Genomic DNA, 107,696 nt, shown 5'->3' on the forward strand with positions numbered 1-107,696 from the left:
GGGGGGGGGCGCCGAATTGATGTTCGAGCCAGAGGCGCCGAATTGATGTTCGACATAAGGGCACCGACTTGATGTTCAACCTGGGGCACTGAATAGATGTTCTACATTGGGGCGCCAAACTTATGTTCGACCTGGGGGCACTGAATTGTTGTTTGACATGGGGCGCAGAATTGATGTTCAACCTAGGAGGGCCGAACTGATGTTCGACCTAGGGGGTAGCCGAATTGATCATGAAATAGAGGGGCGTTGAATCAATGTTCGACATAGGGGCACCGAATTCATGTTCAACCTAGAGGGCGCCGAATTCATGTCCGACATAGGGGGGGGGGAGAGCGCCAAACTTATATTCGACCTGGGGGTCTAGAATTGATGTTCGACCAAGGGGGTGTCGAATAAATGTTCGACATGGGGGCACCGAATTCATGTTCGACATAAGGGCGCCGAATTCATGTTCAACCTTGGGCGATGAATTGATGTTCTACCTTCGGTCACCAAATTTATATTTGTTATGGGGGGCGCCAAATTAATGTTTAACCTAGAGGGCACCAAATTGATGTTCGAAATAGAAAGGCGTTGAATCAATGTTCGACATATGAGCGCCGAATTCATGTTTGACATAGGGGACGCCAAATTTATGTTCGACCTTGGGGTGCCGAATCGATCTTCAACCTCGAGGTGTACTGAAAGGATGTTCTACCTTGGGGTGCTGAATTCATGTTCGAAATCGGGCGGGGGCGCCGAATTAATGTTCGACCAAGGGTGGCACCGGATTGATGTTTTACCTAAGGGCGCCAAATTGATGCTCGACATAGGGGTTGATGAATTGATGTTCGACAAAGGGGCTCCGAATTCATGTTTAACCTAGGGAGCGCCAAATTCATGTTCAACATAGAGGGGGGCGCCAAACTTATGTTCGACCTGGGGCGTCTAAAATTGATGTTCGACCAAGGGGGTGCCGAATTGATGTTCTACCTTGGGGCGCCAAATTTATGTTTCATATAGGGGAGTCACCGAATTGATCTTCAACCGCAAGGTGTGCTGAAATGATGTTCTACCTTGGGGCGCTGAATTCATGTTCGACATTGGGGGGGGGGGGCACCGAATTGATGTTCGAGCCAGAGGCGCCGAATTGATGTTCGACATAAGGGCACTGACTTGATGTTCAACCTGGGGCGCTGAATAGATGTTCTACATTGGGGCGCCAAACTTATGTTCGACCTGGGGGCACTGAATTGTTGTTCGACATGGGGCGCAGAATTGATGTTCAACCTAGAAAGGCCGAACTGATGTTCGACCTAGGGCCGCCGTATTGATGTTCGACATAAGGGCACCGAATCGATGTTCAAAATGAGGGACGTTAAATCAATGTTCGACAAAGGGGCTCCGAATTCATGTTTAACCTAGGGAGCGCCAAATTCATGTTCCAAATAGAGGGGGAGCGCCAAACTTATGTTCGACCTGGGGCGTCTAAAATTGATGTTCGACCAAGGGGGTGCCGAATTGATGTTCTACCTTGGGGCGCCAAATTTATGTTTCATATAGGGGAGTCACCGAATTGATCTTCAACCGCAAGGTGTGCTGAAATGATGTTCTACCTTGGGGCGCTGAATTCATGTTCGACATTGAGGGGCGCCAAATTAATGTTCGGCCTAGGGGGTGACGGATTAATGTTTTACCTAGGGCAGTGAAGTGATGCTCGCCAAAGGGGGCACTAAATTTTTTTTCGACATGGGGGTCACGCAAATTGATGTTAGACATGGGGGGCACGCCAAATTCATGTTCAACCTAATGGGATGCTGAATTCATGTTCGTCATAGGGAGCGCCGAATTGATGTTCGACCTAGGGCCGCCGTATTGATGTTCGACAAAATGGCACCGAATCGATGTTCAAAATGAGGGACGTTAAATCAATGTTCGACAAAGGGGCTCCGAATTCATGTTTAACCTAGGGAGCGCCAAATTCATTTTCAACATAGAGGGGGCGCCAAACTTATGTTCGACCTGGGGCGTCTAAAATTGATGTTCGACCAAGGGGGTACCGAATTGATGTTCTACCTTGGGGCGCCAAATTTATGTTTCATATAGGGGAGTCACCGAATTGATCTTCAACCGCAAGGTGTGCTGAAATGATGTTCTACCTTGGGGCGCTGAATTCATGTTCGACATGGGGGGGGGGGGGGCGCCGAATTGATGTTCGAGCCAGAGGCGCCGAATTGATGTTCGACATAAGGGCACTGACTTGATGTTCAACCTGGGGCGCTGAATAGATGTTCTACATTGGGGCGCCAAACTTATGTTCGACCTGGGGGCACTGAATTGTTGTTCGACATGGGGCGCAGAATTGATGTTCAACCTAGAAAGGCCGAACTGATGTTCGACCTAGGGCCGCCGTATTGATGTTCGACATAAGGGCACCGAATCGATGTTCAAAATGAGGGACGTTAAATCAATGTTCGACAAAGGGGCTCCGAATTCATGTTTAACCTAGGGAGCGCCAAATTCATGTTCCAAATAGAGGGGGAGCGCCAAACTTATGTTCGACCTGGGGCGTCTAAAATTGATGTTCGACCAAGGGGGTGCCGAATTGATGTTCTACCTTGGGGCGCCAAATTTATGTTTCATATAGGGGAGTCACCGAATTGATCTTCAACCGCAAGGTGTGCTGAAATGATGTTCTACCTTGGGGCGCTGAATTCATGTTCGACATTGAGGGGCGCCAAATTAATGTTCGGCCTAGGGGGTGACGGATTAATGTTTTACCTAGGGCAGTGAAGTGATGCTCGCCAAAGGGGGCACTAAATTTTTGTTCGACATGGGGGTCACGCAAATTGATGTTAGACATGGGGGGCACGCCAAATTCATGTTCAACCTAATGGGATGCTGAATTCATGTTCGTCATAGGGAGCGCCGAATTGATGTTCGACCTAGGGCCGCCGTATTGATGTTCGACAAAATGGCACCGAATCGATGTTCAAAATGAGGGACGTTAAATCAATGTTCGACAAAGGGGCTCCGAATTCATGTTTAACCTAGGGAGCGCCAAATTCATTTTCAACATAGAGGGGGCGCCAAACTTATGTTCGACCTGGGGCGTCTAAAATTGATGTTCGACCAAGGGGGTACCGAATTGATGTTCTACCTTGGGGCGCCAAATTTATGTTTCATATAGGGGAGTCACCGAATTGATCTTCAACCGCAAGGTGTGCTAAAATGATGTTCTACCTTGGGGCGCTGAATTCATGTTCGACATGGGGGGGGGGGCGCCGAATTGATGTTCGAGCCAGAGGCGCCGAATTGATGTTCGACATAAGAGCACCGACTTGATGTTCAACCTGGGGCGTTGAATAGATGTTCTACATTGGCGCGCCAAACTTATGTTCGACCTGGGGGCACTGAATTGTTGTTCGACATGGGGCGCAGAATTGATGTTCAACCTAGGAGGGCCGAACTGATGTTCGACCTAGGGGGTAGCCGAATTGATCATGAAATAGAGGGGCATTGAATCAATGTTCGACATAGGGGCACCGAATTCATGTTCAACCTAGAGGGCGCCGAATTCATGTCCGGCATAGGGGGGGGGGAGAGCGCCAAACTTATATTCGACCTGGGGGTCTAGAATTGATGTTCGACCAAGGGCGTGCCGAATAAATGTTCGACATAGGGGGCACCGAATTCATGTTCGACATAAGGGCGCCGAATTCATGTTCAACCTTGGGCGATGAATTGATGTTCTACCTTCGGTCACCAAATTTATATTTGTTATGGGGGGCGCCAAATTAATGTTTAACCTAGAGGGCACCAAATTGATGTTCGAAATAGAAGGGCGTTGAATCAATGTTCGACATATGAGCGCCGAATTCATGTTTGACATAGGGGACGCCAAATTTATGTTCGACCTGGGGGTGCCGAATTGATCTTCAACCTCGAGGTGTACTGAAAGGATGTTCTACCTTGGGGTGCTGAATTCATGTTCGAAATCGGGCGGGGGGCGCCGAATTAATGTTCGACCAAGGGTGGCACCGGATTGATGTTTTACCTAAGGGCGCCAAATAGATGCTCGACATAGGGGTTGATGAATTGATGTTCGAGAAAGGGGCTCCGAATTCATGTTTAACCTAGGGAGCGCCAAATTCATGTTCGACATAGAGGGGGGCGCCAAACTTATGTTCGACCTGGGGCGTCTAAAATTGATGTTCGACCAAGGGGGTGCCGAATTGATGTTCTACCTTGGGGCGCCAAATTCATGTTTCATATAGGGGAGTCACCGAATTGATCTTCAACCGCAAGGTGTGCTGAAATGATGTTCTACCTTTGGGCGCTGAATTCATGTTCGACATTGAGGGGCGCCAAATTAATGTTCGGAGTAGGGGGTGACGGATTAATGTTTTACCTAAGGCGCCGAAGTGATGCTTGCCAAAGGGGGCACTAAATTTTTGTTCGACATGGGGGTCACGCAAATTGATGTTCGACATGGGGGGCACGCAAAATTCACATTCAACCTAATGGGATGCTAAATTCATGTTCGTCATAGGGAGCGCCGAATTGATGTTCGACCTAGGGCCGCCGTATTGATGTTCGACATAAGGGCACCGAATCGATGTTCAAAATGAGGGACGTTAAATCAATGTTCGACAAAGGGGCTCCGAATTCATGTTTAACCTAGGGAGCGCCAAATTCATGTTCGACATAGAGGGGGGCGCCAAACTTATGTTCGACCTGGGGCGTCTAAAATTGATGTTCGACAAAGGGGGTGCCGAATTGATGTTCTACCTTGGGGCGCCAAATTTATGTTTCATATAGGGGAGTCACCGAATTGATCTTCAACCGCAAGGTGTGCTGAAATGATGTTCTACCTTGGGGAGCTGAATTCATGTTCGACATTGGGGGGGGGGGGCGCCGAATTGATGTTCAAGCCAGAGGCGCCGAATTGATCTTCGACATAAGAGCACCGACTTGATGTTCAACCTGGGGCGCTGAATAGATGTTCTACATTGGGGCGCCAAACTTATGTTCGACCTGGGGGCACTGAATTGTTGTTCGACATGGGGCGCAGAATTGATGTTCAACCTAGGAGGGCCGAACTGATGTTCGACCTAGGGGGTAGCCGAATTGATCATGAAATAGAGGGACGTTAAATCAATGTTCGACAAAGGGGCTCCGAATTCATGTTTAACCTAGGGAGCGCCAAATTCATGTTCGACATAGAGGGGGGCGCCAAACTTATGTTCGACCTGGGGCGTCTAAAATTGATGTTCGACAAAGGGGGTGCCGAATTGATGTTCTACCTTGGGGCGCCAAATTTATGTTTCATATAGGGGAGTCACCGAATTGATCTTCAACCGCAAGGTGTGCTGAAATGATGTTCTACCTTGGGGAGCTGAATTCATGTTCGACATTGGGGGGGGGGCGCCGAATTGATGTTCAACCTTGGGCGATGAATTGATGTTCTACCTTCGGTCACCAAATTTATATTTGTTATGGGGGGCGCCAAATTAATGTTTAACCTAGAGGGCACCAAATTGATGTTCGAAATAGAAGGGCGTTGAATCAATGTTCGACATATGAGCGCCGAATTCATGTTTGACATAGGGGACGCCAAATTTATGTTCGACCTGGGGGTGCCGAATTGATCTTCAACCTCGAGGTGTACTGAAAGGATGTTCTACCTTGGGGTGCTGAATTCATGTTCGAAATCGGGCGGGGGGCGCCGAATTAATGTTCGACCAAGGGTGGCACCGGATTGATGTTTTACCTAAGGGCGCCAAATAGATGCTCGACATAGGGGTTGATGAATTGATGTTCGAGAAAGGGGCTCCGAATTCATGTTTAACCTAGGGAGCGCCAAATTCATGTTCGACATAGAGGGGGGCGCCAAACTTATGTTCAACCTGGGGCGTCTAAAATTGATGTTCGACCAAGGGGGTGCCGAATTGATGTTCTACCTTGGGGCGCCAAATTCATGTTTCATATAGGGGAGTCACCGAATTGATCTTCAACCGCAAGGTGTGCTGAAATGATGTTCTACCTTGGGGCGCTGAATTCATGTTAGATAAAGATAAGATAAGATTTATTTTATTTATACACGGTTAAAAAGCCCAAACAGTTCACAGACTGATTTCCATTGGGGCCGTGTGGAACATACAATTGACAAAGTAAACATTTTAAAATCAGTGTAAAACGAACAATATATATGGAAAAGGAGCATCAATGAAATATTACAAGACAATCATTGAAACGTGAAGAGGAGGGGAGGAGAAGAAAAAAAAAGGAAGAAGAAGAAGGGAAAAGTGAGAGGGAGACGAAAAAGAGAAAAGACAACAGAGAAGATAACAGAAGAAGAAAAGAAGAAGAAGAAAAAGAATAATAATGATAGTAAGAAAAAGACGAAGAAATTATATACCGTTTTCAAAAACATCAATAATTTACAACATGAAATATCTATCGTTAAATTGGAACAAAGCGGTGCATACATGGTAATAGTAAATGTGTACATGGTAAAGTAAAATGTCAAAGTAAATACATGTTTCTATAATGGACAAACAAGTACAAGAAAATGAATACAAGTCATGATTTATCAATGATAAAAACTAAACATACAAAAATGTCTGGAAAATTTATGATAACTAAACATAACTAAACATGCACTGAAATTAATTATAAAACTTATATAGTTAATACTCATGCCATATAAAAGCAAAACATATGAAATGGTTGGAAAATAATACATGTACTGGGGACAGAAAATTAAACAGAAAAATAGTCATTGTGATCCATATCACACAGATAATCTCTTTAGACCTGTTTTGAAATTGTGTTTCGTTTGTGCCGCTTGAATATTAGTGGGTAATGAGTTCCACATACTGGCGCCTCTGTACATAAACATGCGCTTTGCAGATTCAGACTTTATTTGCATTATTTCCAAATTGAGATTCCCACTTCTTGTGTTATGTGATCTTTCTTTAAGGGAAAATCTATTGATTAGATATGAAGGGGCTAAGTTATTGAGTATGTTAAACATCATTATTGCAACACTTTCATTCCTTTTCTTTTCAAGTGTATCCCAATTTAGTTCATTTAGATTTTCGTTTCCGGATGAATCCCAGGCGGTATTATTGATAACGCGAGCTGCCCGATTTTGAATCTTTTGGAGGTTATCTTTTAAACATTTGCTGCAATTTCCCCATACTATATCACAATATGACAAATGAGATGAAATCAGGGCGTTATAGACTAGAATCATTGTATCCTTGTCAACCATACTTCGTATCGATTTTAGCATAAACAAACCGCTACTACATTTCTTCTGCACATTTTGAATGTGTTTTCCCCATGACAGATTTTCATCTAAAATTACTCCTAAATGTTTACACTGGGTAACTTTTGTTAGGGGGGTTCCATCAATGTGAATATTTAGCGATTCATCTTTGAATAGTTTCAGTCGATTTCTAGTTCCTAGGACAATATATTCAGTTTTTTTGATATTCAAACTAAGCTTATTGTGATCAAGCCATCGTTTCACATTTTGCAAATCTTCATTGATTTTGTTTTCTAGATCAGAGTAGTTGTTACTTGCATAATATAAAATAGTGTCATCTGCATACATACTTATTTTGCAATTTCTAAGAACTAAAGGTAGATCATTAATATGTAAAATGAAAAGAAGCGGCCCTAAAATGGACCCGTGAGGGATTCCAGATTTAATGGGTAATAAATCAGATGATATACCATGCACTGTCGTTTTCTGGCATCTTCCATATAAGTAACTTGTAAACCATTCAATTGAGTTCGACATTGAGGGGCGCCAAATTAATGTTCGGCCTAGGGGGTGACGGATTAATGTTTTACCTAAGGCGCCGAAGTGATGCTTGCCAAAGGGGGCACTAAATTTTTGTTCGACATGGGGGTCACGCAAATTGATGTTCGACATGGGGGGCACGCAAAATTCACATTCAACCTAATGGGATGCTGAATTCATGTTCGTCATAGGGAGCGCCGAATTGATGTTCGACCTAGGGCCGCCGTATTGATGTTCGACATAAGGGCACCGAATCGATGTTCAAAATGAGGGACGTTAAATCAATGTTCGACAAAGGGGCTCCGAATTCATGTTTAACCTAGGGAGCGCCAAATTCATGTTCGACATAGAGGGGGGCGCCAAACTTATGTTCGACCTGGGGCGTCTAAAATTGATGTTCGACAAAGGGGGTGCCGAATTGATGTTCTACCTTGGGGCGCCAAATTTATGTTTGAAATAGGGGAGTCACCGAATTGATCTTCAACCGCAAGGTGTGCTGAAATGATGTTCTACCTTGGGGCGCTGAATTCATGTTCGACATTGGGGGGGGGGGGCGCCAAACTTATGTTCGACCTGGGGGCACTGAATTGTTGTTCGACATGGGGCGCAGAATTTATGTTTCATATAGGGGAGTCACCGAATTGATCTTCAACCGCAAGGTGTGCTGAAATGATGTTCTACCTTGGGGAGCTGAATTCATGTTCGACATTGGGGGGGGGGGCGCCGAATTGATGTTCAAGCCAGAGGCGCCGAATTGATCTTCGACATAAGAGCACCGACTTGATGTTCAACCTGGGGCGCTGAATAGATGTTCTACATTGGGGCGCCAAACTTATGTTCGACCTGGGGGCACTGAATTGTTGTTCGACATGGGGCGCAGAATTGATGTTCAACCTAGGAGGGCCGAACTGATGTTCGACCTAGGGGGTAGCCGAATTGATCATGAAATAGAGGGACGTTAAATCAATGTTCGACAAAGGGGCTCCGAATTCACGTTTAACCTAGGGAGCGCCAAATACATGTTCAACATAGAGGGGGGCGCCAAACTTATGTTCGACCTGGGGCGTCTAAAATTGATGTTCAACCAAGGGGGTGCCGAATCGATGTTCTACCTTGGGGCGCCAAATTTATGTTTCATATAGGGGAGTCACCGAATTGATCTTAAACCGCAAGGTGTGCTGAAATGATGTTCTACCTTGGGGCGCTGAATTCATGTTCGACATTGGGGGGGGCACCGAATGGATGTTCGAGCCAGAGGCGCCGAATTGATGTTCGACATAAGGGCACCGACTTGATGTTCAACCTGGGGCGCTGAATAGATGTTCTACATTGGGGCGCCAAACTTATGTTCGACCTGGGGGCACTGAATTGTTGTTCGACATGGGGCGCAGAACTGATGTTCAACCTAGGAGGGCCGAACTGATGTTCGACCTAGGGGGTAGCCGAATTGATCATGAAATAGAGGGGCGTTAAATCAATGTTCGACATAGGGGCGCCGAATTCATGTTCAACCTAGAGGGCGCAGAATTCATGTCCGACACAGGGGGGGGGGGGGGAGAGCGCCAAACTTATATTCGACCTGGGGGTCTAGAATTGATGTTCGACCAAGGGGGTGCCGAATTGATGTTCTACCTTGGGGGCCAAATTTATGTTTGATGGAGGGGAGTCACCGAATTGATCTTAAACCTCGAGGTGTACTGAAATTATGTTTTACCTTGGGGCGCTGAATTCATGTTCGACATTGAGGGGCGCCAAATTAATGTTCGGCCTAGGGGGTGACGGATTAATGTTTTACCTAGGGCGCCGAAGTGATGCTCGCCAAAGGGGGCACTAAATTTTTGTTTGACATGGGTGCGCAGAATTCAACATGAGGGGGGGTGCCAATTGATGTTCGACATGGGGGGCAAGCCAATTGATGTTCGACATGGGGGGCACGCCAAATTCATGTTCAACCTAATGGGATGCTGAATTCATGTTCGTCATAGGGAGCGCCGAATTGATGTTCGACCTAGGGCCGCCGTATTGATGTTCGACATAAGGGCACCGAATCGATGTTCAAAATGAGGGACGTTAAATCAATGTTCGACAAAGGGGCTCCGAATTCATGTTTAACCTAGGAAGCGCCAAATTCATGTTTAACATAGAGGGGGGCGCCAAACTTATGTTCGACCTGGGGCGTCTAAAATTGATGTTCGACAAAGGGGGTACCGAATTGATGTTCTACCTTGGGGCGCCAAATTTATGTTTCATATAGGGAAATCACCGAATTGATCTTCAACCGCAAGGTGTGCTGAAATGATGTTCTACCTTGGGGAGCTGAATTCATGTTCGACATTGGGGGGGGGCGCCGAATTGATGTTCAAGCCAGAGGCGCCGAATTGATCTTCGACATAAGAGCACCGACTTGAAGTTCAACCTGGGGCGCTGAATAGATGTTCTACATTGGGGCGCCAAACTTATGTTCGACCTGGGGGCACTGAATTGTTGTTCGACATGGGGCGCAGAATTTATGTTCAACCTAGGAGGGCCGAACTGATGTTCGACCTAGGGGGTAGCCGAATTGATCATGAAATAGAGGGGCGTTGAATCAATGTTCGACATAGGGGCACCGAATTCATGTTCAACCTAGAGGGCGCCGAATTCATGTCCGGCATAGGGGGGGGGGGAGAGCGCCAAACTTATATTCGACCTGGGGGTCTAGAATTGATGTTCGACCAAGGGGGTGCCGAATAAATGTTCGACATAGGGGGCACCGAATTCATGTTCGACATAAGGGCGCCGAATTCATGTTCAACCTTGGGCGATGAATTGATGTTCTACCTTCGGTCACCAAATTTATATTTGTTATGGGGGGCGCCAAATTAATGTTTAACCTAGAGGGCACCAAATTGATGTTCGAAATAGAAGGGCGTTGAATCAATGTTCGACATATGAGCGCCGAATTCATGTTTGACATAGGGGACGCCAAATTTATGTTCGACCTGGGGGTGCCGAATTGATCTTCAATCTCGAGGTGTACTGAAAGGATGTTCTACCTTGGGGTGCTGAATTCATGTTCGAAATCGGGCGGGGGGCGCCGAATTAATGTTCGACCAAGGGTGGCACCGGATTGATGTTTTACCTAAGGGCGCCAAATAGATGCTCGACATAGGGGTTGATGAATTGATGTTCGAGAAAGGGGCTCCGAATTCATGTTTAACCTAGGGAGCGCCAAATTCATGTTCGACATAGAGGGGGGCGCCAAACTTATGTTCAACCTGGGGCGTCTAAAATTGATGTTCGACCAAGGGGGTGCCGAATTGATGTTCTACCTTGGGGCGCCAAATTCATGTTTCATATAGGGGAGTCACCGAATTGATCTTCAACCGCAAGGTGTGCTGAAATGATGTTCTACCTTGGGGCGCTGAATTCATGTTCGACATTGAGGGGCGCCAAATTAATGTTCGGCCTAGGGGGTGACGGATTAATGTTTTACCTAAGGCGCCGAAGTGATGCTTGCCAAAGGGGGCACTAAATTTTTGTTCGACATTGGGGGTCACGCAAATTGATGTTCGACATGGGGGGCACGCCAAATTCACATTCAACTTAATGGGATGCTGAATTCATGTTCGTCATAGGGAGCGCCGAATTGATGTTCGACCTAGGGCCGCCGTATTGATGTTCGACATAAGGGCACCGAATCGATGTTCAAAATGAGGGACGTTAAATCAATGTTCGACAAAGGGGCTCCGAATTCATGTTTAACCTAGGGAGCGCCAAATTCATGTTCGACATAGAGGGGGGCGCCAAACTTATGTTCGACCTGGGGCGTCTAAAATTGATGTTCGACAAAGGGGGTGCCGAATTGATGTTCTACCTTGGGGCGCCAAATTTATGTTTCATATAGGGGAGTCACCGAATTGATCTTCAACCGCAAGGTGTGCTGAAATGATGTTCTACCTTGGGGAGCTGAATTCATGTTCGACATTGGGGGGGGGGGGCGCCGAATTGATGTTCAAGCCAGAGGCGCCGAATTGATCTTCGACATAAGAGCACCGACTTGATGTTCAACCTGGGGCGCTGAATAGATGTTCTACATTGGGGCGCCAAACTTATGTTCGACCTGGGGGCACTGAATTGTTGTTCGACATGGGGCGCAGAATTGATGTTCAACCTAGGAGGGCCGAACTGATGTTCGACCTAGGGGGTAGCCGAATTGATCATGAAATAGAGGGACGTTAAATCAATGTTCGACAAAGGGGCTCCGAATTCATGTTTAACCTAGGGAGCGCCAAATACATGTTCAACATAGAGGGGGGCGCCAAACTTATGTTCGACCTGGGGCGTCTAAAATTGATGTTCGACCAAGGGGGTGCCGAATTGATGTTCTACCTTGGGGCGCCAAATTTATGTTTCATATAGGGGAGTCACCGAATTGATCTTCAACCGCAAGGTGTGCTGAAATGATGTTCTACCTTGGGGCGCTGAATTCATGTTCGACATTGGGGGGGGGCACCGAATGGATGTTCGAGCCAGAGGCGCCGAATTGATCTTCGACATAAGGGCACCGACTTGATGTTCAACCTGGGGCGCTGAATAGATGTTCTACATTGGGGCGCCAAACTTATGTTCGACCTGGGGGCACTGAATTGTTGTTCGACATGGGGCGCAGAATTGATGTTCAACCTAGGAGGGCCGAACTGATGTTCGACCTAGGGGGTAGCCGAATTGATCATGAAATAGAGGGGCGTTAAATCAATGTTCGACATAGGGGCGCCGAATTCATGTTCAACCTAGAGGGCGCAGAATTCATGTCCGACATAGGGGGGGGGGAGAGCGCCAAACTTATATTCGACCTGGGGGTCTAGAATTGATGTTCGACCAAGGGGGTGCCGAATTGATGTTCTACCTTGGGGGCCAAATTTATGTTTGATGGAGGGGAGTCACCGAATTGATCTTAAACCTCGAGGTGTACTGAAATTATGTTTTACCTTGGGGCGCTGAATTCATGTTCGACATTGAGGGGCGCCAAATTAATGTTCGGCCTAGGGGGTGACGGATTAACGTTTTACCTAGGGCGCCGAAGTGATGCTCGCCAAAGGGGGCACTAAATTTTTGTTTGACATGGGTGCGCAGAATTCAACATGAGGGGGGGTGCCAATTGATGTTCGACATGGGGGGCAAGCCAATTGATGTTCGACATGGGGGGCACGCCAAATTCATGTTCAACCTAATGGGATGCTGAATTCATGTTCGTCATAGGGAGCGCCGAATTGATGTTCGACCTAGGGCCGCCGTATTGATGTTCGACATAAGGGCACCGAATCGATGTTCAAAATGAGGGACGTTAAATCAATGTTCGACAAAGGGGCTCCGAATTCATGTTTAACCTAGGAAGCGCCAAATTCATGTTTAACATAGAGGGGGGCGCCAAACTTATGTTCGACCTGGGGCGTCTAAAATTGATGTTCGACCAAGGGGGTACCGAATTGATGTTCTACCTTGGGGCGCCAAATTTATGTTTCATATAGGGAAATCACCGAATTGATCTTCAACCGCAAGGTGTGCTGAAATGATGTTCTACCTTTGGGCGCTGAATTCATGTTCGACATTGGGGGGGGGGGCGTCGAATTGATGTTCGAGCCAGAGGCGCCGAATTGATGTCCGACATAAGGGCACCGACTTGATGTTCAACCTGGGGCGCTGAATAGATGTTCTACATTCGGGCGCCAAACTTATGTTCGACCTGGGGGCACTGAATTGTTGTTCAACATGGGTCGCAGAATTGATATTCAATGTAGTGGGTGCTAAAATGATGTACAACATCGAGGCGCCGAATTTGACATGAGGAAGGAGGGTGCCGAATTGATGTTCGACATGGGGGGGGGGCACGCCGAATTCATGTTCAACCTTGGGCGCTGAATTGATGTTCTACCTAGGAGGGCCGAACTGATGTTCGACCTAGGGGGTAGCCGAATTGATCATGAAATAGAGGGGTGTTGAATCAATGTTCGACATAGGGGCGCCGAATTTATGTTCAACCTAGGGAGTGCCGAATTTATGTTCAATCTAGGGAGGCGCCAAACTTATTTTCGACCTGGGGGGGGGGGCTAAAATTGCTGTTCGACCAAGGGTTGCCGAATTGACGTTCTACCTTGGGGTGCCAAATTTATGTTTGATGTAGGGTTGTCACCGAATTGATCTTCAACCTCAAGGTGTGCTGAAATGATGTTCTACTTTTGGGCGCTGAATTCATGTTCGACATGGGGGGCCAAATTAATGTACGACCTAGGGGGGCGCCGGATTAATATTTTACCTAGGGGTGCTGAAGTGATGCTCGACATAGTGGCGAAATATTCGACCTAGGGGCGCCGAAATTTGTAACATTTTCTTGCATTTAGCAAGTCACACCCCCTCGGGTCAAATATAAATTTGGCGCTCTCTAGGTCGAATAACATTTTGGCGCCCGCAGGTCACTATCAAATTGGGACCCCTTTTAGGTCAAAAATCTCAGCGCCCCATTTGTCAATCATCAATTTGCCCCCCCCCCCCTTATCTCTCCGTTCGACTGAGATATCGTAGGTTTTAACAAAATATGCTAAAATTTAGAATTCAATCACTTTATTTGTCATCAGATTTTAATCGAAACTTTCAGCAGTTTGCTTTGAGAATGTATTTAGATATAAATGTCTTCAGTATGGAGTACCTTTTTAAAGGGATTATTGAAGTCTAATTCTAGTTTTGATATCAAAAATTTGTAACATTTTCATGCACTTAGCAAGTCAATAATAAAACCTGATTTTGTTGGGGGGATGGAGGGGGCAAATGCTAACTCCCTCCCCTAAAATTGGCAAGGTCCTATACACATTTTAACTACTTTAAGACAAGTTGCTTTCCATGGGCATTGTTTAATATTAATATAGGCTGTCTAAGTACAAAAAACATGGAAATCACCAAAAATCTACACGTGTTGTTAATATAGTGAATCACATTTTAATAAAATATACAATCCAGTTTCAACGACCAAGTCATTCCCACAAGTCAATCAAATCATAAAGATGATCAAATGATAGTGAGGTTTAAAACCACAGCCTAATCAATATACTTTCATTTATTCATATTATAATAATAAAAAAATATCCATTGGATATAGTTAGCATCCACTATGGTTATCATGAAAATAAAATGACACTTCATGAATGTCTATTTCCAATAAAATATTTTTATTTGGGGAAGTGATTCAATAAAAGCTTAAGTTTGCCAATCAAAGTCTCATGAAATTGATTTCAACTTAAACATGGTGGTTCGTGAACCACAAGTCTTGCCCTATTTCACGATCAATAACACATGCAGCATGGCCTTTGACCCATCACCCTTGTGGACACACATGTGGTATCACCCAAGGGTTACTTGAGCATACTGTGTTCACATCTGATGCCGAAATAAAGAAATGAGAGCAAATTGAACAAAAACTTACAGAATAATGATGTAAATGGCCTCATATCAATTTTCCCTTTGACCCCCCAGACAAAATCTAAGCTCTGAAAGGATTAAAATATACCTACATGTATGAACATAAAGAACAAATTCAATGCTCCAATTTTCAACTGAACATTGGATAATACATTTTTATGACAATTAATTCAAGGTAAAGGCAAATTCATATTTCTTGTAAAAAAAAAGTCCCATGCATAATGATGCTTGAATTTTACTGTTTTATTTCAATATACGGTTGCAAGTTGAAAAAGGACAATTTTACTAAGACACACACAATAAATGGATTTACAAAGAAAAGGAAGAATTATTGGCAATTATGGAAAGTGCCAGCAAAATTTAGCATCTTTCAATAATAGTAGCTTGTGGTAAATTTCTGGTGGCCCCAGGCTACTGCTAAATACAAGCTCACTCCCTCACACTTACCAACACTAGTAATTAATTTCTTCAAATGTGTTTCATAAATGCAACATACAATTTTTTTTCAATTCTTGATGAAATTAAATGATTCCAAAAATGATATTAAAATCACAATCAAAATTTACTTCTGTGTATGAAACATGGTACAACCTGAAACTGACGTAAAGTTAAAGGCTTAAAAGGGGGTTTTTAATTATGTTTTTATAAGGTCTATTTTTAAATGTTTTTTAATATATTTTGGGGCCACCAAAAATAAAACATGATAGTCTTGGTAGCCCGAACAGTCTATAACCACCAAAAAAAACTTTAGTGAGGAGCTTTGAATAATAATTTTATTATGAACAGTTTCAGTGTACCTCTATGCTTATAATGCCTTATCCAGGAAAAGAAATAGATAATCAATATTTGCTGCATATGTATCTCTCATCTGTGAATCATGTCAACATATTGGGTCAAAAGTACTGTTAAAGGGAGTTTACTACCTATGCAAATTGCATGGTCTCTACAGCCCTTGATCATCAGCATTCTCAACCTGCTCATCTCATCTATATGTCCTGAAGATAGTTAAACGATTCATTTTGAACGAAACATCTATTTGCTTTTCTATTCTTTCTGTACAAACTTATATGTTCAAGGCAGTGCTCGGTCAATTTTTTTTTTCTGGGTCATTGATCATTCGAATAATAAAATACTCTACAGAGCTTTTGATATTAAAAAAAAATCTAATGTTCAAGATATTAACATACTTATCATGCTCCTGAATTTGAAACACAAGAAAGTTACATCATAAGCACTGGCAAATCCAAGGGGGGGCACAGCCGTTATAACACAAGTGATTACCTTTTTTCCTGGATCCGCCCCAATAAGGCAAGGAATATTGGTATAAACAATTTAAATTAGTTTACATGATCATGAGAAAAATAATTTTGTCATATAATTATGATAATTTGTTTCTACACCAATTATCCATCATTATCAATAACATTGTGGCTTTGTTAACATCAGAAGATATAATTTAGGAGACAAATCCACTGCCACAGTTAGCCTTACAGAAACGGAAGATAATCAGTCTTAATAGCTCATTCAAAATGAGTTAATACTGCAAATGGTATGATACTCTATTATCTCAGCAAGTGAAAAAAGGTATTATGATATTGACTTCCCCATCATTATATGCTACCATTCACAAAATGGCACACGCCTGTACTTCATACATGAATGTCTGTCTCTTCATTTGCAAGGCACATTTTTCTGCCAAACAAGGTAAAGCCCAATGACAGAAGCGATGACTCCGCCAGCAGATCCAACACCCTTGTTGACATAGCCAAGGGCAGCCAAAGGAATGAATACATCAGAGAAGTCCAAAACGAACTGAAGCCTTGCCTTGGTGATGTCGGACTCTAGCCGTTGGCGTGGCACCGGCTCACCTGCTCTTTTAAGTTCCTTGAGGCTGAGAGAAAGCTTCTGCAGTTTGTAAAGGTCTCTGAGAGTGAGAGCGAGGAGACCTATCAGCCAGGCCCTGGCAGAATTATCAGCCCATCTTTTAATGTTCACCTACATGTACATAATGAAAGATAATGGACATATTCATTTCAATGTAATTTATGATCTTGGTGTGTTTGAGCAATTTGTAACCTTGAAGTAACAAAATAACCAAAGGTCCCTGATAAGCCTTCTTTTAACATGTTTATCTAGAAAGGTATTGAAATCATCAGTCATGTAAATATATCCTGAAGCCATCCAATTTAAGCCTTGTTTTAATGATATTTTTATCTATAGTAAAGGAAGGAAATCAAATTTATCTAAACATATAAATTGGTCTGTGTGCTTTTTTAAGAGCTTTGTATGAACCCAGAAGCAAATAACCAGAGTCCTCTTTACATGCATGAATAAAAATATAAACAAAGCTTAGCGGAAAGCAACTGGTGCAAAAAGCACATTTGTATACATATCACAATATTGCCCTTTTTTCACTTAACATATTAATTAGCAGTATTAGTATTTTGTAGTACAAGCATTTATTATTTGTCCACCCAATGGAAATTTTTACTGATTACAGGTCATATTACATGTTAAGCCTAGGATTTTTACATTGATATCCTATGACCATCACAGACTGACTGCTAAATGTTTTTTTTCCATTTGTCATTATACATTTCTCTTTAAATACCAGATGCATCTTCCCATTTTAAAAGTTTATGGTGTTCTTCAATGTAAATACATTTATCATTCATCAAGAATATAAAAAAGTTCAAATTCACATTTTGATTCGAGGACTGGTTTCATTACACAGTGTACATGTGAGCACTATGAGATGTTTCCGTTTTATCACATACTTTACGAGGCTCAAGGGATTTCAGCAAACAAAGAAAGCTCAAAGAGGTAATAAATACATGCATGGGTATGGTACTAAAATTCGCTTCCATAAAGCATTTCATTATTGAAAATGTTTTTTGCTGATAGATGCAGCTGCTTCAGTAAAAATAAATTTGATAATTTGTGTGCACATACAGATTTATAAAAAAAATCTCCTTTATTCTTCCCTCCCTATCTATAGTATAAACCAATGTGAATTTGAATCAAATCTATTATTATGAATAATAAAATAAAAAGAAAACTACAGATACCATAGTAGTTTTTAAAACTAATGTTAGCTTCCTGTCTGCACTCAAGATTTCAGCATTTCCAGAGGGGATTTCCCTTTATTTCCAGGTACAGGTATAACAATACACCACAGGCACATACCTCACAGACTTTTACTTTGTGCAACCATACAACATGATCTGTCAAAAGCCACAAACTTTTGCCAAGGTATCCAATGAGTTGCAAGCTAGCCTCTGTATTGTCACTTGATGCCAATGAATCTAGTGCTCTCTGCAAGAACTCAACGGACCTCAGCATACGAAACACTGTTGAACAAAAAAAAACAAATAAAGAGATTATATTACAAAGAATCCATCAATTAACCCTATTTTCTCTACAACAAAATAAGATTTCAAACAATACAACACACAACCACTCAAGGGTCTATGAAAGAACTTTAAAGGCATGTGGTCTCTCTTCTGTACATAAGAAACTGTATTGTCAAAACACATAAAATGTGAATGTGGTCTTAAATTGTGCTGGTTTATTTAACCCGGGGGTTATTAGATAACGCTGTGCTATGTGTAGGTGCATCAAAGACACCATACATCTGAAGGACTATGCATAATGTATGAACTTGGGAACCATTAGTGAGATATCAATTAAAAAATCTAAGTACTTGAGTAGAGGACTGACAATGTTGGCACAGGAGTCAAGATGACATTTGTCTCATTCAAAACAAATCACAAAATCTAACTTTGCCAATTTAGTATTTCTAGACTATTTAGACTTTGGCCTAGACCCATATCAATCATTAGACAGATCTACCTATCAATCATACACGTAGTAAAGTAGCTCCACTTACATTTTCTTGAATTTGTAACTGTCGATTCTAGATTCTTTATCCTCTCAAGGTTGAATTGGCTTGCTTTATTGTTGCCATAATACCAGAGAATAAATCTTGTGGCATACTGGGTGATTCTAAAAAAAATAGAACAAAAAAAGAGTTAAGATTTAATGTATGTTAAAATTGTTAGTATTGTATTGATATGGTAGAAGTCAGAAAAACCCTTGTACTGTATGCATCTCATCAAGAATTAGACATTTAAAGGAGAATGAAACCCTTGAAACCAGCTGAATCCATATCAAAGAGAAAAATCAAAGGAACACATTGTTGAAAGTTTGAGGAAGATTGAATGAATAATAAGAAAGTTATGAGCATTTGAATATTGAGATCACTAGTGCCATGTAGATCCTCTCATTGGCAATGCGACCAAGATCTGTGATGTCACACACGTACAACTCTCCCATTTGGACACTGAAAATATACCCCAAAACATTTCTTTTTGCTCATTCTAATCATATGACAAACGATTCATCAATGATATAATTGTGAAACCTCTGTATTTGTCATCTCATAAAGAGAACACCTCACCTTGTGATAGACTCTATAAAAGTGAGAATATAAATGAAATAAGTACTAAAGTAATGAGGGAGTTGTACGTGTGTGATATCACAGATCTTGGTCGCATTGCCGATGGGAGGATCTACATGGCACTAGTGATCTCAATATTCAAATGCTCATAACTTTCTTATTATTCATTCAATCTTCCTCAAACTTTCAACAATGTGTTCCTTTGATTTTTCTCTTTGATATGGATTCAGCTGGTTTCAAGGGTTTCATTCTCCTTTAAAGACCAAAAGCTTCACTTCACTCTGTCTTGTCGGTTGTTCCACTGGACTCACGCGTCAGTAACGTTGGGGAAGAACAATAGGAAACAGGATGGCGGCGTAAACATCGGGCAAGTCTCCTCCGTCTTTTCAAAATATTTTTCTCATTTTTTTATGAATTCTTGTTTAAAAATGAAATCGATAGCGTAGAAATGTCAGAAATGAAGTTCCCATTTACATGATTTAGCGCTAGGCCTAGATCTTTTAAGTAGAAATCTCGGGGGCGAAAGTTTCAGGTCTTTTGGCGGTACATTGAGATGAATGGGAAGGAATTCCTGGCTCCGTGGAGAGTAAGCATACGTTAGATGATTTTTACTCTCTACTCTAGTAGTAGGACTAACGTTAGGAGTAGGAGCCTCCTGGCTACTTCAGGCTGACCTTTTCTTGGACTTGCCCTTAACAGTAGGGCCAAGCTAACTTTAATGTTACGGTTAGACAGGAATAACCATCGTTTCTGGGGATCTATTTAACAATTTCTGACATTTTACTATGCCTATGGTGAGTGCAGCCAACGCAGTTCAGCGGAACAACCAAATACAGAGACTGAAGCTTTTGGTCTAAAGACTAAGCTAACGTAACTCTAGACCAGAGCTTTCGCAATGCTGCGATCTCGATCTCCAAAACTCACTCGCCCGCACCGTACCGCCCCGGCCCCGCTGCTGAGTGCTGGTGCAAAGCCAAAGGCACTTGAGTTGAATTGAGGCGCCTGCGCCAGACTCTCACACTGTCTGAGTGTTACTCTGTTGTTAGGCTAACTTAAGCTTACAGCAGCTACCGGTACCGTACGGAACACAAAACAATGTAATTTGTACCTGTAAATCTTATCTCTGCCTTCAGTAAAGCTTAAATATTTCATCAAATCGCGAATTGGTTCCGAGGGGCGGGTCTGCTTCGCCATGATTGAATCAAGTGCACGTTTGGATTGTTAAGAACTTTGAAATTTTCGTCTAATTTATAGATGTTGGTATATAGACATATCTTTAACGTTGTGGATTTCCGGTCTGCATTTTTATTTAGCCGAAAGTTTCAGCTTGAATGTCATATCGAGCGTCGTCTGTATATTGCTCTTGAAATTTGTAAGACCTTTTGTATTTATTTAGTTTTATGCCTAATGCCATTATTGATGTATATATTTTAATTATAGTTAATTGATTAACACTTTTTGATCGATTATTTCATAAGTACAATGTCAGTTGTTCTGAAAAGGGAAGGTAGATGAAGGCATAGCTCTCTAACCCTTGACTTCAGTCCCATATGTCGCACTTGATGTTAGCAAATCAATGTCGGAACGTGTTGTGCGTAGGCCTAACGTTAGTCGTATAAGTATCTGTATCACTATCAATGATCAGTGTATCGTATTGCCGGACACCTTTATTTCAGTCATTCAGTGCTTTAAAAGTGACAATTAGAGGAAATACATTCCAGACAAATTCGCACTTGCTATTCCAAATATAATGAAAATTATTATTTTTATGGTATTGTTTGATATTTACCAACCGTTTTATTTGCATCGCACGCGCACTTGAGTCTTGACTGGCCGCATAACCTTGCATGCTTGTGTGAGTGCTGCATGCCATGATCCCTCCATGAAAAAAACAATTTATTTTCTTGCGTGACAAATTACATCATGATTCCGGACGGGTGAAGATATTCTTGATTTATAATGACGTAAGAAAAATTTGTGTGATTTTTTCTTCATATACATGTATTATTTATATCATGCGTAATTTAATTCTAACGTTTTTTTATTCTAAAGTTTTTGTTTGCTTTTTTTCATATCGAATCTGAGCAGATGTTGGTAATATTTGTGTTTGCTAACTAATTTTATTTTTTCTTGTTAGGCCTAGCTGCATGTTCCATGACTCTTCAATATTAATACTTGTTCATATCGTGATGCTCATTAAGTTCTACTGATGCGCTGTCAATCGTCGACGGCAATACAGTAGCCATCGACGATCACCCACACCACACCTCAAACTTCAAAGGCTCAACATTTGATCAAGGGCGTGGACGAGATTAAAATTCGGCAAGTCAGGCCCATATTTCCGTCAGAAAATATATTGATTGTTAATGCAAAATGATGTTATATGATATTTTAAGCATTTTCTGTCATTTTAGAGATAAATAATGTATAAGTTTGATTTATTCTACTTGTTTGCTCTCTGGAATTGAACTGCGGAAGTCTTACGGTACGAAATCGTTTTCATATGCAGTAATATGCGCGTCCGGAATCATGATAGTGTCCGCTAATACGATATGTGACTATACCACCATTTAGTACCAATGAGGGCCCAAATGTCAGAACATTAACATCAAAATATAAAAATGAGACAAAACAAAGAAAAGCTTGATGAATTTTTAAACTCCTCAAGACACACATTTTTCTGTCAAGAGTCTAAGTTACAGCATTATTAATTATTTCTAAATTCCAAAGAGAATCAAAAACTAGTCAAAGACAAAGTGAAAATCAAATGAAAAAGGTGGTAGATCTAGATCTCGGCTAGAATAAAAATTGATGAGAAATTTGCAGTTTTCCATGGCCATGGGCAGTCATGACATTGGCAATGATAAGAGTCAGGAATTACCCTTTTCTTTGACTTTAGTTTAGATTCATGAAAAAAATTATAATTAAAATGCAGAGCTGAGTGAGGATGATGAGCTAACGTAGTTCAGCGGAACAAGCTTGTTTAGATAGATCTCAAATAGTAGATCTGCCTAAAGTTACTTGACCTATAATTTCAGTTCTATGACTTAAAGGTCTACTCCCACGACAATTGCTCCTACTAGTCCTAAAGTACTTAGAGTTAACTAAAAATACACATGTTAGATCTAAGCCAAATATAAACCCAAGCTTCAAACATTAACTTAACCTCAATCCTAATCACAAGAAGATTCTTAACTACCAAAAACCTACCATGTACAACTCTAAAACTTACCTTATAATATCGACTTCAGAGAAATTGGCAGAGGACGATGTGTCTACTTCGTATGAGAAAACATCGCATTACCATAATTTTATCCTTCTGTGATGCATTGCAATACGTCATGATACGGATGGGTGTGCATTTTCCTTTTCAACCTACTTTTCTGTCTCCCTCTCTTCCATTTTTTCCACTTCTGTTTGTTTTCTTCTTCTACAACATGTAGATCTACTAGTACGCTTTAGATGATCTAAAGCCATAGAGATGTATACTAGTAACGCTAGAGGGCGTACTTCGTCAAATCGCTGTGATTACGTGGAGACCGTCCGCCATTGCTCGATAGGTATTCGCAGCCTACCATGAGCGTACAGTACCTATGGGGCATGTACACGGATGAGCACAGAACATGACAAATTGATGACATATGAGCACGAAAGCATATGGAAAAGCAAAATTGTAAATATTGCACTGGATTAAAGTTCAAATACAACAAAAATCTAGCAAAACTGAGGTCAAAAGGCCTATATAGGCCTATCTATAGCGCATATACAGGCAAACGATTTAAAGTCCCAATTGTTTTTGCTTAGGTAAAATTTCGATACATTAATATGACTTCTATTTTCTAATGATTTGGAAGAGATGAATATCAAAAATAACATTTAGGCCTAGGTCCTGATAAATAAATTTAATGTGTTTTAATATGATTTGATGTACATTAACCTAAGAAAATTCATAGGCCATATCACAGTGTCTGATGCATCTGAGACGCTGTATCGAAAAAAAAAACCACTGTGACGTTTAAGTCTCATTAATTTGTATGTCCCTCGTTAGCAAGTCACAAAATCAAACCGAGTTGCGATACCAATTGTTGAACTCTTGAATGCATGGTTCGACCTGCAGTTTAATGAAACAATAAACAATCATAAATTGAATGTCATGAAAAACTTGTACAATTGTCGAATGTAGCGTTAATAATCCAATACCTATACATTCACAAAGCCTTTAAATTGTACACGAGTCTAAGACATCAACTGACCAGATAATCTAACAACTGTCCTTATTTGTTTCTTATGTTGTTATCATAAAGCTCTCAATTACCGGTATTCATCATTAGGCTGCATCCGAAATAAATAACTACAATAACAAACCATTTTGTAACTATAACCTCAACTGAAACATCAAGGTATGATTAAATTCTCACATTTGTTTCTCATATCCAAAATTCTATATTAAAAACACATTCAGCCATGCCTAAGGCTACAGAAAATATGCCCCTAGCAAGGCATCCCTAGGTTAGCTTGTAACCTTTGACCTACTTTCAGTCATACCACTTGTGCATGACTATTATGACATAAATTACCACTATTATCATAGACATGAATTATCATCACTAACAAACTTCATGCAATTATGTACCATTTACTTTTCATATCTTATGTAAATAAACGTTTACTAGCTTAAATCAACACACGTGCGTGCTGCGGTCAAGTTTCGCGCACTACACACACAGTATTGTACTTATACATATGTACATAGACACACCGAAACTTTCACTGAACATGAGCGATAATTCATACAACTTTTGTAACAAAATTTTCACCAAAATATTCATCATTTAAATCATTTCTCAATACAAACTATCAGTCAACTATTCTTTATCATATAAACATCTATTTTTAGAATACTTACAACATTGGGCTTGGTCAAAAAGCAAAATAACGATGACAACAAATTAGCAAGTGTTCCCAAACCAAGTAAAAACATGGGGGACAAAATACAACGCCCTCTACCGATTGGCAACAAAACCTACGCTTCTGACGTCACCGAAACTTTGTGACCCGGAAACGATATGTAAATTTCACACTATAACCACTTTGCATCGTACACTCTACATTCCGGCCCCCTAAATGTGAAGCCTATACAGCTGAACATTTACAACAGAATTAAATATTAGCACATCATCTTTACATGTGTTACACAATTTCCAAAATAATCGCTGCATGCGTAGTATCTTACACACGACTTGTGCATTAAATATTTACACCTTCTTTTGCTAGAAATCAAATGGACATAAATTTGCATAAATCAACTCCAAAATGAAGACAAATGTCTCCCTTGCATACACTCATGCAACTTCTTTGTTATTATGTTAATGAGAATTCTCATCAAAAAGACAATATTGTGGCATTCTTATTCTACAGCTACAGTAACATATTTACATTTTTTATTTATTTATTTATTTTTTTTTTTTTTTTTATACAAAAATATATATATCAAATCATAATTTGGTTCATTCTTCATCTTGAACCTGAAATAAACAATAATGCATCCTTTCAAACTTTGAGTGAAATGTTATACTGCAATAATCTTCTCTGTAATACAAGGCAAATACTCCTTTTAAATATATACAAATTAACACAACGTTCAGTTTGTACAAATTACTACGAAAAATGCAAACATCATTCATAAAACTAACCAAAGTGGCTTGATATGATGCAAAGGAGTCCAATTTCTCAAACTGGACTAGATATGAGACAATTCTGCTGCTTGTAAAGTTTTACCTCCTCTAATTATGTTTTAGAAAAACCTTTTATTATAGTCTTTTAATTCTATCACAAAATCACATTTGTCAAACTATAAATTCACCTCTTAAACAAACATTGTATATTTGACACCTGAATGCTTCCTGAATTCAGCTTTCCTTACAACAAACACATTATTGTATAAAGGAATTTTCAGTCACAAATTTGCAATAACATGCACCTGTTTCTTGTGTAATCATACTGAGTAAATCTTTCACATATAAATCAGAAAGTCCACATTTACAACATGTATGAATAATTGTTCACTGTTTCTTTAAAGAGGGAGGGAAAAGTTCTGAGTTCAATGTTCAGCAGTGGGTCAAACTTGAAGCTCACAGATTGTAAGAGTTTAATAACATTTTAGAGTTCAGGTTAAAGTTCATTCTGACTCTGGAATTCTCTCTCTGAATAAATTCTTCTGCAAATTTCTCCAAAACAGTCACTTCTCTGTTGTAGAGTTCTCTGAGCGAAATGATTGAAATATTATAAATTCTCTCAAATTCTTCTTTTCAAACAGTCTTGGCTGGATAAATTGCTCAAAAGAAAAAGAAAATTGTTCAATATCACAGATAAACTATGCTTCTTCATCTGGGTTGATCCACTAATACCGATTGCTCCAAATATCTCGTTGGCTCAAATAGCAAATGCTCCAAAATTATTAATTTCAAATATATAAGAGGCAGCGCTTGGCTTGCACCTCATCACAACATATTTCATATTTCCTAGCTGTTGTGATATAGATTCAATTCCACAAATTTTCACAGATCCCCTTCCAAAATTAGGCATAACTTGCTAACAGGTCTCAGCCGCACACCCATCTTGGTTTTGACCTCACATTGACGGATGAGACCCTTCCTATCAGGCCTCGTCTGTAGCACTCGTCCCAGTAGCCAGGAGTTTCTCGGTGCATTTTGGTCAACCAAAAGGACAACGTCGCCAACCTGGATGTTGCGTCTCGGAGAAACCCATCTCTGCCTGGCTTGCAGTTGAGGTAAGTATTCTTTTACCCATCTAGACCAGAATACATCCGACAGGTACTGCACTTGCCGCCATCTTCTCCTTGCATATACATCCGTATTGACAGTGATGGAAGGAGGTAGCTGTGGTTTAGTGTTCAGTAGAAGCACATGATTTGGAGTTAACGCTTCCACATCATTGACATCATTTGTTACCATGGTGATTGGCCTGCTATTTATGATACTCTCTATCTCACAGAAAAGTGTTTGCAGGCCTTCATCAGTCAGTATCTGCTGTGTAGTGAGAGAAAATAGCACCTTTCTGACAGTCTTGATCATTCTCTCCCACACTCCTCCATGATGCGAGGCACCTGGGGGGTTAAAGGTCCACTTTACTTCCTTCTGGAGGAGCTCATCATGGAGTTGTGACTGGTTCCATTTTCTGATTTCCATTCTTAGCTCCTTCTCAGCTCCGACTAAATTGGTACCATTGTCAGATCTGATCTCTTTAACATTTCCTCTCCTTGCCATAAATCGTCTGATGGCATTTATACATGAGTCAGTGTCTAAGGAATGTGCCATCTCTATATGAATAGCACGTATCGCCAGACATGTGAATACTACTCCATACCGTTTCTCCATGCAGCGTCCCCTTTTCACATCTATAGGTCCGAAATAGTCCACACCAACTCTAGTAAAGGGGGGCTCATCTGGTCTGATTCTGTCTTCAGGTAAATCGGACATCTGCTGTTCCATTACCTTTCCTCTCTGCCTTTTACACATGACACATTTGCCCACCATACTTCTAATCAATGAGCTGGCTCCTGTTATCCAGTACTTCTGATGAAGGATTGATATCATGTGATTTCTGCCACTGTGACCAGATACTTCATGGATTTTCCTCAGAACAAGCATAGTCACGTGACTGTCTTTAGGCAGTATCACTGGGTGCTTAGCTTCATGTGGTAGAGAAGACCTACTCAATCTGCCACCCACTCGAAGGAGGCCATCATCCATCTTAGGATCCAGCTTGTAGATCTTACTGTTTTTCTTTACTGTCTTCCACTTCTGATTAGCTCCACCATCGTCTGACTGTGCTGTGTTCAAGGCATTTATTTCCTCTGGAAATGCTCTCTTTTGCTCATATGAAAGAATTTTCTTCTCTGCTTCTCTCATTTCATCTAGTGTCAGTCTAGCTTTCAAAGTCTCTGGTGGATCAGATTTATGTTTGAGCCATACAAAGAACCTCCGAATCCAGCATACTGCTCTCTTTAACCTGTACCAAGTGGAGTAGTGGCTCAGAAATTCCAAAGTATGGTCAGTCTCAGTTGTCTCCACCATGAATGACTTCCCGTCACTTTTGACCTCAAGATCACTGTCATTTCCTAGTTTGACATCTGTCACATCTTCAGGCCATGTACTCTCATCATGATAGAGGAAGTCAGGTCCATGTAGCCATCTTTTGTTTTCCTTCATCTCATTGGCAGTCATACCCCTAGAGGCTTCGTCGGCAGGATTCAGACTTGTCCTCACATGACGCCACTGGTTTGGGTCTGACTTATCTCTGATTGCTGCAACTCTATTAGCAACAAATGTTTTGAACCTCCTGTCCTCGTTCTTGATATATCTCAAGACAATGGTACTGTCAGTCCAGAACGTCGACTTTGAGATGTTGACATCTAGCTCCTGTCTCAGAACTCCATCAAGTTTTGTTGCTAGAGTTGCTGCCATTAGTTCAAGCCTCGGCACTGTTACTTTCTTTAAAGGTGTGAGTCTAGACTTGGCCAATATCAGACTACAATTCACTGTCCCTTCTGTGTTTACCATCACTAAGTAACTCACTGCTCCGTAGGCCTTCTCTGATGCATCAGAAAAATGGTGTAACTGGTAGTCCTTCACAGCCCCGAAGTCATGTGGCTTGATACATCTATTTATTGACATGTTTGACATCTCTGGCAGATCCTTCAGCCAGTCTTCCCATTCTTGTCCTTCACGGTCAGGTACTGGTTCATCCCATTTTAACTTCAATCTGCATAACTCTTGCAAAATGCTCTTTGCTTTCAGGATGTAAGGACTGATGAACCCCAGAGGATCGTAAATGGACGAAACCACACTCAGCAAACCTCTCCTTGTAGGTGGCTTCTTCTTCGGTACAGCCTTGTACACGAAGCAGTCAGTTTCAATGTCCCAACTCAGTCCGAGAGCCCTGTCTACTGGTAGTGCATCATGGTTTAAATCTAATCCCTTTGCCTGCTTTGCTCTCTCTGTTTCTGGGATTGATTCCAGCACATCAGGATGATTACTTAGCCATTTGGTGAGTCTGAACCCACCTTCCAAGAGCAAACTTCTCAGCTCAGCAACAATCTTTACAGCTCTCTGTACATCATCCACGGACACCAGACAATCGTCCACGTAGAAATTGTGTTGTACCATCTTGACAACTTCCTCATCATACTCTGCCCGATGATCTGCAGCTGTCAGGCGAAGGGCATAAGTGCAGCAGCTGGGACTCCATGTCCCCCCAAACAAGTGGACACACATTCTATAGACCTCTGGTTGAGCTGTCATATCTCCTGAAGGCCACCACAGGAACTTAAGCACATCTCTATCTGCTTCTGGAACCCTCACCTGATGAAACATGGCCTCTATATCAGCCATTATTGCCACTGGTGCTTGTCTGAATCTGAGAAGAACTCCAATGAGTTTATTTGTTAAGTCTGGACCTTGGTAGACTACATCGTTCAAAGCAGTCCCATTACACTTTGAGGCACAGTCGAAAACGATTCGCACCTTATCCGGCTTCATGGCATGCAGGACTGGGTGGTGGGGAAGGTACCATTGTGCCTTATCATCGTGGAAGGAATCTTCTTTAGGCACCTTTTCACAGAAGCCCTTCTGTAACAGATCATTCATGCCTTCTGTGTATTTTGAGCGCAATCTGTCATCCTTGCTCAGTTTTCTGCTAAGGCTCACCAGTCTCTGCTCTGCTACCCATCTGTTATTTGGAAGCTCTGGTGGTCGCTGTTTAAATGGTATGGGCAGCTGATAATGTCCATCTTCCATGGCCTTTCCTTTTGCCCATATCTCAGTTACCTTTCTGTCATTCACCGACAGGCCTCTTTCATCAGCGGTTTCTGCTTCCAACTTCCAAAATCTTTCAAGCTGCGTCTCCAGATGACAATCCCCATTAATAAAGCTGCTTGAAGCCTTGACATGTCCCTGATTAGCCTCTCCAGATATCGGACCATGTAAGGACCATCCAAGAATTGTACGTACAGCATATGGTCCAGTCTCTGCCTTTCTCACCTCCAGAGGAATGAGGGCCTCAGGTGCATCTTGACCAATCAACAGACCGATCTCTTGCCCTCTTGCAATTGGCAAATTAATATCTTGTAGATGAGGCCAACCAGAAATCTCTCCTACTGATGCCATGTGATCACTCCTGATGTTTATCCTCTCCTTAGTGAATACATTTTCTATCCTAACTGCTTCAGACATTGGGCCAGTGTCAACCACCAGATCCACTACCTTGGTTTCCAATGTCTGTTCATTGTCGATGGTGGTCAACGATAGCCTCTGTGTCTGACCTTTGGCATTCAACTTCTCCGCCAGGCTCTTGGTACAGAAGGAGTTCGTGGATCCTGTATCCAACAAAGCAAATGTTCTCAATGCTTTACCACCAGATGCTGTTTGGACTCGAACAGGCACAATGGGCAGGACACATCTTTTACCGGCCCCCGTGGCATTACCAAAGGTGCTGTTAGCAGTCTCGACGAACCCATTCTGAGATGATGATGCTGTGGTCCCATCAGTCTCACTGGAACTGGATGACTGCTGTCTTGTATCCTTCAAAACATCTGTCCTCTGTGAATCGTCCTTCCTCTTAAGATGCAGAAACCTACTATGTTTCCTATTACATCCTTTCACAGAGCAGGTTCTATTTAGGAAACATTTACTTGAACTGTGTCCTGGCTTGAGACAATTAAAGCATAAATGCTTATCCTTCGCCATTTGCAGACGTTCTTCAGGTTTCATGTCCTTAAACAGGTTGCAAGAAAAGATGCCATGTTCCTTGTCACAAAGAGCACAGTCCACTTCCTTCTTCTTCTCTGATCCAGCAAAGTTGACCCCAGCTGCTTGAGATGATCTTTTCCAAAGTGACTGTTTTGATCCTTGAGACTGCTTCTTCTTGTCTCCAAACAGCTCTCCATAGACTGGATCATTGATTTCACAGGCTGCGTCAGTCACAAAGCGTACCACATCTTTCAACTTGGGAGATCTACCTTGGTGACGGACATCTTTGACGACCTTGAGCCACCTGGCTCTCAGATAGTAAGGCAGTCTCTCTACAATCTTTACAAGGTGTTGTTGCGAACTTATCTCTGCAACCATGTCCACCGCCTGTAGAGTCTCGCAGCAAACCTGCAGCTCATCTGCGAACTTCTGCAGTCCTTTCTTGTCACTTGGCTGCAATGTTGGCCCATTAATGACTTTCTTTGTCCAAGCATCTCCTATCTTGAACTTGTTGCCATATCGTTCTTCCAGGATGCTTCTGGCTTTCTTGTAGGCTACTGCAGAGTCCATGACCATACACGACTGAATAATGGATCTTGTTTCACCTTGGCAACAACTGAATAACTTCAGAAGCTTGGAGCTGTCATCCAGGGACGTCCTTCCTACCAGACTGTCAAATGATGTGATAAATTCATGGTAGTGTAGAGGACTTCCATCAAATTTCATGAGTTCTACATTTTGCAGGCTGATTGCTTCCAACAACTGCTGATTTTGGGCAGGCAACACTCCATAAGATCCCTGAAAGGATGTCTGCTTGTCATCTAGAGGATATAGAAGAGTTTCATCTTGAGTTTTCTGTTCCAACTGGAGACTGTCCTGTAAGGAACCTTTCTTTTCCTGCTTACTAGCATGCGATGGATGACGACTCACTTTAGAAGACCTTTCCGCATCAAAGAGACTGAAGATCTGCTCTTCAGCTTGAGCAATTTCAATTTTAGTCTGCAAGTCCAATTCTCTCCTTTTCTGCTGCAACCTTAACTGCTCGAGTTCCAACTCCTGCTGCTGCTTAAGACGTTCAGCTTCCGCCTTCAAGGCTGCTCTTTTGGCCATAGCCTTGGCCCGTAGTCGAGAACCTGACATGGAGCTGACTGCAGATCCATTACACTGACTGGCTGAGTCTTCAGGTCTAACAGAATCCTCCTCAAGTTCAACAGAGACTTGTTGGTTAACAGTGTCCTCAGGTTTAACACTCATCTTGATTCTGCGAGTTGAACAGATTCCACTAGTAAACCTTGTTGTCGAACTTAATGTGACGTTTAAGTCTCATTAATTTGTATGTCCCTCGTTAGCAAGTCACAAAATCAAACCGAGTTGCGATACCAATTGTTGAACTCTTGAATGCATGGTTCGACCTGCAGTTTAATGAAACAATAAACAATCATAAATTGAATGTCATGAAAAACTTGTACAATTGTCGAATGTAGCGTTAATAATCCAATACCTATACATTCACAAAGCCTTTAAATTGTACACGAGTCTAAGACATCAACTGACCAGATAATCTAACAACTGTCCTTATTTGTTTCTTATGTTGTTATCATAAAGCTCTCAATTACCGGTATTCATCATTAGGCTGCATCCGAAATAAATAACTACAATAACAAACCATTTTGTAACTATAACCTCAACTGAAACATCAAGGTATGATTAAATTCTCACATTTGTTTCTCATATCCAAAATTCTATATTAAAAACACATTCAGCCATGCCTAAGGCTACAGAAAATATGCCCCTAGCAAGGCATCCCTAGGTTAGCTTGTAACCTTTGACCTACTTTCAGTCATACCACTTGTGCATGACTATTATGACATAAATTACCACTATTATCATAGACATGAATTATCATCACTAACAAACTTCATGCAATTATGTACCATTTACTTTTCATATCTTATGTAAATAAACGTTTACTAGCTTAAATCAACACACGTGCGTGCTGCGGTCAAGTTTCGCGCACTACACACACAGTATTGTACTTATACATATGTACATAGACACACCGAAACTTTCACTGAACATGAGCGATAATTCATACAACTTTTGTAACAAAATTTTCACCAAAATATTCATCATTTAAATCATTTCTCAATACAAACTATCAGTCAACTATTCTTTATCATATAAACATCTATTTTTAGAATACTTACAACATTGGGCTTGGTCAAAAAGCAAAATAACGATGACAACAAATTAGCAAGTGTTCCCAAACCAAGTAAAAACATGGGGGACAAAATACAACGCCCTCTACCGATTGGCAACAAAACCTACGCTTCTGACGTCACCGAAACTTTGTGACCCGGAAACGATATGTAAATTTCACACTATAACCACTTTGCATCGTACACTCTACAACCACGATTGTATTTTTATAGTTCATAATTTCCTAATTACTATTATGCTGATTGCTGATAATTTATTTCTTCACTTTAGATAATTGTTATAATTCATTTTCCATATATATCTACACAATAGGGCCTATAATAACTCGATCCCTTTTCCCCATGTCTTACACGCTGATGTAAACCAACATCACAAAAACTCGCGAATCATAAAATGACTTTTTATTGATATTTGGAAATGATTTACGCATTGATTCAGTTAAAAATTGATGATTTAGATTTCCTTTGCTGGCAACCATCCCATCATATTTATAAATATGTATATAAAAGTATACTTTCTTACTTGCGATCAATGTATAGAAAAGTTTGTTGACAGCAAAATTTGCATATCAAATGCGCGCATGCAGTCGTACAATTTTGCAATGTACAGGAGGCCTAATGTGGGGTTGGATGTTTATGTACAGTGTTATTGCCTTGCAAACATTTTAAAACTTCGGAGAGTAAACAAATCACGATGCGCAAAACAATTTTACTTTGATTTTCTGGAAAGTATAGACTTGATTCTCCCCGGCTGAAAATATGCTGATCGGCAAACTGGCTGAAATATTTTGTTTATCGCCGTTGTTTCTGATCCTATAATGATTGGACCAATATCATGTGAACAAATCAAGGATAGAATAATAAGGAGAGGAAGAAGGGGGAGAAGGAGAGAAGAAAAGGGGCGGGATTATGATATATAATTTGTATTATACTATAAAGAATATTATTACTACTGCAAGAGTGTATAAAACTAATATCATGAAAGACATCAATGCAAACTTATCATAATTATGAAAACGGTTGCAAAATTGTGAGTACTAAAACCAAACATAATTATGAAACAATAATATTGCAAAAGTGACAATACTTGGAATAAGATATTAAAAATCCTAATTTGATCTCAAATTTGATACCTGCCTTGAAATTGTGTTAATTAACTGTGTCTGTGTCGCTTGAATAAATGAACTTTATGGCAAATATTTGTAAGCACTGGCACCGGCCTAACATATAAACAGATAAACACGCGTTTTGAATATCCAGTTTTGTTTTTCATTTTAAAAGTATAACTGAATTTGATTTTCTAGTTTTCTTCCTTTAATGTCATTTGCTGGCCTATGGACCTGAGTTTGGTTATTCGATCAGTTTTTTTTAAATAAGATTTCCATGGATGAACAAAATTATTATATTATGTTAATTACGGCGTCGCGGAATGATTTTGAAAGTGATGGGGTGCATAAAATCACAATCATTTATTATGTGTAATGTTCATTTTCATTTCAGGGAGGGGTCCGGTCGCACCCCCTGTATTTTATTTTGATCAGTATGTTAAAGCGAATTTGCTTAGGTGTGTTTGTTATTTTAATTGCACACACGGCCCCTAAAAAGCGAATTAAAACAAATCTAACTTAAAGTGAAGGGAATTAAAACTGTCATTTTTGAAAAGTTTGAACAAATTAGGCTATATTCTCGACATTTTAAATCAATATTTTATTTTCGGGCCATATAGGCCTGCAGATTTTGGGGAATTTATTATGTTCCTATAAGAACAAAATCAGCACGTTCACCAAATAACACAAATTTCAACATTGATGGTGTAACGGGAGGCTCACCAAGAACAATAATGAGATGCCCTTTAATAGCGCATGTAGATCAAAACACTAACTTATACAGAATTATTGTACAACTTAATATATAAAAATGATAGGCCTATATTTCATACAAATTAAAGCAAGTTACATATCATGTAGGCCTATATAGAAATTACAAAATTATATCCAACATAAACATAGAATCAAAGGACGTAAATGTGGGAAGGATGGAAGCTGAGAGGACGATGCAGTTAAAGGTAGGGAAATCCAGAGAAGGGCTAATTCACTGCAGTCTTTTGAATTAATTGTCAATCTTTCTATTAATGTCCGCTGTATGTTTTTATTTTTATATGATTGTTTATATGATAGTATATATATCAACATTGTTATCTATTACAGGCCTATAACGGACAGGTAAATGCAAATTATTTAGAATTTCATCCCGAGAAATCAGGTTTTTAAAATGCCAAATTAATAGCATAATCCCCATGTAATCACTCTAATAGTGTATTGAGATGCAATTTGTCATTCATATTTTCGATTTTTATGAGGTTGTGTTCTTTTCTTCAAGAAAAAGGCCGGAGACGGCACCCCTTTTCACAGCGTTACAACGCACGAGCTATGGGTACATCCGGGTACTTTTGCGAATCTATACCTATCGAGCAATGGCCGCCACGCTCCACACAATCACAGACGTTAAGTACGCGCGCCTATGGCGACTCCGCACTCTAGCGTAGTTAGTATACATCTCTATGTCTAAAGCGTACTAGTAGATCTACATGTTGTAGAAGAAGAAAACAAACAGAAGTGGAAAAAATGGAAGAGAGGGAGACAGAAAAGTAGGTTGAAAAGGAAAATGCACACCCATCCGTAATGAAGCGGATCTAGAGGGGGGGTTGGGGGGGTTGCAACCCCCCCCAAAAAAAAAAATCCGGGGACCATTTTTTTAAATCTTATCTTTTTTTTAAAACTTGTAATTTTATTTTATTCTATTTCTATGTATTTATTTCAAAAAGAGTGGTGTTTTAGATGCAAGAAAACGCCATTTTCACACACAGATTTTCAAAAATTTTCCCTACTGTGGGAGGGGGGACACCCAGTGGCGTAGCTACGGGGGGGCATGGGGGGCACGTGCCCCCCCCCCTGAGATTTGGTGTGCCCCCCTGAAAAAAATTGGCAGAGCAAAAAAAAAGGGAGAAAGAAGAAAAGAGAAAAAGAAAAAAGAAGAAAGACAGAAGAACAAAAAGGAAGAGGAAGATAAGAGGAGGAAGACGAGTGAATGAAATAATGTGAGGGGAAGACTTGCAAAAAAAAAATCTATCATGTTACCATATAAATTTTTTGCTTGCGCTTCGCGCCAGAATTGCCTGTTCAATGAGATTCATATCTTGCTCAATAGGCTGATATGGAGCAAGTTTTGAAGTCTATATACAAAACATGTTTTAGCTCAGACATCGAGCTTTCATTATTTTTTTTCATTTACAAATTTAAGTGCTCTGTAAAATGTTTGTTTTTATGGTCTACATATCAGCATTTTAAGCTCACTAGGTGTATTCCATAATGTTCCATTAAACAAATGTATTCAGAATGCCCAGATTCTAGGTCTAAATCTAAAACATGCGCGATGGCCTGCATGTTCTTTATTTAAAATGTACTTAAATTATCCAGTTTCACGTCAGAATATCAATAATTGTCTGCTCACGCTTCATGATCGCATTATTAATGATACCCAATTAACTATATCCTATTTATGATTTACAAAATATGAATAGAGTGTCCCGCTTTTAGGTCTGAAATCTCAATTTTCTACCTCTCGCGCTTCGCGCTCGCATCAATTGTTTAGTTACATACCTATCCCATTTATTAATACAAAAAGTGCTTAGAATGACCATTTTTAGGTCGGAATGTCAAAAAAATTTGCTCGCGCTTCGCGCTCGCATTATTGAAATATATACCGTCTTCGTGGGTAACTGTAAGCAGTCCTTAACAGGTCCCTTTTCAATAATGCTAGAACAGTTAATAAAAAAAAAATTCTGCTCGCGCTTGGCGTTCGCAGTAACCATCTAGTTACATACGAATCTTGTTCAGGATCACACATAACATTGCCCAGAATATTAAATTTTCAGGACAAAATACATAAAAGTAAAAAAAAAAATCGCTCGCGCTTCGCGCTCGCACTTTTTATAAGGCTTATTTCATGTTAATGTTGTTTTATAAGAATAAAACTAAGAAGTGACTGATCGGGGAAAATATAGGTGAAGATAATTTCGGGCACCGTCCCCTATTGGCGAAAGTCGGATCCGCCCTTGTGACACATACACACACACACACCGAAAAAATGGTGCCCCCCCCTGAAAAAGCAAGGACCCCCCCCCCAGTGCCCCCCAAGGAAAAAAATCCTAGCTACGCCACTGGGGACACCCCCTCCCACACCCTCCCCCCTCGCTCGCTCCGCTCGCTTGGACTCGGTCGCTACGCTCCCTCGCATACCACCCCAACCCCCCCCTTTATAAAAAGCTGGATCCGCCCCTCTACTTCTTTTTATTCTTCTTCTCCCTCTCCTTATTCTAGTTTTCCTTCATCAGACCTTTTGTAATCTTTCTACCCATCCACTTTTCAACAAGTAGCTTGAAATCATCTTCTATGTGACATTTTATGATCTTTTAACTTTTTGTCTCACCTGCATAGCAGAGTGAGACTATAGGCGCCGCTTTTCCGACGGCGACGGCGGCGGCGGCGGCGACGGCGGCGGCGACGGCGGCGTCAACACCAAATCTTAACCTGAGGTTAAGTTTTTGAAATGACAGCATAACTTAGAAAGTATATGGACCTAGTTCATGAAACTTGGCCATAAGGTTAATCAAGTATTACTGAACATCCTGCCTGAGTTTCATGTCACATGACCAAGGTCAAAGGTCATTTAGGGTCAATGAACTTAGACCATGTTGGGGGAATCAACATCAAAATCTTAACCTAAGGTTAAGTTTTTGAAATGTCATCATAACTTAGAAAATATATGGACCTAGTTCATGAAACTTATACATAAATTTAATCAATTATCACTGAACATCCTGCATGAGTTTCACGTCACATGACCAAGGTCAAAGGTCATTTAGGGTCAATGAACTTTGGCCGAATTGGGGGTATCTGTTGAATTACCATCATAACTTTGAAATTTTATGGATCTGATTCATGAAACTTGGACATAATAGTAATCAAGTATTACTGAACATCCTGTGCAAGTTTCAGGTCACATGATCAAGGTCAAAGGTCATTTAGGGTCAATGAACTTTGGCCAAATTGGGGTATTTGTTGAATTACAGCCATAAATTTGAAAGTGTGTTGGTCTAGTTCATAAAACTTGGACATAATAGTAATCAAGTATCACTGAACATCCTGTGCGAGTTTCAGGTCACATGATCAAGGTCAAAGGTCATGTAAGGTCAAAGATCTTTGGCCACGTTGGGGGTATTTGTTGAATTGCCATCATATCTCTATAAGTGTATTGGTCTAGTTCATAAAACGTGGAAATAAGAGTAACCAAGTATCACTGAACATCTTGTGCGAGTTATAGTAGTTTTCAAAATCAGCACTGCTGCTATATTGAATCGCGTGATGCAGGTGAGACGGCCAGAGGCATTCCACTTGTTATTATTTGTTTGATTTGTAAAATTTAGCCTATCAAGCTTGGCATATGTATACATCATGTCATACCATCCTAAAAGCTTATTTCAAAGGCTGAGGGAAAGTCTTGAGAAGAACAGACTGCGGAATCCTTATGAAGAGGCCGAGCATGCAATAGCTGGAGAATGTCAAGAAATGTGCCCCAAAAAGGAACAGAAAGAGTATGATTGCCTTTTACTTCTCCTTATGTTTCAAATGCGTTTAATGCCTCATCTGTATTAACACAATTGATCTTACTGAATTATGAAATGACAGAATGTTTGTGTATTTGCTTTCATTTAAACCATTCATTCTGTAATAAGACGGTACAAATAAATTAATGCCAAAAAAATTACAAATAGATATGAAGGAAAAATAAAAAAGACAGAGCTTCACATTGCTTTTAACTGACCTATGAAAATAAATAATTATATTTACAAATAGGTATTACATGGGGAGATTTATTTATATATAAGGCATGTTACAGACTTATAAAACATGTAAAATGTCTCAGTTCAAAATCGAGAAGGTAGAGGATTGCTTTTGAAAGATGGTACTTAATTGGTTATAATGAAATTACAAAGATGACAGCTATCTATAGTTAATTTTCTTTAAAGTAGTAAATACTGTTTTTTCACCCAAAATGCTTTGTTGATATATCCAAATACTTCAGTTCTTTAATTTTTATGGAGTTTGCTATTAATGCTAATGAATGTATTTTTCCTTTAGACGTGAAAATCAGAGAAGGCTTCATACATTGGAGATGGTTGAAGGAACCGAGAGAGAAAGAAGGTATGCAAATAACATCTCTCTTTCCAACTGCAATCTTTATATATTTTCTCTCTGTTTGTTACAAAAGTAACCATTTCCCCTCAAAAAGCTTCATTTGGGATGGAGAGTTGTACAACACCAAACGATTTTACTTACTTTTTCTCGCAATATATATAGATATATAGGTGTGTGTGTGTGTGTATAACTTTAGGAGGGATCTTTCGTTTGTTTTTTATCTATCTTCTATGTTAAATTTCTTGAATATTCCATGCTTTCAGTTTTTCAACTATTGTACTATGTTGTGCTATGTTACTTCTATATGGGAATGAAATCTTATTAAAGTTACAGCTGATGAGATTTTTATTTTTCTTCAAACTCTGGTGTGTGTAGTTTTCATAAAGGGCAGAGTCTCTAAATTGAGAAAAATCTTGTCATATAAATTATTACATGAATGCAAATTTATTTTTTCTAACTTGTAAAGGCCAAAGGTTGATTGTTCTCTTGCCATCAAAGAATACTCAAGACCAGCAGCAGGCAAAGAGCAGGCCAATCCTTGTGACCTACGACCTCCAGAGGTTCTTATGAAGGTTGTCAATCACATTGTACAAAAGTAAGGAGGTATTACTAAGTGTGAGTCCAATGCTGGGGGAAAAAAAATTTACATGGATCTCATTATATATGTACAATTTGATGTATGCAATGTAACCTACTACACATCATTTATTAACAAGAAGTCAGCCTAGTAGTGAAGCAATATGTCTGAAGTGTGGGGGAGGGGAAGTAATGGCTGAATAAAAATTATGTTAAAGAGGCTATGTAAATCTATAATTTACTCTTTGGTGAGTAGATTGTGAAAAGTGCACAGATAACTCTTGTGTATTTGATTATTTAGTATTTATTGTTTTTCCTATATACCGGTTTGTTCAGTAAGATTGCAGGTCTTAATTTGGCTTTGAATTATATTGGCCTCAATGCTCCCCTTTATTTCCCATTTTCACTGTATATTGAAATGGGCCATATAGAAAAGTAGCCTTGGCCAAAAATATTTGTGCAGCATAAATAGCACGTTGCCTCAAAAAAAATATTTAAAAAAAAGAATGAAATACAATTAGAATTGAGTAATTTAAGTTTTGAAAAGAAAACATTTTGTGTATATGAGCAAATGGCATTCTCTCTTCCCTAAATCACAATAACTTTGGGGCGTAGTATGCTGTCAATTTGACAGAATGAAAGCATTCACTGAATCTGTTTCTCAGATTCAACCCCCCCCCCCCCCTTCTAAAACAGTTTTCCACTTCGACCACTTGGGTGGATTCCCCTTTAATTGGAATAAGAATAATTGGTTGAATAATCAAAATTGGTTGGTGAAATATACATAATATAACTATATATATATATACTTATTAATTTTGCAAGATGTGCGATATTGGTAAAGGAGGTTTAGCTGCACAAGTGACCCAAAGTAAAAAAAGAACCTTCTGCCTAAAATTACTTTACTCTCTCACATTTTGTTTGAATAATTGTTTTCTTGCATGTGTATTGTCATTTTTTTAACCTTCAGTTGTTTTCTATTCACCAGCATTCTTACCCGTACCGACCTGCCTTGGTTCAAGATCTATAACTTTGCCTTTGATCGCCTCAGGGCAGTTCGGCAGGACCTTGTCATTCAGAGAGCCACTGGTGCAGAATGTGTTATGATTCTTGAACAGTGTGCAAGATTCCACATATACTCTGCCTACAGGTGAGACTTCAGAAAATGTGTCTGTTCAAAGGTGTGATCTGTCTGAACTTTAGATATTTCTGGGATGTAGAGTCAAACCAAGAACATGTAAACTAGTTTTTAATCTGATCAAAGATAATATTTTTATTTGAAGAATAATCTGATATATATTTCCACTGTTTCATTCAAAATTGTATTTGTCATGGAGAACTTAGGGAGAGGCTAAAGTTGAAAAATGAATAAATAAAATAATCACAAATAGCAAATTATCTCAAACATCCTTAATAGCTCAGCATCTCAATGCTGTGTGGAGTGATGTTAAATACCAACAGGTATTGAAAGAGCAAAATAGATGTTCTCAATTCATTCTTTTGACTGTCTTTATAGGTTGTGTTCTGCGCCCTTCTCGGAGTTTGATCCCAAAATCAATTCTGACCACACCAGCGAATGCCTCAAGAGACTTCTATTTATCTACCAACTACAACGTCAGGATGAAAATATAGAACTAGATCAAACTAAGCGAGATGCCCAAATTCAAATGGAGTCTTGTCATGTCATATTCAATTTAGGTACATGTATGTAGAATGTTGGTGTTGGTTGTGTAAAATGTAGAACTATCACTGAAGATAACTAATACCCCCGCCCTATGTGATTACCATGGCAACAATTTCCAACACATGGAAAAAAATATGTCTAATCCATCTTTACCCCAAGACCTATGTATTAGCAAAATATCATGAGAATTTGTTAAAATCTGATGAAGTAGTTTGAGCCGCAAGATCTTTGCCTAATTTTTCACATATAGTATATTGTTTCGCACTATGGCAACACAATTTCCGACACTTGCAAAAATATGTCCTGCACATCTTTACCTCAAAACCAATGTGTGTGACACGTTTCATGAGAATTGGTTGAAAACTGATGAAGTAGTTTGAACCAGAATATTTTTACCTTATTTTTGGCATAATTTGCTGTTTCCATGGCAACACAATATCTAACACATGCAAAAATGTGTCTTGCACATCTCTACCCCAAGACCAATGTGTGTTCCAAATTTCATGAGAATTGTTTGAAAACTGATTAAGTTGTTTGATTGAGCTGGAAGATTTTTACCTAATTTTTGGCATAATATGCTGTTACCATGGTAATGCAATTTCTAACACTTGTGAAAATGTGTCTTGCACATCTTTACCCCAAGACCAATGTGTGTTCCAAATTTCAAGAGAATTGGTTAAAAATTGAGGAAGTAGTTTAATGCGCAAGATTTGCAACGGACCGACCAACCGCCCGCCCGACCGTAGACCGATTCCTATATACCCCATTCAAACTTTGTTTGGCAGGGGGTATAATAAGCAAATACAGAAAGTTCCTGTGTTTTTGACTGTGTATAATTTATAGGAAGTGGGATAGCTACAGAACCTCTTATCAGTTAACACTGTCTTTATCACCATCAGCTATTTGTGTCTTTGATTTTATTTTAATGGTAATTTTCCACCTGTCTACACCTACTTGTCAACTTTCCATTCAGTCCCATGTTACATGGTCTAAGCCTAGCTAGTTCATCTTTATCCAGTTGGTCTAATTGGCATTTATCTCAATTTGTCTGATTTCCAGCTATACCCATTTATAATACAAGTTAATTGATATTATGCAAGGTTAACTTGATAGAGTGCAAGATATTAAGTAGACGAAATGGAAAATAAACAATCTGTGCACTAGACTAAATGACAGTCCAAGTGAGTATTAGACCAATGGTTGGATCATACAGTAACTAGACCAAATTGATAGTTGCCAAAGAGGGTGTAACCATGATGTTAAAGACAATCTGAGAATAAGTCCAATTTGCTAGTAGACTTGGGGTGTTTCACAGAGATTTAAGTATGATTAAGTCGCACTTAAATGCTGACGTGTACAAGACATGCAACGCGCAATCTTATTGATCAATACGCAGTAGTGCGCGTCCTCTTCGCATGATCTGACCAATGTGGTCATGCCTTTTATACCACACGCAAATAGACATTTAGAATAGACATCTTTGTGAAACACCCCCAGGTGGATACTAGTTTTTAGTTATGGTGGTGGAATAAAGCCATTAGATCAACAGCCTAATATAAAAGTCTGTGACATACTGTACATAGGCCCTATGGAAGTATACTGACTCACCCAAACTTATTCATTTTCATTCATTCACAGGTTCATTTGATGCATTGTTTCATATCTTGTCATTGCCAAAAGAAATTAGGTGAGTATATATACACTCCAAAAAAAGTTAAATAAAAGTTTTTGTATTCATTCAAGTTTAGAGTAGGGATTTTCAATTTTTCCAATTTTATCTGTTCATGTTCAGTTTGGAGATTCAAAGGAAACAACAGGATCAATTTTTAAGTAATTGATTGTGAAAATATTGTGAATTAGATAGACCCACATATCGTATTCAGTTATGTAATCTCCCGTTTGTTTCTCATAATACCTGTTCATGAGCTCCTGTCTGTATTTCTCAGAAAAAGTAGGATTTGGCATACATGTAGCCGAGGCTGGGTTATGACAGGGTCTGGGGTGCTCAGAATGAGAGGTTCAGGGTTAGAATAAGGTCCCAGGTTTGATTTAAATTTGGCTCTATATGCAGATTTAACGTCAGAGGACTTGCATCCATGTGTTGTGGATCTAGGACTCCCGTTCTATGATTTGACATCAGCAATGTGGTTTTTTTTCCAGGTTCAGCCCAAGATTAGTTAATGCAGTCGCTCTCGCAAAAGCCTCCTTAGAAGGGAACTATATCCGTGTGAAAAAGTTTGCAGTTAGCTTAAGTGCAATAGAATTATGCTGTCTACATACACATCTGCAACATATAAGGAGGTGAGAGTAAAGAGTAATTTTGTCATACTTTCTCCCAGAGTCTTTGTTTATCATTCACCTCTCTTTCTCCTTCTGTCATAACTTTACCTTGTCATTACTTGATGAAACCTTTATTATGAAGAATTTCTGGGTCCTGTTTCCCTTTCCATTTTTGTCTTGATTTCAGAGTCCACTCATATCAAACTAAAGGGAAAGTCAGCATAAGTGTTTTTATCAGGCTCAATTTTATTGAGTCATCAATGTCGTGCCATTGGTAACTTCCATGGAAAACCTACATTTTTTTTTACTGAGCGATGTAACCATTGTAGTTTACTAATGGTAATAGTTATCACTACTAATGGCTATGATATTATGAAATGAAGAAAAGAAGGCCCCAACCCCCACCCTTTCCACCAAAACTTTGACCACCTGCATTTTACCTATTTCATACTGTATGTATAAAAACCTTTTCTCCCCCTTTTCCTCTCACTCTGCCATTTTCTGTCACACTTGCTCCCCTTATTGTTTTGTAGTCTTCTATCCTTTGTGAATAAGAAGGAAAAAGGTATGGAATTAATGAAGGGGAGAGGAATGAAGAAATAATTATGAAAGTTAAACTATTTCACAACCATACATATTTTTTTGTTTTGTGAGTTTGTTGAAGTAGGATTAAAAAGATGAATGTTGAGTTATATTACAACTCTCTAGGGAAAGAAGATAATATTGAAGTGCTTATGATGACTGTTTAATTATTTTGAAATGACTATTCTTTGATTATAACAAAGGTGACATTGAAAAGGGAATGAAGAAGATGTGATAGTTAAATTATTAATGATCATCTAGCTTTCTTGAATGAGCGTAAAGAGGGTGACACAAAAGAGGGACAACATGGGAGAGAGAAAGATATTATGGTGACTGAAAATTTTGAGTTTCCTCATTTTTGTTTAGTCAAGCTTTGACAACAATGAATGCTGCCTTCAGCAGTCGTAACCTACTCTTCCCTATGCAAGTTCTGACTAATTGGCTCATGTTTGACGAGATGGAGGAGGCACAAGATTTTTGTCATCATTATGGTCTCACCTTGAAGGGAGGAAAAGTAGTATTTTCCAAAAGTTGCTCCTTGCAAGACTACAAACTCGTGAGTAAAATTATGACATTTTGCTATCTTGCAGAGGATATTTTGTGTGTGTTTATGATTACACTGTCTTATAATGTGAGGTCTCACATGCCTCTGTGCAACAGTACTTAATTTTGCTTTTGCGAGTTCTTGCCCATGGATTTTTTACTCTCCTTTTCTGTATTTTGATACTTTATTCAATTTCACACCAATTCTCTTCATTTCAATTTTTCAAATTATTGTAATTTGTACATTGATTTCTACATCTTGATTTTTCCTGCTTTTATGGCTGAATAAGTAAAAATCTATAATGATAGTAATATTACTCATCAAAGCATACTACACATGTTTTATAGTTTGTATTGCATAATGAACATTTGCTTCTATACAGTAAAAAAGATCTAAATATCAAAGTGGTAAAATAATATATTTTCACTTAATATTTTGATTGTTTATTTTGATTATCTTTAGCCTCCAAAACGCTCCTGGTGCACTTACATCGACTGCCAGCTTGAAGTCCTAACCATCCCAGATATTATTCAAGGAGCAGTGAGGTAACATTAATGATGCATCTGATTGTCAAAGTACACTAATGTCAAAGGATCATCTCAACATCATAGTAATTGTTCTTATGTCATACAGTATCCATGCAGTTCAGAGAATACAAATCTATACAGTACTTCAAACTTGTTTACCCAGTGACAGTTCATTTGTCTACTGTCCATATGAAAATATTAGGGAACTTGAGAATATACTGCAGTGATGGAGATTTCATGAACAGTAGGGGGAGGACAGAAACTTATCAAGACATTGTGAATTCTTCCTGCATCGAAATCTACCAAGTGACCTCACTGCAAATAAATTCTTATTGATTTCAGGCGATGATCAATGGGTACTTGTCATAAATGAATGTCGTCGTTAAAATGGAAAATAAGTACATTTGCCCGTCCAGCATTGAAGATCTGCAAAAGTTTGTTTCTTAGACGGGTGGGCAAATACAAATCTATAAAATATCGAGGTGGGGGGATGACCCCCTGATTACCGCCTTTACTATAGAGTCTAGCGAGGTAGCTGTAATCACTTTAGACAGTTTATAGATAGCAAGGGAATGTTCCATTTTTATCACCTTCAGATTTTTTTTATCGAAGACCTGTTCTGATGTATTGCAAGCAATCATGTTTTCTGAAGAAAAAACACTACTTAAATGAAATTTTGATGATTAATTAATATTTATATCATGTCTTGGTTTTAAGTGCCAGTAACTGGTTCAATGATCATCATTGACAGTTTATTTAGATGCGATGGTCAACCAGAGTAATTAATTTTCAGTTCATAAACATTCAAGAAAAAACAAGCAGCAATTTTTTTATATACAAATACTTGTAATCAATCAAGCAGGTAATACATTTATTTTGAGGTATTAGAAAGTTAAGTACAATATAATGATTCAGTTATGTACAAATTTCCAAATCAGTAACTTTTGCTTTTGAATATTATAGTACAATGGCCTCTCTAATGATAAATTGTACACATGTGATCTAATCAAGAGAGGCAATCACAAATATGATGTATAAACATAAAGATGAAATCATTTTCAAAACAGTAAATTTCTGTTTCTTTGGGTTTTTTTTTTCAACATAGGAAGGTCATAATTACAATATGCCTTTGAGATCAAGACATTTTTTTTTTGTAGATTGTTCTTTAGGCCTGATGTTGCCATCATAAAATGATGAAAGGTGGCCCATGACTGCCACATAATAAACCATAATTAAATAATGTGACAATAGTAATTACTGGTAGATGGAATGGGCAGTCAACCCAAACCAAATATAACCAGGGGCAGAAGCCACTTGCTCCTGGGGCTGAAACAGGGTTTCCCTCTTCACAGCCCGTATGGATGCAAGCTTGGGTTGTCATCCCCAAAGGGAGCCTGGTCAGCTAGGAGCCTAGCTAGACAAGCTAGTAACCTTGACTTCTAACCTCCCCTCCCAAAAGTTTGCTGCATAAACCAGATTAAATACGATATTTAGTTCTCCAAAGTTTTTTAAACAGACATCCATAAAATGTCGTGTTATAAGATTATTTGAAAATAGAACTTTTCTGTGCAATTACCAAAAGAAATGAGAACACAAGGCAACATATTTTGCTTAAACATTTGTGTGTCAAATGCTATTATTAAATTATTCTAATTCCTATTCAAGTATTGTGACACTTTTTGTAAGTATTTTGTATAAAGTTTGTTTAAAATTGCAAAGAGCAAAGATATGTTAATTGTATGCCCGTACCCTTTGATTTTAGAAATGTGAAATCACTTCTCTACATATCACCTGAAAATGCGCAATTCAATTCAATTCAGTTCATCTGTTTGTCCAAGCTCCTGCACAAGTTTATTAGAATATCAATATCTTACAAGTTGTATTATAAGTAAAATAAAATGCTATACATTTAAAATCTATTTTACGTTTAAGTCTGTTTAAGTGTATATATTCAGTCTTTGGGAGTGATGATTTTTAATGACAGGACATATTCGTTTGCCACTATCCAATAAAAATGAAAATGAATATAATCGTTTCCAAGAAAATACTGAAATACCAACATGCTTAACTGCAGCTGAATATGGAATCTCTCAGTATTAATGGTCTTGATATAAGATTAAATAAATGAAACTTTACAAGAACACCAAATGAACTTCTCTGCTTCTTGTAGATTGGAAATGATTAACACCAATCACTGGCCCAGTTCATGGACAAACAGCATTCTTTCAAAGGAGCCCTGAGTCTACAGATCTTGTACAGTCTTTATAATAGCCAGAAAGGCTACAGGAGATATCCTCAGGTTCTCTTTACTCTGAATCTCTTTTCCGCCTTCTGCCTGTTGCAACAGTGGTGCTTGGTACAGCTACGTGATGAATATGATGACGATGGTGATGAGAATGATGTCTTGCTTTCATCATTTCCTCCTCATCTTCAGTTGGGGATTTTAACTCTCCAGTTTGATACAAAGGGGGTCCACTTTGTAACTGGTCTGATCTGGCTTCAGCTGGCATTGGTTGATCTTGAATGTTTTCTCTCTGTTGTGTTTCATTGTTACTTTGTACAGGACCCGCTCTAGGTTGATCAGGATCTGTACCTGTATATTTAGAAATGGGATCCACAAGTTTGGGTTGAACAGACTCTTCTACTGCTTGTCCTGGCTCCCTTATCAATTGTGTCTCTCCTGGTGTCTCTACACCATGAATCACAGCTGGTATTTCTGCGATTTCCATTGCTGGCATGGTTTCATGGGAATCCCTGTCTTCTTCGGGTAACTCCAGAACTAGTTCAGATGGCATTGCTGGGTCCGAGCCTGCTTGAGGAGAGTTTGAGTTTCTTGTGGTGGGGCTTTTTGTACTTGGTTGCAAGTCTGGTGATTCTTTGGGAGGAACAGTCTTTGGGGTAATACTTGATGATGGTTCAGGAGGTAGTTCAGGGTAGTTCACACCCTCATCAGATAACACATGAGGACTAAGGTTTATTTCCTCTACAAGATCTTTATCAGTTCCTAGATCTAGTTCCGAGCTTAGACCTTTCTGGTTCTGCAAAAAAAATGTTTAGTTTCAAGTATTTATGTATTGCTTGAGTCACATTTTACTGGGGATGTCATTTAATCCAATCTACAATTTGGTACCAATTGTATCTGTTCAACTTATTTGCAGACATCTTTCTATTCCTTACACAAACTAGCACTGGTAGGCTATTTCAGTGGCAGTGCAGAGACTTTACAGAAATTCATGCAGTCTCTACACATGAATTGTACAGAAGTCTTATGATCTCTATAATTTTATGCCATTTGCTTCTACAATTTCACACTTAGCAAGATCATTCAGGCTTAGATGCCCCTATGGAGCACATAAAACCATGTGACAATCATACACTCAGGGTTGTATTGCATAAAAGTTTATATAGTAACTTTGCCATCCAATGGTAACTACCATGGTAATACTGATCAACAGCCAATCAAAATCAAGAACTCCATAAAGTTACCATTGAATGGCAAAGTTACCATCCCTATCCCTTTCTAATTTGAGACCCCATAAGTCCATGTAATACAATAACTATTTCGACTCCATGATAGGGTCATTAATATTAAATGTGCCCTAAGCATATCTGGGGCTTCTTCCAAAGAAGACTTAAGATTAAATCCCATTTCACATCGATCTGAATGAACTCCTGATTGATGCAAATGAAAGTTGCTTTGATAATTTGGAGTTACCTTTCATTCAAATTGTTTTTATCTGCAAGGTGCCCCAAAACCACCAAGTGTATTCTCACATCGATCTTTTTTTTTTTAATCTGTGCATTTCTGATAGCTTCTCAATGTTTTATGCAAATTGATATCAAAAATTTTTAACACAAGTCAAAAGTATTTCAATTTGAAAATTTGTCATATTTTGGCAAGCTTTAATATGCAGGTTGAAACAAAGGCAAGATTTGGTGCTACAGTAAGTTAGATGCTTTGAGATTTAAATAGTAATCTGTTCAGAGTTACTATTATATCATATGTTCTTGTTCTAATTCGGTTTTCTTGTCTTTAAATCTTATTAGATATGAATAATTAAACAAAAGAACTTACCTTCAAATCAATCACAACTGGGGCAATTTCTGGCAAAGAGAAGAAAGGACAAAGATTTATCTCATTTTCTTTTATGAGGATAAGATGCATTAATTGTCAAGTTCAAGAATCTCACATTATATTCAATAAACATCTTGAATACATGACATTTGTCAAAATAAGCATACATGTATCAGGGGCCTCCAGTGATAATTTTACAGGAATTCATGGCTACATCCTTTAGTTTGGAAACCAAAGTTGGATTTTTTTTTTCTTGTAAACTGAATATAAACTAGCATGTAGGAACAGTATTCAATTTTCAAAAGAAATTTGAAGAACTCACTTGTCACTTCTGGTATCAACTCATCCATTGGTTCTGTCCCTACTCCTAATTCTTCATCCTTGAAAATTTCACCGGTTGCATCCAATCTAAAGTCTGCTGATTCCAGAAAATCTGCACTACCGATCACTTTTCTGCCGTCTTCTACCGTGAACGAGCTGTCCTCTGGATCATAATCTGAAAAGCTCTCACTCGTGTCGTTGGAGACGGAAGTGATACTAGTTGTGTTGATATTAGGTTTGAATGCTGAATTTGACTGAGTGGCAGTCTCAACTAGATTATTGTCAGGAATGGTAATTGCTGGTTTCAGAGGTGGTTGGATTCCACCTCCCGGGCGCTCCTGTCTGGTATTTTCTGACCCAACAGGGTCTTGATCTGTTTGGAAAAAAAATACAGTAAATAATTTCTTGTTAAAATAATCATTCAAATGTTTTAATATGGATAGGTAAATATTTACTCCACCATAGCTGTTGAATTAACATGCTTTCCAATAAAATGATCCATTTAGCTGATCATCATTGCAATTCCTTGGATACAGTATTCTGTTTTATAGAACTAAAATACCAAAGCTCACATAGCAATGATAAACCACTTTTCATTAATTAATCAAAATCTATATCAAGCAAATGATATTGCTTGGATGATAAATTGTGTAAATAAAATGAGTTGAATGTTTAGGAAAGCAAAAAAGGAGAAAACATTGAGGTCTTAATAGTGTATGCAATGAAATAGTCATTGATCGGAGATGGCATTTTCCACAGATGAAGTGATCAGCTGTGGACCAAAATGTATTACCTAGTCAGGAAAGAGGCTTTTCCCCAAAAAAAAATTTGAGATGGTGGGTTTATGTCAGGTAAGCAACAACACATGCTTCCAGAAGGCAGGTAAACAAAAAGTAAATTAAATAGCAAGGCTTACCTGGGCACATATATTTGGGCATGGCTCTGATACCGATCTCCATCTGGCAGGAAGCCACTTCCATGTAACAGTAGTTAGCATAGAGCCTTCCATCAGAGCCACAAACAACAGAGCCTGGTTCGTGCTGACATGACCGCTGACAACCACACCTTGACTGGTCATCTAGGCTCAGGTCATCATCACTGTTGGTCACTGTGATGGCTGAAATAAGTGCAACACCTATCAGTATACAGTTCTTCATATATATTCAGGAATATTAATATCCTGCTTCAGGGGGGTATCATGCTTGATAATGAATTTTTTTTTAATAGAGGGCAGGAACATTGACTATTTTAACTTAGTAATCTTCATGAATTTATAGTTTTTCTCATGATCTGTCAATATCTGTTTACACACAATTTTAGATGTTTACCTTTATCTTGCTTTCTCTCTCAAGATCCTGCAATCTAATTTTCCATTCATTTTTTTTCTTTACTTTTTTGTTCCCCAATGATAATTTACTAAAATAATTGAATCTTAGATGATCTTATCAGCAAGGTAAAAACCATGAAACATGCAACTTTATAGAAAGTAAAAAAACATATGTTTTAAGAAAGGTTATGAAAAGACTGTCCACTACAGGGATGATGATGATGATGATGGTGATGATGATGATGAAGATGGTGATGAGGAAGATGAAGATGGTGATGACGAAGATGATGCTGCTGATGATGATTATGAGGAGGAGGAAGAAGATGATGATGGCAGTGCTAGCAGTGGAGATGATGTTGATGATGATTATTATGAAGAAAATGATGGCTATGTAATATTGATTATGGTCAACTAGCATTTCAGAAAATGAACCTAATCTCAACAAGAATTCCTTTAATTTCATAAATTATATACTCACTTGGGAGGTCCATCCTTGGTCCATTCTGGTCTTCTACTCTATTACAATCTGGATGGTCATCTTCACAAAGCTCTCTTGCCAAGGGACTAGCACTGCTTACATTGTAGAACCGAGTCTCTTCATAATCTATTAAGTAAAAGAGCAGTTTATACTAAAAATGTGCTTTGTTTATATCTTGTCTTCCATTAATGCCCACAATCATTATATTGATTATTATGGCATGTGAACCTCAAGATTGACTTAACCTGAATTTTGCCGGGACCGGCAGGTGCAATACACCAGGTGAACACCCTACTTTTTGACGAATAGTGTTTTGGTTTAAACGTGCATAGGTTGTGACTCTCCTCTACACGGGACCATCTGCATTCACACCTGCACTGAATACAGTGGTGAGGCACGCTATTAAACACACAATGCTATAGCATCAGATTTTTGTTAGATGCGTTTCGGCATGAGCGGGACTCGAACCCCTCACATCGAGATCTACGATCTTATCCGAAACATGCGCTCTAAGCGACTGAGCTACGCTACCTCCGAAAGAACACAAGAATTCTCATCAAGTAATGAAATGCAATCAAAATAAATAAGCCTATGGCTTTTAATCTAAGATGTTTTGCAAAGAATGATTGTCTTTGGGACTCTATTTTCATCTTTTTATGCAATTTTACAAATAATGCATTGCAACAGTAATGTTTATTCATACGTATTTATTGGCTTATTTGCTTAGTAGTATTATATATGATATGTAGTTGTCAGTTCTTTATTAACTAGAAATTATGTATCTTGATTTGAAAGATTCAGAGACAATTCACAATCAAATAATCAAGGCAATCTAATCTACAACAGTACCATTAGATATTTTACATTTCAAATGCAAAGAATTGTGTTCTAGCACTTACAAACACACCCACACCACAGGGATGAGACTTATTTTTTAAATTTGGATTTCATGTAAGTTATTCCATTTCAACTTTTGGGAAACATTTTCATGCTTAGTAAAACCGATTCTTTTTCCATGTATATGTACGTACAACTTCAAAGAAGAGCAGACTTACGAGGTTCATAGTAATCATACACCTTCACAGGGACTGGCTGCATCTTGCCGACGACAAAGTTTCTCCAAGCATGAAAGGTCACACAGGTCAAACACTGGCTTGCCATTTCATCAAAGTATAGGATGACCTTCCGCCCATCTATCTCATAGCGTTTCAGCTTGTTCTGCCGATCTAGGATTAACTGTAAACAGTAGAAAAAAATTATATGTCAAGTAAATCAGAGGGGATGACAAATATAATACTGAAAGGTAAATTTAATACAAGAAGCCTACACTCTGATCCCCATGTATGGCCAAAATTAATAACCCCATTCTGATGTACATTACCTTTATGATTAGTATTTGTTTATGTACGAGATTTTTAGTGTACATGAATGAATAGTTTTAAATAATATTAAAGTGGTTACATAAATAGATTTCTTACCCTCTCCAAGCTCTCAATATCTGCCGAGAATCCAGTCAAGAGAGAAACCTCTACCACAGCCATGTTAGAAGAACCTGCATGGAGCCATCTAAAATTACAAATATGAGAGACAAAGTGATATTCCAATTTATTAACTAGAGTGCGGAGGTAACCTTTATGATGCAGTACACTTGCACAACCAACTCCAGATGAACCAAAGCTATTACAATATTTCCGAATATTCCAATGGCATATCATAGGTCGATCTGAAGTCTGATTTGTTGATGTGACTGTATAGCGTAATGATGTCTTGCAAAGAAAATTGATGAACTTGAACAGCACAAGTTTGGTACACCTAGATGTACAGAAGATTATATTATCTGTTGCCAAAGGACATTGCCAACTTTGATCAGTTCTGACCAGGTACACTTTGATGGAGAGTAGCAACTTTAATCTGTTCTGCCCTAGTAGAGAGGGTTGCAAAATTGGATTATAATCCCTTGCCCAAGGACAGTACCGAAGTTCTGCCTAGGTAGAGACGAGAATGAGAACTAACCCCTAGTCTAGGCAGAGGGCATTGATATCCTGAAGAATTCCAACTCATATAAGTCTTTGTGTAAAACCGTAGATTGTGATTTCTTGCCAAAGAACAGTACCAACCTTGAGCAGACTTCCATGCTAACCCTGTAGTCATCATCATGCGCCAGGTCTGCTGTCACCTCATTGCTGATCCCGTTCAGACTCCTGCGTCGTCGCTTTCTCTGACTGGAAGAAGGGGGCATCTCGGACATCTTGACACTCAGCCTGAAGGCTTCCTTTTTAGTAGGGTCTGGGATATTGTATGACATATCCACCTAATGATAAAATGAAAATGTCGAGCAACAGCTAGAAAGTTTGCACATATATGCAAATCAAGGAATTTTCAAGTTCCATACAGTCATATAGTAATCAATTGACCAGTTTGCACTGAAGAACAAAATTACCTGTATCTGTTAACCAGAGATATCAGGGGGTTGTTTTTTATTCAAATTTATGTAAGGGTTGTTTTTCCATTTATTTCATGCAAAGCACATGGGGCTCTTTCTTTCCGACCAGTGCTACGAGACAGAAATTGTGAGGAATTCTAACGGAAGCACAAAATGATAAAAACATGGATTTGAATTTTCAGTGTGATACCTTACTATAAACAGGAAGATTATATTCATTCATTCATTCATTTATTGATTCCACTTTTAAAACAAATAACATAATATACATAACAAATGTATTCGTAAACATAGTGTATCAAAGATCAAATTAAATATATAACATAAGTATTTAAACATAAGGTACACTACAAAATGTAAAAAAAGTGAGGAGCCTAAATAAAAAGCAGAGCTTGTAGAAAATTAGGCTTCCATTGGGAGAAAATATAAGTTGTTACTTTGGGCGAACAAATGTGGAAACGGAATACATATTTATTACATTGAATGTTTTACACAAAATATATCGAAAGGCATCAAGTAACCAGAAAATGATGAGTGATATATGAGTGATCAGGTGAAATACTTCTCTCTGTAATGATGGTAAACTGACCTGCATTAAACCACATCCTTCTCCAACTGCTCCAATGAACAGTGTCTGGGTGAAAGCAGGAATCTAGAGATACATGAAAAAATATATTTTTTAATTAATTCACTAAATAGATGATCCATAAACACGTTTGAAGATTGCATGACTTTCAGTAATCTAAAAATCAATTATCATTTCTTTCAATAAGTAAAATAAAGCTCTGTTTTTAATCTGATTTCAGTCTCTTTTTATGTTCCATACAAACCATATCTTAGATTATTTGTTTATAATAGGGCTATGAGAGACCACAAGTAAAATGAACTGAAGAGGGGCTGTAATTGCAAAAGCTCCTATATGTTAGTACAGAACAAAATATATGCTGAAAGTTAAAAATATAAAAGATGAACTTTCAAAACCCTGATTAAAAGTCCACTTAAAATTTTTGAAGAAACTTTGTAACACACATCATTATCGACATTAAAAAAAAAACTTTTTATTTCATACCTCCATGACTTGAAGGACTTTGCTGTTTTCATTGTTGAGGTAGAAGTGTTCCTCCACTGATGTTATGAAGTTGGTATAAGCAAGGGTGACATTGAGATTGACATGACCAACATAAGCAAGTGTGGCATACTCAGAAAGAGCTTGCAGAGCTACACAAGTGTCCTGGGAGAAATCAGAGAGAGGGAGTCATTTTTATCCATTTTCATTTCTATCACCACATTCTTAGAAAGGATCTCTAAATATTGATATATTGTCATGCATCATCTCTACCATTTTTATGAACCATTTCAAATACCGTTCTCATACCATAATCATTCCTGGTGACATTTTCATAATTATTTTGTAATATCATCCATCACCATATTCACCTTTGTTTCTACAATAAGATTCATCCACCACTATTACATATAATCTAATTGTAGTATTTCCTCTTTTACCATCCTCATCATCATTCTAAGTTTAAGAGTGTGTGATAAGTAGTTCTAGTTTTTTGTCATGTGATTTATCCGAGGAATAAAAAAGGTGAACAGGTGTGGAGAACAATCTGCCAACATGTATTATCACTCAATGTTTATAGAGTGTATGAAGAAAGTGGCAATGATATATCCAGGTACACTTGTGGCATTCCAATTTTAAAAAAAGAATACATGTAGCTTAAACAAGTTTGCCTTTTCATTCCCTTCATCCTTGTCTCTCTATGTTACCTGTGTACTGGAGAAGCCACCCAGAGAGTTCCTCTGCTGCGTTAGCCATTTCACAATAGGCAGGGAGTAGGCGATGTCTCCAAGAAGCGTGTAGGTGAGCAGGGCATATGCAGTCATCTCTACCTCGGCTGATGTGACTGTCTGTTTGATGTTACCCATGTGAGCAAAGAAAGGCAGAGTCTCTAGAGGTTGGTTGTTCAATCTCCAATAGGTCTGACCACCTGTTGTACATGGAATGTAGAGAGCCAGGTACAGATGATATGGTTTGGATATCTAAAGGGTGTAGGAAAATCTTCCTAAACAGATTTGGAGGCTTATCTTTTTATTGCTTTTCAATTTATTTTTTTTGGTTACTTTCATATTCATTTTAATTTTGCTATCTGCTATTTAACCCAATTTATATTTTAAGACACAAACCGTATTCTTGGGGTGCAAATTGTTTACTCTCAATCTGTAAAATAAGTGAAAAAGATCGATGAAGAGCGTGATCCCACACCCTCCTTCACTCTCCCAATTTAGTCACCTCTATTTGTTCCTGCCAGACACATCTTTCTCTCTCTAAAGACTTACCTTTTCTAATGGCCATGTTAGAGAGCATCCGCTCAGCCATGGGAGCATAATCACTCTTCCTGAGCGTCAGAGCATATGCCACAAGAGCAGCGGTGTAGGGATCTGTGATGGCAGCGGGATGCATGTTGTCCTCCAAGAACTTCTGGGCCTCTTTGATGGAATTTCTCTCCTCCTGGGAATCCACCCCTGCTTCCATGAGCGCCACCACCACATAGGCTGTCAGAGAGACCTTGCCCTGTATGCCACCCTGTGAACAATCAAATAGTTTGAGAAAGAATTCGTACAAAGCCTTGTCACTTTTCTGAAGCAAACGAGAGTAAACAAAATTATATCACACACTATTGGTGGTGAAGCTTCTTGTTTTATACTTGGTACATGCAGAAGACAGGACAATATCTTGGAGTGAACTGTCATTGAAAAATCTTGTCTCGCTCAGAATGGAAAGAATTTTCAACCCTTCTTTTCCATCTCTTTCTTTCTCCACCTTTCTTCTTATAGCTACAGCACATTAAGTCTGGTGGAGAGATCAATGACATGGATCTTAGTTAAGCTGTACATAAATTGATTTGATCCTTATAAAATATTTCTCATGTTTTCATTTTATTATGCATTTGGAGAATATTAACAAATTATACTGGCTTAGAACAAAATACATAGAAACAGGCTAGGTTTTCATATTGTTTGAGGGTCGACTTCAGTTTACCTGTATGTCTTTGTTGAGCACCCTTCCTACTGGTGGGAAGGATCCATCATCTCCTTTCTGTGCGATGATCCAGCGCCTACTCTGTGCCATCTCTCTTGGATCAATGTAAATGAAAGATCTAGACTGTGCGAATGACTTGAGAACAAAAGCTGTAAGCCACATGCTACCTGAGGAGTCATTCTCACCAAAGGCACTGTACGACCCATCGTGTCTCTTGTACGTCAGCTGCCTCTGGTAGCCTGAAAGGGGCGATGAAAGTGGCATTTTTATCTTTTTAAGAATAATACTTCTAAATTGGAAGTAAAATTGAAACCCAATATTTGATATAAATCGATTTGTAATAAGTGTAAGATCAGAAATAAGACAATTAAAGTTTTCTTTCTCTTCCTAAAGAACTTGTAGTGGATTTTGGTAAATGGTTACAATGTAATTCAATATTGCATGTTTGGGTGCATGTTCTTCATAGCGATTCAACTTTGGCTATCAATAGACCTATTCATATAGCCTGTCACATGTGAAGAATTCAGTATTTTGTCAAAGTTTATAATCTTCTTAAATTTTCTAATGAACCAAAGGACATGTATATCTTAATGAAAAAATCTGTGATCTTACTTTTACTCAGGTTATTTACAATAATGTTCTTATATAACCCTTAAACCAAACCCAAACATTTTCTTTATCAATTACTTTCTTCAAACATTTATAATTTCTATTGCTTCTTAAACCATCTACAAACTACTTACCCTGAATAAGGTAACCAGTTGCTTCATTCTTGATTTCTGATGAGAGTTGGTTTGTCCGCTGTAGATACCTCATGATGTAGACATTAGGAGCAAAGTGAATCATGTTCTGCTCTCCGCAACCAAACGGCAGACGAATCAAATTGTGAAGATTGTTCAATGTGGGTCCCATCACATCAGCTGTTTTAAATATGACATTTGATTTTTGATAATTGCCATTTGTGTGACATATCCATATTACAATTTTTCCTTCATCACATACTCAATTTTTGAAGCTTACAATAATGTAAAGTGGCCATTTATGAATCCTTCTTAATTTTATGATGAAATACAGTCAAATTTGCATCATTAGGCTTTCAATAATTTTTTTAATCAAATAATAAACCAAATTATTCAGAAATAACATAACCTCTTGTGGGCTGAATTTATCATGTAGTAAAATATTTCTGTGATCTCAGAAAATGTGACTTTGGCAAATATACCTGTTGAGGATATGAATGATCAAATTTCATTTTTGTTTATCTTCTCTTTTCTCACACCCCCCCCCCCCCCTTATAATCAAGGAATAAAGTGTCATATCATTGTTCAAAAATACCTATCTTACCTATCATAGTAGCTTGTGCTCTCTCAGACCCAGGAACGAAGTTGAGTGGTAAAGACAGTGTAAATGCCTCGTGGTATATCTCATTGTTGCCTGTCATGAGGAATAAAAGTACATGTATTATGAGTGTTACATCTTGATAAAATGAACATAATATACTACATGCATATTATTTCATACAATTGAGATTTCAAGTCTTTCAAGAAAAAATCTATTCTAGTAAGTTAAGAAAATAACTGCTCATATCAATTTTACAACATTTAAAAATAAAAATGGTCTGAAAGACACACGTTTGACATCACTGATATGTATTAAAAAATACAAGAGTAATTTCAGTATGTTGAAAGGATATTTCATTGTCTTTTAGCAAATTATACAAAATGAAAATAGTATTGGTGATTATAGTTCTCCCAAATTTAAGAACATGCGCATATTTTATGTCATGCGTCATGCGTGTTGACGTCACAATAAGTGAACAGGTGAGGAATCAGCTACAGGTATCAGCTGATTTTTCCAGTCATCGACACTCTTAACAGCAAATCTTGATGGTTATTTTGCAAAGCTATTTGCTGAAAATAATCTATGGACCAAATTTCTAAATGCCTCTACCTGTTCAGAATACTTTACTCCGCAGTGCCGCAAAGTATATGTATGATCAATATGACATCTAGTTCGATTAAATGGGATAGTGGGGTAGAATTTCCATTAATGTAGATACAAGCTTTTTGACGCATTTTTTGTGTTTTTAAAAGCATATTTGCTCCAACAAAACTGCCAATATTATGATAACAAGCACATAAACCCACAATTTTTAATGTTCAGACATCTTTAGTATACCTTCCTCTACAACCATGCAAGTTTTGGTGATGGGTTTTGAAAAAAGTGCAGCATTTATTGTACCGGTACTTCTTGAATTTGTTATATAAATTTTTATATTTTTTTTTAGATATGTTTTTCTTTTTGTCTTCTTTCAATCCTTATTTTCAAAATTGATGGTGCTGCTAATCTTTATAGAGCAAAACAATAGCAATGTGACTGAATTCTTTATCTTGAGTATATAATTCTGAGCTATAATGTAAAATTTGGTGAAATTTAGATGGATTTTGACTGAGTAATAGAAGAATAAACTCAACGTTTTGATCTCGTGGGGTCTAAAAATGCATACGTATTTCTTGAGAGCTTTCAAATGGGTGAACTTAAAAGCTCGGGAGCAAAAAATCAAGCACATGAACCCATGTTAATTTTTGCATATTTAGAATATTTAGTTGCTAAAGGTACTCTGTTCAAAATTTGATGAAAATGGCATGGATTTAATTTTCACTGTGGAACGTCCTTAAACCTCATCAAACCCTCTTCACTCTTAAATTATTCTGCTTCATTCCATCAAGTAATGATGCCTTACCTTTCCTTCTCCAAATCCTAAATTCTCCTAAGGATCCCGTTCCTGTAGCAAAGCCGATATACTGGACGGTCATATCAATAGCTGAAGGGTCATCCAGGGTCAGAATGACCGATGCATTAGATTTTGTCTCCCCATATCCAATCTGTCATATCAGTAAAAGAATTCAAAAAGTCATGCCAAAGTTATCTTTCATTGTTGAGATGATATTTAAAAATGTACTCAATACTTATAGTTCATTCCATGAAGATTTTTTGTTGAGTGGTTGGAAAAAAATTACACCATATATATATATTGTAAGTTTCCTTGTTTCTTTTTATTTACTTCTGTAAGAGTATGGGGTATTTTTCAGGTGGTAATTTTGTTTTTCTAATATTGAATTATTTATATTATTAAGTATCATTTAACTTCAACCTACAAAGAATTCAATCAATTATCTTTGAACATTTTTTTGGTTTCAATTGTTTTTCAATCTCATTTTTTGAGAGCAACAGTGAGGAACACTTTTCCAATTTCAATTTTATACAGATGCCTGGACAAAACATTTGTAATGAATATGTTTTCTTTAAATTGACCAACAGGAACATAGTACCTTAAGAAACCCAGGTATTCAGTCATATTGACCTGAACAAAGATTTTACACAAGAAGGTGATTATAATCAATTCTCACCTGAATTTGTCCATCTGTCCAGCTTATCCAAAAGGCTCTAAATTCCTCCCAGCTCACAATATTTGGTGTCATTGTCATCTGCAATCTCTCACCTTCAAATAAAGCAGGAAATGAAAGAAAATTTATTTTTCAAACAAGGATAATCATTTTGTGTAACAGGATGACTAATTCAGTGTTTGTGTCATATTATCATTTTATAGAAGATATGAATTACTAGTAGATGATTTAAGTTGAAGTTACATATCGCATTAGTTTATATAAAGAAAACAGCAAAAAAATGAAAAAGTGCATGTACTTTTATAAAATGTTGATATGAATCCAAAACAAATGATCAGCTTACATCCATCACATGGCAAGTCATTTATTTATTTCAGCTAACAGGGAAACTTGCATTTGAGATGTAGATTTTTACCAAATAACAAGGATCCATGTCTTGTTAAAACATGTATAGTCTACATCATTGTGTTCTGGCATTTTACCTTGTGCATGCAGTTCTTACTATTGCATTTTCTGCATTTATTACATTTGTTACGATAAAGACTCCTTGATTTTCATGTTTGCCAAACTTACCTCCCCTTCCCTTTGAGATCCATGACTGAGAATTCTCAAGGCCTCCTAGTATTATTTCATAGTCAATGAAGTCAGTCTGAGCACGAGACAAGGCTATCTTTGCATTACTGGTGGCCTTGCACAGGAAAGAAAAAGAGTCCATTTCTTCGGGTGGGTGAACGAATTGGTATTCGTCATAATTAGGAGTGGAAATGTGGATCCGTTCTGTAGAACATAATGTAATATCATAATATAATTTGAAGCTATTACATCTTGATTGCATGTCATACCAATCAAATAAATGTCAAAGCTGTAATAACAAAATCATTCTTTCTGTTCGTGCCAAAATTGGTTTCTTTGTCTCAATTTGTCTTTTCTTTATCTCCTCTTTCCTATACTCAATCATGAGATGAATTTATATTATAATCATAGTTGGTTGCAGAATTAGAATATTTCCACACAAAAAATGATATAGTATAAAAGATTATAAAAAAATAATTTATTCTTCCCTGTCACTTAATTATTTTTTTTTCCTCAATCATTGCAAACTACAAAACACTTTGAAATTGGGTATGCATCAATACTAGTGTAAAAAAAATCATATACATATATGTGTTTTAAATATAAACTACTTCATATTTCTCATTAAAATTTTATTCTAAAGATAAGAAATAAGTTAGTGAATATTTACCATTTGGACAAAAGAAAACACTGTAAGTGTAGCCCCTTGGAATGCCTTCAGGCTGAAAATATAAAAGATTATTCAAAATTAACTTCAATACATATCATTTAATTCAACCAGAAAACTAAGAATAACAAAGTAAGGTCGAATTCCAGTAAGCTTTGGAAAATTTAACCAGATTTCCCAAGGATATGTCATATTTCATGTCAAAATAGATTCCTTTAAAATTTATTCTCTATGACTCTATTATTATTTACACATAAACTGAACTGTCAAATTTGCCACTTTGGCTCAGTCTGATGTTTGTGTTTTTTTTAATCATTGTACATTCCCTGGTGCACCCAATATGTCAAGTGATCAATACAGATAGGCCCCAAGATAAAAGCATCTACTTGGTAAATAACACAAGGTTATATTACAATAATATCATCCATTATCATGATTCTAAATGATACTGTTTTCAAGGACAAGAGTTAAAGATATCAGACTTACTTCAACAAGAATGTTATTGGTGACTTTATCCAATGCCAGAAGAGTTGGTGGCATGTCACTAATTCCACCTTCATCACTACAATCACATGACATAGTCATCAGGGCCTCGGCTCCAGCTGGTGTAGATAATTATGAAAGAAATTTATATTTTTAAAATATGAATACTAAAATATGCCTTTCTTTTTCATCTCTCTTATTGTATTATGTGTATTTACTTTTTCTCTTGTCTTTTTTCCAACGGTCCAAACACCCCCTCCCTCACCTTACTCTTTGATTATCCATCCCAATTTGTCACTATATATCTACCCCCCTCCCCCCCCCCCCTCATATGCACACACACCTGCAACACTCATTTCTCCCTCTCTGTTCTCCATCTTCCCTGTAGGAACCAAAATTCTCTCTTTTCTACATTTTCAGTCATTTTTTCTGTTCAACCATTCACCACCATGAAACATGAATTCACAAACAATAGGAGTGCTTATTGGCAAATTTCAGATTATACTCATACTGACCATGGATCCTTTTCTTGCCCAGCTCATTGAAGACCAGTTCAATGGGTGTGGTCAGGCTCTCCTTGGCCTGCAGACATTGGTCCAAGGTGATACCACGCCCACCATGGTTCAAGAATTTTATACCTTCTTGTATTTGCATCGACACCCTCACCTTGAATATAAAAAAAGTGGAAATAAAATATTCAAGAATATAAGCGATAAATAACTATAATATTCAGAGTTGAGTTCGCAGTGTTATCTTCTGAAGATGTGAAACAATTGCATACAACAAATGTACAATATTTTGACCTGATTTTTTTTTCCTGTGCTAAAAGAAGAAGAAACAATCCCTTCAAGAATAAACATCTGATTCATCCCTCCCTGATGATACCTCAATCGTTTTCTTTCAACATGTTTCTACTATTTCAGGACAATTTCTAAATTCGTAATAATGGCCAATTATCAAAAGGAAGACAAAGAGAAAAACAGACTGAGGGAGTAATTTCATTTTTTCTGCACTTAATGAAAATAGACTAACTAACTTCATGATTTGAATATGAAACTGAAGTTTTATTGTTTAATTAGGGGAATAGTACTTTTCAACAAATATACTACAAAACAAATCAATCGACTTTACACACATTCTTTGATGCAGTAGTTAGCAATATTTTGATAGTCCTATAGAATAGAATTCATTGATAAAACACCACTCTTCATTTGGACCTATAAGTATTCAGAGATGTTACAAAATAAAATAAACAAATATTTCAAGAGTCGCAAGATTTAGCTTTACAATTAGCTATACATTATAACTTTATGATTACAATTGAGAGTGTTTACACAACACCGATGACCATACCTTTACACAGACATCTAAATAGTTAAAGACAGTCAGAGGTACGCGAAGCTGTTCCCCTCGAATAACAGAGTATGGGAGAGTATATTCCACAAAGAACTCCTTGAAGGCAATAAGGGGTATGGTAGTAGCCACACCCATCCCGTGTGTCTGAGAGAGGGCGACCACATCAGTCTGCCAGGTGGTGATAGAATCTGGAACCTGAAGCTGGATATAGTTGTCGCGTCTCGTAGAACTACAAAGAATCAAATGCAGCAATCATTTAACTGAACTAGGAAGGTTTTGCCATTTGGATTATGAAGGAATTTACTGATTCAGAGTGACATTTCTCTATGTTTATAGACTAGCAACCCAAATATCTGTATAAAGTTTCAGAGCAACACTATGACCAACACGTGATCAGCACGCTGGTGATTTGCAGTTTACTGCCCTGCCAGTGTAAACATTAGAAGGAAAGAATTCACAAGATATTGTTCTGTCTTACCTTAAACGGAAAAGATATCTAAATTTTGCATTTAGCATCAAAGTAGTTTCTCTTAATCAAAATGCAATGACCTACTAATGGTATCCTCCACAAAGTGTTTTCTATATCACCTATTTGTCTTATTTAGTTACTTTATCTTCCTAAATCAGAATGCCATCTACACAATGAAAAGTTATATTTTCTCATAATTCATATAAAATTAATTCATATTTTATCAGAAAAAAATCTCTCCCACAAATGCATTTATCAGTATATGTTTTTTTCGTATGATGCTTTTTTTTTGTAAAGTTCCGTGTTTTCTTTTTTTAGAACTTCATCTACATATTTTAAGAAAGGAAGATATTACATTTTCTCACCTGATGTTGAAGCAGTTGAATACCCATGTCTCTGGAAAATAAGCTCTCCTTCTCTTGTCTGTTCTTGGAACTGATCTCTTCCTTGTATTTTGTTGACTAAAACCAGTACCATCACCATGAAGAGCTGTAAAGCAAATTCATACAATTTTGAAATATAATCCATAGTGTTTGCTTATTATCTGTTCAATGAAAGTTACCTTAAGCATTAATTTGTCTTTCTTTTTCAATAGTAATGGAATGAATATGGCTAATTTTGCGTAAATGTATTAATCATTAATTCAGCCATGCACCCTATTTAGAAAAGTACATAAGGAACATATACATGCAGTAATAGATATACAGAAAAAAAATTGTATAGAATATCGCATCTTACCAGACAAATCCTGAAAGCGAAGTTGTACTTTATTGGTCATAACTCTCAATCCTGCTTCCTGAAAATAAAAATGGTTTAATACATTTGATCACTTTTTTTCTTTTCTTTTAGCCTTAGTTAATGGTTAATATTTTTTTCAATTATTATTTTATCCATTTGAGAAATATTTTTTACATAAATATCTTCCTAAACTATCATGATCTACATCTTCAACCTCCATTTCATTTCAGATTCAAGCAGACTTACTTTTTTGTTTCTGTCGTTTAGTATCAATATGTAACACTTCGCATTTGTCAAATTTAAACTGCCTTCAGAGATTACATTATGTTGTATTTATAATTGATAACCTATGGACATATTCATGTAATTACAACAAAATTAAATATGCAACTTGTAATTCAAAAAAGTATATGACGAAATGTGTTTTTCCACTTTTTATTGACAATAAAATTCTTTATCTTATGTATATCATAACTTAAATGCTTTCTTGAGAATGTTTTGAAAATAAAATGATTTGCTATTGTTGTGATACACTAACTTACCCTAAATGCAAAGTCGGCATCTCGTAGACGCATTGCATTCCACATTGGCGATCGCTTTCTTCGAAAGGTACTTCTCCACCAGAATGTATCTTCATAACGCTCTTCAGACAGATCATATTTGGCCATTTCTGCAAATACCTTTATTTCAAAGAAAAATGTCACTTCCATCTTATTCTATTTTTCTTCTATTTATTGATAGTTACAAAATCATCAAAGAATACCACTCACCATGACTATCGTTACAATGTTAAAATTTTAGGAGCTGCTTTGTATTAAAGTCAGTGCTAAGTAAAGAGAAGGGGTTTTCAAATAACGACAGGTGCCTAAAATTACAACACTTAAAGGAGAATGAAACTCTTGGAGCAAGTTAGCTTTTGTGAAAGCAGAAAAATCAAAGAATAAGATCAACAAAAGTTTGAGTAAAATAGGACTAGCAATAGAAGAGTTATGAGCATTTGAATTTCGAGATCACTAATGCTATGGAGATCCTCCAATTGGCAATGCGACCAAGATCTATGATGTCACAGATGAACAACTCTCCCCTTTTGGACACTGAAAATATACCTCAAAACATCTCTTTTTGCTCATTCTAATCATATGACAAACGATTCATCAATGATATAATGTTGTGAAACCTCTGTACTTGTCCTCTCATAATGAGAACACCTCACCTTGTGATAGACTCTATAAAAGTGAGAATATAAGTGAAATAAGTACTAAAGTAATGAGGGATTTGTACGTGTGTGACATCACAGATCTTGGTCGCATTGCCAATGGGAGGATCTACATGGCATTAGTGATCTCAATATTCAAATGCTCATAACTTTCTTATTATTCATTCAATCTTCCTCAAACTTTCAACAATATGTTTCTTTGATTTTTCTCTTTGATATGGATTCAGCTGGTTTCAAGGGTTTCAATCTCCTTTAAACAAATTATATATAGCAATCACTTACAAGAAGAACCAACTATTTTTTATTATTAAAATAAAAAAATAATGATACCTTTTCTGGTGTGATCTGATATCCAGGCCGTAATAGCTGAACACTCTTATCCACTGTCGCTAAACATACACACGAATCAGGCTTAGCAGATATCAACATGTTTACATGTGACTTGGGAGTTGTTTCATTCCTTGACCATGTCACAGAAACCTGGGGTAAAATAGCACAAAAGTGGGATGAGTTGGAAATACTAAAATGAAGAATTTAGATTATGTATGCTACAAGCACACCATTTCCAAAATCTTAGTATGAAAGGATACTAAAGATGTCAATGAAAATGCAAAATAACAAGCTAAGAATGTAGTATATTTATGTACCAATAACATTTTGTTTTTTAATTAAAAAAAAAAAATTCCAACTCATTTTTTTTTATCAAGAATTTTGATGTTGCCCCCATGCACTTGAGAAAAAAAATCAATAAGCAATATTTGTGAGAATTTAGAGTTGGCATAGATTCTTCTCCTGAAATAATAAAATTCAACAAAATTAACCAAGTTGATGCTAATACGTTACAATGAAAAAAAATAATGACAATATTCTGTTAAAAATATATCTACCTTATTTTCAAAGCTGGGTTCCACCTCGATTTGCATTGTATCAACCACGCCTTCCTCATCATCTCTGACATAATAAATCAAGAGGCGACTAGTAGGGGACATAGGTGCAGTCACCATGAAGCTGATCTCTGTCTCACATTGCGATAGAGTGCTGTTCAGGTCTGCTGCTGAAATAAAATATAGTTTGTGTTGTTTATGTATTAACATTATAAACTTTTTTGTGTTATGAAGTACAAATGTAATTTTGAAGTTGTAGCTTTGTATTCTTTTTGTTACTTAAAGCACATAAACTTTGAAATACAACATGACCACCAAGATCTAAGTAACAACACATACTGCTCACGATGAATTCATATACTGCTCGGTTACATGATCAATTCCATTATTCTAGTCTATGTATACACACACACACCCACACACACTCAACTTTGCATCCCAGATTTCTTATCATGCCAGAATTTTTTTTGGATTTTTTTTCTTTTTGTGAATGTTTGCATCATTCTCTTTTCGTTATACACAGAAATGGCTCAGAATTTTTTTTAAACAAATCCATCTGGTTGTGGAACATTAGATATTAGTAAACAAAAGTGAATAAGCCTTTATTTTAAATGACTTTTCCATCCAAGCAAACACAGTCATACAAATAACACATCTTTATAAATTCACTTTATTGCTTTCATGTTCAATAAAATTGTGATAAGTGTTACCTTCAAGAGTCTGTACGTCTCTCTTCTCCCTCCCGACCTCGGTTATTCCTGATGTAACAATATTACCACGTGACATGATCTCATAATGGAGGCTAAAGTTACAGGGGCAGGTCGATTGAATCTTGACAGAAGCCCTTGTTCCAACCTGTGGTCAAGAATAAATAAACAAATACAGCAAAAGTAACGAGGCTTCATATGTTCTTTAAAGTGTGTGAAACCCATAAAATACTTATTTCAGAAAATTCTTATATAAACAAATGGAACAAACTGGCAGTCTCGTTCGCTTAACACGGTTCAATATAGCAGTAGTGATCACTTTGAAGACAACTAAGATAAATAATTAAAGGGGTACTCTGGGCTGAAAATAATAATAAGATGATCTGTTAGACTTGATTACCCTCATGTCCATGTTTCATGAACTAGGTCCATTTACTTTCTAAGTTATAATTACATTTCACAAACTAAGCGTTAAGATTTAAAGTTAAGATTTCAATGTTGACGACGCCGCTGCCGTCGTCACCGCTATAGTCTCGCTTTGCTATGCAGGCGTGACAATAAAAGAACATTTTACCTTTAATTTTGGTTGTGCTTTCATTAACAGATGACAATTGCTGGGCGAATACCAGCTCCCAAGTGAAAGGAAATGTGACAGATAGCTGTTACCAACTGATCTACCGTCCACTGCTACTATAAGAGCCTGCAAAGTAATATGAAGATAATAAAATGTTAAAAATTTTCAATGCGTTTTCATGTTTATATTGCATTAAAACGTCTCAAATTAGAAATAATTAATTTAGTCGGACTGGTGATGAACAAGAGAAAATGTTATCTTATATTCAATTTTACACATTACCCCCGTTCTTTCTCATTTTCATTCGGTTTTTTGTTTGTGAATAAGAAATATTTTCACATTTTCCTCTGGTTTATTATGGGTATATATTCAATTCAAGGTTTGTTTTGGATTGTGTTCTTCCATGTGGTCACATTGCTGACAGGCGACAGTATAATTATATATACCATAAAAGGATTTGTGGGGATATTTCTCCTGAGAAACATAGTCTGCTAGAAATTCTAAATTGATTGATCTGTTCTTAATCACGGACCACACTTACATCTAGCCACAATAGTCCGTCTCCATCTGGCAGTGAAGGGATTTCAAAAGACACCTCCCCATCTATCGCCTCGTATTCTTCTCTGAACACGATGTCTGTGTTTCTGTCGACGTTGATCCGGATTACGACATTGCTGGCTGGTGTGTCGTCGGGATAGAAAACGAATAGCTGAAAACATTTAAAAAAAATAATAGTAATTTTGAGCATAGGAATGGTTTGATGTCGACCTATTTTAACTAAGTTCATTAGTCAAGGATATAAGGGACAGTCTTACGGATGCAACAATGCATAGTGACTATGCCGAAGACATCCGAGCATATGGTTTTTTTTAGTATAGGATCTTGAAAATGCTCAATCAGCCAACACCAGAATATTTTCAAATGACACCTTATATTCTGTCGTAATATATACCTCAAATCCATTCATGGCGTATGATACAGATTTTGAGTAGCTGAGAAACAATTTGCAATTCCCGCGTCGAATTCTTAGAACTTCATCACCTTTCATCGGTATTGCAATAATTATTGAAGAACAATTAAGCCCTATATTTTTATCCGATGTGAATCGTTATTTTTGATAGCAATAAAATGCACTTATAGTGCACCTAAATATCAAAATTATTGTTAAGCATTTGTATTATAATTAACATGAATTAATCTAGCAAGAAATCAATATCTGAGATAAAAAATTATCACAGAACACGTCACTTTCCATAAGATATATTATTACTATTTACCCTTCCATAATAAGGTAGTCCGGGTTTGAAATGTTTCTTAGTTTCTGGGGCGAATTCGATTGAGACAAGTTGTTTGTGAACCAGACATGTATCGTCCATTGCTGTGAAGACGTTTCCATCGTTGCTTGTCACACTTGCTTCAATTCGGATGGTGCCTCTAAAGTGAGTCTTCAGAGGCGAATTTGTGAGGTTGTTGATACAGATGTCAAACATGGCCGTACCATTGATCTAAATCATAATCAATTGAAATAAAAAACACACTACAATCGCAACTTCAACAAATGAATATAATTATATTCACAACCATGCGCTGATCTGGCGACACGCGGGAACACCCCCCCCCCCGACAATGTTGCCGCGCCTTTATTAGAAATCTCCCCATCTTTGAAAAGTAATACTCTTTTTCTTGTTTCTGCTTGCTTGCTTTTCAGTTGGTCCTTCCACTTTATTGTAGTATTAAAATAAGTATATTTCATGCAGGTTTTTTTTTTCAATTGAAATTATTTATTTCAAAATGTTCTTTAATGATTTGTGGAATATGAATATAAAACCCTTGGATCCGCCTATTCAACTTCAACCAATAAGTGTACCCTTCAACAAATAAATGTATCACAATTGTAATAATACCACAAGGCATAATAACGATGGTCTAATCTATATCTATATATTAATCTAGCACATGCTTTATTGAAATGATCACTGATTAATAAAAAAATAAAAAATAAACAGCATAAAGTACAAGTGTTATCTCTTTGGAAACAACATTTCTTCAATATTTTACTGATTCTTAATTACTCATAAAATTAAATTAATGTTACTGAAGTTAATTAATGTACTCACATCCATGAAAAGGTACACATTTCTCCCAACATAATCATCGAAATACCCCAAACCATGAAGATTCATATTGATAGAAAGTTTCCCCTTCACAGGTTGCCCAAATGTGTATCTGCAATAGAAAGAAGATAAAGCCGTGCATAATTATTTCCTTTAATAATAATAAATAATAATACATATGATTCATATAGCGTCTTTTCCATTTTTGATGAAATGCTCAAGGCGCTTAATAGAGAGCAAAAATGTCTTTCTACAAACCTAGTACCTGCTGGTGAACAAATACAATCGTAACAGTATGATTTCTGCGTCATACAATCTTTATGATTAAAAAAAATGTGTATAACTTTGTATAACGAATTCCGATGTTTCGTTATTTGGAGCAATAATATAAGTTAAAAGAAGATTTGCGTTCTACAAACTTATCGCCTTAGAAACATGATCTCACATTTGTTTGTGTTGTAGACACAAAGTAATAATTTACTTCAATTATGAATTCTTTGTGTTTGAGAACGGAGATAATTTTTTCGTTTTTTTAATGTAATCAATGTAATTCTCTAATAACAATTCCGAATCCTTTCTTTGAAAAACAATATCTGACACTGTTGGTCAAGTATTTTGGGCGTCGGAAGTCCTATGAGCTTGACGCCCCTCCTTTATCAACCTTCTCGGTATACCCCGATCTGATTGGAATGCATTCAAACGAGTCCATTTTCACTACAACAATGAACTTGTATACATAAATATACAGAGAAATAAAGCAAAAACAAAAACATTCCTGAAAGATAAAAGAATTCGTAGGACTCATATTGTTTGAACTTCCTTAATTTATCATGACAGAAAACATGTGTTTTGGGGAGTCAATGCACTCAAAATTAAGACATCACATTCCTGCCCCTCTGTCAACTGACAGAGCAACTGTTTCTCATTTTCGAAGAACTACACATTGTAACGTACTTCCGTAACCCCTCAGTTTTCCCGGTCAATCTTCCTAACAAACTTTGACATGGTATTGCTATTCTCAGCATGAAAAAGAAAACCGACTCAGCGGTACATAGGTTATTCTAGTATATCGGCAGCATTTAATAAGGCCGCCTTACATACCGATTTATAGTAACCCAAAAATACTTTGGGAAATCAAATTATGTATGTGTATATAAGAAAGAGCTTAAAATAGAACATTACAGGCCTCAATAGTCGAAACGTTGGGTTCGAACAAAATGTAAAGTTAACACAAAGAAGAGTTCCTCGAACTCAAAATGGCGTTATCAACGAAAAAAAGTTTCTATCACAATTACTTGTACTTGTCGGAGGTGATCTTCCACTGTAAAAACGTATTTGTAAAAACGTATTTGTAAAAATGAGATCAATCCATCGAGTCATGCAAAAATGAGTACACATCAACCCAATAGGCGATTGACGCGCGCCAATTGATGAGGCATTTTTGTTTTATTTTGTGCATCTTTTGGTGCCAAGTTGAAGAAATTCAAAGTCTCGCGAAGTCTCGGTAGTTTTGGAATGCGTGTCGGCTAAAAAAACATAATAATCTTGGAGTTTGTTTAAAAACTAATTGAGTTACTTATTTTATAGATTGCCATAAAATGATGCAAATTTTTAACATCCTGTCCATTTGAATCATATAATTCTCACTTAAATTACTGATCAACATAACTAAACTCTGGAAAACATTCAGTCATAAAGGCAATGTATTAATGAAATGAAACAAATATAAAACAATGAAATACAAATAAAATTGACAAACAAGGATTACAAAATGAACTGGATGTATCGGTGAATGCTTAGTAACCAAATTACTTGAACCTCTTCTCAAAAATGCATTCTAATGATTCTTGTGACTTGTAAATGTGATTTTTTATTTTCTCCTTCAATATGTGTTCACTTATACATGGCTTTACTGATCAATTTCATTATTTACACGGACAATAGGCTGTCAAAGACGTGTAAACACTTTTGACAAGTTAATTTGCTTAATAAGTTTTCGTTGAAAAGTGACACCATTTTGAATTAGCGCGACCTTACTTTTTGTGTTGTGTTAAGGTGATTTATGTCACATCGATAGCGAAATGTTTTATTCAACGCTTTTTAGTAAACACTCGAGTAGGGAAATTCTAGAAAATGAATTTAAACTCTTGAAATGATGCGTTATCTATATATTTTAAAAATGTAAAAGCAAACCTACTTAGCATGGACTGTTGCTCTACTGCACTTGTTCGTATCCCGAATGAATCCTGGCGGTTCTATGACTACTTCAAACCTTGGCAAAACTGCATCACAATTAAAACGACATAACAGATGATTGTAATGGAATCCCACAGCGGATTTGAATCTGATATAATCTCTATAAAAATACATAAATTGTTTTCTATGGATGTGACTGTATAGTACACAGGGGACCGTTTCATGAAAGTTGTCAGCACCGACAGGCTTTCTTTCTCAGACAGTTACCATAGTAGCCGTAAGAGGCCAGTGCTTCCCAGCCCATCAAAAGCAAGAACTTTTCTAAAATTGTCAGCTGACAATTTTCATGAAACGCCCCAGGCGCCCCATTGCATAAAAATTACCATTATGGTAACTTTGCCAAGCAATGCAGGTAACTTGCATAAAATCCTTGATTTTGATTGGCTATTGAACAGCGTTACCATGGTGGTTACAATTGGACGGCAAATTTACCATAAAAGTAACTTTTATGCAACGGGGCCCAGGTATATATGGGCTACCAATTACAGTTTTTCTTATATAATTCATAAATCAAAATATTCTTTGGCAAAAGTGGGGTAAAGTCTTAAATTGTGTATGAACGAATATATAGATAATGGTCTTCACTGCGGAAGGAGATGACCTTTACCTAAATCTCTTTGGATTTGGGTCATACATAAGAATGAAAATGTTATGATATTTATTCAAAGCATTCCTGTTTCGGCAACAACAAAAATAGTGAAATGATCTACAAAGAAAATACAATCCCTTCGTCAAAATGACAACTTTGTCCCTCGCGGCCTATCAAATATGTCGATACAAATTATCTTTATGACACTATAATTATCTACGCTGAAAACAAAATATGTATCATAGTTTACCTTACCATATTTTTCAACGGTGAATGTTTTATTATACATATGACCTTCCATGTCGACAAGAATAGTCCACACACCCAGAACAGGCTGATCGGAAAGCGGAAAAGACGCGTTCACAATTCCTGTAAAAATAGTATTGGTTAAACGTTAAATTGAATAGTTTTCTTCCTTCCGATTGCAATAAAAAAAAAGTATAATCATTATGTGGAACATGTCGATCATGTCATTGTTGTGACGTTCGTTTGTATTCAATCCAGACTGTTCATTATTTATATCGATATAGTTTCAATTTCCCATTCCAATGACAGTGATATTGATAAAGATGAATAAAGTATGACAAGATGATAGGAATGGATTGGAAATTATGCAATTATGATGACGGTCACTTGAAATTTCGTTGGGAACGGGGAGGGGGGGCAAGGATGCACTTACCGCAACATGTTGGTTTGAGATTTTTCCACTGGATCATCCTGGACCCTTTTGGATCCAAAATATAAACCAGCATCTAAGGAAGTAAAAATATACGACAAATAAAAAGTATTTCAAAATTCCACAAAACAGCGGATAGCTCAGTAAACATTAAAGCAAAAGTATACTATGAGGGAAATATTGGGTTTTTTTATTCACACCCCAAGCCATTTAAACTGAATCCTTATTTAATGTTCTTTTACACAATAACAAAGACATAGAATATAGCAACTCAATGCTAGAACTGATCATTGTTTAATAATAATAAGTCAAAGTTAGATCAGATGTATTTCTTCGATCTTTTCAATACAGTAATATGCAAATTTTAGGACAATTTATAACTTAAGGATATATCCAATTATATTTGTTAATTTGGCCTACAAAATTATTGATAACTACATATTTTTTCACAATTCACTAACAGTAGGTTGTCTTTAATAGTGATATTATACATTTTTTCTTATCATATCAGTGGTCGTGATTACGTAATTCACTTTCTCAACAGAAATTGTAATTGCTCTTTTATTTTTCGCCCTCCCGTATCACTATACTGTAATCATTATTGTTGTTGTTTGTTTTACTATTAATAATTTGGGTATTGAGTTTTGTAATATGATGTTTTGTTTTTGTTTATTTGTTTTTTTTATTCTGTCCATCGCAGAGACTTCGGTAAAACTAATTGAAAATTGAACAAGATCAAATCACATCACTCACCGGTACATTTCGAGGCCTCAGATCTGGACCCGTCGTGAATAAATTAATTAGAACTAGAAAAAAACATAAAATGCAAATCAAGAATCGTAATGTTTGCCGCAAAGAATGTATTCTTTAAGAGAATTTCGTTACGGTAAATCATGCAAGACAATCTTATCTATTCAGACTCAATTCTCATTGGTTATTTTCATCCAAACATTTCCACAACATATAAACCCCTCAAAAAAGTTTGGAAATCTGACTTTGATCGATAATTTCTCCTCGGTTTCAGTGAATATTAATGTATGATTGATATTAATGAATAGATCATTTAACTGTCTTTAAGACGATACCCTACATGATATGATTATGATTCACATGAAGGTGCAGGGCCTTGAAATGTGGGGCAAAGTCAAAATTCAAAAGTTGCAAAATGACAATATTGACAGTCACTGTTCTTTTTTTCTGTGGTGATGAGTAGATGAGTGAGTTTCTCAGCGATTACTTTTACTTTCATGCACCTAACATCAACATTAACAAGGAGATATGTGAGATAACATGATTTGAGTCGTGGTTTGAAATGCCCATGCATGTTTGTTTGTTTGTTATTGTATTTGCTTGTGGAGAGGTGTGTTTGATTCCATGTTAATGTTGATGTTCAGATGCATGAAAACAAAAGAAACCGCTGAAAAGCTCAGTCATCACCAAGGAGAAAACGAACTGTGATTTTCAATATTGTGTCGTTTTGCAACTTTTGAATTTTGACCTTGCCCCACATTTCAAGGCACCTCCATGTGAACCATAATCATATCGTGTAGGGTATCAGTTTAAAGAGAATTAAATGATCTTTTGAATGATATCAAAATATACATTGTATAAAATTGGGAGTTGGGAGGAATTAATTGCCAAATTCAGATTTCCAAACTTTTTTTTGACGAGTTTAGTTTTGTTCAAGAAAGTACACAATAACGATGATATAATCTTCAGTCAAACATTGACATAGCTTACACTATCAAAAAATGTAATTTTAATAATATGATCATTGTGGATTTAATGACCTAATGATTCAACACACTTCTGTGGAAGTGTGGGTGGCACATCCCTTTGAAATAAAAGTAATAAAAGAAGGCAGGGGGAAATATAGGAAAGAGGGAAGTAGAATAAATCGTGATTTGCCCCAACTTACCCGTTTGTTCTGGTTTATAAATTGGTTTATCCGTCTGAATAAAGACCGATGTACTTTTCTCTAAAACAGTAATTTCAGATGAATTCTTGAAGTTGAAACCCTGGGATCCGATCTGGCAGTTGCCGCATATTTCAAGGACCGCCTTTCCGGTTACATAATCCGGCACCTGGGTATTAAAAAGTACAATATTTGGTTTAAGTATGTGAAACATTCGTGCTGGGGAGAACAGGGGAGCAAATATGGTGATAATGGTTGATCTAAAATTACATAATTACTCCCTTCTCTTGTGTTCCTTGTTTTTTTAATCTGAAAATTTCATATTTCTTGTGTGTTTTTATTTGTGAAAGATATCATGGGCAGCGCCGGGGTAATTGGATAGAAGTGACAAGACGATGATGAAGGTGATTGCCTTTTCCTTAGAAAAAATAATAAATTGGCATTACAAGATCCAGACCCCTTTCGATGATACTCTTTTTGTTTACCCCCTCCACCCTTTTCTCCTTTTTTTTTTAAAATCATAGAGGCTAACACCCCCTCAATGACATAACTCTTGATTGAATATCCTTTTACAATGAAAAACAAGACTTGTTAGGAATGTAAAAGGGAAAAGTAAAGGAATGTAAAAGGGAAAAAAGGGAATGTAAAAGGGAAAAAATATTGCTTACGCTACATGGGAAGAAAGGAGTTTCGAGGAAGAAAAGTGGGGGAAAGGGTAAGAAAAAAGATGGTCAAAAAGCGAGCGGGAAATAAGAGGAAGAAAGGGAGGGTTCCAAAACAGTGATGACGAAGGATATCGATAAATAGAATGAAAAGGAATTAGGGAAATATAGAGGAATTTGACAGCGACCGAAAATCTAACGAACAATGTGTATTTAGCGTAAATCAAATGGAGATAGGATGGAAGTACTTGGCGTTCATCCTTTAATCAAACTTCTTGAGATTTGATTTACGGCCTAGGTGGTCGGTGTGGTAGTTTGGAATGTCAATTGGACCATTGGGAGTAATTGTCGTGAAAACGGTTATAATGACGTTTTGTCGGGTGACAAAGAAGTATATATCCTGATAAAATGATTGAGTTGTTTGACATCTATCACTTGAGGAATCGCCAAATATGACCAGATGGGTTATCAGATCAGGTGAAGAAATAGTAAAGAAAATCAGAAGAAAACCATTATAGGTTTTCTTTCTCCAAAATCTCAAACGTCCCTTATCGTAGTGAAGTATTCTGTGGGATTCAGTTTTTTAAATCGAACCTTGCAACCATTCTTGAAATATCAGGTAGGTCGATCTGGTTGAGCATTTTCAAGATCCATCAAAAAATTCAGACGAAAGACATAAAAAACGGTCAATGTTCTGATATCGGGCATGGTGCTTTAGGGACATTGAACCAACGCCCTCACTATTTAGTAATCTCTCTCGACCCTCTACACACAGTCGGAAGCTTTAAACTTTATGACATTTAACCTTCATGTTTATACTTCGGTGTTCTTCATCTCAAATAAATGGACTTTTCAGACAAGAGTTAGTCTAGGGCTTATCTTTCAGATAATACTTCAATACATTTTCCACTTGACTTTTCGCTTTTACAGCTCCTTGATGAAAATCAACATTTTCCCAATTTATGATCGGACCACGATCGTACGATGTCGAGAAATTCAGTAAAATGTATTCTAAACTTATTCCCTTCAATGATACGTTGGTTATACTTTTATCATGAGCAAGTTTTCGCCATCGCAACGGGGATGTATTCTACAACACAGAACATATATTGAAAATGACCGTACAATCACAATGAACAGCTGAGAGAGGTCTTTGTCGAAAATTGGTGAACCGGGACAGCTGATCATTGTAAGATTCTCAGCTGACGAAAATTGCAAATATATCGTTTGTCCAGATTCCAGACGAAACTGTTGTTTTTATTCACCGATTTTCATCAAAGACTGCTTTGTCGTAAAGGGCTTTTGACAATAGATTTTCTATGTTGTAAAATCCGTCCCCGTCAGGATTGCGAAAACCTAATATTGTTTTTTGTATAGACGCAACTCTATACCTAAAGTTTGAGAAGAGATAGGAACGTAAAACTAAATAATAAAAAATATGAGGGTATACATTTCGCTGTCTAAAAAGTTTATAGACTAAAAAATAAAGTTTGAATTGATATAGGAGGGATGTACAAATAATGTCGATTAAATACGCTCTGATAGTAATTACCACTTACCTTCATTATTAGTGACCCTTTTCCTGAAAAGAGAAAATTGAGATATGAACATGTAATAAAAGTTAGATCATATATAGACCAATCCGAGAAGGCAAGGATATGAGTCTCTTTGGACATCATATAATAAAAAACAATTGGGCATGTTGGATCAGTGGTACAGCGTCCGCTTCATGTACGGGTGTTTTTTTTGTTTTGTAGTAGTCTTTATTATTCATTCAAATAAAATCCATACATACATGATCACAAAATGTTAATTGCAGCTGTAAATACACAAATCAAATTACATTGTAATAAACATAGCAAACAAATTGTATCAGAACAGTGACAAAATCAGAAATCATGCAAAAAAATAACATTTCAACAAGTCATAAATGCTGCTAAGGCAATTAGACAACATGTGATGGCTTCAATCCCCAGTCGAGTGATCGAGTCGTGCCAAAAAAGTTTTTAAAATGGGACCTGTTATCTAGCCAGGCGGTACTCGGTATGGAGTGGGTAATGTAATGCATGGACTGCTGCAATACCAGCCAAATTAGCCTACTATCTTCGGTAATAACAGGTTCCCTATATTGTTGCCATTAGCATCACCGCCCCCCCCCCAAAAAAAAAAAGGTGAAGATAATAATGAAGACGGAGGAGGAAGAGGAATAACAGAATATAGGAGGTCATCATCAGTTGAGACTGCCCTGTTCCCATTCAAAATACAGCCTATAGATACCAAAATGACCAACAATTAAAGTGATGACAAAGATGTGATCATCATCAGTCTTCACATTTGTAGGTTACATACGGTTTTACACAGAAGAAATGAAAAATTGAAATATTCATTTTCTTGCAAGAATAAGTACGTCCAGGTGGAAATTTGAGGTTCATTTAGAGCCATGTCTACTGTTAACGATAATCAACATGATATTCGATAAGAAGATGATGTTCAAGGAATGACGTCCATCAGCATACAAAGTTATTTAGAATCGTTGGTAAATCTTCATAATGGAACATGCTACTCGTTTGGCTGAAGTGGGGTTAACGCGGGTCATTGAGACTCGACAGGATAGCGATGTCATCTGTTTACAATTAACTTGTAAACAAAAAAAAAGAATTGTTTTATTTCATATCATAAGTACTCTACTTAAAGATAAGTCGCATTATATATATTTTTTCAAGTACATTCATTGCAAGGCAATCTGGAAATTTTGAATTACAACATATTTTTTAAAGCTATTTCAAAATGAATAGATCTACAATTCAAGTACTTATCCTTAAATGAAAATAACATGTCCAACTCAATCAAACCATACTTCTTTCATATACGTTATCTTCTCCTGTCCTGTGGTTTTATATCATTACCCACTATTATTTGGAATCATTTATAAACAAAAAAATCTTTAAAAAGACATAAATTTTGTCGAAGAAAACTAAGATCTTCTGTCTGTTTGCATTTTGCTGATAACAATTTGGAATGGATTCTGCATTTCTGAACTATTTTTATATAGCATTTATTTCGAATTACAGCCAATCATTACATCACCTTCATCCTGAAAGGAACAGCAATCTTAACTGAAATGAATTATACCGAATGAATTAACATGTCAACTACAAACATGTAATTCATATGTTGAAACGCATTTATAAATGGCAAATTGTAATATCATTATAAAAATAGAAGATATATAGGTATATTTGACAGTAATTTAATAAATCTTGCTGGCGGTTTCATCGATTATTTTAATCATGTACGATTTATGAAACAGTAGCAATTCTAAATCTACTTTTCGGTCAAAGAATACTCAAAACAATGCTACATCGATTAGTTTTGATATGTTACGAAGTCATTTCTATACAATCATCACTGTACTTATTTCAATTAATATTATTGATCAAAGCAAAAACCAATTCAGCAAACGCTGTCTTATACGATCACAGATCACAGAAATGATAATCTTTTTTTAAAGGCCTCCTGTTTGAATGTTAATCCATCGCAATTTTGTTTTAGATCCTTTGCAATTATTTAACCAATGTTTGCAACAAAAGAGTAACAAACCTTAATATGTTCACATCGATAATTTTTGTCGGAATAAAACCCAATATGCCAGTTGTCTTACCTGTGATTGTTTCGCCTATGTTGGCAAGAGTCTTGTTCCTCCATTTTATCCTTGCTTCCACCAAAACTGAGTCATTGTAGTCAAAGATAGTAACACTGAGCTTCTCCTCTACCCCCGGTCGAAAGGCGAGGGGATATGCCACCAGGTATCCTCTGTTTATAGGTATGAAAAGTAGAGGGAAATTAATCTGGTTTGAAACACTTCTGGCCAATTTCATAAAAATAAGATACTCGAGATCTCCCCTAGGGTTTTCGTAAAATATCTAGAAACAGGAATCTATAATCATGACAATGGCGAAAGTAGGCTAATACCCCACCACTGTTTTGAGGGCGTGGTGGTGATGGAGGTGGTGGTGGTGATGGTGGTGGTGGTGATGATGGTGGTGGTGATGGTGGTGGTGATGGTGGTGGTGTTGGTGGTGGTGCCAGTGGTGGTGGTGGTGATGATGATGGTGGTGGTTGTGGTGGTGGTGATATTGATTGTGTTAATAGTTGTGTCGATGGTGTGTGATGGTGACTTTGGTCATGATTGTTAGTGGAAGATGATCGTACGTCGATTAATAACGATCATGATGATAAGGTGGAGGTATTAAAACCAGTGTCATGTAACATACAGCTTTATAGTGATTGGTCGTTATAATACGATGATTGTCAGGATCATTGAGTACGATCTATGGTATAGCATCAGCCATCCAATAGATCACTAAGCAGCAAGTTACTATGGTTACGGGCCAGAGTGATGAAACTCGGTGGAGGTTTGGTGAATGATGGCAATCTTTATGGTTAATATTACCTGCACGGGAAAGATTTTGTATTGTATATGGTGACTCAACATCAGGCTTTGCGGCGCCCAATTGTCCAACAAAATTACCAAAATACCACCCTTCAAGATTCATCTTATTATTACTGTTTTAAGCCCTCACACTTCCTTTATCACGAATATAACAGTAAATCCTATTAACAATAACAAAGCCAGTTTTACGTGTCTTTTCAATATAATCTCAAAAGAAAGCCGCATTGTCAGTATCCTTTGAAGTTACCCATCAGTTTACAACTGGCACAAAATCATAATGCTATTACCGATACAATAAATCCGGGTTTGGTGTCAATTGTACAAATACAACAGATTCACAGAACCTTTGGTGTGTTGGATACTACTTCAACCTTTAGTTTTGTTCTCCTATTACAAAAGACTCCAATCGTTTCTGAAGAAGCCATTTTTAATCTCATTATCTGATCTATTCTTTTCTGTTTTCCTTTTTTGTGAGATCTCCGTGTGAATAACGACTCTGTTGAGAACAGTGGTGATGCTTCATGTAAAATCCAAGAAAATCCCACCACTTTTAAGATTTAGGATGTATAGGAATCCTTGGGTCCTCGGATTTTGCTCTTACGAAGTACCTTACACGAGCGTCCCGACGGCCACACAGGTAGCTTGGTTCTTAGAGCATCCAAAAACCAAACTACCTTGTCGAGAATATCACGAACTAAAGAGAAAGCACCTTTAAATATTACTACTCTACAAGTATAAGCTATATATCTGCAAATACATGTATATCATAGGACGGGGCTTTGTTTGATCAGGTGTTATGGCCAGTCATTATGAAAGAAGACATAAATGACAGAAAATGAACAAATCTATTTGATTTACAAGAGTATTGCAAGATTAAATTTCTCACGATTTAGAATTGACTGTTTCATTTGTTTAGAGGAATCTCACTTATGCAGATGTAATCAAGAAGACAAATTATAAAACGGCGTATTGAAAATTAAAGAAAAGGATTGATCTTTGTTTTTGCAGAATGTATTTCGATTCAACTGATCGCAAGTTGTTCAAGATCATTTTAATATATTCAGTTTTATTTGATTCGATTGTTTAACTGCAGAATCATTTTTTTTATTATTAAACGACGTATTTTACCCAGTTTCAAACTCTTTTGAACGTTCAACTTTTGTGACTCATAGTATGCCTTTGCTCAACTGCAATTTTGTTGGTGATATTTTATCCGATTATCTATCTGTATGTTTTTGAACTGAATAATCAATAAAGACTATTAAAAAAGTGAAAAAAATCATGAAGAAAGGCCTTGGATTTTATCTCCAATAGATTGATCACAAAATAATTATACATATCCACTAGACTCCCTAACCAGTGTTTGACCTTTGTTTATCCATGGACCTACTGGCTAGTAGGTCCATGGTTTATCCATGGACCTACTATTTTATCGAAGGTATCTGAATATGATTCAGTCAGACCGACAAAAGCTATAATACCAACAACCTAAAACAAAAACAAATGGACTACTTCGTTTGTGTGGCTACAGGATAAGTACAGTAACTTGGCAAGGTATGCTTACATAATCAATGGGAATGGAATGAATCACTGAATTGATTTAATTAGCATGATTAGCGTATCATTATGGTTGTTATTTGTCGCTTTCCTTGATATAACAACATGTTATCTCAACCTCTAACTCCTACATGTCCTAACAGATTCTGGATTTTTCTTGACACTTCAGCACATTTCTATATAGGAAATAAAGGCTTTTCGCTCTAAAATCTGAGATAATTAGGTGAGACTTTCAATAAAAAAAAAAAATCATAAACCCTGTATTCCCAATTTTCACAACTCTAATACTTCAGTAAATAACTTTTTTTATTATTCGAATGGGTTTGTATAAGACTCCCCTCCTTAAAACCCAGATAACATTAGGTCAATTTCTATCCGGTCTATAAAGTTCTGGAAAGCTCGCTCGCTGTGTTCGCTTTTATAATTTTAAAAATTTGATGTTTTTGTAAAGCAAACATTCAGCTAGCGAGGTGATCAAATATGAGACCCATAACAGTTTAGGAAGCAACAAGACTACCAAATATGTAGTGTAATCATGACTGCTTATATTCTTCACCACCCCCACCATTGGCAGCTTGTACTATAGCATCGCGGGGATGATGCAAAATCACATAATTTACCAGTGATCACTCCAAAGGAAGAGTCGAACCTGGCATTGCACATATTAATCATATTTCTTTTCCCAAAGGTCCAAGCCCCAGCAACTAGTCTGTTTGATGGATGTTGAATCGTACATGACTCTGTTATACAAATCTAACTTGGGACATGTCTGATAATTAAATCAATCACTAAACAATATTATACAGAGTGTATACGGGCTGTTCTCATCATCAATGATCTAACAATGAATGCCAATCAAATTCCTAAATGTAAAACTCATTCAGCACTATTCTTATTATAGGCTCTTTACAAGACAGGCGTTAGAACAGCTCGCATTACACTAGCTTGTGAGATTGTGCGTGAAGTAAAAAAAATAATAATAAAAACAAAAACATGAAGAAGACATCCGAATAGCTCTTGTGTACAACGGGACAATCTAGGAATATAAGAATATGAATAAAATACAAGTTTTCCATGTTTTCAAATATGACAAAACCGTAAATAGCTCTAACGAAATATTAACTGTAAAATCTACAATGGATCTCATCTTTCCAAGGTTCTGAATCTTAAAGGAATAGAACTGAAGGGTAGCGTCCTTGTGTGTGAAAAAAGAGAAATAGGTCACTTTTAGTGACGTCATATAAAGTGTAATTTTGCACCATCCAAATCCAACATTTGGAGATCCCTGTTTCGAAGCAACTTTGCACTTTCAGAAGCTTTTTGCACCCTTTAAGGGTGCATAGTTGTTTGGTTGTATTATTCAAGAAGTGTAAAAATTTGCATATTTTTTACAAAAAAATAATGCCTCATAAAAGAGACAAGGTGTAGGATGCAAATGTGAACAAATAGGTGCATTTATCTCGCGTTGGATGGAGACTGCACAAAAAAGCTGCTGTCAGTGTTGCATTTGTATGCAAACCATTTTTATCTTAGTGTGTTGGATGTGTAGTTCAAGGCTACGAATGTGAAGCAAAATTGTAATTTACAGGCTTACACTTTAAAATCGATTTCAGTATTAATTTCTTGACTTCAAACCTCAGATAACGTGAATGACTTGACTTCACTTGTTGACATTAATGACGTTTCTGACGAATCAAACTCCTTATTTGCTTCTAAGGCCATTAAGGTACTATAGAAACGAGTATTTATATGTCTTCTAACATTGTTGGGCAATCAAGGACGCAGGTACTCTAATTTCTAAAACGTCTTTCTTCAATGAGGGACTTTTCACAAAACCAAACACACCCAAACAAAGCGCTATTTACATGTATGTGTTTGAAATAGAGTTACAATTTGTGGTAGAACGGACATAATTTTACACACTTTACTCAAAGAAATGTCAAAACAAAGAGATTTTTCATCATCCTGTCAACATTCAGAATCAACGAATATAAGTAATATCATGTATTCATGTTTAACAATAGATTGATTATGCAAAGATACACTCTAAAAACAAATCAGTCAAAAATGACTCGTTAATAGGGTTAGCCGGGTGCAACTGTTATTCTAGTCATATTTGACTATTTTCTAGTCGCATTTAACTGGAACATAGTTTTTTTCTGACAAGAATATATGTCAGAAATGTGATAATCAGTGATTGTCATATCAGTTGCACCCAGCTGAAAACTGGTCTAGTCATTGTGACTGATTTGTTTTATGAGTGTAAATCATTACGTCGGTCAGAAATGCCTTCGAAAATTCTACTTGCTGTTATATATGTTAGAAAAATTGTCCATAAATTATTGACAAAAGATGAGTTCAACAATTCGCACATGCTGGGGTCGTTCAAATTACCCATTATCCATTTTTTCGGCATAAACATATTAGGCCAATTTGCAAGTGAAAGGACTTCCGTCAGGACGGTGTATATATTTCAACTGAATTACTCTTTGTATAAAGTAATCAAATAATGGATGTTTGTTTCTCACTTTGAAACGTCGGAAAGTTCTCTTCTGAATCAAAACTTTTATTCAAAATCTTCCGGAACCCTAAAATATTGACTCGTAGTCATGACAGTTATCTTCATAAAAAGGTTGGAGGTGCAGATTCACACGTTAATCTTTCGTCATCCTCAAATCTGGTCAACAATATGGTAGGCAGTGTGGGTGTCTATACCTTAATTGAGCGTTCGTGTGTATTTTCATTATCAACCTTGATTTCCCTTACTCATTATAATGAGAGGCCCAAATACTTACTCTTCCGCTAAAACAGATAACACTGCACTAAAACAGGTCAACATCAACAACGAGAGATGCACACTCGTCCATTCCATCGTGAATCAAAAGTTTTTCTGTCTATTTGTAATAGTTTCCAGTTGCACAAAACCAATATCAGTTTGAGGTAAGTCCTATCTGCAAAAGGGTTTCCCCTTATAATATGTGTATTTGGTTCCGAAACTCCCACTTTCCTACGCTGAAAAACCCAAAGTTTTTCGAAGTGTTGTAGGCCCCTTCAATCTTTATCCACTGTACCCGGTAAGTGTGATGGTTTTCGGCAAGTTTGATGATATTCTGCTACATGGTCGTTTGGTAAAAAGCACGATGGAGTTTCGGATTTCTTGCCATCTGAGATGAGGTGTATTATGGTGCCTTCCTACCAGGCTAGTGAACTCCAGGTCAGAACGATTCCAGGCTTCACCTCGAGCATAACTCAACTCCTCTCCAGTCATCCAATGCGAGTCTTTTTCAGGAATCAGTGACACATCCGTACTCACGCTCGTCTGAGATCAATATGACGATTTTATTTTAACGATGCGAGTTCGCAGTTCGGCATCTTTCCACCGGCCAGCTCTAAATCACGCACAAGAAAGTAAATCCTTAGCGTTAAAAAAGGGTACCAGAAATACGTATAGGCCTAAGTAATGGCACGCATAAAACTGCGCGTGCAAAGCTATGTTAATCATCCGGATGCTTTGATGGCAGGTATAGCTGGTATATAAAGAGAAAGGTTGAGAGTGAATCAGAAAAGCTCCACAAATCAAGGATTGCTTTCGGATGTAGGGTAGATAAACATTTTCCGTTCGAACAAAGGGAAATGTGAGCGGTGCGTGCGTCCAGAGACGTTGCCAGTAATTCACGGTTCACCAGAAGGTCAACACATCGAACTTTTTTTTCCTATGTATACAGCTTTATTTCTTGTCAAAAATACAATACATTATGCCCATTCTTCCTCTAGAGAAAGGCCTTCCTACTTTTACCATGTTTATGTCACCATTTTCACCAATAAATCGGCAGGCTAATACGCAGTGTCCAGTGCAGTCAAGAACGGGTCAAGAAGAAATTTCATCGGCCTGAGATAAGACCAGAATCTTCTCAATCCGTCAGACATTGATATCGCTGCCAATTGACAAGGTGATAATTGAATGATAGGAAGAAGGGTAACCCGCGATTGGTGACACGCGTATTGTGGTGAATTAGTTTGATCGAGTGATGAGTGATTGACGCCTGTATTGGTTGACAAAAATTTACGATCGTCTGACAAGCTGCTGTCAAGGAGTTCTGTTGCGTTTAGCATGGCCAAGCCAAATGCGAAGTTAGTACACCCTGGTATTAATTGAAAAAGAAGATAAGAGAAAAAACAGGCCTGACAACGAAGGTTTCGGGGGAAAATAATGATAGAATTAGAGAGTGGTGCAAATAAGGCCCTCTTTTTCATAATTCCAATCATAACCTTTTTCGCATACATTCGTAATTCCGAAGGTTCGTTATTCCGAAGGTTCGTAATTCCGAAGGTTCGTTAGTCCGAAAACGAAATGAGGTTCGTAATTCCGAAGGTTCGTTAGTCCGAAAACGAAGTGAGGTTCGTAATTCCGAAGGTTCGTTAATCCGAAAACGAAATGAGGTTCGTAATTCCGAAGGTTCGTTAGTCCGAAAACTAATGAGTAACGAACCTTATTTCGTTTTCGGACTAATGAACCTTCGGAACAACGAACCTTATTTCGTTTTCGGATCAACGAACCTTCGGAACAACGAACCTTATTTCGTTTTCGGATTTACGAACCTTCGGAACATCGAACCTTATTTCGTTTTCGGATTATCGAACCTTCGGAATAACGCCACAAATGTTCGGATTAACGAACCCTTTTACGTTTTCGGATTAACGAACATCGAGGTATAGGCAATTTACGTGTTTCGGAATTACGAACCTTCGGAATAAAGAACCTTCGGAATTACGAAGTGTAACCATATTTTTTAATGTAAAGCAGTAAATACATTATCAGGTGTCCCATATTGTAGACATACAGTAGACCTACTTTATCCACTAGAGATTTTATTTCTAATCAATCAATCTAATCTGCATGTGAATTTAAAACTATTTTGTGTTGCTGTATTAAAAATAAACCTATTCAAGTTGGTGTGATACAAACACTTAACATTTAAGTACAAACGGAAGTATTAGTTATTTTTTAAAAGGGTCCCATTGTATGATCAATTTATTAATCCTATCCATGAAACAAAGAATTCTCGCATTGTGTTTTCTACTGTCTTTTATATTATTGTGTCTCTGCATGTTTTGTTGGCAGTGGACACATCACTATCATAGTGAGCAAACAAATTGAGAAGACTCAACACAAAAACAATTATAAAAGCCTAGTGAGATGAGAGGTAAAAAATTGGCTTTTAAAAAATGAAATTATAATTAAGATAGATTTTCACATAATATAAAAGAAAAATATTTGGCCCTTCTTCCCCCTTGTTCCTTTCATTTCCTTTTGGGTTTTTTTTTCTCTCCTTTTCCATTTTTCCTGGTCGTGGAACTTTCGAGGGAATAACCTCCTTCCCACCCCCATCTGTACGCCAGTGGGACACATACAATGTGCATTATCAAGTGTGGAGATGTTTTATATAGATATAAACATACTTGTAAACAGAAGGCATCATCCGCCCCATCGGGCATGTTGAGTTTATAGGCATCCAGTCAGAAAAAATAGGGTAAGTGGTGAAACTGTTATTACCGAAGTACTGGCGTCCCTTCAACAAGTAAACTAAGATAAAACTTTTCTGTAAATGTCATGTAATTTAACTTCTGTAAATTGCCGTAATACTTTTACTTCAATTCAATAAATCAAACGAGCGAGGTGAGCGATAAAAGTGGCCTTTTAAATGAAATTCTAACTTTGTGATAGATTTCCACATAGTATTCAGAAAATAAACTATTTTGCTCTTCCTTTCCTTTCCCTTTTTTCTCTTTTTTTCCATCGTTCCTGGTGGTGAAAATTTCCGGGGGCATAAACCCCACCCCCATCTGTACGCCAGTGAAAAATAAAGTGTGCATTATCAAGTGTGGAGAGGTTTACACTTCAATTCAATAAAATTAACAGAGCTACATAAACAGAGCCTGCAGTTGCATATAGTCTTATGTCAACCGGGCATGGTGGCTCACCGGTAAAGCGTCCACCTCATGAAAGAGAGACTCATAAAAATTGGATTTTCTGCCTTCTTACTTGGCGCTCAGCATGGCTCAGCATTAAAAGTCAAGCCCACCCCAGAAAAATGCTGATTTGAATTAATAGAGGAAAATCAAACTAGCATAACGCTGAAAATTTCATCAAAATCGGATATAAAATAAGAAAGTTATGGCATTTTAAAGTTTCGCTTATTTTTCACAAACAGTATGCACAACTCAGTGTCATGCAAATGAGTCAGTCGATGATGTCCATCACTCATTATTTCTTTTGTTTTTTATTGTATGAATTATTCAATATTTCATTTTTTACAGATTTGAAAATAAGGACCAACTTGACTGAACCATATAGTATTAAACAATGCTTATTCCACATGTTTAGGGAGGAATTAATATTGTTGTTTCACTTAACAATGAGGAGAAAATTAGAATATTTCATATAATAAAATACAAAAGAAAAGTGAGTGGATGATGTCATCAGTCTCCTCATTTGCATACCAACCAGGGTGTACATATAACTCTTTGGTGAAATTAAGCGAAACTTTAAAATGTAATAACTTTCATATTTTACATCCGATTTTGATGAAATTTTCAGTTTTAGGCTTGTTGGATTTTTCTCTTTTTATTCAAATCAACTTTTTGTTGGGGTGGACTTGTCCTTGAGATCAGAAAAGACTAACAATAACATTATGTTATGCAGGGCCCACTGGTAGATAAAACGTTATTATTATTATTATTATTATTATCATTATTTTTAGATGCATTCAGTAACTATAAACCATTAAAAGAATTACTATCTATCAAATTCATCATTCTGGATCTAAAGTTAACAAATTGAATACTAAAAAAACAGCTGGTTGATTTCCGCCAAACCTTTCTTATTTATTCAATTTTTTATTTTATCGATTTTATACAAATCAACCTTTTGTCAGGATAACATCCCCTTAAAAGGAAATAAAGACGGATTTTTTTTAATCTGTAGTAGCTTGAGAAAAAATATATTTAAAAAAATAAATAATAATTAAACCAAATGAAGTATGGAGGGGCCAAAGTTGAAAGCAAAGGATGTCATAGGCACCATTTGGAAGACAGAAAGATAGAAAAGACTATGATATCATTGGAAAAAATTAAAGGTACTTAAAAAGATCATATAGAACGAGAACCGACTGTTACGTAACAGAGTGAGTATTTAAAACCGCTCAAGCGCGACCAATTAAATTTTCATAGAAGCTAGATCATGATATGAGCTTTCTACTCATGAACATTTATTTGAGAATAATACCACATTTAAGAGTTAATTCAGCCCTACGTCAGAGGGAATTTTTAAGGGGGGACGCGCTGTATTCAAGGCTGAAATATTATCTGAACTATAACACATGTAACTATAGCCCCGAAAAGTTAATCAAAGTCGATAAAAGTATAACGGAGATATGTATTACATTTATATCAGATTATCGAAGAATTTGATGATAGGTCCAGATCAGTGGCCAACTGCTCAATGTTATTTTTGCCTTTACCTGATGTGAAGAAGAGATGGCGCTATTTTATTGATTAGCACTAACACCATCGATTCCAACCGTATTGTTTTCAGACAATGCCCCTAATGCCGTGCTGTGCTGGGTTTCTCCTTTTTTTTTCTTAATTCGATTTTACTGTGCATTTACGTACAGGCTCTATTTTCTGAATGAAAAATGATGAGAAAGATGATGACGGTCACGATGATGATGGTGATGATGATGATGATGATGATGATGCTTTCTTCTCCACATAGTTTAAAAACCAAGACATCAGCGACCACATTCAGGGGCAACATAAAAACATTATTATACCGGTAAATTTATCGTGCAGCTAGAACTTAAATCACTTACATGAGGTTTGCTCTGGGTCAACAGGCCGGCGAGAGCCATGAATGATTTTATACTGTTCTTGTGTCTCCTGACCAGTGCCGTAAAGATGTCTGGGCTATTTCATACCTAAAAAACACACACGAAAAATCCATGCTGATGAAATAGCTCGATCTGATTACAGTTTAGTGATAATTTTATGCACTAGATCTCGAATATAAAACAAAATTCATTGTCTTTTTTTCATTTTACATTAATCAACATTTATTATCATAGTCGTCGTCTGGTTAAACTTTTTTTTTAAACTTCTATTTCAACTATAGGTCTAGTAACAGAAAGAAAGTTAGGCCCGTTGTTTTGCCAGGTAACCTATATGATTGCAATTATTTTGCCTTTGTAATGTGAAGATGGTCCTTTCCTATACTAAATCCACGACCATTTGAGAGTAACAACCATGGAAACCATATTGTATCTAGATCTACGTGAGTGGAACTGTTTTTAAACCCTCAATCTGTCAAATAGTAATTTCGAAATATGAACATAATTATTGTAGGCCTACAATCTTAGCTTATGATCTATGTGTGGGAAGAAGTGGAAATCTACTAGTAGTATTCTATCCACCTTGTGGCTTTGAATATTGGTTACAATATTTATCAGCCACTCAGCCAAGTCAAGTCACTCATACTTCATTTATTGAGGATTAAATTGCTCTCCATGCATGGGCTTTCAATTAATGATGAAACAACAGGCCACACTATTTTCCATAAATAACAGTAAAACTGTACGGGGACGCAGAAAAGGACAAACATAATTGGCTGCCAAAAATATTATTATTAAAAATTCAACGGACAAGAATAATCAATGAAATTGATCTCACCTTGTAAGCGGTAAGAAACAAATACGTTTCCGATGGCAAACCTCATGTCCCATGTCTTTCAGATTCGAAGTCGATTAACGCCCGAATTTTTGAATATCGTTCATGCTTTGTCGGTAATTTCACCTGCCATGTTTACCCAAGCAGGGGCGGCGCCAGGTATAGGGGGAAAGACGAATCAAAGATGACGTCAACTTGTCATCAAATTATCGGGGTCTTAAAGATTTAGACGACCTAGTAAACGCTCTTTAAATTGTTTGCCTCCTTCTTCTTTATTCATCGTTTTTCTCCTCTTTCGTATTTTCGTTGCTGTTGTTGTCCTCACTTGAAAAGAAAAATCATAGGGGGCAACACCCCTTGTCAGCTGGCTGTGGCACCGCCCCTGTTTTCAAAGTGTAACGAATCCTAACTAACAAACGATTCAACGAGATCTGTCGGGAGAAAAGAAAAGAAAGCCTTACGACCTTTTTCTTTAAAAAAAAAGTTGTAAAGCTTTCGGCACAAAATCACCATTCTCTCAAGAAAAAATATAAATTTGATTACCCGTAGGTGACAACACAACAACATTATTGATATGGCACAATAAACTGTAAGGAGATAGGCAAAGATCAAGCTTCGGTCAGGTTCCTATAGGGGACCTATTTGCTAAATTAACCTATTCTATATACAAATCCTGGCACTAAAACCAAACCGTAAACCTTCTCCATAAAGTTTAAAGTTTCAATAAGATCAAGTTAAATTGCCATATTGTTCTACGGGTAAAATGACTCACTCATACAGGAACTTTTGTTCAGTCTCAGCATGTTCATCTGTCCTCTCTTTGATAGCATCATTATGCAGCGATCCATTTCCTCGGCAACACGAATTCAGCACCAAAACAAATTTTCATCTAAGATCCAGTGAAGTAGATATTTATCCAGTGCTCCCCAAAAATGTCTCTGTTCGCTGATATTCACAAAACTATCAAGTTCAAATTGTTAAATCAAGGATAGAACTACCGTCCGGAGACCCATCAACAAACATCCCGTGAAGTTTGGATTAGTCTCGGCGAAGCTCTACATTGAAAACGGTGTTTAATCCGCACACAAAAATGAAGAGATCAGTCAAGAAGTTTTTTGTCTCGAGTTCTTCCAGTTAACATACAAAGGTATGAAGATTGCCGGGGAAGATTGGGAATGTATCGTCATGCGAAAATACTACTTCTTCAACTGGTCTTCTCGGATATATTTCTAAAGAACGGTATTGGAAGCGATGTGGCATGTAGTGAGATCAACATGTCTCTGTCCGCCGATATTCACAAAAGTATCAAGTTCAAATTGATATCAAGGATAGAACGACCGTCCAGAGACCCATCAACAAACATCCTGCGAAGTTCGGATTCACCTCGGCAAAGCTCAACCTTGAAAACTGTGTCTAATCCGCACTCAGAAATTAAGAGATCAGTCAAGAAGAACGTTTTTTGTCTCGAGTTCTTCCAGTTATTATTCAAAGGTATGAAGATTGGGAATGTATCGTCATGCGAAAATACTACTTCTTCATCTGGTCTTCTCGGATATATTTCTAAAGAACGGTATTGGAAGCGATGTGGCATGTACATGTAGTGAGATCAACATGTCTCTGTCCGCCGATATTCACAAAATGTTCAAGTTCAAATTGATATCAAGGGTAAAACGACCGTCCAGAGACCCATCAACAAACATCCCGTGAAGTTCGGATTAGTCTCGGCGAAGCTCTACCTTGAAAATGGTGTCTGATCCGCACACAAAAAATGACGAGATCTGTCAAGATGAATGTTTTTTTTTAATATCTCGAGTTCTTCCCGTTATTATTCAAACGTAATAGGAATGCATCGCCATGGAAGAATGCTGCATCTGGTCTCCTTGGCTATATTTCCCAAGAACGGTATTGGAGGAGATGTAGCATGAAGTGATGTCGACGATTAGCAAGTTGAAAGAATCACTGCATGGCTTCTACCATGTCCATGTCTACGAGCATCGGTTCTTAAACCATGTTGTAGATTAATGCTTAAACGTAGAAACTTTTCATTCCATCTCCATGTGCATATTTCGAAACAGATCCCAGATAACTTGCGAGTTCCTGATTCCGTGAAAACTGTTGAATTAATCAAACAAAACAAAAAATATATAAATACTAGTAGAATAAGGATTATGATTACATATACATTATACATCATCGGCTGATCTAGGAGACCGAAACGGCAGTGGCCACTTTTCGGGGAAATTAGTAAATTATCAAAATGCGCAATTATAAAATGTGTTATTTTTCCATTTATAACTCTTTATCTATAAAGTTGTAAACTTTCAATAAAACATGCAGTTTGTTGAAACATTACACAAGCTTTCTATCGGTATGGTTACAATTACTTAATTGTATTTCATCGTGGATTGAATTGCATCGAATTGTATTGAGTGAAAAATATCATCCACATCTCCCCGATTGACCGCTCGAAGAGCTAAAAGCTGTATTTTGCTGGGGGAAGGGGTAAGTATATTTAAGCTTCATCTTTACAAACACAATAGGGTATTTTAATAAGACATAGATGAATAATGTAATGCAAACATGAAGAGCGAGCTAAAATTATTTGATATTTCATGTATTTAGAGCTAAAACGGAACACTTTTTAAGCACTTTTTGTAATCATGAACAAGATGCATATTTAACGTAACAATAGATGCCTGCGCGTAGCGCGAGGTGAAATTTTACACTTCATGTTCAAGATGTTTCAAAAATGCTCAGTAAAATGTTCCGTTTTCAGGTCTGAATATAAAAAATAACAGTTTTAAAATGTTAGAAAACTTTTTCTTTTCTAATAAAAATGCGGTTTTTTTAATTATTATTAAAGACCTGCTTGTCAACATTTAGGAACTGATCAATTTTCCATACCTGTAATCCCTTAGTACTAACAATAACACTTATGTCTATTCGCTAAGGTCAACAACATATGAGTTAAACTTGACGCTTTTAGAAGAATGTAAAAATATATCACTAGGTCCCTAATATTAAAGGGATAGTCCGGGCTGAAAATATTTATATCTAAATAAAATTCACAGAGCAAAATGCTGAAAATTTCATCAAAATTGGATAACAAATAAAGAAATTATTGAATTTTAAAGTTTATAGATATTTTGTGAAAACAGTTATATGCACATGAATATTCATTAGGTGGGCTGATGATGTCACATCCCCACTTTTTTTTCTAATGTTATTACATGAAATCATAAATGTTCCATTTTTCTTACATGTGTAAACGATGTGTCTCCGTTATGATGAAATAATTTGCGGCAATAAATAACTAATGCACTTAATCAGTTGTCAATCCAATTGTTTTTGTGCTTGGTAGAAAATTGTTAAATATATACCTAATTTCATATAATAAATACAAAAGAACAAGTGGGGATATGACATCATCAGCCCGCCTAATGAATATCCATGACGACATGCCTAGAACTGTTTCACCGGAATAATGCAAATCTTTAAAATTCAATGACTTCGTTATTTGTTATCAAATTTTGATCATTTTTTTTCGAAAAATGTCAGTGGTGCCCGGTCCCCTCCCCATTTTCAAATTCTGGATCCACCATTGATTTGTACGTAACTTCAACTGATCCTGAGAAATTGTTAGTAAAGAATGCACTTATGCAAATGAAAAGTAATTATTCTAGTTTTCGTGTGTGCTTGCTAAATCTCACCATGAAAGTGTAAAATAAATCGGAGACAGTGTGTGTGGTAATAAAATAATGGATGATCAATACAACAGCAATTAAGTTACAGTTCAAAGGGAATTAGCCCCCAATTTTCCTGTTATAACCCCTCAAAATGAGTCTGGTGACTTTCAAAATTACATTTTTTCCCACATTGATGTGTGCTCACTCATCCATAAATAAATAAATCAATTTAATTTCTACTCAGAACTCCACCAATAGGTTGATAAACATTACTGCCAAATTATATTGTTAGACAGCTATGAAAAAAAGTTCCACAATATTGAATAGGAGGTTACGTCCCGCTCTGAAACGTTAAGGACCCATATTGTACACAATGTCTGTGAGAAAGGAAAACAAAATATTAACAAAAGTGGAATGAGGTTTGGTTTCATGGACGATTTTTTGTTTTACTTTTGCTTAGAGTTTTTAATGAAAATTCGCACATGGCTTGACAGAGACATTATTCAAATGGTGCACACATGAAAATAACTATTCGATATGGCACAGAGTGGTGCTAAGGTCTTCAACTTATTTGCATAATTTTCAAATAATGTGCGGTAACTCTGAGACATTAGACACCGGGATTTTCATAAAAATCAAACCAATTGATCTATGCAATGTTTGTGACAGATATCCATATAGTAAGCAATTGCATTTTTTTCCTAAAATGTAAAAAGAGCTTTTCACAAATGTTCCACATGTTCATTGAAGCGTTAATTAGTCATGGTGTTGATTTTTTACTTGATTGATAAGAAAGCAGGAATGATTATAAGCAAGCAACCAGAGGCCCGATGGATTAATGTCCTCACCGAGGGACCTGCATGAGAATAATTGCCTTACCACGGGACACTATAGCGCATCAAGTGGGAATCGAACCCGGGTCACCGGAATTCGAATCTCCCGCTATACCGACTGAGCTATCGCGCCTCCTATGTATATATGATTATAGCGAGAAAACAAAACAAAACAAAAACTATGAGATAATTTCAGTGATCAAAATATTTAAAAAAATCTGCCTAGGAAATTTGAAAATGACATTTTTATTTTCTTTAAGTGTTCATTGAACCGTGAAATGGGTGAATATTGTTGAAGATAATCTTCCAAAAGAAAAGTGTCATCTTATTCGATATTTTTCCTGATGGATTGTGTAAACTGTAAACAATGCAATTCTAAACAATTTTGAGTCGTGTTTATTCAACCGTGAAATTTAGCAAAAAAGATGTATCGTCTTTTAGAAATTACCTTTTACAAGCCATCTGAGCATTGTCCATGATGAAAATGTGGAATTCATTCCGATAAAATGGTATGAAAGACATATTAGGCTTGTGACTTTTAAAGAGTGACAATATTTCCTTCTGGTGGTGCTCTCCGAAAATTACCTATACATGTCCACGTATTTGTTAAAACTTATCCAGTTTCAGAAATTATGGGTGTTTGTTTAAGGGGGGGGGGGGCTTACATTATTTGTTGGGTATATATATTTTTTATCCCACAGGGTAATAGTGCCTATATAAATTAACAGTTCTACCGCACATTAGAAGAATATTTCCTCGCTCGCTTTGCTCCTTCATAAAATCATAGACAGGGTAGTTAGAAACAACCCTGAATATGGGGGTACCTCGGTATCTTTTGTTTGTTTGTTTGTTTGTTTTTGTTGTTGTTCTTTTAATTGATTCTTCCAGTGACATCAACATTTACGAACAGAAATGCAATACTTTTGATAAACAAACATACATCAAGGTTCCAGTAAAATCACAGGATAGATTCATAAACATGAATATAAAAAAAAGATTTATAATTCAATTCAATTGGTCCATTCCTGCTTCCATTTATTTAAACTAATCCTTCTCCTTCAGACCCCCCCCCCCTCTCCCACTCCCCCACAATAGCCGCCTCCCCTTTACATACATTGTTATCAACCCCCACCACACCGGATTTTTGTAGGAACAAAAAGCAGGACCAATCTAATAAATATATATTATCTATTTTTCGTTTTAGTTAGACTTTGATTATTCAGTAGATAGCCAACTGTCAACATTGACAGAGTGGATTGAAGAGCTTGGAAAAGTGAGAATTATGAAATAACATTTTAATCACAGCTATTTCCGAATTGATTTTAAAATATTTTTTTCGTGATTCAGGATAGACAATGATAGATGGCTGCGTGAAAACAGTCGACACGTGCCGCATCTCTGAATCCAAATAACGGTCGAGAAATTTACAAGTTGTTTTTTAATCAACGCAAACTTGCAAGCGTGAAATGTACAACATTCTCCAATAGGATGCAAAACAATTATAAATGTTATTTCATAAATTGATTGACAGCAAGTTACATTTAAGAATTTGACCTCTTAAAATTGACGAGAGAAGGGGAATGATACGCTACGCTTCGCATGGAGCACAAAATATTTCATTGTTTCAGGATCAGCAAACCTTACTCGGCTTCGGAAATTTAGGTCTTATATAATGTCTCCAGAAATTGTTATCATGATACGGCCATCATAATTATTTTGAACTTGGTTACTGAAAAAATAAAAAAGTTGTGGCAGAATAACTCCCCCTCCCCCACCGGTTCTACAGCCCCTGATTAAAACTTTAAGTGTACATTTTAACTACAGTACTGTATGTAGACTATTTTAATGACCAAACCCGTAAACAGTCTTGGCGATTCAATTTCACTCATTATACATGTTTAAATCATTCTTAATATTTAGTTGAAGTCATAAGACACAATATTAAACAGGTACCCCCCTAAAATGTGTTGTGAAATTCCTACAAATTTAAGATGTGTTAGAAACTGGTCCCCATTTTGACTGAATATTCTTTTTTTCGATTCTGAATTCAGAGAGTAGTTCAATAATATTGATACAATAAAGGTAATATCCAAGCATCTACCTCAGTAATATTTTAACGAGCTTCATCTTATCGTTTTACATGCAATTTTCTTTTAACCAACAGTTGGAAGGTTCATGTTGACCAACCTTGTATTTTTTCGAGGCAAGTGATCAGTCACACACAATCCTGCCTAAAGTCTGTGACTCTGATCTCTTAATCGCTGAACCAACCAAAGATGGGTGAATGACAATAGATTTAATACTGGGTTAATCCTTTTTTTCCACAGTGATTCTGTCACCTTTCTTTTCCAAAAGTTACTTTCAAAGTCATTTATTTAGGCATCATCCCATGCTACAGCTGAATGGGATGGGTTGTTCAATCTGAGGGTTCTTTTATGTTCCTTTCAGAGTTCTGCATGTTTATCCATCATAACAATTGGCACAATCTGTGCAGGTGATTTGGTAAACAATACCTGACTTTTTTCTTTTAGAACTGTTTTTTTTTTTATGGGCCAACCTGTTTCTAAAAGTGTAAGGGCTCTTGAAAGCAATAGTAATATCATTGTCTTGGAATGCTGTTTCAAAATTTAAAAAAGAGGATATGCTATTTACAAATTGACGAAATTCCCTAAGTGTTCATATCACTCATTTTAAATGTATCCTTTCTCTCTGAATCCGAGACGCAAGGGAAAATATTTTGTCTGTCTTTGTTAGTTTTCATGGACATGTATGCGACCATTATTATTTTAATTTTCTATAAATTATCTTAAACATTTGCAAATTTGCATATCGTAACTTTATGATAACTTTTAGTTCTACTGGTACTGGAAGTCGTTTATTTTATTTTTCTCCTTAAGGCAAAATTCACCCTTTTGAAAAAGTACCGAGTCTAGGTATCTAGTTGTCAATAATTCCTTTTGATGCTCTCCATGGTCCTAAATGCAAATATCAAGAAAGATATGGCAGACTCTGTTTTCTAGTCATAAAACAAAAAGGGAATCATTAGAACCATTAGACAGGTTGGTTATTCATGATAAATGATGAGGGACATCTTTAATAAGAGATACTCACTCATACTGGAACGCTCGTGTAGTCTCGGCATTCTCACCTGTCCCCACCTGTCCTCTATTTTACTAGTTGTAGCAGCGTCAGGCATCCATGTTCGCAGCAACATGAGTTCATCACCAAAATAAATTCCATCTATGAACATGTACCGTCACAATATATTTTTTCCACAAACTTTGTCCACTGATGTTATCATCAAGTTCAAATTTATAAATCAAGCGTAGTAGAATGACCGTCCAGGTTCGGATGAGTCTCGCCGAAGCTTGACCAAATACACGAACGATCGATGTCGCTCCGCACGGCGTCTGGTTGGGCTAGCAGACGCTGTGCCGTCAAGATACTGTCTCCGATCCCCACACACAAAAGTGAAGTTTTTGTCCAAGAGAAAATGTTGAAAACTCTTTCTGTATCTCAGATTCTTCCTGTTAATATTCAAACGTATGAAGGCTCACCAACTCAGTGAAGGATTTTCGGGAAAAAATGAATTGCACCCATTTTAAGAGGTGTTTGTTTGGTTGAACGTTCTTTGCCTCTCCTCTGCGATCGGGAAAATGATTGGACTGCTAATGCCTCGTCACGTGATACAACAAATGTGACGCATTAATTTGTGAGAATTAGACAGTTGCCGCCAATTTACAAGCACATGTGTTGATAAAGGAATGTACCACCAAGACCCCCCCCCCCGAAAAAAAAGGAAAGACTAGCCCGATGGTTTGCTAGTGATTAGACAGGAGGTCATTATTCATAAAAATAGGCCCTAATAAAGACCATTAGTCATAAGGTTCGTTACGGGTTGTTTTACAATCAGCGTATCCCTATTGTCCCATTTGACTTTTTTAAAAAGGTGGTTTGTTGGATGAGCGGGCTAGAAACTGAAAGAAAAAAACGAAACAGTATATGCGAGATATTGTCAATTTTGAGAATTAAATGTGTGTTTCAATTAGGCCTATTTTCTTCACTCTCGAATAGTAGCGTAGTGAGCCAATTATTTTTCAGTGGATGAATGTCAATCTTAAGAATCTGCCAGCGAGCGAAGCGAGTAAGCAATAATTTTGATCTTTTTAATACAAACATATAATTTTGTGTTAGATTTTACATACATTTCAGAAAAGGGTATCACATTTCATCCTTTTCTTTCTTTTCCTCCTTTTGTTCTTGGTCTTAAAAATTAGGGGGCATTGCCCCAAGCCCCAGCACGTTTGCTAATAGTGTCGATATCTTGCCATAAAATTGAGATTATAGTACACATATTTCATTTTATAATACGCAGGTCATTGTGGAATGTATACCCTGAATGTAAAACAACCCCCTTGGGTATTAGTGACGACGATAAAATGTGGTTACCGAGGAGAATGTGAAACATACCTCGATCTACCTGGTTAAACAAGTACCATGTTCACAAATACTTACAAAAACGTAAAATAATCCTTTCTCAGGTCAGCATAAAATAAATTTCAGCTCACTCTTCATGCTCCCTTTTTTCTTTGATAAATTGGCATCAGGTTCATTGCAACAAAAAAGTATTAAGGATATATCCGTTTTCAGGTCTTAATGACATTGTTTAGCTCGCGCTTCGCGCTCTCATTTTTTGTTTAGGGAGATAGCTATCCTCTATATACTGTACACGAATCCACAAAGAATTCTTATTATGCTCCTTTGCAGTTCAGTTTATAAAAACTTTCAACAGGTTTATTATTCATTCATTATTTTATTCATTCATTCTTCTAATCATTATTGAAGTACATGTACAGTGGCGGATCCAGGGGGGTGGCGCAGGGGGCGCGCCCCCCCCCCCCCCCCCCCCGCTCAAAAAAAAAAGTAAAAGAAAGAAAAGGCGCTGCTTGAAAAAATAAAAATAAAGGAAAGAAAAGAAAAGGCCCCGCTTAAAAAAATTATACACTGATATAATATTAGCAACAGTAAGGAAAGACTATCCCCCAGCAAAGCACAATCATATCATCTTCCTTATCTTTTCTTTTAACTACCCTTTTCCCAACAACTTCGCCGGTTAAAAATAATCAGCAGTGCGCTGCCTGCAAATAATTGGCGCCAATCAAGAATAATCAGCGCCACCTTAATCTAAATGGGCGCCGGACAAGAATAATTAGCGCCATTTGGTTATAAATCGGCGCCGGTACAGAAAAAATCGACGCTGCCTGAGTTCTTAACCGGCGCCGATCAAGGATAATCAACGCCACCTAAATCTAAATCGGGGCCGGACAAGAATAATCAGCGCCATCTGGTTATAAATCGGCGCTGCCTGAGTCTTAACCGGCGCCGATCAAGAATAATCAGCTCCACCTAAATCTAAATCGGCGCCGGACAAGAATAATTAGCACCAACTGGTTAAAAATCGGCGCCAGTCAAGAATAATCGGCGCCTCCTGGTTCTAAATCGGCGCCAGTCAATTATGAATTGCCGCTGCCTGAATCTTACGTGACGTCGGTAAAAATAATCAGCACTACTTGTTCTTAATCGGCGCCGGTCAAGAATAATCAGCGTCCCCTGGTTCCAATAAATAGGCGCCGGTAGAATAATGAAGAAGGGCCTATTGCCAACCAAATCTAGATCGGCGCCGGTCAAGAATGATCAGCGGCACCTGGTTATACATTTTATTGTTGAATGGTCATAACAAAGCTTATCGCATGCCCTTACAGAGTGGACTGAAGCGGGGCAGCTGCCCACAGAATGACAGATGTCATGAAATCTTAAATTTATTTAAAAAATCCCAGAATCATACAAAAGCGTAGAGCAAATCCTTTAATTTTGATCTTATTTTCCAATGCTTTAATAAAAAGAAGGTCAGTCACTTTTCTTCTTTACATATTCCACATTGTGCCACCTCTATGGCCTTTAGTTTAAGACAGCTACTATAGTGTTTTATGAAGATGATTCGATATTTTAGCCCATAACTTTGCTAAAACCCGTTGCTAGTACCAGGAGTGTATAATTACGCAACCAGTCGTATATTGAGATTGAACTACACAACTCGTTCTTTATTTAAAATCGTGCTTAAATTATCCGCTTCTCAGATTGGAATATAAAAATTTTCAGCTCGCGCTTCGCGCTCGCATCATTTCTGTAGCAAAACCCCATACTTTTCATGATTAAATGGGTGAATAGAATGTCCTTTTTCAGGACTAAACGTCAAAAGAACTCCCGCTTCGATTTGCAATAATCTTTTTCTTTATTACAAACGTCCATTAAACTGTCATTTTTTTACAGATCGAAATACCAAAATTTTAAGCTCGCGCTTCGCGCTCGAATCTATTGTTTTTTTTAGATACCCATCTCAATCATTGGTACCAAAAATACATAGAATATCAAGCTTTCTGGTCAGAATATAAAGAAATTTCAGCTCGCCCTCGGCACTCGCATTATCTGTGTAGTGAGATATGTATCCTCCTCATGAGTTACTACAAACAGTCCTAAACAGGCACCTTTTTCCTGTTTTCAGGTCAGTATACTAAAAAATTTCAGCTCGCGCTTCGCGCTCGCATTAATTTGTTGGTGAGATATGTGTTTCTATCTCATGAGTCATATAACTATATATATATATAATATATATGCATATGTGTGTGTGTGTTTGTGTGAGTTTGTTTGTTTTGTGTGATATCGAGCGCCTTTGGAAAGTTGATTCATGATTTTGCCCCCCAAATCTTAAAAAAAGGATCGACGCCCCTGTGTATATATATATATATATACATATAGTAAAAAACAACTTGTATCTCTATTAATATACAAAAGTATTAGTCTCATCGCAATAAAAGGGTTAATACACGAGATTTTGAAATCGCACATAACATGCATAATTTGTGTTACTTTTTGCTTGTTTCTTTCTTTAATAAGTTTTTCAATCTCTCTCTATATATGTTTTAGAAAGATTATATGTTTAAATTGATGTATATTTCTGTTATAATGAGATATGTTTAAGTGGACTTCAGGGAATGGTCGTACGCAGCAAGGGGGAAGGAGGGGGGGGGCACATTCGCGATCTGCTGTTGTGAAAAACAATTTTTTTTTCCCTCAACATTTCATGAAAACTATGAAAAATGTGCAAATGTGAGATGTGCACCAAATTTTCGAGTCTTGCCCCCCCCCCCGGAAATATTATCTGCGTGTGGTCAAGCAAAATGGCATGACTGGAAATCCTACATTTTGAAAAGAGCATTTGACAGGGTCAGACTTTACCCCTTTTTCAACATTTTCTTTTATGGCGCCGGTGAAGTGCAAAAATATGTGCGCCGCTCGGCAGTGCCCCCCCCCCCTTTCGCCAAAAGCTGGATCCGCCTATGATGTATGACCTATTTGTTTGCTCATTCACTTATAAAGTAGGCCTATGTTTGCCAGAAAAAAATGCAGATATTACCTTGTAAGAGACAACTTGCTTGTCTTCCGAAAAAAATATTCATAAAATCGAACCAACACAAAAGAAACCATGATAAACAACATAGGAAATTGGAAATACCGCTGTACTGGCCAGTGAGATAAAACTTAAGAATCCTATTTCTTATTATTATTTTGGGGGGTGGGGGGTATTAAAGGGTTTTCCAACATTGGTAATTTACAAATATTCACACATGCATGAGAAAATATAGCTATATAATTCATACAAAATCATGAAAATTATGAAAATAAAGATCAAACAGAACAATACATGTATTGAAAGACATGGAAGTCGAGGATGTGGCAAACAACTGATAATTTATCATGAGAGTTAATGACATGCATAATGAAATGAAAATGCTGTGGATTTGACAGCGTGATTTCAACTTTTGGTGTTGATGATGGAATTTATGTTGGAATCAAGATTTATATCACGGTACACATAGTTCGATTATTTCTAACACAAAATATATTCATTATCACATCATTATTGATCAACATCAACAAGTGTCATTTTCATGTTGGTGTTGTCATGGTTGTGCTGATGTAGAAATAGGCAAAACAACAAAATCATCACTGAAGTTTACCCAATGAGTAGCTTCCTATACAATCATTTTTATCGTTTCATGATTTATGACACGGAGTATGCCCCCCCCCCCATAACCCTTCCTCCACACACACACAAACGCATACACAAATCAAAGCGAAAAAAAAATGAAAAAGAGGAAAGGAGACAAATTAAATCTAGGAGAGTAAAAAAAAAATATCAGAAACATCTTTTTTAGAAACATACTTATGTCAAAAATCAAGACCTCGCTTTTTCATCTTTCAAAGTCAACTTTAAGTCGATTTATAAACCATCTCAATTCGCGTCGGATTGGAATGTTGCTCAAGTCATAAATGCCCCCTCCATTTTTTTTGTCTTGCAGAAATGGGGATACCTGGGTCCTTATGTTCATGTACTTTTAGTCTGGATGATCCGTGCAAAAATTAGCAAGAATTGTTCAAATTATGGTACAAGCATGAAATTTGGCTGACAGGTAGAGTAAATAGTGCTGAACATTTTTAGCAGGGGGTGCCAACCTGATCTCTCCTCGTATAGCAACAGTTACTAGGTAACATATTTACCGTAGCAACCAGCATTTTGGGGTGTTATCTACATTCTAAAAACTTTATTTTGACTTCGAACTGCCAATTTTACAATCACAAGTCAAGCAACGTTCCAACCATATACAGGAACAGTTGCTAAGCAACACATTTTCCATAGCAACTATAGATAATATTACTATATACAACATCTGGTCATAATATTTGAATGGAAATGGTAAAATAATTGGTCAACGTATCAAAGCTGGGAGTAAAAAATATCACATTAACCTGAAAAATACATAGGAGTTCAAATAATATAATATCTGCATAATAATGGTATCTAGGTAACAAACCTAATTTTGATATGCATGGTTTGATTATTTTGATTTTTTTCTTCATATTATTTATTCATACATGACACAGCTAACACACCAACAAAAATCATTACTGTGTCATTGAATGTGCTTACTATTTTATGATTACATTTATATAGGATCTCGCCTGTTATGAAAATGAGACAGGGTATGGTAGTGGATAAACTTTTAGGGCAAAGGGAAGCTGAAATTTGATTGGTATGAACTAATCGCTCCCAAATGACAAAGCATCATTGGGAAGCAATGGCGATTAATGCCCACACACTTGTCGGTAAGTTTGATATTGTTGACTAACTTGAAGAGCATGTAAAGTAGACCTTACGGCCTCAAGCATCATTGACTGTATGTTCACTGTATAGCATGTACAGTAGACCTGAAACAGCCCCAAGCATCATTGACTGTATGTTCACTGTATATCATGTACAGTAGACCTGAAACAGCCCCAAGCATCATTGACTGTATGTTCACTGTATAGCATGTACAGTAGACCTGAAACAGCCCCAATCATCATTGACTGTATGTTCACTGTATATCATGTACAGTAGACCTGAAACAGCCCCAAGCATCATTGACTGTATGTTCACTGTATAGCATGTACAGTAGACCTGAAACAGCCCCAATCATCATTGACTGTATGTTCACTGTATATCATGTACAGTAGACCTGAAACAGCCCCAAGCAGCATTGACTGTATGTTCACTGTATAGCATGGACAGTAGACCTGAAACAGCCCCAAGCAGCATTGACTGTATGTTCACTGTATAGCATGGACAGTAGACCTGAAACAGCTTCAAGCATCGACTGCATATCCATGCACCACTTGTGAATACGTCACGAAGCAGTACATTTTTCGATTATACAACAACATACTTTAATAGAAATGGTTATCTCTGTAATTGACACTTATAATTAACGTCGCATCCTATCATGAAGATGAAGCGGTAATATGCAAGATATTGTATGTTGTACCAAGACATCAAAAAGTATAGCTGGAAAATGGAAAGCAATGTAAAGGTGTTGGTACAGAGCTTTCCAACCAGCTTGAGATGACTTCTTTTATCATTCTTGTCCATTATATTACAGCATCTTTAAAAAAAAAAAAAAAAAAAAAAAAATGATTCTAATCCCAAGTTTACTAGGAACAATTGTCACTGTATGTATTTCTTTTATTTGATCATAATGCTGGACACTTGAGTCATAATTTACATTATATTTTGCAACAGTTTCTAGATGATGAAGGAAAATATATCAATTATATTTACAGTGTAAGTTTCCAATAGCTTGGAACTTTGGGTAGAATTCTAGCGAATTAATCGAACATACATTTTATGTGTAGCACATGCCTTCTCAGAGTAGGGGATATATTTAGTCCAAAATTTAAGTTAAGACTGTCTGGGATAATCATAAGTGCGGGAAAGCAAGACCACTGTGAAACATGCAGTATGCTCGACAAAGAATATCAGATGCAACAGAGGAATATATCAAGAAAGTTACAATCATCATCCTCTTCGGTGGGACAATTACTTGTTCATCAATCAAAGTGTAAGAAACATTTCTCTCCATAAGGAAATTATATTGCGAGACAAGGTGGTAGTGCCATCAGCAGAATCATTTCCATCTGAGTTGGACATGCCAAGAAGTATCGGATGTATATGGAAGGAAGAAGCATATCAGAACTTCATGCTAATGTTCTGTGGCCGAGTATGGATCGCGTCGAGCCAACCTGATATCATGAGTACTTCATATACGTACATGGCAAAGTCAGATGTGCATAGTCCTGCAAGATCTACCAAGTCATGATCGATCTTGAAGCGCAAGATCCCGGCCAAAATACCTGCAATTGAACCTAACAGGTCGAATTAATTTGCACGTGCTTTCAAGTCATGGATCCTGGAGCTGTAGGATTGATCCAGGTCAAAACACCTGGATACAGAAAGGACAGGTCCAAATCAACTTCTGCAGGATCGAGCCATGACAGATCAATCATATAGCTGCAGAATCCAGGTCAACATGCTATAGAAACGGAACTGACATGTCAAAATCATCTCTAGCAAGATCTTTCATGTCATGATAGATCCCAGAGCTACATTATTAATCCAGGTCAAAACACGTGGAATAGGAACTGACAGGTCCAAATCGACCTCTACAGAAGTCACAATGGATCATGTAGCTGCAGGACCCAGACCAACACCCCTGGAAACTGAACTGATGGTCTAAGTCGAATCTAACAGATCTTTCAAGTGATGCTAAGTCCTGGAGCTGCAGGATCGATCCAGGTCTAAACACCTAGAAAAATAACGGACAGGTCCAAATCAGCTTCTGCACAAGCTTTCAAATCATGATAGAGCCCTGAGCTGCAGGATCCAGGCCACCATGCCTGAAAACAGAATTGGCTTGTGGAAATCAACTTTTGCGAAATCTTTCACGTGATGACCGTCCTGGAGCTGCAGGATTGTTCCGGGTCAAAACACCTGGAAAAAGGACGGACAGGTCCAAATCAACTTCGGCAGGATCAAGTCATTTAGCTCCAGGATCCAGGCCAGCATGCCTATATAGAAACGGATCTGACGGGTCTAAATTATCTCTAGCAAGATCTTTCACGTCATGATAGATCGTGGAGCTGCAGGATTGTTCCAGGTCAAAACACCTGGAATCGGAAGTAACAGGTACAAATCAACTTCTGCAGAACTCATGATAGATCATGTAGCTGCAGGATCCAGGCCAACAGGCCAGGAAACGGAACTGAAAGGTCCCAATCAATTCTAACAGACCTTTCCCGCAGCTGCGCAGGATTGATCTAAGTCAAAACGCCTGGTCAAAATCAACTCCTACCCATGGCATTCGGTTTTGGGAACGACATGGAGAACTAATATGATCTTCATTGCAGGCTACGGAAGGGAGTGGGTAAACCAAGGCAAAGTGTGTTGGCTTTCAAGCGAACGACTACTGTCAGCAAGGGAAAAAGTGGTATCCAATCACTCATCTGAAAATTAAGTTCTGACAAGATTTATGTGTTTGAAATAATTCTAAACTAAGGTGACTCAGTCAATTCTTGGTGGTCATCTCTTCGTGGTTATCTCTCCAAGATCAGAGATATTTAGGTTGTAAGTGCCCATGACCTCCTGCATGGGGAGTTCTTGTAAGCGTTCTTCTACAAGAGTGACCTCTTGCTAAATGTTGATATTGTGGAATTATTCCAAGGGTGGATATTTTACATATGTTTAGGTTAATCCATAATATGGTTTTCAAATGGATAAAGATTGGTGTTAAAAGGTGAAATTCTTTTAACATGCCATAAGTATTATTATACCAATAATATGGAACCTATAGACATCGTCTTTGGAACTATGAACCATATCATGAGGTAGTTTA

At 37.3% G+C, this 107,696-nt stretch overlaps 4 protein-coding genes and 1 long non-coding RNA gene across 10 annotated transcripts; 1 reads left to right on the top strand and 4 right to left on the bottom strand.

The window, feature by feature from the left end:
• Positions 1-15,475: 15,475 nt before the first annotated feature.
• Positions 15,476-21,033, bottom strand: LOC129257636 (peroxisomal membrane protein 11A-like). Of its 2 annotated transcripts, none has more exons than XM_064096624.1 (4): positions 20,815-21,033; positions 19,137-19,252; positions 18,434-18,597; positions 15,476-17,242 (listed from the first exon to the last, which is right to left on the bottom strand). In XM_064096624.1, exons 1-4 carry the CDS (start codon positions 20,898-20,900, stop codon positions 16,919-16,921), a joined length of 690 nt encoding a protein of 229 aa, XP_063952694.1. In that variant the 5' UTR covers positions 20,901-21,033; the 3' UTR covers positions 15,476-16,918. The 2 variants fall into 2 exon arrangements, with proteins under 2 accessions (XP_063952694.1, XP_063952695.1); XM_064096625.1 differs by lacking the exon at positions 20,815-21,033 and adding an exon at positions 20,631-20,724.
• Positions 21,034-25,180: 4,147 nt separating this feature from the next.
• Positions 25,181-32,764, bottom strand: LOC129281976 (uncharacterized). Its single transcript, XM_054917904.2, has 2 exons — positions 32,683-32,764; positions 25,181-31,887 (listed from the first exon to the last, which is right to left on the bottom strand). Exon 2 carries the CDS (start codon positions 31,727-31,729, stop codon positions 26,264-26,266), a length of 5,466 nt encoding a protein of 1,821 aa, XP_054773879.2. The 5' UTR covers positions 31,730-31,887; positions 32,683-32,764; the 3' UTR covers positions 25,181-26,263.
• A 2,398-nt stretch (positions 32,765-35,162) lies between these two features.
• LOC129257634 (SAC3 domain-containing protein 1-like) lies at positions 35,163-47,063 on the top strand. The gene is made up of 10 exons (XM_064096629.1): positions 35,163-35,341; positions 38,180-38,347; positions 38,895-38,957; positions 39,418-39,546; positions 40,516-40,677; positions 41,044-41,225; positions 42,850-42,898; positions 43,372-43,512; positions 44,440-44,629; positions 45,080-47,063. Exons 1-10 carry the CDS (start codon positions 35,319-35,321, stop codon positions 45,164-45,166), a joined length of 1,194 nt encoding a protein of 397 aa, XP_063952699.1. The 5' UTR covers positions 35,163-35,318; the 3' UTR covers positions 45,167-47,063.
• Positions 45,989-85,731, bottom strand: LOC129257633 (C3 and PZP-like alpha-2-macroglobulin domain-containing protein 8). Of its 4 annotated transcripts, none has more exons than XM_054896008.2 (40): positions 84,926-85,685; positions 79,782-79,933; positions 77,680-77,702; positions 75,462-75,627; positions 74,297-74,349; positions 73,547-73,619; positions 73,123-73,236; positions 72,220-72,304; positions 70,026-70,134; positions 69,186-69,413; positions 68,450-68,617; positions 67,909-68,034; positions 67,338-67,482; positions 66,631-66,794; positions 66,074-66,223; positions 65,070-65,207; positions 64,528-64,585; positions 64,155-64,278; positions 63,318-63,549; positions 62,480-62,630; positions 61,968-62,083; positions 61,485-61,536; positions 60,815-61,018; positions 60,245-60,336; positions 59,578-59,719; positions 58,179-58,268; positions 57,578-57,754; positions 56,835-57,073; positions 56,132-56,378; positions 55,562-55,782; positions 54,858-55,019; positions 54,378-54,440; positions 53,463-53,656; positions 52,824-52,911; positions 52,401-52,581; positions 51,346-51,471; positions 50,457-50,657; positions 49,542-49,913; positions 49,220-49,248; positions 45,989-48,182 (listed from the first exon to the last, which is right to left on the bottom strand). In XM_054896008.2, exons 1-40 carry the CDS (start codon positions 85,000-85,002, stop codon positions 47,451-47,453), a joined length of 6,264 nt encoding a protein of 2,087 aa, XP_054751983.2. In that variant the 5' UTR covers positions 85,003-85,685; the 3' UTR covers positions 45,989-47,450. The 4 variants fall into 4 exon arrangements, with proteins under 4 accessions (XP_054751983.2, XP_054751982.2, XP_063952698.1 ...); XM_054896007.2 differs by having other exon boundaries at positions 66,631-66,797; positions 84,926-85,682; XM_064096628.1 differs by lacking the exon at positions 77,680-77,702 and having other exon boundaries at positions 79,761-79,933; positions 84,926-85,731.
• A 4,276-nt stretch (positions 85,732-90,007) lies between these two features.
• LOC135153551 (uncharacterized) lies at positions 90,008-99,041 on the bottom strand. Of its 2 annotated transcripts, XR_010292983.1 has the most exons (4): positions 98,482-99,041; positions 91,624-92,963; positions 90,855-91,282; positions 90,008-90,106 (listed from the first exon to the last, which is right to left on the bottom strand). It is a non-coding gene; the product is annotated as an uncharacterized LOC135153551 (long non-coding RNA). The 2 variants fall into 2 exon arrangements; XR_010292982.1 differs by lacking the exon at positions 90,855-91,282.
• Positions 99,042-107,696: the final 8,655 nt, after the last annotated feature.

This window comes from Lytechinus pictus, chromosome 3 (genome assembly GCF_037042905.1).
Source record: "Lytechinus pictus isolate F3 Inbred chromosome 3, Lp3.0, whole genome shotgun sequence".
In the NCBI taxonomy this organism is placed as follows: Eukaryota; Metazoa; Echinodermata; class Echinoidea; order Temnopleuroida; family Toxopneustidae; genus Lytechinus; species Lytechinus pictus.

What these genes read in the sequence shown, in the direction of transcription:
- LOC129257636 (XM_064096624.1), bottom strand. Translation starts at nt 20,900, where the DNA reads ATGGCGAAGCAGACCCGCCCCTCGGAACCAATTCGCGATTTGATGAAA. An exon ending in GGCAGAGATAAGATTTACAG is followed by an intron (nt 19,253 to 20,814) that starts GTACAAATTACA and finishes TATTTTTTTTAG; the next exon opens with AATCACCCAGTATGCCACAA. An exon ending in ACAAAGTAAAAGTCTGTGAG is followed by an intron (nt 17,243 to 18,433) that starts GTATGTGCCTGT and finishes ATGTACATGTAG; the next exon opens with GTGAACATTAAAAGATGGGC.
- LOC129281976 (XM_054917904.2), bottom strand. Translation starts at nt 31,729, where the DNA reads ATGAGTGTTAAACCTGAGGACACTGTTAACCAACAAGTCTCTGTTGAA.
- LOC129257634 (XM_064096629.1), top strand. Translation starts at nt 35,319, where the DNA reads ATGGAAGAGAGGGAGACAGAAAA. An exon ending in GAAGAGAGGGAGACAGAAAA is followed by an intron (nt 35,342 to 38,179) that starts GTAGGTTGAAAA and finishes TGTAAAATTTAG; the next exon opens with CCTATCAAGCTTGGCATATG. An exon ending in TCATTGCCAAAAGAAATTAG is followed by an intron (nt 42,899 to 43,371) that starts GTGAGTATATAT and finishes TTTTTTTTCCAG; the next exon opens with GTTCAGCCCAAGATTAGTTA.
- LOC129257633 (XM_054896007.2), bottom strand. Translation starts at nt 85,002, where the DNA reads ATGGAATGGACGAGTGTGCATCTCTCGTTGTTGATGTTGACCTGTTTT. An exon ending in AAGCACAACCAAAATTAAAG is followed by an intron (nt 67,483 to 67,908) that starts GTAAAATGTTCT and finishes TCTTGACCACAG; the next exon opens with GTTGGAACAAGGGCTTCTGT. An exon ending in ACCAAGGATGGACCTCCCAA is followed by an intron (nt 50,658 to 51,345) that starts GTGAGTATATAA and finishes CACTTATTTCAG; the next exon opens with CCATCACAGTGACCAACAGT.